At 39.6% G+C, this 144,179-nt stretch overlaps 1 protein-coding gene and 1 long non-coding RNA gene across 16 annotated transcripts; one reads left to right on the forward strand and one right to left on the reverse strand.

Annotated features, from left to right (window-relative positions):
- Positions 1–11,768: 11,768 nt before the first annotated feature.
- On the reverse strand, positions 11,769–18,152 carry LOC147576766 (uncharacterized). Of its 2 annotated transcripts, none has more exons than XR_015241098.1 (2): positions 17,348–18,152; positions 11,769–12,187 (listed from the first exon to the last, which is right to left on the reverse strand). It is a non-coding gene; the product is annotated as an uncharacterized LOC147576766 (long non-coding RNA). The 2 variants fall into 2 exon arrangements; XR_015241099.1 differs by lacking the exon at positions 17,348–18,152 and adding an exon at positions 13,544–15,392.
- EMSY (EMSY transcriptional repressor, BRCA2 interacting) lies at positions 17,994–120,009 on the forward strand. 14 transcript variants are annotated; one of them, XM_086678355.1, is made up of 22 exons: positions 17,995–18,200; positions 19,943–20,051; positions 25,965–26,064; positions 27,653–27,727; positions 29,090–29,131; positions 32,691–32,866; positions 34,465–34,614; positions 37,251–37,510; positions 46,505–46,781; positions 59,205–59,459; positions 71,361–71,510; positions 74,080–74,250; positions 80,682–80,818; positions 83,211–83,384; positions 85,197–85,395; positions 92,023–92,187; positions 94,132–94,287; positions 95,334–95,375; positions 97,782–97,981; positions 99,868–100,431; positions 101,412–101,912; positions 105,831–120,009. In XM_086678355.1, exons 2-22 carry the CDS (start codon positions 19,982–19,984, stop codon positions 106,023–106,025), a joined length of 4,059 nt encoding a protein of 1,352 aa, XP_086534481.1. In that variant the 5' UTR covers positions 17,995–18,200; positions 19,943–19,981; the 3' UTR covers positions 106,026–120,009. The 14 variants fall into 14 exon arrangements, with proteins under 14 accessions (XP_086534485.1, XP_086534488.1, XP_086534481.1 ...); XM_086678354.1 differs by having other exon boundaries at positions 17,997–18,200; positions 34,462–34,614; XM_025928448.2 differs by having other exon boundaries at positions 18,001–18,200; positions 34,462–34,614; positions 97,830–97,981.
- Positions 120,010–144,179: the final 24,170 nt, after the last annotated feature.

The raw sequence follows: 144,179 nt of genomic DNA on the forward strand, positions 1-144,179 counted from the left end.
CTATGTGCTAGATTCCATGTTGCAGCAGACTCTGTTGGTTACACACTCAACAACCATCCCATCTTTCTGTTCACACAATCCTAATTTTGTTCAGATACCCATCCCTCAAGAAAAAGGACTCTATCTCCAGTGTGACTGCCCAAGACGATCATTGTAGTCTATTCTATTTTGTCTGTGATTGGATTAAATCACTTGTGACCCAGCTCCTGCAGGTTTATGGAGTTGGGCTTGCGAATCAGCTCCAGCCAAAGATGTGGGAGGGTCATCAGCGAGCATATGTAAAGTAAGGGGAGAGACAGTGTGTTCTGTGAGAACACCAGGGAAATATTTTCTCATTCTTAAAAAAACACAAGAGAAAGTGTCTGGATGTGATGCCTGGAACTGTGGCAGCCATCTTAGGATCACGAGGAAAGCCAGCCTAGGAGAGCCTACAAGCTAAGGTTAGAAGAGCATAAAGACAGAATGAATTTAGGCACTTAATGAATTAACCAATCTTGAAACTTCCCTACTTCTGGACTTCTTGTTATATGAGATAATACATTTTCCTTATTATTTCAGATAATTCATTTCCTTATTATTAACAAATCAGTTCTTATTTGTTACTTACAGCTGAAGACATTCTAGCTGATACACATGCATTTTATTATTTAATTGTTTAAAAAAAATCAATGAGGATGGTGTTACTGTCCCTATTTTACATACTAGAAAGTGAACTCATCAAGAAGTTGGGTAATTTGTCTAAAGTCACAGAGACAGGAAATGGCAGAAAAGTATTTGAACCTAGTTCTGCGTAACTCCAAAGCCAAAGTTCTTAACCACATCATACTAAGCAAGACAATGAAAATGGAACCTAGTATGGCTGGTTCCAAAGATCATATCTTTCCTCCACAATTGTTTTTTTTTTTTTTTTTTGAGTGAGAGAGAGAGAAAACATGAGAGCAAGTAAGCGAGTGCAAGTGGGGGAGGGGCAGAAGGAGAGAGGGAGAGAATCCTAAGCAGGCTCCACACTCAGTGCAGAGCTGACACACAGGGCTCGATCTGAGATCATGCCCCTGAGATCACGACTTGAGCCAAAATCAAGAGTTGGACACTTAACCAATTGAGCCACTCAGGTGCCCCTCCACATTTCTGGAATGAAATTCTCAGAAACTGGACTCCATGACGTATGGCATTTAAAAAATGATGGCCTCCATTAGGATGAGGAGGGGCAGCCACAGGATGCACAGAAGGATTGTTGCAAGTGAGAGGGGCCCAGGCACATGGGTTGGTTTGACCTGGGTCCCCTATTACTGGAGACTGGGCCTTCTCTAGGGCTTGAGAACATCTGTTGAAATGGACAGCCTGGCTCCCAGTGAGACACAAAGCTGGTGCTTTTATACATGAAATCCCTCTCTTGGCCCAGGTATTTATTCCAGAGGGATGGACCTAATCACTGTCCAACTGCCCCAGTGGAAAATTACTTGGTACTAGCCCCTGGCAGGGATGTCAAGAAGAAATTCCTATCATCAAATTCAGGACTGAGAAAAATGACAGCTAAGATCCATTCCTTTGCTGAAGAGTCTAGGATTCCAGGAGGTACCAGGAGGCTCTTTTCTGAATCTACAAATTCAATTCAATCTACACAATCAATTCAAATAAGTATTTCTGAGTATATCACATGTACCAGGCCCTGTCTAGGACATGGTGATATAGAGGAACATACATAACCCCTGCCATCTAATCTAAGTTTAAGCAAGAAGGCTGAGGCATGGGACCATGTAATTAAAATAAGGAGACTATGCCCAGAGTTTAACAAGAAAAACACAATGTGTGATAGGAACCTCAAGCAAGAAGAAGTGACATATGACTGGAGCCATTAGGAACATTGAAGGTGGCCTTGAGATGAGATCTGTAGAATGGGTAGGCTTTGGGCAGGTGGAAATGATCAGGGAGGAAGGAAGAGAAGAACAAAGGCAAGAAAACTCTGTGTCTGCAGAGAAAGGCAAGTATCATTCTGGCTGGAGTATTTGGTGTTTATAGTGGGAGACAGGCCTAGAAAAAGCATTTAGGGGCTTCCTGGGAAAGGTCCAAAATGCCAGGGCAGGTGACTTGGTTTGAATTTGGTGGGAAATGAGGAGCCAATGAAAGCTTTTCATCAGAAATATAACATACTTAGCATTATGCTTTAATGTACGTGAATTCAGCAGGTAGGTACATGCAGAATCGATGTGGGAAAAGATGGGGAATGGGGACTCCAATGTGAAGACTTCGGGGATCCCTTCTCCCCGATCACCTAGTGAAGGCACTGCTTTCTGACTAGCAGAGCCCAAATGTCTAGCATACTGCAAAAAGGCAGCTTCAATGGCTTGCAAAGAAACTTACACCTCACTCTGAGGGCTCCTGCCTGGCTCGAGACTCCCGCATGTCATGGTGTACATAGCCGAGGTGCTGACAGAGCCAGAGGACAGGGATCAGTTACACGGGGGGGGGGGGGGGGGAGGAGGTAAGACTGCCAGAGCCGAGCTGCAGAGAATCATCAGTGAAAACAAGAGGCCCCAAAGGAGCCCAAGGCATTCTCTTCTCACTCAGCCAGCTGCAAGGAGCTCAGACCTCGAAGCAGGATTTCTAGGCTCTGGGAAGGCTGGAGGCCTTAGCTACGGTGCAGTGCTATCTATCCCATGATGTGAGAACCAAGGGGGTTTCTAAAGTAACTCTCTTACTGAGAAGCTGGGCCAGTTCTGCACCATTACTGGGAGCACCTTGGTCTTTTGGCTCTGGATCTAGAAGGGAGGGTTGCACTGCATTTTCTCCATGTTGTGACTAGCTGTGGAGAACTCCTGCCATTAGCTGCTCTGGGGACACAGACAAGCCCTTTTCTGAGTCCTCTCAATTTCTTTCTACTTGATTCATCACCTATTTGAGGCTCTGAGAGTCAGCATTGGCGTCCCTTCGACAAACCAGACATGTGCATGTCTCCTACACCTTCTTTAAGACTAACGCCCCTGGCACATTCCTTCTTGATGGTCTGTGAACACTGCAAGGCTTTATGAAAAGTAAGGCGGCCCCATGAAGTCATCACTCTTTATGGAGCAAACCTTGCAGGTAACATAAATGAGTGAAGGGGACTAAGTTTAAGTGAAAGGTGCAGTCCTACAACAGATACATTTGTTTCTTCACGTCCACAAGAAACATGCTATTCCCAATTTTTGGAATGCCTGCCTCTTGTGTCTAAATGCCACTTCCCCACTTTTCACAGAGACCCAGGTACCAAGAAATATTTCTCTCCTTAAAGAAAAACAAGAGTGTAAGTATGATGACAAAATAGTGTGGCGGAGACAAGCAAGTTACAAAGCACATATGGTGGGGCCCCTGGTTGGCTCAGTTGGTGGCGCATGCAACTTTTGGTCTCAGAGTTATGAGTTTAAGCCCCACTTTGGACCTAGAGCTCACTTTATAAATAAATAAATAAATAAATAAATAAATAAATAAATAAATAATCGATCCACTCTTTAAACAACAGCAAAAAGCACATATGGCATCTAACAAGGATGAAGAACTCTCAGCTCATATGAGAGGGAGAGCTCAGTGTGGCCAGATCTTCTGAGTTTTCAACAGAAATGGGAGATCCAGAATTTCACGTGAAAGCTCCCAACTTTACAATGTTGGCTCATTTCCCTCCACTTCCCAACTGTGCTCGCATTCTTTTCCACCACCAACCCACCTGCAGCCTCCCGGACCCTGTCTCCCCTGTCTTCACACCTCTGCTTGGCTCTGTCTGCAAAACATGTCCTCCCTTTCTCTGCATGGCAATCTCCTTTATTATTATTATTATTATTATTATTTTAATGTTTATTTATTTTTGAGAGCAAAGAGAGAGGGCGAGCATGAACGGGGGAGGGGCAGAGAGAGAGAAGGAGACACAGAATCCAAAGCAGGCTCCAGGCTCTGAGCTGTCAGCACAGAGCCCAACGCGGGGCTTCAACTCTCGAACCGTGAGACCACGACCTAAGGGGAAGTCGGATGCTTAACTGACTGAGCCACCCAGGTGCCCCCTGCCTGGGAATCTCTTAAACAATTTCTCAAACTCAGATCAATGTAGATTTCCTTGTCTTTGTAAGATTAGGTGCTCTTCCTCTCTACGCTCTCCAGTACCCTGAACATACTTCAAGAGACCTCTTACCACACTGTCCTGGAATTGCTGGTTTCCTTGTCTTTTGTTCACCAGCCTGAGAACTCCCTGAGGGCAGGGACTTTCGTGGTCTCTGACCTAAGAACCTCAGGGAGGAGGGTGGGAAATATGCCAAGAAAGGGAAAATAGTTTAATCAAAGGGAAAATAAAAATTCAAGCAAGATAGAGAGCCAGGGGCTCAAACATTTAAAGTAATAGGTCCAAGAGGTGATAGCAGATGATAAAGAGAAGACAAGCCCAAGACCCAGGAAGAAGGATGATTACAATACGTTGGAAAGTGGAATGGTTTAAGATAGAAGCTATAGATGAGGTAAGGGTGTCTGGAGACTGTTTTTATAGAGGGTACTGAGCGTACCTCTATACAAAGGTGGGTCTCACTCCTGTAATGTCTTAGTATTGGGCTCCACCGTTAGCTTGATAGTCTGGGGAGTTTCTCTTCTCCATCTCAAGGATTCATCATCCTCAGCCAGCATCTATTGAGCATCTCATTCTGTGTCAGGCACTGTTAGGCACCATAACTATAAAGCAGAATCAGATATGATCCCTGTGCTCAAGCTTGTAGTCTGGTGGAGGAAATGGACACATAAATAGATAATGACAAGAAAAGGCGTTAAAGGATACCACCGAGAGAAGCACAGGGGCTACAGTAGCACAGAGGAAGGACTCCTAATCCATTAAGGTCCGGAAATGGTGATTTACCTGAGGTCATACAGCTAGTTTGGAGCAGACCCAGGATTAGAACCTAGGCCTGAAAGACTTAAAAGCCCACTCATTCTCCATTGTAGGAAGTTGGGAGGAGACAGAAATGACTTCATGGCGATGGAGGAAATTTATGTGTGTCAGTTTGTTTAAGTTGCCAATTGCATGGTTGTAGGTTACAGTTGGTTTAAAAAGAAAGTTGCTTGAGATTTGGAAAGCAGAAGTGAATCAGCAGCCATTGATCACTGAAGTCACGGACAGACGTGGAGGGGCCAGCGGGTTCCAGCTTGTCTTTACTCTCCTCCACTCCACACCCAGCTCTTCCTAACGGCTAACTCTGCTGGCCAGTCGAAGCTTTAAGCCCACCACCAGCCATCCGGCTGTGGACTCACAGCCTTCTCCTGTAGGCTTCTCCCATCAGCTCCTCCTTCACAGCTCCGAATCAGCTGGTACGCTTGGCTTTTGGGATCGACTGGTTGGTGACTCCATTGAACGTTCCCCCTTTTCAGAGCTGCACTGCTCCAATCCCTCCCACGATTGTATAAATTCTAATTTCTATAATAAATCTCCTATCCCACAACCCCTAGCACCTCTGCTTCTTTAGTTGAATGCTGACTGATAGAGCGCGCTTTCCCCAAAGGTGAAAATAATTGAGTGGAGCGAAGAGACTGAGTTTAGAAATCTAGCTTCACCAGTATCTCCGTAACTCCAGTGCCCCCTTGCACTTAGTAGTTCAGTAAATATTCATTGAATTGAATTTTTAGGTTGCTTCCAGTTCTTCATTAGTACGTATACCACTGCAAAGATCAGTTTCTGGGGAAGAAGATTTTTTTTTATTTCGTTTTTTTCTTCTTTTTAACTCTTTCCCTAAGATCGGTGTAAGATATGGAGTCACTTATGGCTCAGGCTCTTAAGTTCCTTCCCAGGACAATATCTGTTGTGTTGGCTACATGTGTTCTTCATCTCCTGGGGTACAATAGATTTTCCTCTGGCTTCGATTTCCCTCTCTCTCCTTCACCTTCTGTCCCTTGCAAAAACAGAGAAAAACCTCACTCTTGTGCATTTTCTCCAAAGAAAGTATTTCACACCCTAATCAAATCAGTGAAAAAAGATATATTGGGTTACCCTTATGGGAATACTCTTCTGGCTTGGCTGAGTTGGAAGTGGGGGAAACAAAGACATCTGGAAATGGAGGCTCTGCTCACTTGGGCTGGACAGACAGCAATCAACTTTGAACCACTTAATTGCAGGGGAATTTCCTCCTTGCTACTTAGACCATTCAGCACTTGTTGGGAGAAGACATGTTACATGCTCACTTTGCCTCCTGGAAAGCTGGGTTAAATGTTGTTTCAATTAGACAACCACGTATGGAATGTCCGTCCTAAACTAGTCCCTATGCTAGTTTCTGGAGATACTGCTCTTGAGGTGTTTTCAGCCAGAGTGGGAGAGAAACACAATGAGTTATAGCACAAGTCAGCCCATAATAAGTGCTAGAAAAGAGGCATTAAGCAAAGCACTATGGGACAGAGGAGGTAGCAATTATATCTGAGGATAGAATTGGTGGTGGGGCGAGAGGAAGAAGTGTTAAAGAATGTATAGGCAGAGAGAGGCAACGTCTTTTAAGCACAGAGCTGGGTTTCACGGAGGAAGGTGAATGAATGGAAAGAGCTAACACTCAGTCACCGTCTATCCAATGCTGGTCACTGAGCTAGGCCCTGTACTTATGTTATCACATTAACCTTTCCCCAAACCCATCTAGAGGAAACAGGTAACTTGCTCCAGAACTTGAAAGAGGTAGACTTGGGATTCAAACCCAGATCTTTTTAACGTCCAGGAACATTCCCTGCTCCCATCTGTGTGTGGAAAATTATTTTTAAAAGACATTTAAGATGGACTATAAAGAATGACAGTTTTAATAAGCTTCAAAAAGCTGGGGCGTGGAAGAAGAGATGACATAAAAGCATTCCAGACAGAGGAAGAATGGGAGGAGAACAGCCCCAGGGCAGGACATGAAGGTGCAAGGTTTGTCTGGGGAAGCTTAGGCAATCTGGAGTGACTGTGGGAAGACACTGCCACATGGCCACACCACTGTCTTCTCAGGTTCAACATGTCATTCACTAATTTAGTCAACAGTGCTGGGAATTCAGAAATCAACCTCTGTCCTTGCTCTCAAGAAGTCTCCAATCAGTCTGGTGAGATTAAGTGCTTTCACCACAGACTGCCTTCTACACTTCAGTTCAGGATGTGTGTGTGTGTGTGTGTGTGTGTGTGTGTGTGTGTGTGTGTACGGGCACATACTCACACAAGCATCATTTGGACCATTTCCTTCCAACAATCGTTTCTCAACAAATACATTCCCTAGGCTCTCAGTAAGCATGCGTTCATTTATTACCTCTGCCTTTAGCAAGGCTTGGATTTGAACCGCTGGCCTTGACGTGATAAGTTTAAAGCTCATAGCATTGCAGCAAGTACCCTTTCAACCCAAAAGAGACCTGGTCTTCTCTAGTTCTCTTAGAAAATAATGATTAATCCTAGGGTTACAAGGAAAAAATCTTCATTGGAACTGACAAGAAAGCATACACCTTCTACCATTTCTCTGCAGACTTCACAAGTGCTCAACACTTCTTGGAAGAGAATGTGGCTCCCAAGCCTTTCGTTCAGCTGGCTGGAGCAGAGTTTTAAAAAATGCATCTCATCTCTGGCGAATCACAGCAAAACGTCATAAACAGCTGGAAACTCTCTGAGGTGAAGACAAGTTGAATATTATGTTTGGATTTATAGCCCCCTCCCCCATGATAGTTGATTTCCATTTCCGACAGGGTTATTATTTCCATCTTTATGAAATATCTTGGATCTCACCTTGGATAATTACTGATTATCATCAGCTCCTCACCTGAGATGCCTTAGCATTTGGGTGAACCTGAAAAGACTTTTTTTCCCCAAAAATGAACTAGGGAAAACTCAGTGTGTGAGATTATGTCTTTATTTCTATTTTCATTTGCAATTCCCTTTGGTTTTCTAATGATCAAGTCATCAATCAGTGTCAAATCATACAGAGCACAGACGGTATTTTTGCCACTTGGGTTCCAACGTGGATTAAATGGCAATAACTTGTGTCATTAGGTCTGGTGCTCTCTCATGAGATACTGTGGCAACCACAGACCCCAAAACTTTGAGGGTATATGTAAGATCTCAGCAGACATCTAAGGTTCTTAGCCAAAGGTATACATTATAATCTTCTGAAATTTGATAGAGCTCACTAAGTTAGTCCAACAAGCACTTCTTTTTTTTTTTATTTTTTAAAAAAAAAAAATTTTTTTTTTCAACGTTTATTTATTTTTGGGACAGAGAGAGACAGAGCATGAACGGGGGAGGGGCAGAGAGAGAGAGGGAGACACAGAATCGGAAACAGGCTCCAGGCTCTGAGCCATCAGCCCAGAGCCTGACGCGGGGCTCGAACTCACGGACCGCGAGATCGTGACCTGGCTGAAGTCGGACGCTTAACCGACTGCGCCACCCAGGCGCCCCAAACAACAAGCACTTCTAGTTGAGCACCACTAAGAGTCTAACATCCCTCATTTCACTCCTTGAGGCCATTCTATGTGCCCCTTTATACTTCCAAGCTTTGCTTATTGCCTCTGCTGTGATACCCTTGATACTCCTGCCCCACTTCTCTGCCTGGTAATGGCTGTTCACTCAAGAGGCCAGCCCAAATGCTACCTCTGCTATGAACCCTTCTGTGATGACAACATTTTTCTCCTTGATCCATAGCATCTTCTTAAACACCTTTATGAACATCGTGTGTTATCATGTTCCCCTATGGTATATAGAGCCATCTGCATGTGTCTAACCTCCCCACTCAACTGTGAGCTCCAGGAGGATAATGGTGGAACCTTATGCATCTTCTTATCCCAAAGCCCGGCATGGGGCCCAACACTCATTCAAAGAATAAATGAGGAGGCTGACACCCAAAAGAAGTAGACTGTACACTGGTCCATTTAATTTAGCCAGATCTGGGCGTCCTCAGTATTTATTGACTAAATTGCTCACAAAAAAAATATATGCAAGCATGTGCAAGGCAAGGAACTAAAGGGCCATAATGTTAGTTTTTAATATCCTTTTAAAAATATCACTTTCCCAGCAGGTGACAATAGCTGCTTTAATTTGAATTAGTAATGAAAGGCTGCATATCAACTTGAACTTGAGGATGTGTTTTCAGGAAAGCAGGCAAAAATCCAAATCTTTTTATTTTTCAATTTTTAGAGAGAGAGAGAGACAGAGGGAGAGAACAGGGGAGAGGGGAGGGGGGAAGGGGGGGAGGGGGAGGGAGAGAGAGAGAGAGAGAGAGAGAGAGAGAGAGAGAGAGAGAGAGAGAGAATTTTAAGAATGTTCCATGCTCAGCGCAGAGCCCAATGCAGGGCTTGATCCCACAACCCTGGGATTGTGACCTGAGCCAAACAGTCAGACGCTCAACCAACCGAGCCACCCAGGTACCCCAAAAATCCAAATCTTAATTGATTGGTTCAATCAGTATAGGAAATGTTAGCCTGAAAATCGTGAGACCTGCCCTTGGTTCCTGTGCGACTTTGTGTAAGTTACTTTGACTCTCTGGGTCTCAGATATCTCTGCTGTAAAATGGGAGATTAAACTGAATACCTCTGAGATTTCTTCTAACTCTAATGTTTTATGACCTTTACCAGAATCATTAGTCAACTGATGTAAAAGTTTATTTGGTTTTACCCCATAGTACTTAGGAGAAGGGACTATTCTTAACATACTAAGTTTTACAAAGTGCATTAATAAATCATAACAATAATATAAATACCAAAAAGGAAACTTGAAAAATAAAGGAAAAAAAATCATCCATAGTTCTACCACTCTAGGGGTAGAACTTACTCTAGTAAGTTACTGTTTTGGCATGTTTTCTTCCAATTTTTTTCATATTTATATATGTCCTTTTACATAAAGGTATGTATATACACATACGTATGTGATTTTTCCACTTATCATAAACATATTCCTTAATGTTAACTACTCGGAATTTTCATTTTTTAAAAAGTTTTATTTATTAAGTGATCGCTACACCCAACATGGGACTCGAACTCACAACCCTGAGATTTAGAGTCACACGCTTTACCAACTGATCCAGTCAGGTGCCCCTGTAATTTTCATTTTAAATTACATTTAGTCTGTATAGATATGTGGGGTACGTAAATACTTTTCTATTGTAAGATGATTAGGTTGTCAATTTTTTGATAGCATTGAAATTAAAATTTCTGTAAATATAACTTTTCTCATATTTTAGATTATTCCCACAAATGGGAATCCTGTATCAAAGGGTATGAACATTTTTATGACTCACACAGTGCCCTGGCTTATTTTAGTAAGCATCTGATTTTGCTGTGTAACATTCTTTCACTGACCTCTGACAACAGTACCCTAATTTTCCTAAGGGAAGCCAAAGCTCACCCCCACCCTCACTCCATGTACTTTGGAATAATTGACTTTACCACTCAGCTTCCTCCTTTCCAGAGAGTAACATGTGGATAAGGCAAATCAGGGCATTACATTCTCCTGGCCACAGTTTAGGGATGGGCACATGCCCCAGATGGAGACAACAGCAACAGGGTGAGACTTTTAATAAGATCGTCGGAAGAGATAGCATGTGCCTCTTTTCTGCTGGGGCTATAAGCAGGAAGGATGATATAAGCCTGGAACTGCTGGGAGCCAACACACAGAACATGAGAACGAAGCCAACACAGTAGAAAACAGCTGAGGGATGGAGAGATACTCTAGATTCAGTAATGCCTGTAGCCAGAACTACTCTAGGACTTAAAGTGAACCCCAAACTTTCATTATTCCTTAAACCATTTCATCCATCCATCCATCCATCCATCCATCCATCCATCCCCACACACCCACACATTCCTAACTGGTACAAATAGGATTTTTAAAAATCCTTTTTACTGGCATTTTTTAAGTAATAAATTTTATTTTTTAGAGCACTTTTAGGTTCAAACTGTATAAAAAGTTCCCACATACCTCCAGTCCTACCCAGCCCCATGCCTCTCATATATGATCAACATCCCACACCAGAGTAGTACATTTGTTACAAGTGATGAACCTACACTGATGTGTCATTATCACCTAATGCCTAAAGGTTACGTAAGTGTTCACCCCTGGTGGTGTACATTCTATGGGTTTTGACAAATGTGTAATGATGTGTATCCACCATTACAGCACCTTTTTACTTTTTATTGAGGTATAAACTACATAAAGGATACAATCTTACACGTATAGCTTGATAAGCTTTTACTTAGGCCTATCTATTCATGTAACCCCTACCCAGATCAAGATCTAGAACATTCATAGTTCCACGGTTCCTACCTGCTCCAAGTAGTTGCTCCTCTAAAGTTATTTACTATCCAGACTTCTAGCACTATAGATTACTTTTGCTGCTTTTGAACTTTATATAAATGGAATCTCACAGTTTGACTGCAGCCTCTTAGCCTCTTAGCAGCCTGATTCTGCTATCACAATGGGAAGAGACTGGGGGTTTGGGGAGGAAGTAATGAATATGTTTTGCCATGTGAGAGAGAGATGAATTGTGACCAGGAGTGACTATGGCAGATGATGTTTTTCAAAAATGACCACAGGGGCGCCTGGGTGGCGCAGTCGGTTAAGCGTCCGACTTCAGCCAGGTCACGATCTCGCGGTCTGTGAGTTCGAGCCCCGCGTCGGGCTCTGGGCTGATGGCTCAGAGCCTGGAGCCTGTTTCCGATTCTGTGTCTCCCTCTCTCTCTGCCCCTCGCCCGTTCATGCTCTGTCTCTCTCTGTCCCAAAAATAAATAAACGTTGAAAAAAAAATTTAAAAAAAAAAAAAAAAAAAAAAAAAAAAAAAAAAAATGACCACAGTAGTATTTCTGGTTCCATGTGTTCTTTCAGAACTCTACCACTCTTCTGGTAGGTTCCCCTTGAACCTGGGTGGGCTTGACTGTTCCAATCAAGAGTACTGCAGAAATAATGGCATGGCTTCCATAGTTTGATGACAAAAACTTCCAGTTTTCTTTTGTCTCTTTTCTCTCTAGTCACTTGCCTTGGAATCTGGCCACATGTTGTAAGGAAGCATAGGCCACATGGAGATGCCACACACTGATGTTTCTGCTGACAATCCCAGCAAAGATTCCAGGCAACATCAATTGCTGGTCATATGAATGAATGAGACCTCAGATGATTCCAGATTTTAGCCATTAAACTGTCCCAGTGGACTCCAGAGGAGTGGAGATGAACTGTGTTCTTAAGCCCTACCAATCTGAAGATCTGTGAGCAAAAATAAATTGTATAAGCTATAGCAATGCTTTGTTATGCAACCACAAATAACCAGAACTCTGTAATATCTGTGTGTTCCTGGGAAGAGTCTTGTGATATTTGACATTGCACAAATTATTTTTCTCTCTAGGCCCTGGTTTCCTCAGCTATGAAATGGACAATTAGTATACCATGGGAATGTTGTGAAGTTTAAACGAGACAACGCACACAGGTGCTTTTTATAATGGAATTTCAATAAATGCTACTTAATATTATTTCAACTTACTTCCATCAAGTTGTCCTAGATTTGCTGCTTTGTATAAATTCCTAAAACCTGATTTTGTACACACACACACACACACACACACACCCACACACACGAACAGATAGGCACATTGCAACTTTACAGCTTCCACACTGCTCTCTCCCATCACTTATGTTGTGAGGATGCTCAAGCAGCCTTATAGGGAGGTCCACAGAGTAAGAAACAGACCTCTTCCCTCACTAACTTACCAACCATGTGAACAAGCTACAGTAAAACCTCACTGGATTGTGAGTTGTTCTGCAAGTGTTCTGCAAGATGAGCAAACATTTCTAATAAATTTTAAGTTGATAAACAAGTGATGTCTTGCAATACGAGTAGTACATGACGCTGAATGTCACATGCATCACATGAGCACAACTGAGCCAATGATTCTTCTCTCTCTCTCTCTGCAGGATTGTGGGTTATCATCTCCCATGCTTGGATGCTCAGTCTCAGGCCATGGTGTTTGGCAGAAACCAGTGATTTTTCAGAACGTTGGAAGGTGCCCACAACTGGTACTGGTGTATTTTTTGTCACTTCAAAGCACCTATGGACAGTCCTTTGCCTTTCTGTACACGAGTAAGCTTAAGAATGCTTCGCTTCGTTGTAGGTCAGGCTGCCTGCAGATATAGACCCTTTCCTCTGCTGCCTTATTGCCAATTACATTATATGACAAGAGTTTATTAATATTTTACTGTAATCAACATCCAGGTGAGCATATACAATGGCCCCCAGGCAGAAAAAGATTCCATTGAGCCAAGACATAGCAGTGATTCTGCTAGTGATACTGAAAGTCGTCCTACACAATAATCCTCCTCTCTCATCTCCCTGACACCAGCCACAAAGGTTTTCAAAGGTAAGTGCAGGTTTTTATTTTTCTTTATTATTTCGTTTTATATAACAGTATTGTAATCATTTTTATATGGATATTTTTTGGTTATAGAACGAATCATCCGAGTTTCCATTATTTCTTATGGGGGAAATTTGCTTAGATATACAAGTGCTTTGGATTAGAAGCACATTTCTGGAATGAATTATGCTTGCAAACCACGTTTTTACTGTACCTAGGAAGCTGATCCTTTAGCCCCAGTCTTCAGATGATAGCTGTCCTAGCTGACATCATGAATGCAACCTCTTAGAGATTCCAAGCCAGAATCAGCTAACTTGATTCCCACAGAAACTGCAAAACCTGTATGAAAGTAAAACAACAACAACAACCACAACCACCAAAACCTTATTTTGTTTTAAAGCCACGGTTTGGGATAATTTCTTATGTACCAATAGTTAACAGCTACATCAACAGCTGTATCAGCTACAATAGTTAATAGCTACATCAACATGGGGAGGATTATAGGGGAGAAACTGATCCAAGGTAGAGGGCTGTTTTAGGGTCTATGTGGAAGGACAGAGACAGCTGAATGAAGTTGGAAGTGCCAATGAGACAGAGTTTGAATGGTCACAGGGCCCTGCATAGAAAGAGAAGAAAATAGAGCTAGAGGAGGGAACAAACCTGGAACTGGTAGACTGTAAACTGTAGATTTCACTGAAGTTGAAGAACAGGTTTGGTGAGGGTAAAGGAGTAAAAAAACTCTGGAATAAAAGAAGGTCTTGTTTAGAAGGTGGAATACCTTAGTTACTGATTTCAGAGGTGGAATAGTTCTGGAGAACAAAGCACAGGATCAAAGAAATGGGTGGTTGAATGGCAGTGCTGGGGGAAGGTTTTTAAAATCTTTCTGGTGAGGACAAGGGCAGAAGGGACAACAGGGCAACACAAGCTGATGATAGCAGACTTAAAAAGCTTCTCCCTAAAAAAATCCCATCATCCCTAGAGAGATGGAATGACAGTTGAATGGAGTTTGCAGGGTTTGAAAGCCTCACTGCAAGGGTAGCCAGTCTGGAAGTTGGTAGTTACAAGGTGAGGAGAATACCATCCTTTCCTTCTGGTTCAAGATATTGAAGATGGGGATAGAAGGAAGAACTCCATTTGCAAGGGCTTCAAGAGAACAGTTAACTTTAGGACAATATCAGATTTTTGGCAAGATAAAGAAGTGATGGCAGTGCTCTAGGAAAATATTAGGTATGCAAGGAAATTTCTTTGCATTGGCATGGTTTGCTTGTAAAAAAGCTGGAACTTTACTACCCTATTGGCAACTGGGAACCACTGGAAAGTCTTATGCCGGCGACTGACATGGTGAGCTTTGAATTTTTGTAAGCTCACCCTGACAGCAGTGGCAGTATGATAGACGTACTAGGCAAGGAGTGAAGAGAGGTGCTTTCGGAAAAATAGGGCTGGGAAAAAGTCCACTCCACACAGGTGATGAGGCCTCACCATCATCCCACTAAAACAATGGGGCCAGCTATTTAGGAAGTAGAGACTACAGCGTTTAATGGACAATGAGGGAGAGTTGTCAGTTGACGAGGCAGTGTCCCGATCTTTCACCTCCTTTCTGAGCTGTTCAAAGCACTTCTGATCTTCTGATAGATTATTTTGATGATAATGGTGAAATCCCACCTTCTCCAGTATAGCACTACAAAACTTGAATGGTGGATGGTAGGCCCCTTGAAGAAGTTTGTTTCAAGAAACCTGCTTGGTCAATAGTGGAATAAAGTTGGAGACAGATAGTGTACTCCAATACATCTCCCCAGACTAGAGGTAGTTATGTCTAGTAGGACAGTAAGTCTTGGTTTTTCTTTTGTGGAATTGGAGGATGGCTCTCATTTTATTTATCACACATTTCGTGGACTCAAAGTGCAAAGTGCCTTAACTTGAAATCATGGCTCTGCTGCTAACTAGTGTGTTGTCTTGGGGAAACTACTTAATGTCTCTGTGCCTCAGTTTCTTCATCCGTAAAATGGTAATAGTATTCTCCAAAGGGTTTTGTGGAGACTAAACAAGTTAATGTATAAAACAGTATCTGGGGGGTGCCTGGGTGGCACAGTCGGTTAAGTGTCCGACTTCAGCCAGGTCACGATCTCGCGGTCCGTGAGTTCGAGCCCTGCGTCGGGCTCTGGGCTGATGGCTCAGAGCCTGGAGCCTGTTTCAGATTCTGTGTCTCCCTCTCTCTCTGCCCCTCCCCCGTTCATGCTCTGTCTCTCTCTGTCCCAAAAATAAATAAACGTTGAAAAAAAAATTTTAAAAAAATAAAAAATAAAAAATAAAACAGTATCTGGAACAGAGAAAGCCCTGGAGAAGTATTAGCTATTATTTTTATGTGCTAGGTACTAGAGTGCAAAGATCTCTCCTTGAAGAGCCCATTGTCTAGTCAGATTTTCAAACAAATGACCATAAATCAAATGTTCTGAATTTTGTAATACAATGTGTAGAAGCAGAGGCAGGAATGCCTGTCTTAGAAGGAAAAGTCAGGGGCAGGATAAGCTTCTTGAGGGTGAAGTATGACTCTGACCCTTAAGGAAGAGAATTTAATATTGGGAATATTCGGGAATATGGAGCAATCAGAGGCAGTACGGGGAAGGCAGATTCTGGTCACAAAATACAAATATAGTTAGGAAGAAAGGGAGGATGTGTGGAAGATTGAGAGTTTGTTAGAAATATAGAATCTTAGAACCTATCCAGAAACACTCAAGATGCATTTTAACAAGATCCTCAGGGGTTCCTACTGAACACGAAAGTTTGAGAACCACTAGTCTAGAGCATACACTGGAGTCAAGCTGCTTATGTTTAAGTCCTGGCTTTACCATTTATTTATAATGTGTGACTCTAGGCAAGCTATTTAACCTCCTTTCTCTGCCTCAGTTTTCTCATTTGTAATTAGACATAATAGTTTCTACCTCATAAAATTTTAAGGACTAAATGAATTAGTATGTGAGACGCTTACAGCAATACTTAACATTAAGTAAGCATAGGAGTAAGCTATAATTCTTGACTTATATGCTACTGATTGTGGTCAGTGCCAGTTTTATAAGCAGCCTGGCTTTCCACTTCCACTCCATTACCCGTCACCTTGACATTTATTGTATAGAAGACACTTGGAAGTCAGAAGACCTGGGGTTAAAAAGCCCAGCTCCCTTCAATTCCTAGCTTTGTGAAATTGGGTGAGTTCATCAATTTCTGTGTTTTCCTCATTCATAGTGTGTGTGTGTATGGGGGGGGGGGGGTAGGGAAGATCTAAACTATATCTACCTCAGATACTATAAGGCTCAAATCAAAGAAAGTATGTTAAACAACAAAATATTTAAAAGTTTCTTTTACCATCTTTCCAAAAGTTGAGTCATTGACCTGAAAACAGGTGGCACCTAAATTTACTGGGAAATAGATGGAAGAGAACGCATTACAAGATGAGGGAGAAGAGGGCCTGGAGGTCATCTGTCCCACTTCATGACTTTCTGGAGGGGCAGGCTTGGGTTTCAACAAAAACAATTTTCTGGGACCTTACAGAGTATTTTTAGCTAATGAGTAAACAGTAGTAAGAAACTTAAATGCTGTTATTTATTTTCTCTTCCTAATCTACTGCTCCATTCAAGGATATGACCAGTCTCACACGTTTGCACAAAGGTTCGCAATCCACAAATAACTCTTCCCTACTTTGTGTATCACAATATCCCCATAGGGTGGTATCAACCCCATTTTACAAGAAAACTTTGTCAATACCAGAAAGCATATTAAAAACCCCCTTTGACTTGGGCATTTTTACCAGACCCGAGATTTCCCAAAGTACACAATTTAGGAGGAAGGGCAATCACAACACTTGATTGACTCTTCAACAATACCAAGCACTGGTTTCGGTTTTATGGCCGCGAGTAACTACACACTGGGCCCCCTTTCTCATACGTGTAATAGGGGCAACAATACCTTCGTCCCACAATTGTTCTGTGATTAAATAAGAACAAAGGCTGAAGGATGAACCTACCACGTCGTAGGGCCTCTAACAAATACCTTCTCCTTCTTGCCTTTGACAGCTAAAGCACGAGATATCACTATCATTCCCACTTCACACGTGGAGAGAGACCCGAAGTGAAGAACGCTCGGGTTCCACTTCTCCACGGGCAACTCGGCAACCGCCAGCCTGGGCTCTGGCAATCGCAACGTCCGCTATGTCGGTTCTCGTAGCGTGGATTCTCTCTCCTTGACTTGCGTCTGGTGGGGGCTGTGGAGGCCGCTGACAATTGCTCCCATGACTCTGAGGAATCCGATCCTAATCCTCAACAGCGCTTCAGGGACAAAGCTGCTTTCCTACCGTCCCTAACCTCGCCTAGAGTAAAGGTCGCGGCAAAGCCCCAACTCCAGCTACCGACGCCATCTTGGCCTCTACGTGTGACGCCACACGTAGCAGAGAGCGCAGCCGATTGGTTGGGAGACGGCAGCTGGAGGAGAGGCGCGCGAAGCCGGAGAAGGAGGGTATGGAGGAGAAGCCAGGGAAACTACAATCCCGGCCTTCCTTGCGCCTGCGACAGCATACCGACAGCGAAAGAGGAGGGAGTTGGGTCGGGACCACAACTCCCAGCACCTCCCGCGATGTCTCTTCTTTCCTTTCAAAACGCGGAGGAAAAGAGGGACTGGGAGAATGGAAGCCTTCTGGAGCCTGTTCTCCGAAAGGCGGGAAAGGCGAACTACACCTCCCGACTGGCAGCGCGCGGCTGCGCCTGCGCCCTGATGCCTGTCGCCATCTTGCCCCTTCTGAGGCACCGCAAACAAACCCAATTCCTGGTGTTCCCTAGTCTTGGCGGAGGAGCCTTTTAGATGAGCCCCGAAAGGCCGGGCAGGTGGGTGACTCTCGGACAGGGTGCCGGGAAGAGCTGGCAGGTTAGCCGGGCTGGAGGAGCGCCGGGCCAAGCATTTGGTCCCCGGCTTGGGGCGCCCAGCCCCATCCTCCGTTGTCTCCTAACGGGATCGTGGGGCTCCCTGAGGTGGGCTGAGGGGGACTTTGGCAGGCCTGGTGCTGGGATCCTGGGGGTCCAGCTCTGGGCGCCTCCCGGTGAGTCTCGGTCGTCTGCCTGGCTGTCCGCGCGCCTAGTTTCTCTCCGTTGTCCTCTCCGCTGAGGAGGGAGCGAGGCGCTGATGCCGACCGTGGCCCCTGACACCGGCTACTGGTCCTGAAGGGCTTGGGTAGTGGGCTTGACATTGGGGCTGGCGCTGAGCGGCACCAGTGAGGAGGGTGGGCGGGCTGCTCTTGTTGTGGTGCTGTGAGAGCGTGCGTGTTTGGGGAGGGGGCGGGGCGGGCTTGCCTCCTTGACACTTGAGTGGGGGAAGGATTACACGAGATCCCGGCTGCCGGAGCGGGCTCCCGCTACTGCTGCTTAGATTTCCAGTGCGCTGCGTCCCCGCGGTGGGGTGCGCTGGCGGGGACGCGTCGGGATGCCGTGACGTGGTGCTTGTTCGGGCGGTCGCCGGCCGCCTCCAAGATCCTGTCGGGAGGCGGGGACTGGCTTGTGGAGGGAGCGGATTCCTTTGGCTCTGCCCCTTCTTCCTCCTCCCCACCCCTTTTCTTTATGTCATCCTGCCGGCTGGGGCGCGCAGTCCAGTTCTCCTAGCTCTGGGTTGGTTCGTAGCTGAGAGGACTATGGGAAGTCGGAGCGGGGGGGGGGGGGGGGACGGTCAACTCCGGGCGCAGAGTTGGAGTTAGCAGCTCCAGTGCCTGGAACGGGATATAGCAGTTATTACGGTTCGGTGCCTGACTCCTCAGCTGGGGAGTGAGCTCGCTCATTCATTCATTCATTCACTCACTCACTCACTCACTCACTCATTCATTCATTCTACTCTTCTCTGTCTTCATTCACTTACTTAACCAATATTTACAGTGGATCTGCTGTGTGCTAAGCAGGTATTGTTCAAGCCCTCAGCGCTAAGTTGTCTTTTTATCCTCTGAACCAGGCAATTCCCAGTACAAAGTAAATTCCTGACATCTGAAATTTTGGTAAATGATTGTCTAAGGACTTCTGGGTGTAAACTCATCGTTCATTGTTCAGACTTGAGAAGACAGTTTTTGAAGTTCCATTAGCCCTTGTAACGAGCTGGCAGCTTTATGTATTTTCTCTCTTGTAAGTCTTGAATGAGAAAGCCAACAGAAATCAAGTGACTTGCCCAAATCAAGTAGTAGCACCTATTTATTAAACAACATGCCAGCCACTGTGGTTAAGAACTTCACATACTGTTCTTTAATCCTCATGACGAATTGGATGATAATACCTTTGTTTTCCAGATGGGGAAAACTTTTGCTCAGATAGGCCCCTTCACCCAGGATCGCACAGCCAGTGAGTTGAAGGCTAGAACTAGAACCTAGAGGTGTCTGACCCTAAAGCCTGTGCTCTTTCCAGTGTCTTATGCCGGAATAATAAGCTCCGGAATGGCTGTTCAGTTCTTCATTTGTCAAAAGTTGAAAACTGTGGTGGTGAAATAGGATTGTTCTTACTGGTTTTACTTCTTAGGGTGTGGATCTCCAGGCAAGTGGCCTTTTGAATGTACTTTGTTAATTTGATTTTTGTTTTGTTTTGTTTTGTTTTGTTAGGGAAGACAAGCTCTTTGGGGCTACCAAAAAGAAGCAGCAATGCCTGTTGTGTGGCCAACCCTTTTGGATCTCAGCAGGGATGAATGCAAAAGGATTCTTCGAAAATTGGGTACGGTTTTCATTTTTGATGTTTTATGACTTTCTATAATACTTTTCTCTCTCTTTTTTTTTTTTTTGTCATGGCTGTTTGCCTGGATGTCCTATCTCATGCTGTGTTAGAAATTTTTTGGAGGTGTATTCCCCATCTTACTCGTTATTTCCCCAGTGCCTAGCATAGTGCTCTGTACTTGGTAGATGCATGAACCATAATAATAAAAATAGTAGCTAAGAGTTCTCGAGGGGTACTGGGCTGTTTTGAGGTTTTTACTCTTTCAGCATCTCATTTAATCACTCAAATGGAAAAGGTAGGGTTTGTTTTGTTTTGTTTTTTTGTCTGTTTCCATTTTACAGATGACAGAACTGAAGCTTAGAGCCCAAGGTGATGCTGGAGTCAGGATTGTAACCCAGGGAATATGACTCCAATATCACTTTAGCATACTTTTAACCTTCCTGAATGTATGTGTGAATTACATACTGTTTCTAAATTCTAAGTAAATGTTAGCTATGCTGACTTCTCTAAATTATATTTTACTGTCAGTAATAAGACATTCTTTGTATTTATAATTAATTATTTTGAGCTTTTTTTCCTTTAGAGCAGCCTTTCTCAACTAGCATTTTAGGGAGAGAATTAAGTACTAATGCTGAGCCTAATCCATTGTATGTAATGAACTAACTTATGCATTTAGAATTGTAATCGTTATGTACTGTTCTTGGGAAAATTGAGAAAAAGAGTTACTCGAATTATTTTCTGTATTCTGTGGTTCAGATGAGGATCCTTGGCTGAGAACTGCCGCCTTAGCCTGTAAGGTCCAAGAAGGACCTTGTTGTCTTCTTACATCGTTGCAGGCTAGCACATAGTAGATGTTCATCAAATGAAAAAATTATTTGAAAAAAGAACATTAAATGTTTTGGAAGTGGATATGAGTTATTTGGATATCTGTAATTTTGAAGGGTAAAGTGTGGGCTTTGATTTCAGAGAGACCTGGGGTCTTTGCTTATCACTGATGACCCGCAAGATCAATTTATTTAATCTCCATAAATCTGTTGACATTTTTGTAAAAGAAGCATAATAATATCTGCCTCAGATTTGTTATGTGGATTAGTTGTATATAAAAGGGGCCTATCACAGTGCTTGACATCTGAGGGTATAGTGTTTTAGAGCAGTTGCTTTCAGACGTTAATGTAGTTGCAGGTGAATCTTCAAAGGAGATTTTTGTTGGGAATTCCTGTATGTAAATCTGAATCATAGCTGCCCTGGCGCTGCCTGCTAGTAACATTTACCCTTTTTATTTTCCCTCAGAGCACTATGAGGATTTCTCTTATTTTAAACTACCTTTTTGCATTGTATTTTAGCATGTTTAGAGAGTTTTTTGAGGCAATCATTCTTTTATCATATTTTTCCTTTAACCTTACATCCAACTTTTAGTACTAATTTGAGGATGATTTTCTACATACTTACATGCAATTGCTATAATTTGCTAGCTACCATTTATAAAGTTGGACTTGTATTAGTTTCATAGCTAAAATAATTGCGGAGGAACAGATCCCAAGTATAGTAGATTGGTTTAGAGTTTTTGGGCTTTTGGGGCCTTGAGTCAAGAGATTATGTTTAAATATAAAAATGGTAACCTTTAAGTCTAAATTTATCTTTAACTTTAGCCAGAGCTGTGTGGGTACTGTTGCTAGAGAGCTGTTTCTGTACAAAAGAAAACAGCCTTCCTGCAGGGTAATGTCGTCTTCAATGACCCTTCACTTTGGGAGGTGAGCCTTGGTAGTGATTTGCAGAAAGACTTCCTCCCCACCCGTTGGCCTATTATCATAACAATGAAACCTTTGAATTGCCTTCAAATAGTAGCTCTAGGTCCAAAGTTTAGAGAAAGTACTGTATTTAGGAATTAACTTAAAATATTTTAAGAATTAGGTTTGTCCTTCCAAAAATAGTTATAAATCATATAACATAAAATGTTAAACATTGAGATTTTACTTAAATAAAAAGAAACTGGGATAGAGAATTTTTTTATGATACGTTGAACAGACCAGTAATAGATAAATGCTTCCTTCCCTCCTTCTAGCCTGCTTTTCCTCTGCCTTATTTTTTTTAAAACCATTCCTGAGCTACAACTCCAACTTGGGGCTTTACGGACTATGTTGTTTATGACTGATTTGTTTAAATGGAATGGGTTGAGGACTTTATAAAAGTGGTTTGGCGAATCTTTTTGTTTTCTGTGGTGTTTGCATATATTTATGTATCATTAGAGTTAGCACTACAGTAGAATGGCACCAAAAATAATGCCAGAAATTCAACTAAGTTTGATATTTGTCAGGATCTGAGGATACCCATCAAAATGGAAATCAAATGTGAAGGAGGTTGGGAAGCCAGTGAAGGTTCTTTACAATGAGTGAATTTCTGGAGGAGGGAGGAAGTGCCTCAAATCGCGTACCTATGATAACTGTTGTCTGAGTCCCAGTTTTGTGTGAGGTTGCCACCTCATACTTTTGTCTGTGATTTTTTAGTTAGACTTGGAATGACACTTGAAATGTCAAAAATCTTTGCCACATTTCTTTAGTTAATTTCACTCTTTTTGAAGTAGTATCTTGATCACCATAAACTGCATAGGCCAAAAGTGAACTTTTTCTTTGTCCTCATGCCACTTCCTCTCTCTGACCTCTCCATTTCTTTGTATGGTATTGCCCTTCTCCTAAATATCTTGCAGACTGTAAAACTTGGTTCTTTTCCTTCTGCTGTTATTTCCACATTCAGTCAATTACAGAGTCCTATCAAATAAAAGCATTTTAGCCTGGAATTAGAGGCTTAGTCTGGCCCCAAACTACTTTTCCATTTTTATCTTTCTTTATTCCTGTGTATGTATCTCTTGTTGGATTTTAATTACCTTGAAGATAGGCACTTTGTTTTATTTATGTAATCATTTTCCATGGTACCTTGTAATAGTAGTCATGTGCAATTAATAGTTTGGTTTGAATTAATGACTGTCCGAGTACAGACATGTTTTTACTTTCCCTAGAGTAAAACTCTGAAAATGGTCACTGACTGTTATTGGAAGTTTGATGTCTATATGAGATATTATTTGCTTTTACTCTTCCTATTCCTTTTGCACATTTGCATTTTTTCTCCTCTGCTTGCTTAGAGCACACTTCTGATTAAAGCTTATGCTTCTAGATCAGATGATGTGTTTCCCCTCTGTGCTTTTACCACTGTATTATAAACTGTATCATGATTGTCTGATGACTTGTTTCACTGTAGCTTTATTCTAAGGTTAATTCCTTGAAGGTAGAATTTAGCATACTATCTGATATCTATAATAGGACTCAGTACTGATTTGTTGAATAAAATATTCCATAAATGAGGCATAAGCTTTTAGTATAGTGATTTCTTAGTTGGTTATCCCCAGTGCCTTTCTGAACTCTACTTTGGGTCATGATAAAAGCTGAAATACACGTTTCCTGTGACTAAGTATTTTCTTCACTTCTCCAGAATGGGAAAGCTTTTTCCTTCCAGAGAGACCCCATGAAACATCTACATAGTATTCAGCATAGATTGAATATACAGGGTGTTTACACATGGGATAATTCAGTTGGACCAGACATTTCTGTTTAATATAGTCAACTCACTTACTCTACTATATAAAGGTCTTTTTTTGATTGTCAGAACTATGAATAACATGAACTGAATGAGGCTATTAGTTTATTATTGGTGTAGTACTTAGGATGCAGATATGCATGCCTTTATTATTTGGGTGTCCGGCATTAGGAAGTAGTAAATACTAACTAGTAGCAACTTGAATTGAGTAAGAAGATAAATGTAGTTTGGACACTTATTTCCCATCATTCAGTTTTGCTCAGGTATACTCGTCTCATAGTTTAAGACAACTATTTTATTATTATTTTTGATGCTATGGATGCTGCGGGTTTTTCTTTCATTTTGTGTGTGTGTGTTTACTTATTTTTGAGAGACAGAGAACAAGCGTGAGCAGGGGAGGGGTGAGGGTGGGGGACAAAGGATCTGAAGCAGGCTGTGCACTGACAGTAGAGAGAGCTCAATACAGGGCTTGAACTCACAAACTGCAAGATCATGACCTGAGCCAAAGTCGACACTTAACACACTTAACCGATTGAGCGAATTCTGAATTCTGTCACGTGGTTGTATTCAACGGGTAGCTTAGATGGTTGACTGGGCTCAGCTGAGATGGCTGGGCCTGTCTCTCCATGTGGCTTTTCATCCTGGGCTTCTTTGCATCTTGGTTATCTCAAGGTAGCAAGGCCCTGTGGGCAAATGCGTATTGAGCTTCTGTTTGCATCAGGTATGCTGATGTTCCACTGGCCAAGGCAAGGCACATGCCAAGCCCAGAGTCAGTGTGGGAGAGGACTATACAAAGTAGTACAACTTCCATGGAGTGTGCTGGGAGGCAGGCATGGCTTATTGGGAGCCAATGAGGAGTTTTTGGTTGGATATCTTATTTTGTCTTTCTAAAAAAAATTTTTTTTAACATTTATTCATTTTTTGAGAGAGTTAGAGAGACAGAGACAGAGCATGAGCAGGGAAGGGACAGAGAGAGAGGGAGACACAGAATCTGAAGCAGGCTCCAGGCTCTGAGCTGTCAGTACAGAGCCCGATGTGGGGCTCGAACTCACAAACCGTGAGATCATGACCCAAGCCGAAGTCGGTTGCTCAACCAACTGAGCCATCGAGGTGCCCCATATATATTTTTTTCATGTTTGTTTATTTTTGAGAGAGGGAGAGAGAGATAGAGCAGGGGAGGGGCAGAGAGAGAAGGGAGACATAGAATCTGAAGCAGGCTCCAGGCTCTGACCTGTGAGCACAGAGCCTGATGCGGGGCTCGAACCCATGAATTGTGAGATCATGACCTGAGCTGAAGTCAGATGCTTAACTGATTGAGCCACCCAGGCGCCCTTGTCTTTTTTTTTTTTTTTTTTTTAAATTTGTATATTTTGAGACAGAGACCGAGGAAGAGTAGGGGAAGGGGCAGAGAGAGAAAATCCCAAGCAGGCACCATTCCCAGTTTAAGGCTTGATCTCACAACCTTGAGATCACAGCTTGAGGACCAGGAGATCATGACCTGAGATGATATCAAGAGTCTAACCAGTGTCAGAGATTGACAGTTTCATTTCATAATGATGTTGTTGTGGAAAAATAGTGAAACGAAACTGTCTGGCATTAGGGTTCAGTGTATTATATCCTTGTTGCTATAAGAGCAACTCATGTTTCCTAACTTGCCTTAGTCATTTTGATAGTAGATGCAGAGGATCTTAGATCTGGAAGATAACTTCAGAGTCTCTTCTAGATAAAGAAATTGAGGTTCAGAGATGAGAAGAGACTTGTCCAAGGTCACACAACTAGTGAGTGAGTGGTAGTGCTGGAGCCAGAATCTGGTCATTTGACTCTTGTTCTAGGAGTTTTTCTACTGGACAGTGCTCATGGTCTTCTCAACCCCAGGAGGGAGGTAGAATGTAGTTTGAATTTCAGGCAGGCCTAAGGAATTGTTTTAAGGATTGGTCAGTGTAGGTACCTGTCAGTAAAGCTAAAAATTTATCTTATCAGCCTTACATCACTTGGAGCCTATTCCTAATTGTTGGTAGTATCTGAGTTAAGTGTTCTTCAGTGATAATGTGCAAGATAGTATTTACCATTGGATTTTTCTACCTAAGCATCTTATATATGTGACTTCTGTGAGATAATAACAACAGCAAAAAAAAATACAAACGTTATAAAAGCCACATTTTAATCTACGTTCTTAGATAGGATTTTTGAGAGGAATTTTAAAAATTTTGCATATTGATTTTTTTTTATTGATTTCTAGGTTTTTTGCCCTGAAGTTTCACTATATGTAGCCATAGTTTTAAAATATTGAAGGCCTATCTTGATAAAATAATTTTCTTCTTCTAGAATTGGAGGCATATGCTGGAGTTATCAGTGCACTTCGGGCACAGGGGGATCTCACCAAGGAAAAGAAAGATCTTCTTGGAGAACTCTCAAAAGTTCTTAGGTAAATTATCATAAAAATTTGTGAGACATGACTCTAGAAATTTCATTTTGAGGGGTTTTAGTACTTTTTACTCTCAAGTTGAAGACAGAGTTATTCAAGTTGTTGGTGCTTAGGTATCCCATCCAGTTGTGGAGGCTTTGTTACAGAGAGTTATGTAATTTATCATTTATTCTATAAACAGAAAGGGTTTAAGGCAGACAGTTTTAGGTTTGGGTCACCTGGGAAGGGGAGGTAGTTTTGACCTGGGTGAAGGAAAGAAGGGTTGGTAGCAACAAGATCTGAAGACCTAGAGTGGCCCAGTGGCATTTGTTGGGAGGGAAGAAGGAGACTTCTTAGTTGTTGTCTTAATTTAGAGAAATGGGTGGTTTTATATAGTCATAGCCCTAATGATAGTTTACCCCCTAGCTTCCTGCTAGAATGGCACTTTAAACTTGTTAAAAAAATTCTAGTGAATGGAATTCTTAGATACTTGTCTTGATCCATTCTGACATCTTGAGTTTTTTCAGAAAATACTCTGTTTTAATGGAAGTTACCTTTCTACATATAAAACCATTTTGTCCTATTCTTTTTTTAAATGAAAATAGGGAAGAGGCTTTTCCTATATTTAGCTGCCATTAATTTAGGGATTTAAATTTAATTTAAGTGAAATCCTTAATCTTACTGTCTTCATGTTTAACAATTTATATATTTTCTGTTTGTTGTTTATATTTCCTCGTAAATCTGCTTTCTAGCCCTTTAAATATTTTAACCCATGTTATGGATTTAGTTTAAGCAGCAAAGATTACAATTGAAGAGTGATACTCATTTTATCGAGTATTTATGAATGGAATGGGGATAACTTTTTTTTCACTTGTTTAGTGTTAACCTTACATGTATTTAATCAGAGTCAATATAAGCGCATTTTTACCGTAATGGTAACGTGAGGTAGAAGACATACAGGTGAAGTGTTGAGTAATAAGGGAGTAATGTCCTGGTGTCAAATTTCATAGCATATAGCCACCGGAAAAAGATAGCTTATCCTGCCACTTTTGTTTCTTTATTATATTCACTGAACATAAAATTCACTGAATATATTCACTGAACATAGCATATAGCCACCGGAAAAAGATAGCTTATCCTGCCACTTTTGTTTCTTTATTATATTTACTAAACATAAAATTATAGACTCTTAAGCTTTAGAACAAACTTAAGAAGACTTCTTCCAAGTGCCAGAATCCTCTTAGTAACCACGATTAGGGGTCATTCAGTGGCTGTTTGCGTATTTAGATAACAGGAACCTCTGCTAATCTTGAACATGGTCTGACATTTCTGAGTTTTGGAAGTAATGACTTGATATCAAGCTGATTTGTCTTCCTTTGATTCCTAATTTGCAACTAATCCTGCAGTTACACCGAATCATTATGAACCCTTGCTTGTGATTTTAATTGAAGCATCTGAAGGTGTATATTAGGCCCCTGTCTATATCTTTTCACAAATCAATCTTGTCCCCCCTCTTCCCCAAGCAGAATGTTGACTTAGAACATTAATAAAAGTATAGAAAAGAGCTGCCTGCTTGGCAGAGTTCTATAATGGCTATTTTTTTTCATAGCATCTCAACAGAGCGCCACCGTGCTGAAGTTCGGAGAGCAGTAAACGATGAACGGTTAACAACAATTGCACATAAGTAAGCCATTAGTCATACAACCCCTGATTTTTTATTACGTAGTATAACATAGTTTTGAAACAGTCTTCCGATTGTATAGCAGATTCCTGAGTCTTTTATCTTAATAGTAATTATTTCTGTACTCAGGGATCCTGACCCTAGAGGTGTTACCTGTTTATTCACTTGGTTATGTTTTTGCATTTGGTCAGGCAAGCTTTAAGTACTGAGGTCAAATCCCACTACGGTGTAATCTCTGCATAACTAAAGGCCACCACAGTTCAGCAGATGATTCACTTAACTTGAAGCAAAGTTCAATAATAAAGTAGTATGCTCCCCTAATTCAGCAGCCCCTTAGAGGTTCTTTGTAATGGTATTTGGTATGTATATTGCTTTGTAAATAGGCATTATAAATTTTTTTATAACTGACTAATATTTCATGTATTTTGAGATTCAGAAAAAAGATTGTAAAAATTTATGTTCTGCATTTTTTAAGAATTATGAATGTATCTTACTTAGTTTACGTTAAAAAGCCAACAAAATAAAGTTATAAACAATTCTTAACAAAATTGTTTTCAGATCATTATAACTATTTGATAGATGGGGTGGAGGGTGGTAGAGGACGAAGGGCAGGGATCAAACATTAGGAGAGTGCCTATGGAGACAGTGCCTCCTACAGAATAGAGAGGAGCAGAAATTATCCTTTAAATGTTTATGCAGGATGACAGGAACATTTCATAAAATAAGATACATTAGAGTATAACTCATTTGTTTTTTATTTTTATGTCTTAATGTGAAATAAAACTAAAGGAAAAAAATTCAGTGCATTTCCATAATGTGATAAATGGTATGTTTAAACCAATTGGCAGTATTTGAATTGGCCCTGTAGATCCATTAGCTTCATGTTGTGCTTTACTGTTCCTCATTTTATTTAACTTATAAAATGGGGTGCTACCTTTTTAACTGTGTAGTTTGAAGGATTAGGTATTTGAATTTTGAGATTTTTCAGTGGTAGGTATGTATGCACTGTAGAAGTTTGGAATTTTTCCACTATAGACGTTAAGTATTTGGTTGTCAGGCCAACATGGTTGAAACATTCAAATATTAATGTGTTCCTTCTTTAATTTGCTCTAAACTTTTGAATTGGGATGCTCTCAAAATAATAACTGAGCCTAGATTCTAGTTTGAGAAGGTAATAGGATGCTTATGTGCTAGATAATAAAGTAGTAAACAATCGCTTACATTCAGAGGCACTTAGAGGCAAAGCTAGTACTTTAAAAGCATTGGAACAGTATTGTGGGACAATTAGTTGTAAGTTGATGCATCAGTTTCATACTTAAAGGATAACATTTATTTAGTCTCCTTTTCCTTTTTTCCCCTTTAAAGAATGAATTTATCCTTATATTTGGGTGAAAGACCAAGTTACAGGTATGCAAATAGGTTATTATTATTTCAGGCTTTTTCTTGTATTTATTTCAAAATTGAAGCTCTCAATTATTCACGGGCACATGTTCCCATTTACGAATTAACCGTGCCCTCTGCTTTCCCTTCTCTTCCCTTCCTCCCCCTCCTAATACTGCCCACCTTTTAGCCATTTTGCTGCTTGGGAGTACCTCTAGCCAGAGGGTGGGAAGGGAGAGGAGGTGAAAATTGTAATTAGTCATTTTACTACTTGTTAGTTATCCTGAAAATGGTTTGGTGGAGGAATTTACAAGTATGCCAAAGTATTTTTGGATAATATGTGGATTTCTTTAATCTGTTTGACCTCTCCCTTTCCCTCCTCTCTCTATTAGCATGGATAATTGAGAGTTGGCTTTTATCTGCCTGTTTCCTTTTTTTCTCTCCTTTCTGATTTCTTTAATACATGAATTTAATTTTCTGAAGAGTTTCCTTCAGCGTATAATTTTAAGCTTCTTAGGTCTTTCCATACTCCTGTTTTAATGTTTTATGCCATGGTTTTAGTTTGACTAGGTGTCGTATTTTACTTGTTGAACCCAAGGGTCAGGGAGTGTGGATTGGTGAGGAAGGCATAGATTCCTTATTCTCGACATCTCCTCTGCCCTCTTTCCCTCAGAAGTAGCACCAGAACCTAGATCCAAAGATTATTTATAGGAAGTCTTCATACCCTGAGCCTGAAAAAAGCAACTGGAGCCCAAGAGGGATGCATCTGAACTGACTGCATTCCCTTTCTCCTCTCCCGTCCCTCCCCCACTCCAAACAGCAGCTTAGGCCAGAAGGAATGTGGTTGAAAGGTGAAGAGAAAGCCGAGAAGACTGAGCACAAAGGAAGTGGAAACAAAAGGAGCAGGGTGTCTGGGATCAAAGAAAAGCCTTGCTTATGGCTCCAAGTATAACACGCGTTTATTATTTGGCACCGTATCATTTATTAACTTTGGTACTCTAATCCAGTTTTGAAACATGTCAGAATGTTATAATAGCAAAGCCTGGAGTGTCAAGGGGCTCCAAAATTTTTAATTGCACCATTCTTGCCAGCATTGTCTCTAGTGTTGGAAAAAAGTGGCTGTCTGGAATTACTGTTCTCTTAAACTCCTTCCCCATAAGCCAAAAACATTCATAGGATACTTTGTGAATTTCTATATGAGAGTAAGGAGTTTTTGTTGGTGCCCTACACACCACAGGATGTGAAGGCCAAGATAGTTTCATTAGTATCATGTTAGATTTCTCAGGAAAGGAGCTAGAGCAAGGTTTCTACCCTCCCTTGCCATACTTAATATAAATAGAGAAGTGATCCTTACGTTGAAACTTAGGAATTCCAGGGAAGTCCTGGAGTGAGAGTTTTACAAAAATCTGTAAAATTCAGTTTAAATGATTTGTGCAACTAATGCATATTCACACCCTCATTACTAAGCAAATAGGAATTTTTAATCTAATTCTAACATAATTTTTCACTCACTTAAAAAAAAGTTTGAGCGTGATGGCATGAGTAGAAATTTGGAAGATTTCTAGGTTTTTAAAAAAATTGCAGTTGTATCTTTTGCACTGCAAATCTGTCTTTTCAATAGCAAATATTCATGTGTTTCAAATTACTAATCTTCCAAATTTCTGCCACCATTTAAACAATGCACCAGGTAAGTGTAGACATTATTTGTGTGTAAACTCACCAAGCAAATTTACTGGTGATATTCTAATAAAACGATACCAAAAGAGGAGTAAGCCAAGAAAATGCTAAATAGTTCTTAGAATTTTTCCTTTGACAGTCAGTGTCGCCCATTTCGGTTTCTCTTATTTATACCATTCTCTGTTTCAGAACTACTGTCAAATTGGAGATTATGCAAACAGTAAATTGCATTATATAACAAATTTGTGGAGTTAATTGGGATCTTAGGAATTCCTCTTTCCCTTGTTTTATTAGGTAGGATTATGTTAAACAACTTGCAGATTTCTTGTAGTAGTAACCCAACTAGATTCATCAACTACTAGAGATTCCTTTCTGAACTGAATGTAAATCTTTCTCAAGTTGTAATTTATTTGTTCCATTTGGTGAAGGTTGGTAGTAATTAGACAACAGTGCTCGATTAGTATAAGTCAAAGCAAATGTTAGGCATAAAACCCTTTTGAAAAATTGTGTACCTTCTACTTGTTGTATGGCAAGTAATATCAGTAGTGTGATGTATGCTTGTTGAAGGAAACGTTTAGTGGCTGTGACCTTAGGGAAGTTATTTAACCTCTCAGTGACTCAATTTCCCCATCCACAAAATGGAGATAATAATTGCCAATTTATTGAGAGAATTATATGAGTTAATGCATAGAAAATGTTTAAAGCAATGCCTGACATAGAGTAAGTGCTTAGTTGATGTTAACTACCACCACTACCACCACCACCATCATCATCATCATCATCATCATCATCATCATCATCATCCCATTATGGGCTTTTGTGTATGCTGTCTAAATGTGAAGAATCAGTGGACATTCAGACTCTTAAGCCCTAGATTGGGTTATAGAATCCTTGGTTTGGAAGAGGTGCAGAAATATTTCTGACTTAGTAAAGAGATTGATTAATTGATTCTGGGTGAATTTTAAACCTTGACACTCATCACTAGGAGAGGTGACACAACTACTTTTTGTGGAGTCAAATCAAGAGAAGTGACACAACTGTCCTTTCGTATTTCAACCATATTTAAATTGGGTTCCTGGGATAAAATTTGCTCAAGAAGTTTAGAGTGGAGAAACAGAATAGTGTCTGCTTAGGGGTATAGTTCAATGGCCTCAAATACTTCTTAGAGTGAAGAGTGGTATAAGTAAAATTAAAATAGTGACAGGTTTCTTCCAGTAACCTCAGATCTAGTCTGTTTTTTAACAGGAAGCATACTAATATAACACATTGTCAGTGATACATGCAGTGATATATATATATATATAGATATAGATATATAGATATGTATCTATATATCTATGTATATATGTATATATGCACATAGTCCTTTTCTATCCCTCCATACTTGGTCTCCCTCGTTTACTGCCTCAGTTTCCCTTGTTTGAAAGCCTTAGAACCTCTGGCCATGCAGGCAGTTAGATAATTTTGCAAAGGTTCAGTGAATTCTATCCTTAATTGTTAAGGAAAATCTGATTTTAAAAATAAATTAGTACGTTTTACCTTTTTAGTTGAATTACAAAATTAAGTTCTAAAAGTTAGTAGATACACTAGTTTTCGTTAGCAATACCAGATTTAAACTAATGAAAATGATGTCAGTATTTAGAAGGCATAGGAAAAATTTTCATAGTTTCATTTGTGTTCATTCTAAGATTCAGATAATAGAATAAAATGTGTAAAAACTTAAGTGTATGTGAAATCCCTTGAATTCTGATAATTATCCATAATTTTGATTTTGCTTGCTTAAAGTTAAGCCTCTCCTATTCACTCAGGATACTTTTGATAATTTCAAAACTTATATTTGCTTGAGAAAATAGTTGATTCATTTTTAGTGATTGAGAACCCTTGTAGCAGCGTTTTCTTTTTTGTTTAGTATGTCTGGACCTAATAGCTCTTCAGAATGGTCCATTGAAGGTCGTCGATTGGTCCCACTGATGCCCCGGTTGGTTCCCCAAACCGCCTTCACTGTAACAGCTAATGCTGTTGCCAATGCAGCTATCCAGCACAATGCATCTCTTCCAGTGCCTGCAGAAACAGGAAGCAAGGAAGGTGAGTAGAAAACTATTTCTGTGTGTAAAGAAGACTTTTCTCAGATTCTTCAAGAACAGTTGTCTTGATTTTCATCTGTTTTTAATCCCACTGTATGAAGCTTGAAAAACATAGTGAGCAACTCTTATTCTGAAACTAGAAACTGCCAAGTTTTTAGTCTCAGCCAAAAAAAATCTCTTGTTTGTTCAAAATGTGAATTATATTAATAACAAAATTGCAAAAAGCCTTCTTGGAATGAATTCTTGATATCAGTGTGTCTTGTTAGAAGTGGATAAAAGAGCTTGATGGGTGACATGGAAAATAAATGATAGAAGTCATTTACCTGCTGGAGAAAGATGCCTAACTGATTACTTCGAAAATAAAACTCTGTTTTTTATCTTCGGGAATCAATGCTATATGGTGCTTCTCAGTTCTAGTCAAGGGTTCTAAATCCTTTAGGGATTGCCTGGCAGATGGAGAAGGCTTTCTCATTGTTACTTAATCTAGTAATTGGCACATGCTGTAAAAATTCTTGAATTCTCTTGAAGTCACCAAGAGTAATATTAAATTCAAGAGTGCATATTGATTCTAGTAGCTTAGTTGTGTGTTGCTTGAAAATAACCCTGAATATGCAGTTGTCAGATTACTTTGGGGAATTGTCTTTTCTTGACTGGCAGTGGGTTTTGGAGTGGATAAGACACTCTTCATGCATGCCAGGCTCTGTTTTAGGCTGAAGGAAGCTGTATTTAGAGAGAGACAGGTATTAATATGCAACCTGGGCCTGTGTTGAGTTTGTTTCCTTTGTTGTAGGAGAGGTATCTTTCTTTTCTTCCCACTTTTACTTTTTCTATCCACCTACTTTGTGGTAGAGTGAAAAGAATATAGGATTTCCAGTAGTCACATCTGTGTTGGAGTCCTAGTTAGCCATTTCCTAGTTGTGTGATGTCCAGCAACTCTGTGAACCTTAAGGTTTCTCATCTTTAAAATGAGCATGTGTTGTGAGAATTAGTGATAATATATGGAAAGGATTTAGCATAGTGCATGGAACTCAGTAAATGGTGCCTATGAACTATTCTTGCTTGTTGTTGTTTTTCAAGAAATTGACATATGATGTCATTATTGAGTTAGTGTTGCACTGCTTCAATGGCAAGGGACTAGTAAGTTGTTTTACAATAAAGTAATCTTGCCGTGGTTCCCCCCAGTAGCCAAGTTGGAAATTGCTATGGTTAGGGAAAAATTATCCATCACTCCATCATTGGTGCTGCTATCACTATTAAAAGGGAATACAAGTATTTGCCTTTTGTCTAACTCCTTCCATGAATAAAAAATTATTTTTATTTTTCTCAGTATAGTTTTAAACTTGATTTCTTTGTAACTGTGCTCTTCTCCATTGGCAATGTCACCTGTAGACAGCTATTAAATACTTGAGGAAAACCCAGTGAAATGATGATTTTCAGGAAAGGTTATTATACCTTTTAATTTAATGGACCTAATGGCCTCTAACTTCTGATCACATGAAAATGTTAAAATTGGCCTGCAGTAAAAAAATAATTTTTCTGTATATGCGTGGACAGTTTTGGTGAAAGTTAACAGCAAACTTTTTTATCGTTCTTCAGTAGTGGTTTGCTATTCCTACACAAGTACCACGTCAACCCCAACCTCTACCCCTGTTCCAAGTGGCAGCATAGCAACGGTTAAGTCTCCAAGACCTGCCAGTCCTGCCTCCAATGTAGTTGTCTTGCCAAGTGGAAGTACTGTTTATGTCAAAAGTAAGTGATATTCTCAGTGTTATCAGGGCCATCTTGGCTAAATGCTGCAACATAGGCTCTGATTAGATCTTCCTTCCTGGATTAAATCATCGGTCCACTGGCTATTAGCAGTGGTTAGTTTTTGAAGGTTCTAAAGAATTCCTTTCTTTACACGTGACTAGTATTTATTGCTTTTTAATCAGTTCTGGGGGTTGAGAAATTACTTCTTTTTTGTTCTCTGTGGGAAATCTGCCTTGAACTGTCTTTCAAGAATTCACTTGTTTTTGATTGTCATGGAATAGAAATGGGAATGGAAACTGACAAAATGTACTTAGGTGATTTATTCAGTGTTTACTCCTATAATTGTAATCTTTGTAATGTTGTTTTAAAAATTGTTTATATAACATATCATCCAACTGTTAGATTCAGTGATACATTCTAGAGAGCCCATCTTTTATATTTCTAGTTAACTATAAGTTTTTGAAGTTTATTTGCAGTTTTTAACCTTTCGGTTCTATTCTGTGGAGCAGTTTAATGACCAGGTCATTTTTTGGTTTTAATGCCTGTTATTTATTTTTGTATTTGTTTTATCAACTGGAGATTATTAATATTTGATTTTCATTTTTCTCAACATAGTTATAAACTTGATTTCTTTGTAACTTTTAGATGTAGAGTTTGCTGTTTTAGGAATGATTTTAGGTCATTGTCAACCTTGTTTAAATTAAAGTCTAAAAATTGAAGGTGTGAGTTCTGTTTTATTACCAATTCCATGAGTCATGCTGTACACTTTTTTTTTTTATGTCTGCTCTCTAGAGATTTCCTATGTATGTTGCAAGGTTTTACATTTCTCACTTAATTTTTTTTTAAAAGTCTACAAAAACAGTTGAGTCTTTAGTTCATTAAAGAAAAAGCCAAAATCTGAAACTATTAAGGTTATCTCACTTAATTTTTTTAAAAAGTCTACAAAAACAGTTGAGACTTTAGTTCGTAAAGAAAAAGCTAAAAATCTGAAACTATTAAGGTTATATCTGATTTCTGCAGATTTAGCCAAGGTGACTGTAAGAGATCTATTTTTTTTAATTATTCTTTTTTTTAAGTTTATTTATTTTTGATATTCTCTACACCCAACGTGGGGCTCGAACTCATGACCCTGAGATCAAGAGTCACATGCTCTTCTGACTGAGCCAGCCAGGTGACCCAAGAGCTGTTTTTTGATCATTTTTTAAAACATGGAAAGTGGGGGGCTCCTGGCTGGCTCAGTTGGGTAAGCCTCCGACTTCAGCTCAGGTCATGATCTTATAGATCTCTGCCCCTCTGCCCGTCCACCACTCATGTGTTCACGTGCTCTCTCTTTCTCTCTCTTAAAAATAAATAATTAAACATTAAAAAAAACCTGAAAGTGAATCTCAAACACGAAGAAACCTTTTCACATAATATACAGTTTCAAATAATAGGAAGTTTATTGCTTTATTTTGAGAAGTCACACAAACAACATTAGTTTGAGATAGAATTATTCATTAATCTATCTTCATATGTGCAAGGCAGTGTACTAGGGAAACAAACCAATAAGTCTTAGTCATTGCCCTCTGGAAGCCCCTTAATAAGGGGAGATGTGCAGGCTGATTGGCCACATTGCCATGGGGTAAGTGAAACAGAAGGATGTGGATTAGCTTTACTTAGAGGAGTAAGGGAAAGAAAGCTTCACTGAGGAGATGGTTTGCAGGATGATAATTGTAGGATGATGAAGAGGTCATTGATGGTAGGTGGTATAATAGTAGACCAATAATATATAGAGACTCTAAATGGATAGAATGTGGTAAGGTGGCTTTGGGGAATGATGAGCAGTTTGGTGTATGAGGATTATAGGAGGATTATAGGAGGGCACAGGGTTGGGTGGAACAGGGTGTAGTTGACCCTTAGACAGTGTGGGGCTTAGGGGCACTGACTCCCTGTGCAGTTGAGAGTCTGCATGTAACTTGACTTCCCAAAAACTTAACTACTAATAGTTTATCGTGGGCCAGAAGTCTTACTGATAACATAAACAGTCAACTAGCATGTATTTTGTATATGTATTATAGTTTTCTTACAATATAGTAAGTTGGACAAAGAAAATGTTACTGAGAAAATGTTATGGAGGAAAAGAGAAAAATTTACAGTACTATTATTGTATTTACTGAAAAAAAGTCCACATATTAGTGGATCTGCACAGTTCAAACCTGTGTTTGAAGGTCAACTGTATTGTGTTCTTAGAAAGATACAGAACCTTGAATGATGTAGTGATGATTTAAGTGCCTCATCTTGTAGGGAGATAAAAACTACTTAAGGATTTAAGGTAAGGCATTGGCACAATTAGATGTGAGATTCTATAACTGGCAGTAGGATGGAGGGTAGAAGTGGAGTGATTGGAAGCAAGGACACTGTTTAGGAGCTTGCTAAAATATAGGCAGGAGATAAGAAGGCCTGATAGAGCCACAGGGTTAAAGAAAGGAGGAAAGGCATTCAGAGAAAACTTCTGAGGGAAGATTGATAGGACTTACTGTTTGGGCATGAGGCAGAGGGAGAAGTCAAGGATGACTGATGACACAGAGATTTAAAATGAAGTATAAAATGCGAGGTTAGATTGTGATCTAAAAATCAAAATTTTCATTGCCTTTCAGGTGTTAGCTGTTCAGATGAAGATGAAAAACCCAGAAAACGAAGGCGAACAAATTCTTCTAGCTCGTCCCCCGTTGTCCTAAAGGAAGTTCCAAAGGCTGTTGTTCCGGTCTCAAAGACGATCACTGTGCCTGTGAGTGGCAGTCCCAAGATGAGCAACATCATGCAGAGCATTGCCAACTCCTTACCGCCCCACATGTCTCCTGTGAAAATAACCTTCACCAAACCATCAACACAGACGACCAACACAACAACACAGAAGGTATGTGGGGGAGGGAGTGTCTGTCTGCCAATTGCTGTTTCCATCTCTTTCAGGCAGTATGATTCAGATTTAACAAACATGTTCTGAGTGCTTACTATGTGCTTGGCATTATGCTGGGAATGTTCAGGTCTCTTACTTTAATTCTGCACAGAAAACTTTGGGATAGGCATTATTATTTCACTTTTTGTAGATGAGGCTCAGCGATGTCAAATGACTTGTCTAATATGACACAGCAGCTCTCATACTTCTAAGTCTTTTGTTTTATTTTATTATTATAATGCCATATGGAGAAAATTAAAATATAAGATTTTTTAACCTGTGTTTGGATAATTTTACCATTAGGAACTCAGTTTTTTCTTTGCCAGAGTAACAAAGTTGTCAGAATTGGGTGTTTCATAGAAGAAGGGAAGGATATGATTACGTGATTATTGTTGCTTTGTTTTTTTATTCTTTGTATGCTAAGATTAGTTCTTTCCTAAACTCTTCTCAGTATGTTCAGATCATCAGAATTCTCAGTTTTAATGTTACTAGAACCCTCTCACTTTCCACACTGACCTGGATGCTGACGGCACCTTAGGCTTGTTGCACACCTGGGATTCCCCTTCACCATCATTCTGATCTTCCTCCTTCGTTTATTTATGCATTTGCTGGAACATCCTCTGGTAGCTTCTTGGTATATGGGTGGATGGAAGGTAAATTTTTTGAGACCTTGCATTGGTGGACTGAAAAGTTCTTTATTTTACTCTCCCACTTTCTTGATCGCTTAAAGCATTTTTTAGGCTGGAGGTAATTTTTCCTGAGAATTTTGAAGATATTGCTCCATTGGCTGTTGGCTTCAGTACTGTTTTTGAGAAGCCCCAATGCCATTCTAATATCCTCTTTTTCTCTTTGAAAACTCTTGGTAACTTTCAGAGTTCTGAAATTTCAAGGTAATTTTCCTCAGTGTGAGTCTTTATTTTATCCATTGGGTTGCACATTCAGTGGTCGCTTTCACTCTAGATACTCATGTCCTTCAGTTCTGGGAAATTTCTTGAATTATTTCCTAGGTTTTTCTATGTTCTCTCTTTGTGGATCAACTATTCAGGATGTTGAAACTGCCTGGATTGATCCTTTAGCTTTCCTATCTTTTCTCATTCCCATTTTCCATTTTTTTTTTTTTTTTTTTCCCTGCTATAATATACTATTTAAAAAGTCCTGGATTTGGGGGCACTTGGGTGGCTCAGTTGGTTGAGCGTCCAACTTCAGCTTAGGTCATGATCTCACAGTTCATGAATTCAAGCCCTGTGTTGGGCTCACTGCTGTCAATGCAGAGCCTGCTTCGGATCCTCTGTCCCCCTCTGTCTCTGCCCCTTCCCCACTTGTGCTGTCTCTCAAAAATGAATAAACATTTTAAAAAAATAAATAAAAGCCTGGATTTTGGAACTAGACTTTCTGAGTTTGAATCCCAGTTTTTGCCACTTACTAGTTTTGTGACTGTGGAAAACTAAATTCTGGAATTAAGTTTTCTCATTTGAAAAATAGGGAAAACAATATAGGGTTTTGGGGTGTAAACAAGATAATAAATGTAAAACTGTTAGAATAGAGCCTAGCACATAGTAAATGCTCTGTAAGTATTATTTTCTTTATCCTTTAATGTCATCCTTCACTACTTCTCTGGATTTGTCAATTTTGTGGTCATACTTTAAATTTCTAGTAGCTCTTGGGGCGCCTGGGTGGCACAGTCGGTTAAGCGTCCGACTTCAGCCAGGTCACGATCTCGCAGTCCGTGAGTTCGAGCCCTGCGTCAGGCTCTGGGCTGATGGCTCAGAGCCTGGAGCCTGTTTCCGATTCTGTGTCTCCCTCTCTCTCTGCCCCTCCCCCGTTCATGCTCTGTCTCTCTCTGTCCCAAAAATAAATAAACGTTGAAAAAAAAAAAAATTTCTAGTAGCTCTTATTCTCTGGAAGTTCCTTTTTTTTTTTTTTTTTTTTAAATAGCATCCTATTCTTTCATAAAATCACTATATTCTGATGATATTCATGACTTTTTTTTTTTTTGATGTTTTATTTCATGTTTTCTCTCTTACCTGTAAGTTTATTTATTTGTTTTGATCTCTGTTTCATTTCAGAAATAAATGCTGGCTGTCTTCTTGTATATGATCGTGGGTGCTAAAAATTGACAGAAAGCTGTATGTGTAGGGTGGGGCATGTTGGCTGGTGATTTTCATTGTAGGTTGAGCTAGCTCGGCTGTTGTGTTGAGAAAAACCCACTACTGTTTTACCTCTATCAGTTATCACTCTCAGTAGGGCATTTTCATGGACTAGTCAGATTTCCTCAGAGAAGAATTTTCCAGTCTCCTTTCTAGAGTAGTAGTAAGCCAGTCTGCCAGGATTTGGGGAGTAAATGGAGGGACTGGGCTGGATAGTCTCACCATTCAGTATATATAGACTTTACGAACCCCTCTGTTTGTAGCACAGCACTCACCCCCCACCCTCTACCCCCCAGCCCAGTATTCTAAGATTCCTTTGGATTGAATCTCTCCCTCAAGAGAGTAAATTCCTAGTCCTCCTTTAGGATGGGGGAGGATAGCTGTGGATCTAAATGCTGCGTAAATAGATTTTCAACTAATTTTCCTCTCTCTAGTGCCACTTTTATTCCCACGTAAAACGTATCTCGTGCTCTGGGGCGCTTGGGTGGCTCAATCAGTTAAGTCTCCAACTCTCGATCTCAGCTAGGGCATTGATCATCTCAGGGTCTTGAGTTCAAGCCCCGCGTTGGGTTGGGCTCCACACTGGGCGTGAAGTATACTTTAAAAAAAAAAAAAAAAAAAGGACTTATCTGCTCTCTATTCCTTAATCTTTCTGGGATTCTCTAGTTTCCACCTTTGAGAGTATATTTGATTGATTACTACTTGTCTGTTTTCTAGTTTACAAAACTTCACAGCTGTTATTTTCTTTCTATTTTGACCTTATGGGTTTATGTGCCTCTTCCCCTTTTAAAAAATCTCTCCATAATGTCTTAGAGGCATTTTGGGGAAGGAATGGAGGTACATTCTTGTCTTCAGCAGGTGATCTTTACCACTTTTGAACCTTTAGATTCATGGTAACTTCCATTTAAAGAACCTCCTTGAATTTTCCTGGAAAGATATCATTACCTAATATATGAAAAATTATTTTCTTAGTGAACTAGAAGTGATAGTGAGCTGATCTGTGGAATATAATTCTATTTTCAGTTTTAGGATGAAGCATTATGGTATAGTGTTAAAATCAAGCAAGGATTTTTATAGTCAAAGAGGCCTGGATTGGAACCCCAGCTCTTCCAGTATGACCTGAGATAAATTAGTCTTTCTAAATCTGTTTTCCCATCTGTAAGATGAGAATAATGCCAATCTTAAAAAGTTATTGTAAGGATTAAATGAGACTGGGTATTTTATTTTATTTTATTTTATTTTATTTTATTTTATTTTATTTTTTAAAGTTTATTTATTTCGAGAGAGCATGAGTCAGGGAGGGCGGAGAGAGAGAGGAAAAGAGAGAAAATCCCAAGCAGGCTCTGTACTGCCAGTGCAGAACCTGATGCAGAGCTTGAATCTACAAACCGTGAAATCATAACCTGAGTTGAAACCAAGAATCGGATGCTTAACTGACTGAGCCACCCAGGTGCCCTGAGACTGTATATTTTAAAGTGCAGTAATAGGTATATACTCAAAAAAATTAGGTTCCTTCCCTTGCCAGTATTTTATGTAAAGCAGTGTTTTATTTATTTGCACTGTTGAGAATGAGCTCTTCCAAAAAGTGAATTCATCAGTTAACTGAAGCTTATTCCTTAATATATAGAAATTGACTATTTTTGATAACTTTGTGAATGTTAACACTGAACATACTTTTTGCATTTGTATATGAGGACTCCAAGGTAATCCTTCTGAGTATCACTTTTCATACAATATTATAATATAGTTACTGCTTTCTGGGTTAGCCCTGTATTAAGTGTTACCAGCCTGCTATACTCTATGAGATTATAAGTCTACTTATTATAATTTTTTACTGCCTTTTTTTTCTGGGACTTATTTTATCAGTAATTCTTCTATCTTCTCCCTTATCTATTCTTTTGATTTGGTATTTGGGAAATAGTGTAGCAGAGTTATAGCTAAAATGGCACCCATTTCCCATCCATGTCTTTCTGTTCCCTTACTCTATTTTATTTTTGTTATACTTATAACTAGTTAACATCATATTACATATTTGTTCATTTTCTATTTCTCGTTAATATCATATTACATATTTGTTCATTTTCTGTTTCTTCCATAGAGTAGATGTTGTTGAGGGTAGGGACTTTATCTTGTTCATCACTGTATTCCCTAGTATTTAGAATAGTTTATGAAATATAGAAGGTCTTAATTTATGTTTGTTGAATGAATGAATGAAAAAATGAATAAATAGATCTGGCTCTGCTACCTGTCTTGAGCCTCAGGTTCTTAAAAAACAAAGAATAGAACTTACTTCCTAGAGTTATCAAGATAATTACATGAGATGATTCATGGAAAGTACTTAACATAGTGTATATGATGAATGCTTAGTAAATGTCACCTAACATTACTAACTTTCCAATCTTCTTTGGTAGACATATATAAAAATACTTGTAAAAGATGGAAGGCTCACCAGTAAGTAAAGTTGGCAATTTTTTTTTGTTTAATGACTTTCTCATTATTTTTGTTTTTGCTTCTGAATTGCCAAGTGAGAGTGGATAGTTGAGGTCATCAGACATAGGATGCTTGTTAGAGGGCATATTTATCTCCAAAGTCCTGTATAAACCATACCATGAGATTCCAAGCTCAGAACCTTAGATTCGTCCTACTGTACCTAAAAAATAAGCATTTAAAACAAATTAAATTAAAAATAAGACTCATTCATTCCACAAATGTTTACTGAGTATCTACTATGTTCTGGAGGCAAAACTCTACTCTTTTACTTCATGTATACTCAATGCTGTTTAGTTTTGTTGCTTTTTGGACAAGCTGCGTGTGGTAGCACTAAGAGATATTCTTTGTGATTTTGGGTTTTTTTTTTTTTTTTTTTCTTTTCCTTCTGCTGGGTAATTGGATTTCTTTGAAATCTCTGTAAGGCTGTTTTCATTATTGCATTCACCTTGGATTTCTCATAAATCCTGTGTAAGTCAACTTAGGAATTATTTTAGGTAAAGTGACTTTTATATTAAATATAATTACTTATGAATTTGTGGACTTGATTCAAATTCAAATAGGTCATATATTTTCAGGATAGACAAATTTCCACCTATGTTAATGTGGTGCCTTCATTTTAAGTATAACATTGGTACAGCACTTATATAAACAAAGCAACAAAATATAGCTTTATGCTTTCACGTGCTTGATTGATATTTTTCATTTTATCCTTAGGGTGCAAGTCCCAGCACTCTTAAGGAGTTTTTGTGAGTGCTAGAAGGTCAGTAATTTGAATTATGGCCTGAATAAACACTGTTTGGTTCACTTGGTTTCAAAATCCCTTTATTTCCCCTGTTGTAATAAGTAACTTTAAAAGTACAAGTAAATTTTCATTAAGGTGGATCTTTAATTTTGGATAACCCCTTTTCAGATCAGAAATTAACATTCAGACTGAAATCTCAAAATATGTTTTATCATTTGTATCTATAACCTAAAACATGCTCTTAAAGACTTCTAGATTTATTTTGCTGAAATTTTGTCTTAATGTTGGAAGCCTACATGCATACTCTAATTTTAAAATGGGAAATATTTGACACAAGGGTGAATACTTCCCCTTCCCTTATCCATGACAGACATTGCTAATTGACTGTGGCATACTTTCCTGCCAAGACTTGGTGAATCCTTATCTGTGCCACAGAGTCCTTATAAACGCTGTTCCAGAAAGCTACTACTATTAGTTCAGAATTGGCAAATGTGAATCCTGATTGCCATCACCACTACAATTGGTTTGACTGTGGTAGTAGCTGTGAGTTCTTTGGATTCTTCGGGGTATCAGAATTTGAGGGAAAGCTATGTAACATTTTTTTAATGAAACAAAAATAGAGTACATTACAGTATACTTCCAGATTGAATTGATCTATAATACCTTTACTAATATCTTTTTAACATTTATTAAGTAGTAATAGTAAGCTAATAACTACTGCTTGCTGACCGCCAAATATTGACCACCTGCTATGTGCCTAGCACTATGTTAGATGCTTCACATCATTATCTCGTTCAATCCTTGTAATGATTTGCAAGGTAGGTATTATTATCCCTATTTTATAGATGAAAATTGGAGCCTAGAGATTTTAACATGTCCAGGGGCCTGCCATTTGTCAGTGGCCGCAGCAGGATTAAGCTCAGGCTCATCTGATTCTTAAACTTCTGGACTTTTTACCATATTGGTCTACTTCTCAGTGTATATGGTGGTTTATGATTGTTTTCATAATAATGCTATATAGGTATTTGCTGATCAAGTCTTTGTAGAAGTATCCTAGTCAACTGTGTATAGGTGTTTGCTTGTCAAGACTTAGATATCTCTCTAGACTCGTCAAATAATTAACAAACTGCTAATGTAGTTACATCTTATAATTCTCTGTGATACTACAAATACATAATGATGATATAGTCAAAGCTTCTTTGATATGTAGGTACTGAGTACGGACATACTCAGTAAATTTTGACTGATTTAACATTGGGCCTTCTTTAGGATTAATAGGAAAATAAAAGAGAATTTCTCCCTTAATTTCTTTGGATTTTTTAAAACAATTTTCTGCCCTAGGTAGGTAGAGGTAATTTTGGTGAAAGAAGAAAAAGACACTCTGCTCTGTTTTGGGTATCACCATACCACCATTATAGTCCCCCAGAATAAAACTGTGATACTATAGATTTGTAAATTATTTTTGTGTCCTCAACTGTAAAATGGGGATAATAATAGCATCCGTGTCATAGGATTTGGGGGAGATTTAAATTAGCTAGTGCACATTAGCTCTAGGAGTTCATCTTGATTTCGTTAGTTTCCCTAGGCCTACCATTTCCCTACGTCAACAAGTCCTATTGACTACCTCTGAAAATAATCTGAATGCGATCACTTCTCTTTATTTCTGCTACTAACACCCCAGTCCAAGCAGCCTCTATTATTCCTGGTCTACCGCAGTAGTTTCTTTACTAGTCTCACTGCTTCCATTCTTGCTGGAATAGCATAGCAGCTAGAATGATCTTTTAAAATATAAATCAAATTTTGTTGTTTCCCCACTTAAAATTCTCCTATGGCTTCCTATTGTACTTAATATAAAATTTAAATCCTTTACTATGGCTTATAAATTTGATCTGGCCCCTACTTCCTTTGCCAGCCCCTCCTTGCTCTATATGCTTTTTGTTACATTGGCTTTCTTTCTGTTTTTGAATACATCAAGCTGCTTCTCCTTTGCTCCATCCTGTTCTTTCTCATCTGAAGTGCTTTGCCTCCCTGTGTCTTAAACTTTTCCAGCCATACAGGCTAACCTTGAAGTCTCTTTCCTGCCTCTTTTTTCCCCTCCATTTCCTGTATCAAGCTATATGAGCAAATCCTGTTGGTTTTACCTTTAAATATATTTAGAATCTGTTTCCTTTTCACCACCTCTGCAGCCAGTGATCCTCTCTTCTTGGTTTAAACCAGGAATGTCCTTATTTGTCTTCCTGTTTCTACTCCCTCTTCCCTACCGTACTTTTCATCTAGCAGATAGAGTAATAATTCTTTTTGAAAAATATTTTTGAGAACTGTTTTAGATTTACAGAAAAATTGAGAGGATAGTACAGAGAGTTCTCATATACACTGCACTCAGTTTCTACTACTCTTAACATTTTATATTAGCATGGTACATTAGTTATCATTAATGAACTAGTATTGATGCATTAAGATTAACTAAAGTCCATGGTTCACTCAGATTTCTTTACCTATTGTCTTTTTTTTCTTCCAGGATACCACGGTACATTTACTTGTCATGTCTTCTTAGGTTCCTCTTGGCTGTGAAAGTTTCTCAGACTTCTCTTGTTTGGCAGTCTTGAAGAATATTGGTCAAATATTTTGTAGGATGCCCCACGACTGGAATTTGTCTGATGTTTTTCTCATGATTAGACTAGGGTTTTGGGTTTTCGGAAGGGAGACTATAGAGATAAAGTGTCATTTTCATCATAATCTACCAAGGGTATATAGTATCAACAGGAGCTTACATCCTCTAGTCCCCCATGACTTCCTTGATTCTATGTCCTGCTACTTTCTCTGTCATAAATTCTAATCCTGTTCATTAGGTCCTTGGAGTTTATTGACTATACCAAGCTTGCTTATGCCTCAGGGCCATTTTATTTGCTGCTTTCTGTGCCATTGGATGCACTTCCTCAAGGTGGCAACATTGTTCACACTCCTTCTAGTTTCTGCTCAAATATTACCTTATCAGAGAGATTTTATTGAACACTTTATAAAAAGTAACACAGTGCTCCCAGTATTCTTTCTTTCCCACCCTGCTTTATTGTCTCTTCCATTTTCTACGTGACATATATTTACTTTTCTAATTTGTTTATTGTTTCCCTCCCTACTTGTTAGAATTTAGCTTCATGAAAGTATGAGCTTTGTCTGTTTTGTTCATTCCACTATCCCCAGCATCTAGAACCCCATGCCTGGCACATAGTAGATGCTCAACAAATATTTATAAAGGAATGATTGTCCAAATTACTTTCTAGAAAGATTGTGCCCATTATACTCCCTAAGTAGTATATTGAAATGCTTATTTCAACATATCTTTACAGCATTGAATGTTGTTTTTAAAAATATTTCATTGGTAAAATTGTTTTTTCTTTTAAATACATTTTGATGATTACTAGTAAAGAAAAGCTTTCATGTATTTTTAGCTGTAGATTTCTCTTTGATGAATTGTTTCTTCGTATTTCATAAGCTATTTTTGAATTATGTGTAACTATGGGCCTAGATACATTAGCAGTATAGTAGGTTCATGAAAATAACTTATTTTTCCTTCCTTAGGTTATTATAGTGACCACATCACCAAGTTCAACCTTCGTGCCCAACATTCTCTCCAAATCCCATAACTATGCAGCAGTCACTAAGCTTGTACCGACATCAGTCATTGCTTCCACAACCCAGAAGCCACCAGTGGTTATAACTGCTTCACAGTCCTCCCTGGTCAGTAGTAGCAGCAGTGGCAGCAGCAGTTCTACACCATCACCTATTCCTAGTACAGTTGCAGTAACAGCTGTGGTTTCTTCCACGCCATCAGTGGTCATGTCAACAGTAGCACAAGGTGAGTGGTGATCCACCATGTAATTCTGTCCCTGTGGTATATATGGGAATTTTGAAGAAAACCGTGTGAGTGTATTTTTCTGCTTTGGGTATGAAGGTCCCTGCTTTTATATCAGAAATTTACCACTCCTCTTCCCTTAGTTTGAGAATGTCAAGATAGTTGCTTACTATTTTCTTTTAGTAACATGCTTACTCCAAGATATTTTTATTCACATGCATAGTACCTAGTCACCTAGGCAATTAACATTCACAAAATGTAGGTTAACTCTGTCACAACAGATTTCAAAGGCATAAAAAGCAAATATCTTGAATAGAATGAAGGTTTTATTTGTTATTTATTTTAAAAGAGTTTTGTTATTTTTTGAGTAATGTCTACAACCAACGTGGGGCTTAGACTTAGAGCCCTGAGATCAAGAGTCATATGCTGTACTGTACATTAGGTGCCTCTAATGAAATTTTTAAAAGAAGAACTTGAAATTGCAATATTGACCTTTGAGTACCGTAGGGGTTAGAGGCACAGTTATGTACTGTATTACAGCGGAGTAAGCTAGAGAACAGAAAATGTTATTCAGAAAATCGTAAGGAAAAGAAAATACATTTGTCATATTATATTGTATTTATCGAAAAAAATCTATGTGTATATGGACCCAATGCGGTTCAAACCTCTGTTGTTTAAGTCAACCATATTTTACTCAAGGTTTTTCAGAGGAACATTACGAGTAAGTTACCCAGTGATAAGAAGCAGGAGGAAGAGGATGATTTCAGGGACATGGCATTCACCTTTTCTCCAGTCTCCTAAATTTTTCTCTATTGGTGGATGATGGGAGATATTAAGGGGAACAAAGACTGAACTGAAGGACCATTGCTGCTTAATAATAGCAGAGGAAAGGAAATGTAGAAATCTCAATTCCATGTTAGCCTAAATAAGTTTGGCTCTCTTTCATATCCTTGTATTTCTCCCTATGAAAGGCAAATAGCACACTGTCAGAAATTTTCTTCTTAGTGTTAAAGAATCTTAAAGTGGGGATGGGAGAGAAGCATGTACTGTACAGAATTCATACCCATCATCGTAATCTCTCAAGGGGAGCACAGAAGCAATACAGAATGGGACTTAGTATTCGTTTTCATTAAGTTTTACTTGAACATTACGTACCTAAGATAGAGTGGGACTTGGAAATATCCTAGTTTATGAACTAGTAGTGAATATAAGCACTAGAATAGGAAAAACACAAGTATTTTTCATAATTATTTTAGTAATGTTTAGTGTGTTCTGTATAACTGTGTAGGCAAGGAAGAGGCTATACTGTAGATGCGATGCAGTCAGTATTCTTTACAGCCCTAATGCTAGGATATGAAATTATCTGTCATTGTTTCCTGGCTCTAACACCTATTTAATGTCTCCATCAACAATAGGAAAATAGCAGGCTTGAAGTTTTCTTTTGTTACTTTAAGTAATTAAAAAAATTCCAACCTCTCTATTTGCACAGCAGTAAACTATAATACAGCATTATTAAAAATAGAAAGAATTTTTATACAGAAAATTTATTGAAAATGTTGGTTGCACACATGATCCAAATTCATTATTTTAAAATTTGAAGATGAGAGAAGGAAAGGCCACCTGTCTCTGCACCTGGGTGACACCTGTGTCAAAACTGTCATCCAGTGATAAACATTTTTCTCTTCCAGTACTCATCACACAGTTTGCTGAAGTTTTATTGTACTGTTAGAAATATTACTGTTCTTCAAAGGAACATGTTATTTTTTTAAATAAAAGGGGTATTTCTCTTGGCTACTAATAAAATGTCTTTAGGCAAAATGAATATTCCATGCTTCTGTTTTTCACTCTGTTTTTTCAGGTATCCTCTGAAACTCTTGGGAATTTTGGACTTCCTGTTTTCTCTTTTGCTTCTTAGCATCCTATATCTTTTTGAGCTTCAAGTAGTCATAGGGGAGCTGGACAGGGCTTCTCAGAGATTTCTTGGAAATTCACTGAAATTCAGTAGATAATGAGAGCTATAAAAGTAAACTATGTGAATGTAGATACTCAAGGATGTAGATAATCATATAGTTACATGATTCTTTTGAGCCTTTGAGATATTTAACTTACTTATTAGTGCTAAAAAGTTGTCATTTTCTTTTAAAAAAGATAAATGTTAGTGGAAGTGGTAATATACAGACTGGAGTTGTCATTCAAACTATAGGGCTTCTGTAGGGCTTCTGTAGCAGCTTCTCTGTGTGTACCTGGGAAACAAGGGCATTCAGTGTCTGCTTCTGTTGGAGACTGGAGACAGGAGACAGGCTGTTTTAGAGTTGATGTATCTGTCTCTGGTTATTCTTGTAGAGGCAGCTGGTGGTGGAGTGGGTAAGAGTTTTAGTAGCAGTAACTTGGCGGGTGATTCCATGTTTATAAGTATAGAGGTGGTTCCAAAGGTAGGGAGTAGGGGGGTTGTGTATGATTAGATTATGCTCTGGGAAGGAAAAGGAACTCTTTAATATTTATAATATGGGAATTCTGAAAATTCTTCTGATTAGAATGGTTATTTTGATTTTGTTATCTAGAAGAAAGGAAGATTTAAAACATTTTTTATTATGGAAAATTCCAATCATATTGAAGTAGAGAGACTAGTAAAATGAACCTGCATGTGCCCATTGCCCAGCTTCAGAGATGGGCAGAATATGGTCAGTCTTGTTTCACCTGAATCCACTGTTTTTCTTCATACACCCTTGACCCGGAATGTTTGGAAGCAGATCCCAGATATTACATAAATTCAGCTATAAATTCTACTGATGTATCCCTAAAAAAAGATCACAACTCACAGTGCTACTGTCACCTAGAATTTTTAACAGTTATTTCTTGATATAATAAAATATTCAATTCCTCTCCTAATTTTCTTGATTATGTCATAAAAAATTTTTTAAGTTCATTTATTCATTTTGAGAGAGACAGAGAAAGAAAGACAGAAGACAGACAGCATGAGCAGGGGAGGGGCAGAGAGAAAGGGAGACAGAGAATCCCAAGCAGGCTCTGTACTGTCAGCACAGAGCCCGATACAGGACTCGAACTCATGAACTGTGAGATCGTGACCTCAGCCGAAATCAAGAGTTGGATGCTTAACCAACTGAGCCACCCAAGCGCACCCCCCTCCCCAAATTTTAATTGGGATCCAAACAGGGTCCACATATTGATTGATATGGTTATGTCTTTTTTAACTTAATAAGTCTCTCTTTTTTTTTTTCCTTTGCAATTCATTTGTTGAAGAAATCGGTCATTTTTCCTGAGAGTTTCCCATAGTCTGGATTTTGCTGATGTTTATCCCCATGATATGGTTCAAAAAGTTTTCCTGTTCCATGTATTTCTATAAAACTAGTAGTTAATCCAGAAGCTTGATCAGATTTAAGTCTGATTGTTTTTGGAGATGGGGGATTAAACATTTTATAAGCGGTATCGTGTACTTCCTGTTGTATCCCTTTAGGAGGCACGTAATGTCTGATTTCTTTCTTTAACGATATTAACATTGATCAGTAGGTATAAATATTACCAACTGTTTATTAAAACAGCTATTGATAGTCTTTGCCTCAGTCATTATTTTATTGGTATTTGCAAAATGTATTTTATCTTTATTTTCTTCATTTATTAGGTGGAATTCTTAAAGAAGAACTTTGCCTTATTACCATTGGTTACTCTGAGTATAGTTCATATAGGAAAAGCAGGATAAATGCCTGAGTATTTCCTTCTGTTTTTTGTTTTCAGATGAGTAGGTTCAGTGATCAGTGAAATTTTTTTTCTCCATGTTAAGATTTTTCATGTCTATTAATCTATTACAGATATTCTTTTTTTTTTTTTTTTTTTAAATTTTTTTTTCAACGTTTATTTATTTTTGGGACAGAGAGAGACAGAGCATGAACGGGGGAGGGTCAGAGAGAGGGAAACACAGAATCGGAAACAGGCTCCAGGTTCCGAGCCATCAGCCCAGAGCCTGACGCGGGGCTCGAACTCACGGACCGCGAGATCGTGACCTGGCTGAAGTCGGACGCTTAACCGACTGCGCCACCCAGGCGCCCCCAGATATTCTTTTTTTTTAATACTTATTTATTTTTGAGAGAGAGTGAGCATAAGCAAGGGAGGGGCAGAGAGAGAGGGAGACAGAGAATCCAAAGCAAGCTTCTTACTGTCAGCACAAAGCCCAACATGGGGCTCAAACCCACGAACCACAAGATCATGACCTTACCGAAGTCAGATGCTCCACCGACTGAGCCACTCAGGCACCTCAGTTGCAGATATTAAATTTTGGTGCTCAAATTGTCCCATCATTACAGTGGGAATTTCTTCACGTTGGTTCCTAAATTCTTTTGACACAACCACAGTAGTCCTTAATAGCCCTTATTTTGTGATATGACAAGATTTTCTGGGTTCATCTTCTACATTTTCTGCCTCAGATTTGGAATTACACATTTTTTGAGGCGCCCTCGTTTCTTAGTGAGAAATGGTGTTTAGATACCATAGTCTGGGCACCATGGGGATGATCATTGCTACTGGATTGGTCATTATTTCTAAATCTTTTCTGTGGACAGAACTAGAGTCCTTTTTTTAAGGAGGAAATACATCATCAGTTTATACTGATATTATCAATTCCAATTTAGAATTAAGGATTTTTAACTTCTTTGTTTTTGTTTGTATAATTGTATCTTTTTTCTCCTTTTACTGAAAATCCTGGTTTCTGACAGTAAAGTTATATATTTGATTTATCCTGTAATATATAATAGTTTCAGAATAACAAAGTCAATATGACTAACAATACAATCATTGAACAGAATTTAAGATTATTATGGTTCTTTTGGTTCTTAGGATATCCTCACTAAGGATATATAGTCAAATTAGTATATTTTAAAGTCACTTGAAATGACTTTTTTCCTTATACTTAACCTCTAATTTAATATATGGTTAGGTTAATTTGTTTCATTTTGTTTTGTTTTTACTGATTGCAATTTAAAATATTTTTCCGTAATTTATAATTGCATAGAAGTTTATGTTCCAGAGTCAAATCCACAAAACAAGGTGTGTTTTTAGAAATCTGTCTGTTATTTATGGTTCTTACACCCTATTTTGTCCTTCCCTGATGGGTAACCTTTTTTTCCTTTAGTTAGTTTTTTATTTATCCTTCCATTTTTTAAATATGTAAGCAAATTTGTATATATCATATTCCCTCTTTGTTTGATAAAAGGTAACATATATATAGACACCTGGACACTTTAGTGTTGGGAGAGAGAATTTTTATTTGGTAGTTATAAGTCTGGTGCTGGTAATACCAAAAAAGGTGGTAGTTAAAATATGCCTTATGTGTATAGAATGAAGTAGTTTATTTTAGATGACTGCTTCATATTTGATTCCTCCCCTTTTTTCTCCTGTAGATTGCATAGCTTTTTTTTTTTTTTTTTGTTATCTCTTAAATCTATATGATTTGTATCTCTTAAATCTTGTTCCTCTTAAGGCAAAGTAGGCTATTGTTTATTACACAGGTTGATTACTGTGACCTTTCTACCTTTTATTCTACCTATTTTTCAGTTAAATCCTATTGCCATTGTCTTTTCTCATATTTTGGTGAGAGAAATTTTCTTTCGTCTCATTCTTCTCCTCATATTCTTTTGTGGACTTCATGAATTATTTACCCAATACTGTGTCTGTCTTCCACTGACCTTTTATTTTCTGTCCTTGACCCCACTTTAACCTAAATAACATATTGTTTTCAATTGTATCCACTAAATACTGCTCTTCTCTTCACTGTATTTATTTTCTTTAGACTCATCCTGAATGCAGATCCTGTTTTCCATTTCTGTTTCATGAAACCCTTTCCTTAGGAAATCCCTCAACCCCGTCAATTCAAATGTGGTCCTCGTGTATCATTTAAATTTTTTTTTTTTTTAATTTTTTTTTTTTTCCAACGTTTATTTATTTTTGGGACAGAGAGAGACAGAGCATGAACGGGGGAGGGGCAGAGAGAGAGGGAGACACAGAATCGGAAACATGCTCCAGGCTCTGAGCCATCAGCCCAGAGCCTGATGCGGGGCTCGAACTCACGGACCGCGAGATCGTGACCTGGCTGAAGTCGGACGCTTAACCGACTGCGCCACCCAGGCGCCCCTAAATTTTTTAAAACCTAAAAGTATTAATGGATTAAATGATTTTAGTGAACAAAAGTCCATCAGTAATCCTACCACTCTATCACAATAGCACTTTCCATTTTATGTATTTATTAATGCCTTTTTACCTATTTGAATAATATTTTTTATTTATTTGGAATAAAAAACCTGTATTCCATTTGGAATTATACATTTTTCCATATAACATGCTTCTATTTTTCTAAACTATCCTAATTTTTTTCAATACTATTTAATATTTCTATTACTATTACAGTTTATTAAATTATTCTCTTAATGTTGGATAGAGTATTTCCAGATTTTGATGTTAGAGATCTACCTATAGCCTTTTTTACCTATACACCTTTGTGAATTTAATTGAACCCTCTCTTTTATTAGAACCAGCTTTCAGGAGCAGGATTACCAAATCAGAAGGTTGCAGTTGTTTGTTTTTTTTATAGAGGTTGCTAAGTGTTATATTTTAGCTCCCTGAACTATATCCTCTTGGAATAGTTCACTAGTATGTGTCCACTATTAAGTTTTTGTTCCTCCTGTTTATAAAAAATGGGGGCGAGGGAGTATAACTTCTAAGATTAAACAAATTTTTGAATGGCATACTATTTAACTAGCCAGTTGTTTAATACCTTTTTTCCCCCTTAATCTCTATAAGACAAAACACAGGTAATATTCCTACAGTTATGTATCTTCTTTCCCCTTCACTTATATGACTTTGGTATTTTGATGTGTTTTGGGCTTCACTTTCTTTGGGGCTCATGTTAAGACTCTTAAGTATTTCATGTTTATTCAGAATTACCAGTGTGGCCTGAACTATATTTAATTCCTGCAAATGTGGACTGTTACGTCAGTGGTATTCACAGCAGTCTATATTCTTTCGCATTCAGATGTTTAATAAATTTTACAGAGCCCTGGATTATTAATATATAAGTTGAATTACAAAATTCGATAAGTAATTAAATTACTTTACATAAATCTGACTGAGTGGTTTTTAAAAGAAGAAAAATTATTATCTCATAAAAGTAAAAGTCCAGAAGCAGAGAAATTCCAGTTAGGTTATATCAAGAAATTTCTTTTCACCTTTCTTCTCTTCTTTCCTTGGTGTATCAGCTTTTTTCTCAGGTAGCTCATAACGTGGTTGCAGCATGAGTGCAGCAATTCCATGTACCACATGCATATACAAAAACCAGCAAAGGAATAAGAGACAGTCCCCTTTTGTGAGTCTCTCTTAGGAAAGAGAAAACCTTTCCCAGAAGATTCCCTTCATGTCTTTTTGGCCACAACTGTCATACACCTAGCCTAAAGTAATCCCTGGTGAGAGGAATGGGGCCATCATGACTGACTTATTAGATCAATTAGAAATTGCCTTTTAGAGCTGGCGTGGGGCCAGCCTTCCATAAAAATACATTCCAGTGCCCAGGAAGGTAGATCGTTTTGAGAGGAGAAATAGGTTTTTGTTAGAAAAGAGGAAGGAGGAGGAAAAAAAATTAATCAGACAACCAAGCATGTATATTGCATTAGATTATTTAATAAAAGATTTTAGAACAATTAGTTTTTCACTTGGTCTTATGTTACACACATCAATAAGATTAAATTGGTTCATAGAATTGTTCAAATAATTTTTTATCTTTTTTTTTTTTTTTTTTTTGGTCTGCTTATAATATCACTTACTGAGAGAGGAGTGTAAATATCTCCAGCTATAATTGTGGCCTTGTGCATTTCTCTTTTTAACACTGTCATTTTTTATTTTTTGTATTTTGAGCTGCTATTAGGTAGATGCATGCACATTTAGGATTGTTGTTCCTTTTTTTTTTTTTTAATGTTTATTTAAAGAAACATTTGAGAGAGAGTGAGCAGGGTAGGGGCAGAGAGAGAAGGGGACAGAGGATCTGAAGCAGGCTCTGCACTGACAGCAGTGAGCCCAAAGTGGAGCCTGAACTCACAAACTGTGAGATCATGACCTGAGCCAAAGCCAGCTGCTCAACTGACAGAGCCACCCAGGCGCCCCAGGATTGTTCTCTTTCTTAAAAAAAAATTTTATTATTGAAGTGTAGTTGACTTTGGTATCTTGATGAAATGACCTTCTTTTTATTATAAAGCATTGCTCTTTTTCTCTGGTAATACCTCTTGTTTTGATGTCTACCTTTTCTGTAGCCACTCCAGGTTTCTTATAATTAGTGTTTGCACAATATATCTTTTTTCATCCTTTTACTTTTAACCCATCCGCCCTTTGCATTTAAAATGCATCTCTTGGAGTGCCTGGGTTGGCTCAGCTGGTTAAGTGTCCTACTCTTGATTTCAGTTCAGGTTGTGATCTCACACTTGGTGGGATCCAGCCCTGCATCGGGCTCTGCTGACAGTGTGGAGCTTGCTTGGAATTCTCTCCCTCTCTCTCTCTGCTCCTGTCCTGCTCACACACACTCTCTTGTGCGTGCGCGCGCGCACTCTCTCTCTCTCTCTCAAAATTAAACATATAAAAAATAAATAAAATGCATCTCATGAACATTGTATAGTTGTCTTTTTTTTAAATCCAATTTGGCCATCTCTGCCTTTTAATTGAATTATTTAGTCCATTTACATTTAATGTAATTATCAATATGATTGAGTTCAAGTCTACTATCTTGGTAATTGTTTTTTATTCATCCTCTGTTCTTTGTTTCCTTTTCCCTTTTTTCTCATCTTTTAGATTTATTGATTTTTTTTTTTTAAAAAGGATTCCATTTTATGTCCTCTGTTGGCTTCTTAAATATACATGTGTGTATATTTACTTTTTTTAATATATACTTTTTAAATGGTTTCTCTAGAGTTGGGTCTCAACCTCCACCTATGGACATTTTGGACCAGATAATTCTTTGCTATGAAAGGCTGACCTGTACATTAGAGGATGTTTAACAGCATTTCTGACCTCTGCTTACTAGATACTAAGCACACCCCCTGTCATGACCGTGAAAAGTGTCTTTAGTAATTGCCAGCTTTGGGGGTAGGAGGGGGCAGGCTGCCCTTAGTTGAGAACTGAGCTCTAGAGCTTACAATATGGATTTTTAATTTATAACAGCCTGTCTTCAGGTAATATACCACTTCCCATATTGTATTAGAATCTTAGAATAGTATACTTTTTTTTCTCTCTCATACTGTGCTATGGTTGTCCTATATTTAAATTCTATATGTTATAAGCCCCAGATTGCATTGTTGACTATTTTTGCTTTAAACAATTTTCTTTTAAAGAAATTACATACAAGGAGTAAAAAGTCTTTTATATTTAGCAAGCGCATCTTGTACTTTTCCTACTCTAGCCCTAGGTGAGCCATTTTTCCAAGGAACCGTGATTCCTCTTCATGGAAAGTGATAATTAGAAGCTAAAATCTCGGTGCTAGATATGCTACTACTATGTTGTGTGTGTGTGCAAGTATGGGCATGCGTGTATGTGTACACGTGCAAAAGCACCTGTGTGTACATTTATATTCACACTCACATGTTTACATCTATATTTATTTCTATATATGGAAAACTATGGGTTCATATTGCTATGTCTAATTTTAATTAAACAACTGTAGTTTTCTCCATTCCCTTCTTTGATAGTAAAAAACCTAATTTCTATTATCTTTCATATATGTACTTATTTTGTCAGTTTCCCAGTATGCAGCCAGTCTGTCATTGCTGTTACTGCCCCCACCTCTATGCTTTTGCATATGCCTTCCTATCTGCACTCAGGCTCTGACATTCTGCAAAGTCCTGCATCACCACACCTGTTTTTGACACCCTGCCCATGTCACCCTTTTGCATGGATGCCACTCTCACCCTACTTAACTGACACCTAAGGCAGGCTGACACCTATGGCAGGCTGCCCTCCCATCCAGAAGACCTTTTCACTTAGTTTGGGTTCTGACCTTACCTTAGCCACCCCTTCCTGTGGACATTCTGCTCAAGCTTTGAGACTATTAGGTGGCTCACACTCATGGAACCCCTCTGTATCTTACTTGGGCTCTAAAGCTATATGCATGGTATCCCCTGAGTTTCCCCAGCATTGACACCCTCCTCATCCTATTGACTTCCATGCTAGTCCAGTTTCTGCAATGGGCTCTGACATTTCATGCTAAGCCACTCTTCTGCTTAGCTGCGTTGTACCAGCTGATGGCTTTAGCACTGAATTGTTTGGAAAGCAAGGACAAAATGAAGAGAATTTTCTACTTGTTAAAACAAAAATAGCATTTATTACAGTTTGTAATGGTAAATCTGTATAATCATTTGATTATCTTCTCTGTAACCTTTCTGAAGGTAGGGACTGTTTCATGGATACAATTTAGTTTCCCGAAGATCTACCATAAGGTATATGCTCAGTAAGTTTTTACTGAATGAACACATACTCAGAGAGTTTAAGTACTTTAATCAGATCATACAGCTGTTAATGTGTTTGTGAGTTGAAGGTACAATGTGAACATAATTCTCTGATTCTAAAGTTATCCTGACTACTTTTATACCAGATACTTTTACCATAAAAAACTATATGGAGAACATAGGGAGTTTCTCATGTGCACAATTTACCACAGTTAATACAAGAGTTCATTATAAATTCAATATAAAGGTTAGAGCTTTTAAAAATAGTATCTATCACTCATGTAAAACATTATGCTCCTTGAATCATAAAATGTTGGTGCTGAATGGGGCTCCAGAGATAATCTAGTTCAGCACAACTAAGCAGTATAACACACATATGTCACCAAAATATTAGTATTTGGGGATGGATAGGGTTGAGTGAGGTGGGAGAATGTGTAAGTAATGTGGTTAAGCCCTCCAGGGAATTCTAATTACACCTTTTGCCTGTCAGTCCTTAATCTGTGATTTTACCTGATATGCACAGCAACAGTCTCCTGCTTGGAGACTTGTAGGGCAATTCAACAAATGGGGGAAGCTGAGGTCCTAGGAGTCAGAATCACTTTTCAAGGTATCTTTTCTGTCTTTATCATTCTCCACAAGCATTTTACATAAGAATGTGGTATTTAAAATTTTTTCTGTAATACAAAGTAATTGTCATGTTGGGGGTGTGAAAGAAGGTGTGAAATAGCCTAAGAATTTGATAATTCGGCTATTTGTGAGTTTCATTTCATTCCAGCAGTGCTCAAAAAGTTGATATGACGAGTTATATTCCAGGTCATTAGGAAAATTAATTCATTTACAGATAAAAGTCCTGTTGAGTTGTTGAAGAATTATAAGAAAATTACTGATTACTGGTACTCCTTACCTATGCATACTGCTAATATTAGCATTATACTAAGAAGCAATGTCTTACTACCTTATATCAATCAGAATTTTGTTGCTGTGTTAAGAAATCTACCCCTGAAATCGTTGTTGCGCTATACGCTAACTTGGATGTAAATTAAAAAAAAAAAAAAAAAAAAAAAAAAAAATTAAATAATAAATAAATGTGAAAAAAAAGATTTTTTTTTCTGTGGATATATTGAGTACGCCCACTTGTAATTTTCACAGATTATTTAATGACAGTTCTCAAGAAATGACTTTAATTTATAGATTATCAGAAATGAGACCTAGAAAAACTACTTTGTCATGCTGAAAAGTTCAAAAGATGAATGTTTCAGTGTGAGATATTTTCTCATGTCTTGTTTAAATTGACTTACCAGAACTTGAAAAGTAATATTTAAAAAAAATGTATTACAAATAAAATTCAAAACTTAGTTTGACTTATTCTTTTATTATTCACATTAAGAACCTGTATTTTCTAACAGAAAATTTCCTGAGAGACATGTGTGAATATCCTTCCTTATTCTGTGTTTCTTTCATTCTAACTGTCCACCAAGGGAAATCAGTTTTTTTGAGTGTGAGAGCAATCATGCCTCCCTTGCAAGGTTTGAGGACTGTACAGTGAATATATAAAATACCATATGTTATATATGACATTTAATAGGTGCTTAATAAGTCATTGTTTTTATCAATTTACCTAGTATAAGAAGTATCTTAGTGGCGCCTGGGTGGCTCAGTCGGTTGAGGGTCCAACTTCAGCTCAGGTCATGATCTCACAGTTCGTGAGTTCGAGCCCCGCGTCGGGCTCTGTGCTGACAGCTCAGAGCCTGGAGCCTGCTTCAGATTCTGTGTCTCCTCTTCTCTGTCCCTCCCCCTTGCCCATGCTCTGTCTCTCTCTCAAAAATAAATAAACATTAAAAAAAATTTTTTTTAAATGTATTAAAAAATTTTTTAAAAAGAAGTATCTTTAAGTATGCTTTACTGTTAAATAAGTTCTTTTCCCCTTACTCTTCTACAGGCGTATCTACATCAGCGATCAAAATGGCATCGACCAGACTTCCTTCCCCCAAAAGTTTAGTGGGTGCCCCAACTCAGATTCTTGCACAGTTTCCTAAACAGCATCAACAGTCTCCTAAGCAGCAGTTACATCAAGTGCAGCAACAGACCCAGCAGCAGGTGGCCCAGCCTGCTCCAGTATCTCATCAGCAACAGCCTCAGCAGTCTCCTTTGCCACCTGGTATCAAGCCTACCATTCAAATCAAACAGGAGTCAGGTAACTGGAAAATGTTTACAATATGTAATTCTTCCCCAATCGCTACTTCTCTGAAGACTGCTCGTTTACATGGATATAGTTTCCTCAAGCCCCAGAATTTTAATTCTAAAATATATTTTGAGAGCCTCCTGTTGGAAATACATATGTAGAAAGAATTGGAGCTTGGGAATAGAAATGAGAAAAAAAAGCAGTTTGCTCAGCCGTAGCAGTTATTTCCCCTGGACTCTCCAGGGAGATAAAGAAGCTGAGGAAACAACCCAGTTTTTAGAATTATACTCTGGATGCATTGGGATTATAGAAAGTAGGCAGTTGAAAAATTAGTCTGGAGAGTTCTGTGTTAGAATGCCATTTTATGAATTTGGCATAAAATTGTACAAGCAGAGGTGCTGAGATTGTAGGACATTGTGTACAGAGAAGAAGTTTGTGGTTTGTGGAATAACAGTTTAGCAGTTTACTGAAAGCATCTCCAGGGCAGTGGGAACTCAGAAGTAAGAATCAATTATTTGAAGTTATTGAATCATAAAAGTATTGAATAAAAAGGCAGGTAGGGTGGAGGCTCAAACACAGGGAAATTAAAAAGACTGTTAATAGGTACATCTTTAAGAAATGAAAGTGGATGGTTTTTTTTCCCTCTAATGAATCTGGACTTTATTTGGTGGTAGAAGAAGCATTTGGAAGATGCCAACATTTTCAGCTTTGTTTTGGTTTTTGATGGGAATATTTTATTAGTTTTTGAGATATAATTGACATACAACATTGTATTACTTATAGATATACAACATAATGATTTATTTATATATTTCAAAGTGATTACAATGAATTTAGTTAACATCCATTATCAAACATAGTTACGCATTTTTTTCTTGTGATGAGAACTTTTAAGATTTATTCTCTAAGCAACTTTCAAATACAGTACAGTTACTACGGTATAGTTACTGCAGTAACTATAGTATTGTTAACTACAGTCACCATACGGTATGTTACATCCTCAGGATTTATTTACCTTATAACTGGAAGCTTAGACCTTTTGACTACATTTTGGCCAACTTTCCACCCCCTGCCTCTGGCAATCACCAATATTCTTTATATGTATGAATCCATTTTTTTTTAAAGATTCTACATATAAGTAAGATCATGCAGTGTGTGTCTTTCTGTGTCTTATTTCACTTAGCATAATGCCCTCAAAGTCCATCCATGTTGTTGCAAGTGGCGGGATTTCTTTTTTTTTAAGTTTTTATTATTATTATTATTTTTTTTTTTTTTTTTTAAATTTTTTTTTTTTCAACATTTATTTATTTTTGGGACAGAGAGAGACAGAGCATGAACGGGGGAGGGGCAGAGAGAGAGGGAGACACAGAATCGGAAACAGGCTCCAGGCTCTGAGCCATCAGCCCAGAGCCTGACGCGGGGCTCGAACTCACGGACCGCAAGATCGTGACCTGGCTGAAGTCGGACGCTTAACCGACTGCGCCACCCAGGCGCCCCTTATTATTATTTTTAAAGAGGTTTTATGTTTTTTTTTATTTTAAAGTGTATTTATTTATTCTGAGAGAGAGAGAAAAAGAGATAGCAGGGACAGGCACAGAGAGAGGGAGAGAGAGAATCCCAAGCAGGTTCCTCACTGTCAGCATAGAGCCCGACAAGGGGCTCAATCTCATGAACAACGATGTCATGACCTGAGCTGAAATCAAGAGTCAGATGCTTAACTGAGCCACCCAGGTGCCCTCTTTAAGTTTTTATTTTAACTCCAGTTAGTTAGCATACAGTGCAATATTAGTTTCAGGTCTACAATATGGTGATTCTACAGTTCCATACATCACCCAGTGCTTATCACAGCAAGTGTACTCTTTAATCTCCAACATCTATTTAACCCATCCACCTACCCTCCCTCCGCTGTGGTAACCATCAGTTTGTTCTCTATAATGAACAGTCTGTTTCTTAGTTTGTCTTTTTCCCTTTATTGATTTGTTTCTTAAATTCCACATTTCAGTGAAATCATACAGCATTTATCTTTCTCCACTAACTTATTTTGTTAAGCATTATATTTTCTAGCTCCATCCATGTTGTAAATGCAAGAGTTCATTCTTCTTTATGGCTGGATAATATTCCTGTGTGTGTGTGTGTGTGTGTGTGTGTGTGTGTGTGTGTGTGTGTATGTTTGTACACTTCCTTCATCCATTCATGTATCCACATTTCAGTGAAATCATACAGCATTTATCTTTCTCCAACTAACTTATTTTGTTTAGCATTATATTTCCTAGCTCCATCCATGTTGTAAATGCAAGAGTTCATTCTTCTTTATGGCTGGATAATATTAGTGTGTGTGTGTGTGTGTGTGTGTGTGTGTGTGTGTGTGTGTGTGTTTGTACACTTCCTTCATCCATTCATGTATCAGTGGACACTTGGGCTGCTTCCACAGTTACGGAAAATAATACTGCAGTAAACATGGGAGGGAGTGCATGTATCCTTTTACAGTTAGGATTTTGTATTCTTTGGTTAAAAACCCCCAGTAGTGTGATTACTAGACCCTAGGGTTCTTTTTTTTATTTTCTTCTTTTAATTTTTTAGTTCTTTTTTTAATTTTTTGAGGAACTCGCATACTGTTTTCCACAGTGGCTGCACCAGTTTGCATTCCTACCAGTAGTGCACAAAAGTTCTTTTTTCCACATCCTCACCAACAGTTGGTGTTTCTTGCGTTTTTAGTTTAGCCATTCTGACAAGCATGAGGTGATACCTCATTGTAGTGAGGAGATATTTCATTTCCCTGATGATAAGTGACGATGAGCATCTTTTCATGTGTCTGTTGGCTGTCTGGATATCTTTGGAGAAGTGTTCATGTCTTCTGCCCATTTTTTAATTGGATTATTTGATTTTTGGGTACTGAGTTTTAGAACTTCTTTATATATTTTGGATATTAACCCTTTATCAGATATGTCATTTGCAAATATCTTCTCTCATTCTGTAGGCCGCCTTTTAGTTTTGTTGTTTCCTTCACTGTGCAGAAGCTTTTTAATTTGATGTAGTCCCCAAGTTTATTTTTACTTTTGTTTCCGTTGCCTCAGGGGACCTATCTAGAAAAAAGTTGCTACAGCTGATGTCAAAGAAGTTGCTGCCTATGTTCCCTTCTAGGATTTTTATGGTTTCAGTTGTCACATTTAGGTCCTCAATTTGTTTCAATTTATTTTTGTGTATGATTTAAGAATGTGGTCCAGTTTTATTCTTTTGCATGTTCCTGTCCAGTTTTCCCAATACCATTTGTGGAAGAGACTTTTTTCTCATTGGATATTCTTTCCTTCTTTGCCAAAGATTGATTGGCCATATAATTGTGGGTTTATTTTGGAGTTTTCTATTCTGTTCCATTGATCTATGTGTCTCTATTGTGCCAGTACTATACTGTTTTGATAACTACAGTTTTGTAATATAACTTGAGTTATGAATTCATTGTGAAGCCTCTGGCTTTGCTTTTTTTTCCTTTTCAAGACTACTTTGGCTATTAGGAATCTTTTGTGGTTCTATACAGATTTTAGGATTGTTCTAGTTCTGTGAAAAATGCTGTTGGTATTTTGATAGGGATTGCATTAAATGTGCAGATTGCTATGAGTAGTAAAGACATTTTAGCAATATTTGTTCTTTCTTTTTTTTTTTTTTTAATTTTTTTTTTTTTTTTTTTTCCCAACGTTTATTTTTGGGACAGAGAGAGACAGAGCATGAACAGGGGAGGGGCAGAGAGAGAGGGAGACACAGAATCGGAAACAGGCTCCAGGCTCTGAGCCATCAGCCCAGAGCCCGACGCGGGGCTCGAACTCACGGACCGCGAGATCGTGACCTGGCTGAAGTCGGATGCTTAACCGACTGCGCCACCCAGGCGCCCCAATATTTGTTCTTTCAATCCATGAGCATGGAATGTCTTTCCATTTCTTTGTGTCTTCAGTTTCTTTCATCAGTGTTTTATGTTTTCAGAGTATAGGTCTTTCACCTCTTTGGGTAGGTTTGTTGCTAGTTATCTTACTGTTTTTGGTGAAATTATAAATGAGATTGTTCTGTTAATTTCTTTTTCTGCAGCTTCATTATTGGTATTTAGAAATGCAACAGATTTTTATAAACTGATTTTGTATCCTGTGACTGTACTGAATTTGTTTATCAGTTCTAGCTGTTGTTTTGGTGCAGTTTTTCAGAGGGTCATGTCATCTGCGCATAATGAAAGTTTGACTTCTTTCTTACCGATTTAGATACCTTTTATTTCTTTTTGTTGTCTAATTGCTGTGGCTACGACTTCCAGTATTATGTTGAATAAAAGTGGGGAGAGTGGACATCCTTGTCTTGTTCCTGACCTTACAGGGAAAGCTTTCAGTTTTTCCCCACTGAGGATGATGTTCGCTGTGGGTTTTTCACATAATGGCCTTTATTATGCCGAGGGCTTTTATCATGAATGGATGGTGTGCTTTTTCTGCATCTTTGAGATGATTATATGGTTCTTATCCTTTCTCTTATTGATGTGATGTATCACATTGGTTTGCGAATGTTGAATTACTCTGGCATCCCAGGGAATAAATCTCACTTAATGGTGGTGAATGACTTTTTTAATGTATTGTTGGATTCAGTTTGCTAGTATTTTATTGAGGATTTTTGCATCCATGTTCATCAGAATTTTTTTTCTGGTGTCTTTGTCTGGTTTTGGTATCAGGGTAATGCTTATCTTATTCCAAAAATGAATTTGTAATCATCTCTTTGAATAGGAGTGGTGGGAGATACTAAAAAATTTCTGGGGAGCAAGGTATGGTTAATTATACAAAATCTAGTATAGCTAATAAAAGCTGTAAGATATTATATATTATGTTGTTTGGATTCTCTTACTTCATGTAAAAATGCTTTTAATATAAAAGCTTTTCTAGAGTGACTCAAACCTTGGTCTTTTAACCCTATTTTCCCCGTGAGTCTTCAGTTCCTCAGTTGTGGAGTCTTATGCCATGACTGCTTTAAGAAATCTAACCAACATAGTTATAGGAGGAATGTGTTATTAACAAAATCCCAATAATAGCTCTGGGTTGTTCACTCATAATAGATTTTGATTCAGTCCAGTTTGTTAATTTTTCCTTTTATGGATTATGTTTTTGGTATCAACTCAAAGAACTTTGCCTAGTTCTAGGTTTTAACATTTTTCTATTTTTTTCTCTAAGAGTCACATAGTTTTATTTTTTATATTTAAATCATGATCTATTTTGAGTTAATTTTTGTATAAAGTGTGGGGTTTAGATAAGGTTATTTTTTTGCCTGTGGGTATAATTGCTTTAGCACCCTTTGTTGAAAAGGCTCTCAAAACTCTTGTTTTGCAAAGCGTCTTTGTTAGAAATCAGTTTGGCATATGTGTAGGTTTATTTCTAGGTACTCCATTTGTTCCATTGATCTTTGTGTTTATCTCTCTTACTATAGCTATATAGTAAGCTGTAACGTATATAGAGTGATTTCTTCCACTTTATCTTTCTATTTCAAAATTATTCTAGCTATGCTAGTTTTATTGCCTTTCTATATAAATTTAAGATTAAATGTTCCCGTGTGTACTAAAACCTTACTGGGATTTTCCTAGAAATTCCATTAAACCTGTAGATCAGTTTGGGAAGAATTGAAATCGTGTTGAGTTGTCCAGTTCATGAACAGTGTGTCTCTCCATTTCTTTAGGTCTTCTTTCACTTCTTTCATCAGTGTTTTACAGTACAGTACAAATTTTGTACGTGTTTTGTTTTATACTTAAGTATTTCATCTTCTCAGTGTTGTTTTATTTTCATTTCTCATATCGAGCATGAAACAACTGTATGTTTCAACTATTTATATGTTTTTGTGTACAGTCTGTATTCATTCATTCATACCACTACTGTGGTATTTTTCTCATCAATTTCTGGGAATTTTATTAGGGTAATTAGCAAGACTTTTGTGTGTTTCATGACTTGCAGAGATTTTCTTCCAAGTTTGTCTGTCTGTTGACTTTATTTGTGGGGACATCTGTGTAGATCTTTTTTGTTTCTATATAGTTGAATTTATCTGTGTAATCTTTACCGCTTCTAGATTTTTAGTCACAGGTCACATTTTTCATATTTAAATATTTTGGAATTTATCCTAGTATGAGGTATTAATAATACAATGTATTGGTAGTCTTGGGAAGTTGGTCTGTAGTTTTATTTTTGCGTTCAGTCTTTATTAGGCTTTAGTTTAATGTTATGTGTGTTTTCAAGAAAGAATGATGTTTTCCTTTTTAAAAATACTCTGGAATTTTTAAAAGCAGCTTTATTGAGATATAATTCACATACCATTGAAATAACCCATTCAGAGTAAGGTATTTTAGTATAGTCAAAGATATGTGTGACCATCACTACAGTTGATTTTAGAACAGTTTCATCACTTCGAAAAGAAACTCTGTAACCTTTAGCTATCATTCATTACTCCCTAAGGCAACCTCTCCAGCTCTAAACAACCACTAATCTACTATCTCTAGATTTCTGTATTCTAGATTTTCATATAAATGGTCTCCTATAATATGTGGCCTCGTGTGACTGGTTTCTTTCACTTAACAATGTTTTCAAGATTCACACATGTTTATTAGTACTTCATTCCTTTTTATGGCCAAATAATATTTCCCGTTTTGTTTATCCATTTGTCCATCGATATACATTTGGATTTTTTCCGCCTGTTGGCTGTTAAGAATAATTCTGTGGAAAACATTCGTGTATAAGTTTTTAGGTATTCAATTCTCTTGTGTATATACCTTGGAGAGGGATTGCCCGGTTGTATGGTAACTCTATGTATAATTGTTTGAGAAGCTACAGACTGTTTCCCAAAATGACTACCCCATTTTACATTTCCACCATTAGTGTATGAGGGTTTCAATTTCTCTGCATCTTTTCCAATACTTGTTATTCTCTGACTTTAAGATTCTAGCCCTCTTAATTTGTGTGAAGTGGTATTTCATTGTGGTTTTGATTCGCATTTCTTTGATGACTAATAATGTCAAGCATCTTTTCCTGTGCATATTGGCCCTTTATCCTCCTTGAAGGAAGGAAGGAAAGAAAGAAAGAAAAAAGAAAGAAAATGGAAGGGAGGGAGGAAAGAAAGAAAGAAAGATTTACATCCTTTGCCCACTTTTTTTTTTTTAATGTTTATGTATTTTGACAGAGAGAGAAAACACGTGTGTGCGCATGTCAGGGATGGGTAAGAGAGAGCGAGAGAGAAAATCCCAACCAGGCTCCACATTGTCAGCACAGAGCCTGACAGAGGGCTTCATTCCACAAACCTTGAGATCATGACCTGAGCTGAAATCAAGAGTCAGACACTCAACCAGCAGAGCCATCCAGGCGCCCCTCTTTACCCACTTTTAAATTGAGTTATTTGTCTTTTTATCATTGAGTTGTAAAGAGTTTTTTTTCAGTTTACATATATTAGATATTAAACCCTTGTTATTTATATGATTTGCAAATATTTCCTGCCATTGTTTTTTGTTGTCTTTTCACTTTCTTGATGATTGCCCTATGAAGTACAAGTTCTTTAAGTATTTAAAATTTTTCTTTTTATGTTTTTATTTTTGAGAGAGAGACACACAGTGAGAGCGGGGGAGGGGCAGAGAGAGCCGGACACAGAATCTGAAGCAGGCTCCAGGCTCTAAGCTGTCAGCTGTCAGCACAGAGCCTGATGCGGGGCTCAAACTCAGACTGCGAGATCATAACCTGAGCCAAAGTTGGACGCCCAACCGACTGAGCCACCCAGGCACCCCTTTTTTTAAGTATTTACAAAAAAATTTTTTAAATGTTTATTTTTGAGAGAGACAGAGCATGAGCTGGAGAGGGTCAGAGAGAGAGGAAGACACAGAATCTGAAGCAGGCTCCAGGCTCTGAGCTGTCAGCACAGAGCGCGACACAGGGTTCCAACTCAGGAGCTGTGAGATCATGACCTGAGCTGAAGTTGGACGCTTAACCAACTGAGCCACTCAGGGGTCCCTGAAGCACGAGTTTTTAGTTTTGGTGAGGTCCACTTTATTTTTAATGTTGTTTGTGCTTTTGGTGTCGTATTTAAGAATCTTTTACCAAACCTTTGATCATAAAGATTTATCTCTGTATCTTTTTCTAAGTGTTTGATAGTTTAACCTCTTAACTTTAGGTCTTTGATCCATTTTGAGTCAATTTTGTTATGATGTAAGCCTCCCATTTTCATTCTTTAGCATATGGCTATCCATTTGTTCCAGTACCATTTGTTGAAAAGACCATTTCGCCCCCATTGAATGGTTCTGGCACCCATTTGAAAATCAGTTGACCACTGTGTCGGTTTTTTCTGTACTTTCAATTCTGTTCCATTAATTTGTATGTCTTTGCATATGCCAGTCACAGTTTTGGTTACTATTGATTTGTAATAAGTTTTGAAACCAGGAAGTGTCATTACTATTATTTTGTTCTATTTTTTAAAGATTGTTTTGACTATTTGGGTCCCTTATAATTCCACGTGAATTTTGGAATTCAGCTTATCAGTTTCTATAAAGAAGTCCAATGAGATTCTGATAGGGATTGCATTGAATGTATAGGTCAGTTTAAGAGTATTACCATCTTAATGATGTGTTAAATCTTTTGATCCACGGACACGAGATGTTTTCCCATTTATTTAGACTGTCTTTATTTCAACAATGTTGTGTGGTTTTTAGAGTATAAACTTGGCACTTCTTTTGTTAAAATTATTCCTAAGCATTTTTTTTAAGCTATTGTAAATGGAATTGTTAATTTCATTTTTTGGATTGTTCATTGGTAATTTATATAAATGCAACTGATTTTTCTGTTGATTTGATATCCTGCACCTTTGCTGAACTCATTATTTAGTTCTAATAGTTGTAGGTAAATTTCTTAGGATTTGCTATATAAACGATCATGTCATCTACATAGAGATGATTGCTGCTGTTACAGTCTGGATGCCTTGTATTTCTTTTTCTTCTTAATTTCCCTCATTAGAGCCTCTAGTAAAATAGCTTTCAAGAGTGGACATCATTGTTTTGTTTCTTTTTCCTCCTTTTTATTTTTATTTTTATTTTTTTTAATTTTTTTTTTCAACGTTTATTTATTTTTGGGACAGAGAGAGACAGAGCATGAACGGGCGAGGGGCAGAGAGAGAGGGAGACACAGAATCGGAAACAGGCTCCAGGCTCTGAGCCATCAGCCCAGAGCCTGACGCGGGGCTCGAACTCACAGACCGCGAGATCGTGACCTGGCTGAAGTCGGACGCTCAACCAACTGCGCCACCCAGGCGCCCCTTTTTCCTCCTTTTTATAAGGAACTTCCTTTAGAATCTGTTGTAAGGCAACACACTGTTGCTGGCAACAAATTCTCTCCATTTTTGTTTATCTGGTAAAGACTTTATTTTGACTGCATTTCTGAAAGATAGCTTTGCTGATTATTGGATTCTTGTTTGTTTTTTTTGTTGTTTAATGTTTATTTTGAGGGAGAGAGAGAAAGTGCACAAGGCGGGGGGGGGGGATTGAGAGAGAGGGAGAGAGGGAGAGAATCCCAAACAGAATCCATGCTCAGCACAGAGACCAGTGAGGGGCTTGATCTCATGAATCGTGAGATCATGACCTGAGCTGAAATCAAGAGTTAGCCGCTCAACCAACTGAGCCACCCAGGCACTCCTGATTGTGGCTTCTTTGAAGGAATAGTTCCGAGGGTCTACTTTTAGTATTTGTTCTGACCATAGGAGGGTTCCTCTCAGCTTATTTATGTCTCAGTTCTCTCCTGTAAGCTGTCTGGCCTATTATCTAGGTTGTATTTTTATTAAATCCAGAAATCTTCCAGTTGCCTTTCATCACATCCTCCACAGTTCTCAAGAGCTTGAACTTCTCCATGCTCTATTGCAAATGAAATCAGTTCCTTTGGGAAGAGATTACAAACTGTTAATTACCTGTTTCTACCCTCAGATAGCTCTGGAGCTCTGGGGGTAATAAGGTCAATGGCAAGCCTCTCTCTGAATGACACCCCTGCTCTAGAAGCTGAGCACTCAATGAAGGCAAGAGTGGGAGGCTGGGCAGGAGCCTGTTATCCTCTTGGCTTGCTTCTCTTGCTGGTGGAACCACCACCTCACAAGGCAGGGCAATTGTGATCAGGACTCCAGTTTTCTCAGTGGCATTGTGTCCAAGGTATAGCCTTTGTTCCACAAATTGGGGGATTGTCAGAAGAAGGGAACGCCCATCTCTTGACATCACTTGCCTGGGACTTAGCAATATGTACCTGGGGCCAGGATGAGGTAAGCTGAAGTCCTGCTGCTCCTCAGAAGAAAGCCCTCCAAAAGGGAGCTTCAGTGAAAGGAAACTTTGTGTTCTGCAGTCAAGGCAAGTCAAGTTCTCTCCTCTGGAGAGGAGTCTTTGCCTCACTCATAGTGGGTAACAAGGAATAGATCTTGGTTTAAAAACCACAGATCTCTCCTTTCTTACTGAATTTTTCTACATGTTGAATAGATGTTTCTTCTTTTGTCCTTGGGACTGTTTCCAGAGCTTTTCATTGGTTATCATTTTACTGGTTCCATTAGGTGAGCAGATTAGCAGAGCTAATCTAGTTTTAGGTGTACAATGTAATGATTTGATATATGTATATATTATAAAATATTATCCCAACAAATTGAGTTAACATCTAATTTTTTTTTTTTTTCCTGAGGATGAGAACTTTGAAGAGGAATGGTTTTAAATACATTGTAATTACCTTCTTTTTACAGGACTGTAGAATTGTCTTGTGAAATTGTCTGGGCCTCCTGCTATTTAGTGGTGAAGGGGAAGGAGTTCCTAAAAATTTATTTTAAGGAAATTTGTCTGTTTAGACACTTGTCTTTTCTGAGGTCCATTTTGATAAACAATATTTTTCTAGAAAATTATCTGTTTGATCTAAATTTTCAACTTATTTACATAGGACTAAGCCATGTAATCTCTAATGATTCCATTGTGTTTTTTCTGTTATTTTGGGGGGCTTCTTTTTATGTGTCCTAAGCATTATTGTAATTCACTTATAGGGTAATACTATAAAAAATTTTTTCCATGCAACTTCACTGGTTATAATTTATTATAATAAATAATAGTTTCTTTATCTCTACAATAATAATAGTTTATTGAATTCTTGCTATGTATTAGGCACTTTATAATTTTGATTTATATACTGATATTGTCTTTATAGATGAAAAAATTGAGTTACAGAGACTAAATAATTTGCCCCCAGTTATTCCTAGGTGTCATAATTTTAACTTCTTAATTGACTACAAGAAATTTAAAATTATTTAAGGTTGTTAAATGAACAGATTTGTTTGCTTTCTCATGTCTCAATCACCATCCATAAAGTAATATAATTTTTATTTGCCAATACACTGTTGCAATACACTGTTATGTAGATTATTTCAATGAAGTTTAGCAGGGGAAAAGTGTTACCAGAATTTCCTCAGTTATTTGTACTTAAATTTGTACTTTGCATGAGAGATTCATTTTATTTTTTATTTTATTGTTTTTGAAAGATTTCTTTTCAATGGGTATTTTACATTTGGAAAGTGAATGTAACAATTATAACATTTAAATAACAATTTTGAAAAATGTAAAAAAATCCACATCACTACACTAATTGGGTTTGAAAGCTCTTTATATGACATAATCATAGACAAAAGGAAAAACCTTTTTTTTTAAAAGAAGTTGTTAATAGCTTCTATAATACCTTAATTATATTCCTGAATGAGAAATTAGGAAAGATGGGAATTTGAGGAATACAAATTGAGAGTTTCATCATTATGGAAAAAGCTTCTCTTTCGGCAAGACTGAGTGACTGTGTGTAACTGCTGCCCTCTTGGGTTGGTATAAGGAATATCTTTTCGAAAATAATTGTACTGAGATTTCCCTTTCTTCTTTCAAAGGTGTTAAAATCATCACACAACAAGTTCAGCCAAGTAAAATCTTACCTAAGCCAGTGACAGCAACTCTGCCCACCAGTAGCAATTCCCCTATTATGGTGGTTAGCAGTAATGGTGCAATTATGACAACTAAGCTGGTAACCACTCCTACTGGTAAGTTTGCTTGAGCATTAGTCCATTCATTCATCATATGTTCATTGAGTAATTTCTTTGTAGCAACAATGTGCTACACTGGGGATATAGAGATAATGAGACCATTCTTTAAGAGCTTTTCTTGACTCCCCTTTTCCCCCCAATGAAAATTAGCTCTCTCTTATTATTGTCATGGTCCTCTGTTCTTTTCCTTTATAGCACATACTACAGTTTCTAAGTACTTCACTACTTGTTTGTTGATTTGTTTACTCAATTAGACCATAAGATCCATGATAAGGGACCATCTCTGTTTTATTCACCGTATATAGAGAGAGCTGGTCTTGGAGTATGTGTTTAGTTCAGGATTTGTTGAGGGAATGGAAACACGGTCTCCTAGCCCACAAGGATCTCACTTACTCTTAAGAAGTTGAGAGTCTATTACATTGCCATGTAGTAAACATTGCTCAGACTGAGAGAAGCACAAGATGCCATGTTGCTCAGATATGGGAGCAACCAGGCTATGCCCAAGGAAGTGACAGTGTAGGACATTTTAGATAGTACCATCCTTTGTGTTCTTGAGCAGGTTACTAATCCCTGTAATCTTTTCCGTGGTCTATTTAAATGGGACAACAATACCTGTACCATAGGTTATTATAAGAATGAGAGGAAATCAGGTATGTAAAGTCCCCAGCAGAGTGCTCAATAGTAATTACTATTAATTTACATTAGAATTAGTCATTACTGTTATTTTAAATTTGTGTAACTCTTACCAGATTTTTTTGAGAAGAGCCAATATTTAGATGATAGAATCTAAAGAGTGTAAAATGGTATCTGTCTCAAGTTTATAAAGATGCCATTTATGGGCCAGGATGTAAAGGTTTGTATAGGCATTACACTTCATTTCCCTTAGACTTTAATATCTCTACTTTTAGCAGCAAAACAGACTTATGTTAAGAAACTTGCCCAAAGTCACACAACCAATAAAAGGCAGATCTGGGGTTTGAACTCAGTCAGATCTGTTTGACTCTCAGATGTGCTTTTTTTTTTTTTTTTTTAATTGTGGTATATAGAGAACATGCATGAGATTTACCATTTTAAATGAATGGTTCATTGGCATTCATTGCATTCATATTATTTTGTAACCATCCTCCCCATCTGGCTCCAGAACCTTTTCATTTTCCCAAACTGAAACTACCCATTAAACAGTAACTCTCCATCTCCCCTCCACCCACTCCCCCCTCATCCCAACAACGATTCTACTTGCTGTCTCTACAAAGCCTTGGCTTAAAAAACACTATTCTTGCATTACATTTATCATACTTCCCCCAAACCTTTTTCCCATTTGGTATAAAGATAGTAGTGTTATATATGTATGATTCTTTCCATTAGCGAAAGGTAGTGAAAAATAATAATGTGTCTGTCTGTGCCTTTGTATCTACATTAGAAAAAGTATTCCTATTTTTAGAGCAAAAGCTTAAATGGAAAATTTTTTGTTATTATAATTCAACTGATTCACCTTACATTTGTAGCATGTTTACTTTGCACTAGATTTTTTTTTGGATGCAGATGTATGTTTATAAGGAATTTAAACTAATTCTACCTAACATTCTTCCCCTCCGCCTTTTTTGGGTAGTGATTGTATTTAAAAATTTTTAAATGTCTTGCTAAAAAGCATTTTTGTGGGGTGGGGTTTGTTGAGAATGGTTATCACAATGACCATTATTATGAAACTTTTTTTTCTGTTGAAGATGTTAATCTCAGTCATCTTCATTCTCCCCCAGACTAGTCGTTCTTTGCTTAGGAATAGTAGTTCTGAGTTACTGTATTTGTAGGAAACTACAATGGGCTCATCTGGTTAGTTTTTAATTCCTGTTTGGGAAAAGAAAAAAGTCCTTGGAATAGTGGGAAAGAGTATAAAATCCTTTGAGAGACATGAAGAAAAATACTCCAATGGGTCAGTTAGAGTTGAGGAAATATGTAAATAGTGAACTTTTTAGACTAAAAGAAATATTCCTGGCAACTCTTGGCAGCTTGAACTTTAATCTCTAGTAAAATGATGGAATAACTCTTTAAAAGATGGAAATATATTTAGAGAGTAGCAGAGTACAAAATAGTAAAAGTTTATAAAATTTTAAGCAAACAATACTGCCTTATTTGCTGAGTGCTGACATTGGGTTTGGCACTGAGACAGTATGAAACAGATGCAGAGACCTTAAAATCTATAACAGAAATATCTAAAACGCTCTGGCAGGAAAGATGATTAAATTTAAGTTTCTTTTGGCATAAAACTAGTGGAAGAAGGTAGTGGAAGAAAGGAATAGAGTTAGTTATATTTTTTCTTGGGGTTAGTAATTTGATGCGACACATCACAAAATTTTATGTGTAAAGTTAATTCAAATTGACTTGGCTGTAGTTCCTGCTATGTGCATTGAAAATTGGCTATAAATTGTTACTTAATGTCTTGACACCTTGAAATTCCATTTTCAAGTTAAAGCAATATAGATTACATTGAATTATAGTTAAACTGTGTAAATTGTCATTCTTCTATAAGTAATGACAAGTTTTTCTTTTGGCTTTTCCCTTTTTATAGGCACACAGGCAACCTATACCCGGCCAACAGTGAGCCCATCCATAGGTCGGATGGCTGCAACCCCAGGAGCTGCAACCTATGTGAAAACTACCAGTGGTAGCATCATTACAGTAGTACCCAAATCATTAGCTACCTTGGGGGGCAAGATAATTAGCAGTAATATAGTTTCTGGTAGGTATATCTGAAATATGTTGAAGGTATAGGTAACAGTAAGAGGAAAAACCATATTTCACTGTTCAAGGATTCTGTCTGATCTCAGTTTTCTGCTTAGAAATCTGGAGCTGTGTTTTTAGTCGTGATGTTTAGTATTTAAGTATAGTTTTTATTTCTAATATTAAATCTTCATACATTAAGCTTTTGATAGTTTTAAAACAGAAAGAACATTTAATTTTTTTCAATCAGAATAGAAATACTATGATTTGCATTTGCATAGTGATTTTTCATTTACAAAGTGTTCTCCCATTTGTCACTCCTTTCCAAACTGATAAATCCAAAAAGTTGGTTTCACCTGCACTTTACAGATACAGACAGATTTTAAGTTTAGAGAGAGGAAATTGACCTCTTCAAGACCACACAAGCTACATAGTGGACGAAAGAACTAGGGTTTATTCATCTAAATATGTTTGAGGGAACCATATCTCATCATTTCAATTACTAATGTCACTTTAGCTTATTAAAAATAAAAATATTTCAATGCTTTTCTTTTCACCATTATATTGATAGTTTACTTTTAAAAAACAATTTACCCAGATAGTGAAAGCTAATATTTATTAGTATTCAGAAACCTTACCTGGTTTTTATCAGCTCATTAATTCCTGGAGTATTTGGGTTGTAGACTCTGAAGTAGAATGTTAACATAGCATCTGTTTTCATTATTATTTTTTAATTAAAATGATGTAAATAATCTCTCATCAAGTAAGCCCTGTGGACTTTGTCTGCCATTTTTGTAGACTAGCCATATTTTGTATGCCCCAGGTGAGTTGTTCTAACAGTTTAAAGTGAAGGGATTGACGTTCCTGGCAGTATATGATATTGCTGATAATTGAGGGAGTGAAAAAAAGAAAAGAAAAAAAGCCACAAAAACAAAGCAGGGCATGGTATTGGCATAACGCACTATATTTAAAGCTGCTAATTTTGGCTCTATTTTTTAGTGTAAGTGAGAAAATCCAACGTTTGCCAAACTGAGGAGGGTGAAACCAGTAGGGAAAGAATCATACTCTAGCTTTAAGAGGATTTTTTAAATAATACAGTGAAAATTCAAATTATGATTTATTATGACAGTATCTTAAATGGTATAGAGCACATTCTCTAAAACATTTTTCAAAAAGTGATCATTTTTCATTGATGTGTAACTTTTTATGACTGTAATGGTTTTTCTTTACTCATATATGAATTCATAATAACCTTACAGCTTGAAGGAATGTCTAGATATCATGAGGCTGCTGTTTTCAGACCTTCTTTAGGATTTAGCGGCTTTTGTACCAGGTTAGAGCAGCACAAGAAAGCACATTTTCCTAGAGAGGTGGTGAGATGTACATGTATACATTTTATCCACATTTGCATGTAAATATTAAGCACCTCCTGGTTAGTTGGTATTTCAAGTACATTGGGTATACATGAGAAGAGTTCTTAAACTTTTCTGCACCATAAGATATACTTGGCACACAGTTTAAACAGTGCTGTTCATTGCATCGAGCTTGTTTTGTGTCTGTCTCTGCTTCACTGTTTGACCCTTTTATTTTAAGGAATTTCTCATTTCTGACTGCTCTAAACTGATCCTTATGTTACATAGCAATATTCTTTATAAAGATAGTTCTCTTATTTTATAATATTTTGTTATTCCATGATTGTGGGATTACAGGTTAGTTCATAGTAGTTTTCAGTCCCTGCTTGTCTATTCTTAGTAAGCCGGTAAACCTAGTTGGATGAGTTTAGATAATTCATAATTAAAGGCTGGATTCTAGAATCTATGCCTACCCCACTCCCCTACCCCCTGAACAAAAATGAAATGGTTTTCTTAAAATATACCCAGACATCTACCTGTAAGAATAGAAGGCTTTAAAAAGAAAAAATGATACTTTCCTCTCATTGTGGGTAATTGGAAAATACAGAAAGATACAAAGAAAATTAAAAACCCACAATTTTTACCATCCAGAGAAATATGTTAAAATATAAGTGTATATATTTCTGTTCGTTCCTTTTTCTATTCATTTATTTTGGTTATAAATGTGTGTATATATGTCATATATATGTTTTTAAAATTATATTGAGATCTAATATAATCAGCTTTTGCCTTTTTTTCATGGGATAGGATTATTTTCCTATTCTTTTAAATGGATCTTGACACCTCCTCTGCCCCCACTTAATGGCTGCACAGGGTTTCCTTATCTGATGCACCATATTTAGCCATTTTCTCATTGTTGAATGTTTTAGATTGCTTCTAATTTTTTTGTCATTATAAATAATCCTGCGATGAGCATCATTATACATAAATTATCATGTGAAGTCCTTACTTCCTTTCCTCTGGAAAGCAAGGTCATGCTTCCAGAGTGCTTTCTAGAAAGGTCAAGTTTTTCTTTTCATCAGAATAAGCAATTAAATGGAAGATATGAACTATTTTTTTCAGTTATTTAACTCCTTCATGTCAGATACTTATGTGTAAATATAGATAGGCTTTTCAGATACGTAAGTTTTTTTGTGAGTTTTGTTGAGGGTTGGTTGGTAAAGGAACCATGCCTATTTTATGTAGAAGATTGGATCCTTTGGAGATGAACTCATTAGGACATTGAGTCCTTGACTCTAAGGACATTATGAGAACCTTTGGCAATGGCAAGACTTGATTTTTATTCTTCTTTTGATCTTTAGTACAATGTTCAGGCAAGGAGCTAGTGTTTATATATCTTTTGCATTCGTTCGTTCATTTGCTCATTCTTTGAGCAAAGCAACATAAACCATTACCCAGGAGACCAAATTGTCAGGGTGATGTAAAAAAATCTCTGAATAGTAAAATCTGGGCCATTAAATTAGTTTCTTTAAGCGATCCTACCATACTGCTCACATTTTTACAGGAATTGTATTTTTAAGTAGAAATCCCTGGAACGCATCCAGTATCATAGTCCATGATCCAAATGTGACTTAAGAGTAATTTGCACCCATTGTATCTTAAGTCTTTATAAGTGGAGACTGTATAGACAGTGGGTTCTCTGATAGTCTATGAGCCAAATTCTGGGCCGGGTGCTGTGATACATAGGGGATGCACATGAGATGGAATGCTAAACAAATGAATTTTTATACATTCTGTTGTGATGTGAGAACTGTAGTTGGACTACTGTGAAAGTGTAGAGGAAGACCTTTTTAAAAAAATGAATAACTATAACATAGTTATCAATTGAAATATAGAAATATGCTCACTGGAACTTTAGATTTTAAATTTTTTTTTTTTCAACGTTTATTTATTTTTGGGACAGAGAGAGACAGAGCATGAATGGGGGAGGGGCAGAGAGAGAGGGAGACACAGAATCGGAAACAGGCTCCAGGCTCTGAGCCATCAGCCCAGAGCCTGATGCGGGGCTCGAACTCGGGGACCGCGAGATCGTGACCTGGCTGAAGTCGGACGCTTAACCGACTGCGCCACCCAGGCGCCCCAGGAACTTTAGATTTTTATAACTTGATAATTCTAGTTATAAACTTTTCCATTTTAAAATGACACTGTATTTGCTTTTCCTTATGTTATGCCTTTTTCTTCTGTTTTCTAACATCCTCCCCCCTCATTTTGTTAAAGCTGATAAACTTGGTTTGCAACTGTCTCATAAATTGATAGATCCCTGCAATGGAAAGGATTAGGTGGTGACTTAGATACAAATGTAATTCACTTGTTAAGCAAGTTTTGCCAAAAAAGTGGTCCTTGTACTTTGGTTAAAGCTTGGCTAACATTTCCTTGAGATAGCTTTTTTTTTTTCCCAAGTTTATTTATTTTTGAGAGAGACAGAGACAGAGCATGAGTGGAGGCGGGGTGGAGAGAGAGAGGGAGACATAGAATCTGAAGCAGGCTCCAGGCTCTGAGCTGTCAGCACAGATCTTGATGCAAGGCTCAAACCTGGGAACTGAGAGATCATGACCTAGGCTGAAGTTGGATGCTTAACCAACTGAGCCACCCAGGGGCACTTCTTGAGATAGTTTTTAATGCTTACTTTCTAAAAACCCTTTCTTTTATTAACCAAATATATATATATATATATATATATATATATATATATATATATATATATATATATATTTTTTTTTTTTTTTTTTTTAAATCTTTATTTAGTTTTGAGAGAGAAAGAAAGACAGAGTGCAAGCAGGGGAGGGACAGAGAGAGAGGGAGACATGGAATCCGAAGCAGGCTCCAGGCTCTGAGCTGTCAGCACAGAGGGGCTCGAAACCACAAAATGTGAAATCATGGCCCGAGCCGAAGTCAGATGCTTAACTGACTGAGCCACCCAGGCACCCCTTATTAACCAAGTATTTAATGAGACTGTATTATTGAAGGAGTCATCACAATCAATCATGTATGAGGGATTGGAGTTAATTAAGAGTTGAAGTTGATAGATGTGAATAATGGACAGTGTGGTTTTTGTGGCTCTTAACAGCTTACTGTTCAGAATCTACAGATACAGGGAAAAACATTTGTGAAGCTCGTGTGTGAATAAAAGTGTGTTTTTATGTAACCTGACTGTGTTGCCTTGGACTGACAAGACATCAGATGATGGCAAATATATTAAAATGATATATGAAGTAATAAAATTGCCAAAAATTGACTAGAATATTCTTATTCTTGGTGCAGTCTCATTACTAAAACTCTAGTAAGGAATGCTAAATTTTTCCAGTAGAAAAGAATAAAATTTTGTTTAACTTTTCTTCTTGGGAACATATTAATCAGTCATGTTTTTAATGAGTACCTGTTATGTGCTTAGTCATTTGATAAATGATGTGCAAGCCTATAGAAGAACAATGTGACTTGCCTGTTTTCATGGGCAGAGGAAATCACAGGCACAGAGGTAGCATTGCGACTCATACGCTCAAGGACCAATGTGGAAACCAACATACTGAAGGAGAGGTATATATTGGATAATCCTGCAAATTAAAGTCCGACAGAACCTGGAAACCTAAGAGGAATTTGGGCTCTGTGTGACAGATAATAGGAAGCCATAGTGAAGAAGTTACTTGTTAGAATAGTGTGTGGCATGTATTGTAGGGTAAGAGTTGGAACAAATAAGATCAAATTTTTAGATTAAGGGTCAGTTCATACAGGATTTTGAAACCTAAGAGGGAAAGTTAGAACTAGATAAAATAGGGATTAGGAAGGCTTTTTGCTTTTCGCTTTTTTGAGTAATCTCTATACCCAGCGTGGAGCTTAAATTTACACCCCCTGAGATCAAGAGTCACCTGCTCTGCCGGCTGAGCCAGCCAGTTGCCCTAGGAAGGTTTTTGACCAATTTGACCAATGTATTGGGTTCTTGACATGACAAAAAAATTTTTTTCAGGATGTTTGATATAACAGGAGCTTCAGATCTATTTGTATGAAACTTGCAATAGGGAGAAAATATGGCAAACTAAAAGAGATGAGGGTCTATTGAGTCAACATCAATAACATTTTGAAAGAAGACATGTGTTGGTGACAGATTGAGTTCATTCACATACTCGACTGAACAACTATTACTGAGTAATTGCCATACAGTATGTGCTAAGCACTGAGGAATTAGTGATACAAAAAGATAGAGTGTGGAGCGCAAGGGGCTTTTGTTTTCTTGGGTGATACAGGGAAGACAGGGCAAGATTTGTACCAGGATTTCCAGCCATGCCAGTCAGAAGAATATAGGGTACAAATTTGATAGGTATAAGAGAAGCAGATTGTGGAAGGATGTGGGGAAGAGGGCATGATAATATGTTTGGCTCAGTAGATATAGGTCTATGAAATAGATCTTAATTGTTGAAAATATAAATTTTTTTGTATAAATATACACATTGGGATATCATCCTCAGACTCTTCAGAGTGCTGCAGATAACAAGAGGACATGTTTAATCTGTGACTTGGTCTTTGAGTGTTTATTTTTTTTTGATCACACAAATATAAATGGCTTATTCTCATAAATTTTCTCAAGAGTCTAATGTTATGTGAATTTTGATAAGTATTTTGATAAGTATTTACCTCTCTCTTGATATTCTTTTAGAAGAGTTTTCCCATCACACCAGTCAAAAATAGATATAATACTGGGTTTGGGGAAGTATTTGTCAAAGAATACAGATTTAGATTTCAGTTAACTAGTTAAGGGAGGAATATTGATGGGGAAAATGATAGTGATATTTTTAGATTCTGATTTTGGTGTGTAGGTTTTCAAATTCCAAAAAGATGACCACTGTAAAAGTCAATTCTTAACACTCTCTCATTTTAGGACAACTTGTGCTTATTGTTCCGAGCCTTCATTTTCATCCTCATGACAGCCTTCATGTCATCTCGGGATGACACGGACTACGTGTGTTAATTGTGTACAACATAAACAGAAATAACCAAATATCACTAGTCCTTAACTCAGGCCTCCTTTTCTCCCCCCTTCTCTAAGGAACGACTACCAAAATCACTACAATCCCAATGACTTCCAAGCCCAATGTGATTGTTGTGCAAAAGACTACAGGAAAAGGAACGACCATTCAAGGCCTCCCGGGCAAAAACGTTGTCACAACATTGCTAAATGCTGGAGTAAGTAAGAGCTTGTACTGCAGACTCAGCAGTCCACTGAGGATTTTAAAAACCAGCTATACAAATATTTGCCTAAGGACTTCAGAACCCCACAATGGCCTGTATGCTTGATTTACCACTACTGTGATGTAATAACTGTTAAAGCACCACTAACTGATGCCATTTTTCACAGTAATTCCTAAAACACGTTGCTCATAACTGGGTTGCTTATGACCATGATTTAGATGCTTAGCTTGGTCCAAATGGAAGATTCCACTGCCTTAACTACAGGGAGACCTCTGTTAGAGGACAATTTTACTGCTGCCTCTGGCCAGTAGACATAAGCCTAGTATGGGCCTCGGCTGGGCCAAGTGAGATATTTAGGATTAAGAAAATTAATTGAGAGGGTTTTACTTTCATTTTACCTCTTTGAGCTAGTTAAAAAAAATAGCAAATAACAGATTAATTTATAGTTCTGAAGGCAATTGTGCAGAGGTTTGGAGTTAGACAAACCTGGGCTTTGTCTCTTGTATTGTAGTTTGACTTTTGGCAGATTTATTCAACTTCTCTCATCCTTAATTTCCTCATTGGTAAATTGGTGATTATGATCTTTACCAGTGAGTTTGTTCAGTAACTGGGAGCTGTTTTGAAAGTGCTTCGGACAGTGCCTGGCACATAGGATGTCACCAATAAATAGTTTTTCTCTTCTTGTTATTACTTGTGGTGCTTAACTATTTAGGCTTGGTAATGTCCCTACTTTGCTAGAAAAAAAGACTGTTGTACTTCATTGCAGATCTCTGGTAGTTTCCTAGGCATCACAGTCTTTAAACTGTTGGCATTAGATAGTTCCATCATGTTGGAAAACAGATTGTTCCTAGTGTGAGTTCACATGGTAAGCCAATAGTAAAGCCTGGATTAGAATTCAGATTTTCAGAACCCTTTTATAGTTTGTTTGGCAACTTCATAGAATTTGATATATAAGATGGGATGCCATGTACTCTAAGTCCTGTGGTCACAAACATTGAAGAGTTGTGTATGAATCCTAGCTGCCACATAATATCTAAGAGCAACAGTTTGACACAGGAAATGATAGTAAAACAAGCAGATCAGAGCATAAGACTACACATATGTATATTCTCCTCTACTCAGCAGCTTGCTCACCTGGGCATGTCCACACACATACATCAGAAGAGATTTTTTTAAAAATAGCCTGCTAGTTGGTTTTGATAGGCTTTGAATGGGTCATTATAGTTGGACCAAGCCCGTGAAGCTGTTTAATAGATAGGCACAGCCACTTGAAAACTAGTGGCTGTTGGCAAATGAATTAGAGCTCCTCCCAAAGAAGCTGCTGTGAAGGATGTGTGCGTATTAAAATAAGTAATAATATGATTGACAGGCACTTTATATTTTCCTTAGGTTATTATAGCAGATAGTTAAACTTGTGATTTTTATAATCATATTTAGTTCTAAATTGAGTGATTACCTTTGGCCAGCTCACCTGGGTGCTTTGTTTTTATGGCTACTAAGTTGGATGGCCACACATTTAGATGATGATGACTGAAAGTTACAAACTAAAAAGGTGAACATTTTTCCTTTCAGTTTTATGGATTTTAACTTGTAAAATTTTAATAATTTAGTAAAATCACTGTCTTTGAATTTAAGAAAGCTCAAGTATTGATTCTATAAATGACCAGAAGATGGTACTTAAGAATAAAGCAGACAAAAGTACAAAAAATGGTGAAAAGTTAATGGGCTTAAGCTACCTAGTTAATAGACTAAAGTGATATTAGTAACATGCTAGTAGTAAAATGTGGGAAATGCACTGTTGTTTTTTCTAATTTTCCCATATAACCTCAGAAAGATTGTTAATATGTGCTAATTTCCTCTCTTGCCCATGCTTTTACACATAGACATTCTGCTATTTAGCCTTATAATTTTGTATTTGGGGAGCTTAGTTTATTTATATGTGTACATTTAGCTACTGGTATAATGCACAGTAATTTTTTGTTACATGAGTGTTTATTTCGGGTAAATTAGAAAATGAAGATAATGTTGGGGTGAGGGAGACCTATAATCTCTATAATTATTCTTTTATAATTTCCTAACTACTCTAATGTATGTATTCTATGAATGGAATGGTGTAGTAAGTATTCCCGTGTGAGATAATTTTTAAAATTCACTCATCAGGAAACAATTAATGCCTTCTTTGGACAGAAAATTGGGCAGAGGACTTCTAGGACCATCTCAACTAAGTCTAGGATTTGTGATCACCTGGAAACATTGTACTTTGCTGTTTAATTTACATTCCTGTTCCTAACATCCTGGTAAAACCTCTCTGCGATTTTTCAGTAAAAGGACAGTTTTTATCATTGAAATACATAGAAATCTCATATATTCACTGACTTTAATTTAGGGAGAAAAGACTATTCAGACGGTACCAACAGGAGCAAAGCCAGCTATTATCACTGCTACAAGACCCATCACCAAAATGATTGTAACTCAGCCAAAAGGAATAGGTTCCACAGTTCAACCAGCAGCTAAAATCATCCCAACAAAAATTGTTTATGGGCAGCAAGGGAAAACACAGGTATGCTGTAAGATATGATGAATTTTCTTGGCTCTGGTATATTTCAAACTTATAAAATTCCGTGTTAGAAATTTGAATGAAAAGATCAGTAATCTTTAAAAAAATAAGATTGTTAAAAGTTATGACCAAATGTGTGTAATTGTCTGTTTTCAAAATGTGTGTTTTTCTCTTCAGTACTTTTTGGGGGGTGGTGGGTATCTAAATATTTGTGCCATGTCATAAGCAAAGATTGGAGAAAAAAAACTCCCTTAGAATAAAATTTGCTGAAGGTATTGTTATTTGAGAAGTAGGTGTTTGAGAGAGAGTGGTAGTTGTTTGGAATCTCTCAAAGAAAAGTATTTTTTATAAGCTAATATGGCCTTTGAAAGCACTTTATTATAAAATTTATTTTACTTGAAACCTAAATAATGAAGAAGCTAGAGAACTGCTCAATTGTCAAGCAATAGAAGATAAGGGAATTTTTCTGGAAATTTGCCTAGAAAATTGAGGCTCAGGATTTAATCTTACATTGCCAGGGTACTATTTATTTTGTGAGAATATCAAAGGAAGTAATGTCAGCTTTGGTTGAGAAATGGTATCCTAGAATTTTTGTAAAAGGTATTAATATGCTTTTAGAATGCATTCCCTCAGAATCATAGTCAAATAGTTTGCATATCTAAACAAATAAGTTTTGTGATTAGAAATAAGTCCAAATTGCCTTTAAGTTTCAACTGTAACAATTTTCATTTGCTCCATCATCTAAGTCATAGTATAATCCATGTTTTCATTCTTGAATTCTTGAATGAGTGACTTAATAAGAGTCCGGAAGGGTTTAGAATCTTACATATGGAGAATAAAAATAATTGTGGTGAGTTAACATTTTCATTCCAGGCACCCAATTGAAGTCAACTCCTAGAGTTCAAATTTTGAAGTAGAATAGTTCAGTTTGAAATTTTTCTCCCATTTTATTTGTTTTAGTGTCTATGGTTTTGACCTTTGCCAGGAGTTGATCTGTTGTACCGTATTGCTTCTAATGATAGTTGTGTAAGTCAGTTTTTCTCCTGGGATTTCTTCAAAGATGACTTATGTCCCAACCATATTTACTTTGCACAGGTGTCTCAATTAGGAATTTCATTTGGTTGCTAATGAAAAGAAACCTGAAGAATGGTGGTTTAAACAAACTAGGGTTTTGTTTTTATTATGTTAATAAATATTCAGGGGGTGCCTGGGTGGCTCACTTGGTTAAGTTCCTGACTTCTGCTCAGGTCACGATTTTATGGTTCATGGGTTCGAGCCCCACATCGGGCTCTCTGCTGTCAGTACAGAGCCCAAATGATTGGGCTTCGGATCCTCTGTCCCCCTCTCTCTCTGCCCCTGCCCTGCTCATGCGTTGTCTGTCTGCCTCTCACTCTTTCTCTCAAAAAAGTAAAATAAATGTTCAGAAGGAAGAAATTCTGGACTGTTATTGTGCCATTGGGAATCTAGGCATTCTGAAATCCATGGTGGGTGGCTGGCTGTCATTCTAGTGTATAGCCAACAGACTGTAAATGACTTCTGAAGTCATTATAGACAAGAAAAAACAGGGACAGAGCCTCTTGTCAGAATTATGGCTGTTGCATTCTGGCATGTACCATTTAAAATGTTGTATGTGGCTTGACTGTAATTTGTTCATAGATGGAATTAGTCTCTGATAAACAGTGCTGTGCCCAAAGCATAATTAATGTACAGAATGCTGTTTCCCATGTCAGGAAAATAATAGTTCATGACTAGAAGTTTAGCATTTTAAATAGTGCTCTAAAATTTAAACTGGGTATATTTCTGCTTTTCTTCTAGGTTCTTATTAAACCCAAACCAGTGACATTTCAAGCCACAGTTGTTAGTGAACAAACAAGGCAGCTGGTCACAGAAACATTACAGCAAGCATCTAGGGTAGCAGAAGCTGGTAATTCATCTATTCAAGAGGGAAAAGAAGACCCACAGAGTTATACAGATAGTAGTTCCTCTTCTACAGAGTCCTCCCAAAGTTCCCAAGGTAAGATCCATTTTACTCCTGACTTATCGTAATTATTACCGACATAGTACCCTAGTTCCGAAATAGTTGTGTATAGGGATTTCAAACAGACGTGTGCTTTGACTTGTGGAGTCTTTTGATTTACTTTCTTTTGTTTGATACGTAATCAGTGAGCTCAAGTTTTGTTTTTGGTAAGGCTTACTGTTATGTTCATGATGGCATGGCATGATGTTCATCAAATAATTGGTAAACTTTAGATGATGATGTTGACAGGTAGGTATTATCAAACTGGCTAGTGCTGTGATTCTTTTTGTTTCCTTCTGGGTAAAAAGAAGTATGCAGGAAAGTAAATGTATCTTTTGAATGGTTATTATTGAACCTTGAGAAAGAATCAGAGTGGCCAGAGGTGGGCCATGAGTGGGCTATAAATAGAGTGACCATACATTGCAGTTTGCATAGCACAAGTCCTAGTTTATATCTGTTCTAGCCTAATTATTAATAGCATGCCTTTCCGCTCTCACAGGTTTCCTAATTTAGATGATACTGTATGGTTGTCCTAATTATAAGAAAGGAGCTATGAAACCAGACTCCAGAGTAGGGAAGCTCTTTATCCTCAGTGCTATCTTAATTATGTTGTTCATCTAGGAAGTCTCTTGAAATAAATTTTTAATCATAAGCTTTGAGACCTGCAAATCTCATACTCATGTCTATCAGTTACCTTAACTGCCCTTATTGTCAGGTGGTGGGTGTATTTATGCCTATGCTTGCTTGTATGCTCGGATGCATCTAAAGGGCAAAGCTGTTTATCTTCCCCTGGTCATCACTCTCTCACTCCATTCCCTCTCCTCACCTCCCCATTATTCTCTCAGGAGTGCTTTCTAGGTATCTTCATTTTTCTACTGCAGATTCTTCATATTATGCACTTTTATTATTTTAATTCTTTAAAGGAGTCTTCCCAGATTAGTGGGAAATTCAGATTGCTCACATGGTTCATATTGCTGATTATTCCATTAATCCATTAATTCAATTTGACAGTTACTTATTAGTTTATACTACATACTAAGCATTGTGCTAGGCCCTGTAAACATTGAGTAAAATATAGTTCTTGTTAAAATCTAGAGTAGGGGATTAAAAAATACACGTGTATAACTTCAGTAGTAGTTTAATAAGTTTATTAGTAACAAACAAAAATGCCGAAGGCTGAAAATTCACATTCCAGTGAGAAAAGGATAAGAAAGCTTCACAAAAGAGATAGCATTTGAAATGGTCTTTGAAAACTCATCAATTAAAAATAAATAAAAGCGTTGATTTTAACAAACTATATGGTACTCATTTTACAAAGTAGATAGTTTTCTTCAGCATATTATCAATGATAGTAATATTTTCTGAATCAATTTACTGAGATTTAGTTTATCATTCTATACTGATTATAAATTAGTCTCTGTACTAGTCCCCAAGGAGTGATGCATATTATCTATTTCATTCTATATTTCTTAATGATTTGATATTTACAGATTCCATTCTTATTTCAACATATCAGCTGCATTTCCCTCTTTTATTTTTAAGCCTCTGGTTCCTTGAATAATACTAGCCATTTTTTCCCTTGAGAAATATTTTTATAGAGAGCAGGTAAAATATTTAGCTCATGAGTTGGTGCTAAGAGGGGAACATGAACAGTAGATGTTTTTATATCCGTAATCTAGGGTTCTCCTTTGAGTTTGCTAGTCTTTATCTGAGGGAGCTATGAGCCAATCATTACTTCCCAAACATGCCATTTCATTAGGCAGTCTTCAGTTTTCATTCTAAGAATGGGACAAAAGTTTGGCTATTTTTGGAAGTAATTCCGTCTAAGGTTTTCTGCTGTTCAGTCTGTTATTATACATGGTTTCATGTATTTTTATTTGTTGTGTATCATCACATATTTTTTCTTTTAAAAATATTCTGTAATATGGAAAAATTTCAGTTCAGAATAGGTATATCTAATATAGTTGACTATAAAGCCAGTTATTATAATCTACATTCCTCCCCCTCCCCACCCCCCTGCTACTGTCTTTAGTGCATTCTCACAAAGACCAGGAGCTGGGAATATATATGCTATGATTTTTTTTTTTTTTTTTTTTTTTAACGTTTATTTATTTATTTTTGGGACAGAGAGAGACAGAGCATGAACGGGGGAGGGGCAGAGAGAGGGAGACACAGAATCGGAAACAGGCTCCAGGCTCCGAGCCATCAGCCCAGAGCCTGACGCGGGGCTCGAACTCACAGACCGCGAGATCGTGACCTGGCTGAAGTCGGGCGCTTAACCGACTGCGCCACCCAGGCGCCCCTATATGCTATGATTTAAAGTGAAAGAAAGGGATAAAGATTTTGGTCAGTCTAAGATCATGCTGGTTTTCAAACTATACGAGGATGAAACCTAATGGAAATGTAAGCACTACATAGCAGTTCATTTTTCCTTTCTATTGCTTTTGTAGTTTTTGCCCCTCCCCTGCTTTGGTAACTTTTTCTTTTAATGTAATTGCAGACTTACAAAAATGTTGTAAGAAGAGTTAAAAAGAACTCCTGTGATGTTTTTTTTTTTTAAGATTTTTTTTTTAATGTTTATTTTTGAGAGAGAGATCACGCAAGCAGGGGAGGGTCAGAAAGAGGACAGAGGATGCAAAATGGGCTCTGCACTGACACTAGGGAGCCTCCTGTGGGGCTTGAACTCACGAACCGTGAGATCATGACCTGAGCTGAAGTCGGAGGCTCAACCGACTGAGCCACCCAGGCGCCCCAAGGTGCCCCAAGATTTTGTTTTAAAGTAATCTCTACACCTGACGTGGGGCTTGAACTCATGACCCCAAGATCGTGCCCCCCAGATTTTAAAAAAAGAAAGAAAAATTTAAAGATTATTTATATTTTGTTTATTTCCAGAAGGTTTTAAGGTGGATTGGGTAGAATACAAGATTATATGAAGTAAAATGAAAGAGAACAAGGAGAGAAAACCAAGAGTAGGGATTTAAGATGGATTTAAGGTATGAGGTAAATACAGAAATGCATCCTGTATCCTATGTAAAAGACATCACTTTAAAAAATACATAAGACATCACTTTAAGGAGGTCACAAATTTGTTTCTAGGGTGATTTTTCCAGAAGCTTTATGATCTCAGTAGATTACGGTGAGGGGGGGGAATAAATCCAGGTTAGGCAAAACATACTTACTACAGAACTTTTCAGAGCCGTGTGCTAATATATATTGTGAAAAATGAAGAGTGGTGTATATAATGTAAAACACTCCCCAACTTTTTTGACCATAGAACCTTTTGCAGAACATCTTGAGGAACTAATGTTCTCTGAAACATTTTGAGTGATGCTGTCTAGGCAGTTACGTACTGTGAAGGCCTTGGGTTTTAGGACAGTACTTCAGAGGGAAGGTATATATTATATCATAGAAGGGACATAGACATCTTAGGTTTAGTTTAGAAGGGATGATTTAGATGCGTAAGGCATCTGGGAATCATTTTATATGAGGAATGGTCAGTGGAAACAGGACATTTCTCATGGAGAAGAGAAGATGAGGATTGGGTTGGGGACATGGGGGTTGTCAGTTTTCCTGAGAACTGTGACGTGGAAGAGGGAAAAGAATTGATCTTTGTGGATACGTGGATGGAAACTAGAACCACTGGGTAGACAGGAAGACCTGTTTTCCATTTCACATAAGAAAATTTTCTCATTGTCATAACTGCAGAAATGGAAGGAAACTATATTAGAAAGTAGTGAGTTCTCTGGTGTGGGTTTCTTTTTTTTTAATGTTTTTATTTATTTTTGAGACAGAGAGAGAGAGACAGAGCATGAGCAGGGAAGGGGCAGAAAGAGAGGGAGACACAGAATCTGAAGCAGGCTCCAGGCTCTGAGCTGTCAGCACAGAGCCCAATGCGGGGCTCGAACTCACAGAGTGCGAGATCATGACCTGAGCTGAAGTTGGACGCTCAACAGACTGAGCCACCCAGGTGCCCCTGGTGTGGTAATTTCTTGATTGGTGGGGGATATGTGAAGATTTTAGTATAGGATTGGTGATAGCATTAAGTGAACTGTTAGATCCCTGCTAGCTGAGAGGTCTTACTAGTCTATGAAAGTGTGTTATAGGCCTTTTATGGTAAAGTCACAGGAGGCTTTCTTCCACAGAGATGCCTGATCTGCCTCTGCATATAACAGTACAGTGTGTATTTCTGGTACCTAACAGGTAGTAGATGTCCAGGAAATATTTGTTAAATGACCCATGGGGAAAGACATGTGAGGGTTAGCGGGCCACCATCCTCATAATCAAATGGTACTGTGAGATCAGGCTCTTGGTGTCTCGGTTTTTGCACCCTGACCTCAGCATCAGACTCAATAGGCAGTAGATTTATCTAGTCTAAGAAGAAGCCAAGAGTAGAGAGGAAAATCACTCAAGGAATGGTTTTCACATCTAGGTTCACACACTCATTCTTTGTCTCAGCTGTTGAAGTTGCCGCAGTTATACTGTGTGATGGTTGGCTATTCTCTGGGTGTGGGCAGAAAGAGTGAACCATCTCCCCAGTCCCTCCCCACAGGATAATGTTATGTGCGCTGATGTCTCTGACAGGTGCTCCCATGTGGAAATTTGTTTTCCTTTCTCAGTCTATTTCTACCTTATCTCTCTACAGATGCAATCCTTGCTTTCTTTTGGATTTTCAGTGAATGTTACAGTATTGGGTTGCAGTCATTCCGTGCCTGTAGGTTCTCTCACCTAGCCAAGGAATACTTACATTGCCATGAGAATTTCTTTTTTTTTAATTTTTTTTTTCAACGTTTATTTATTTTTGGGACAGAGAGACAGAGCATGAACGGGGGAGGGGCAGAGAGAGAGGGAGACACAGAATCGGAAACAGGCTCCAGGCTCTGAGCCATCAGCCCAGAGCCTGACGCGGGGCTCGAACTCACGGACCGCGAGATCGTGACCTGGCTGAAGTCGGACGCTTAACCGACTGCGCCACCCAGGTGCCCCGCCATGAGAATTTCTTAAATTTGAGAACGTAGGTTTTATAAAAAGAATGATTCCCTAATAAAATTAGTTCTTTTAGGTGTAAGTTCTATTGTCTACTTAGAATGAGTAAAGAAAAATTGTTATGTGCATCACATGACATTTGGCATTGTAGGATAGTGTCCTTCAGTCTTCTAGAATTTGGGGGGAGGGTATACCTCCCTGATGTGGCATATATTCTACTCAGTGTTTGAGGGGCAGAGAATACAGTTTGTTAATGGTAATTAAAAATTCCAGTGCTATTGTATATTGATTTATTTTCTTTGGAAAGGCTTTTTTCTTTTTAAGAGTCATTTTGCCTTCCCCAATCTGTTTGGACAACTTTGTGGTTTTCAAAAATATAAGGTTCAAAGAAGGTTGAACTTCTGTTGAATTTATTCTCGTTTATATGAATTTTTTTCATTCTTCTGTGATGCTTTCACTGACTAATCCAATTCAAAGCAGTCTTTTTCTTTCTATATATTTGTGTTGTTTGCCCTAGTCATTTGATTTTTCCCAAGAATACAAAGCTATATGTATGTTTGTTTTAGGTCTCCTCCATTGTAATCTAAACTTGGCGGTGGGGATTGTGCCTCTATATCCTCCATAATTTTTGTCCTGTATGGTATCCTGGACAAAGGAGTTTAGGAGCTTAATAATAGTCTAGTCCAACCTGATTATTCTGCAGATGGAAAACTCAATAATTTGTTGCTTCGTTTGATGCACATTTAGTATTTACTTGCCTACCTTTAGCATAAATATAATAAGCCTTGAATTAGGGCCTTAATTTATTTTGAAACTAACACAACATCTCAGAATCGAGAACTTTTAGGACACAACAACAATAACATTTCTGTTGTCCTTCATAGTTTATGAAGCTCTTTTACATATATTATTTCATTATATCCTCAGAAGTCCTGTGAGGTAGATAGGTAATTTTATCATTGCCAACTTAGGAATAATGACACTAAAACCCAAGGACTCAACTTGCAAATAATTGATATAGCTGGGGCTGTAACCTAAGACTTTGAACTCTGATGTTATACGTGTGCTATTATATCATCCTGCTTCTAGATCATCTATCCATTCTTGTTATTGGCGGACAGGATTTCTTTTCAGTAGTTCAGCCATCCAAAAATAAGTAATGTTGACTGGATGCTCAGGTTGTAATACAAAACACATTTTCAGATGCATTGGGGAAAATAAAGACTCCTACAGCATTTTGTTCTTACTATACACAAACATACATCTACTTAGACAAATGCACACCTATTTATTATAGCAATTATCACATTGAATTGTAATTTGTCTTTTTACATGTCTGTCTCCCCAACCAGATTGTGTGCTTCTTGAGCATCCTCTGATTACTCTGTAAGCTCCTTTATATCCTCAATGCCAAATATAGACTCCTGCATATAGGTGCCCAGTTTGTTGAATCAGTGAATGAATGAATGAGTAAGTGAATACAGACATGAAAGATATGCCCTGTGGGGGCTTACAGTCTTCTTGGGGAGATAAAGCATGAAGTTTACAATAAATACAAAGATTAAAAAAAAAAAAACAAATTGTTTTTTTTAAGAGAAACTTTGTTTATAGGGTTTTTTTTTTTTAACTAATATAAAACAGATTCCCAGCCTGTAGTTCATGTAATTGCTTCCCGGCGTCAGGATTGGTCAGAACATGAGATTGCAATGGAGACTAGCCCCACCATAATTTATCAGGATGTATCCAGTGAATCACAATCAGCTACTTCAACAATCAAAGCTCTATTAGAACTCCAACAGACAACAGGTATGAATTCACATGCTCAATTGAATGAAGCATGTTTTCTCTAGAGATGGGTTGTGCTAAAATACTACCACTGTTATATTTTCTTTGTTATTATTTGAGCACATTTCCCCCCTCTGGACTGGTCTATAATCATTGCTGCAGTCTGTTTACTTGTCAGTTCAATAAGATGTGCACAGGAGTACTAAAGGATAGACTAGTTAGGGAGGAAAAAAAAATGGCAGAGCCCTTTCTTTTCTGTCTCCTGCTTGAAATGGGCAATCCTGTTGCCTCTTTGACCAGAAGGGAGTAGTTTCTATCATTTCTAAGCACAAGGATCGATGTAGCATGGATGTCAGTTCCATTTGAGAAGAGTAGGAGGCAGATTGAAGGGCCCCTGCCATCCTCCTTGATATTGGTGGGGCAATTTTGTGGTCATAAAACACCATTAATGGCCCTTGCGAGCATTCTAATTGGTCTTATCTTTATATTTTCATTGTATTATTTAACCACTTGAGCTTCCATGCAAAGCTGCCCTCATTTAACAAGATCCCACTAGTATTTCTAGTTACTAAATATCTTCAATAAACTAGGCAAAACCCATGTTAGTTATTACTGACTTTTCTATTACAATAAGTCAAAGATTGTTAGAGTATTTAAGGGACCTTAGCCACGATCTCATCCAAGCCTTTCATTTTATGCATAAGTAAACTGAGATCCAGAGAAGTTACCCAGTTGGTTAGTGGCAGAGTGAGACTCCATGTCTTTTGATTCCTAATTCAGTGTCCTCTCTACTTGTGGGGTGACTGTGGTATTATTTTGGTTTGGTTTTGCTTTCTTTGTTTAAATGATTATCTTGATTTTGTCACTTTATATGCTTCGTGGGAATAATCTGAATGATCACTCAGTGGACTTAATTACTGGTAACTAACTATTTGTTGTAACATCCACCTTACACTAGCCAAAGAATATGAGCACTTAGTATCTTTGGTTAATCTTTCGATTGGTGTTAACTTTTGGCCTTAGGCATTTCCTTAGTTTCTTGTTTTTGACATACTCAGCCATTTCCATTAATGTCTCACAGAGGGTGAAAACCGAGTAAGTAGATTTTATAGAAAAAATGACAAGATAGAAAGTAAATTTATCCACGGAACCCATTCTTGATCCCAGACCACTCCATAAAACATTTTTGTAGGAACAGAGAGGTCATTTTTTCCTAACACTGAAGATTTTTGTTCTTTAAGAGCCATTGAATACTTGGTAACATTTCTTTGGGGATTATCTTAAATTTTTTTTTTTTTAATTTTTTTTTCAACGTTTATTTATTTTGGGGACAGCGAGAGACAGAGCATGAATGGGGAGGGGCAGAGAGAGAGGGAGACACAGAATCAGAAACAGGCTTCAGGCTCTGAGCCATCAGCCCAGAGCCTGACGCGGGGCTCGAACTCAAGGACCGCGAGATCGTGACCTGGCTGAAGTCGGACGCTTAACCGACTGCGCCACCCAGGCGCCCCTATCTTAAATTTTTAATAGATCAAATTAAACTAGTCATTGTATTGTCTGTTCTGGGTAGGTATGATCTAGAGCAAATCATGCTGTATACTGCCTATTCACCCTTTGTTTTCAGGTTGGTAAACTCCAGAATACCGGGAACTACCTTGAAGAGAAGGGTAAAGGAAATGTTCTAAAAGGAGTGTGTACAAGGGAAACCGATTTTTTAGCCTAGTCATAATGGGGAATTTTAGTCTGATTGCATATGTCCTTCTTGCTAGGCTGCTGGTTATGGTTGCATAAGTTGTGCCCATACAACCATATAGAGCAGTCTGCTTTTTTCATTTCAATTCACTGTCTCCTTATCACTGCCAGTCGTGGCACCCCAGAGGTCTGGCTCGTTATTCCCATGGACAGCTCTGGTTTTGATACTTGTTTGTAACAAAAGTTAACTTTTCCCCTGCCTTTTCTATGCAGTAAAGGAAAAATTGGAATCTAAACCAAGACAACCCACTATTGACTTGAGTCAGATGGCAGTGCCTATTCAGATGACCCAGGAAAAGAGACATTCTCCTGAGAGTCCATCCATTGCTGTGGTAGAGTCAGAACTAGTTGCTGAATACATCACTACTGGTAGGTGTCCTCTTAAAAAGTAGTATTAAGGTAGGAGAGCTACCTTTCTGGATTTGATGGGATGGTTGTTTGGGGGAGAATATAGCTTTTATATTTCTAGATCTTTTTCCAGTTTGCTCTGAAAGCAAATTTTCATTGTCCTTGGGACTTAACCCTGTCTTTAATGACTAGGGAAGAAAACCAATCAGTTGTTACAAACTGGCAGCTAATAAAAAATTGCAAGTTGGCCATAAATAACGTCTGTGAATATAGGGTGACAGTTGTAGAGAGAGGATAAAATACCTTTTACAGAAGAATAAATATTTTGATGCATCTAAATTTTTTAGTTTTGGTGGAGGGGAGAGGGGAGGGGAGATGGGTCAAGGGAGAAAGGAGGTATAAAATCCAATACCTTTTTTGATGTAAAGAAAAAAAATGTGGGAAACTTTAAGTCCCTGTAAATACTTAGGAGTTCTGGTGGAAGGCAAATTAGGCATTTGTTTCAAATGTGGTCTGGCAGCAAAACACTAATGAGAGTTTTGGATGGCATATAGAAAAGTGGAACAGGAAGGATTATAGATTCTTTCTCTCGTGTTCTGGCGAGACCACACCTGGAATACTGCCTTCTGTTTTGGACACTTCGTTACCTTGAGATTTGAAATAGTTCAGAGAATAGTAATGCGAATAATTAGGGGTTAGGACAAATGACTTACAAGGCAATATATAAAGAATGCCTGTCTTGAGTTTTCTTAAGCAGTAATTAAAAGAGAACATAAAGTTACAGATACTTAAAGGATGTAAATACCAAAGCAGAAGAGTGACTGTATGGTATCATTTTTGGAGATATTTTTAAGACTAACGGGTTAAAATTGCCAAAAGGGAAAATCCAGTTAAAGACTATGGAAAGCCATCTAGCATCTTTCTTCAGAGATATTTAGCAAAAAGCTAAATAAAGCAGAGGGCAGTATGTTGGGGAAATCAGTATTAACTTCTGGGGATAGACTAGATTATCAGATGGTAAATAGAAGAAAAGACCTATGATTTCTTCCCTTACTTATCCTTTTCAGAACGCACTGATGAGGGGACAGAGGTTGCTTTTCCCCTTCTAGGTAAGTGGTGTGCATCCATTTGTAGCATAACTGAAGGTAAAATATTGTTGTTTTGGGGGGAACCAGTTAAATGGATGCGCTCTACTCTGATCTGGTAGAGGAAAGGTAAGCTCCGCTCAGTGAAAAGGAGACTTTCCTTTTTCAGGAGAGTGGGATCCTTTCTCAGAAGTGAGCAGTTGGACATTGGAAAAAATAAAAGTTGTTTACAGAAATAAATGACTGTTTTATCCTGTTTTTATGGCCCAGTTAAGGTCAATTCAGCTGTTTTCTGAATGTTCACTCTGTGACCTCCTTCCATGATCTTCTCCCCGTCATATCCTCAGCCACATTAAGCATTTTCTTTGACTTCGAACCCAGCTCCCTAGCCCTGACCTCTTGTATTATCCGGGAGTGGGTATTAGTCTTCTCTGACGTTTCTGCATGCTGGGGAATTACTGTGAAGAGATTTGTAGTATCTTGAGTGAGGATTATTTTTAAATGATTTTAGTTGATCGTCTGTTAAATCCATTTCATTTCTTAGTAAGATTCTAATGTCATAATTATGAAGATGAGTATGGACAGCAGAAATGTTCCATATAATCTGATAATTTCATGAGAAATTATCTTTATTTATTATTCTTTCAAGTGTCATTCATTTCTGATGATGCTTCCATCAGTAAAAAACTTTATGAATTTGCTTGTTCAATTTTAATATTATGTGATTTGTTTTTCTCCTACTCAGTCACATTATAAATGATTTCAGCAGTGGTTGTTTTAATGTCAACACTGACGCCCTTTTTTTCCGTTTGGTTGAGCACATACGGAAGATTTGGTTAACTCATATAATTTAAAATGTACATATAAAGCATACTGTGAAACGCAGTAAGATACTGCATTACATTTTTACCAGTGATGCTGCCTGGAATCTCTTATATCACATGTAGGCGTGTGTATAAGCAACAGTAGAAAAACTGTGTTTGAGAATATAGATAGAATGAGTTAAAAAATAAATAAAGCTTATTTATATTTCACTGGGTAGTTTTAGTTCTGTACTCATAATACCTAAGTAGCACTTTGACATTGATTTCTGTAGTGATCATCTTACCCTTGGACATTCCACTACGATTTTTCTAAACCTGGAACCACTTGAATATGGAGCTACTTGAAATTGCAGATCAAGATATATGAGCACTGGAATCATGGGTCATTGAGAGGATTTTTATATTCTCAAAAACCTTAGCTAATTTTACAGATTTATTGTACTCTGTTCTTGTTTCAGAAAGTTTGTTTCCCCTTAACCATAAGCATTTCTAAAGCTCTGTAGACTAAGAGGTGGTGAATGTTTTACTGTTTAAAAAGTTGAAGTTGAGGCTGGTAAAAGATGATAGATTGGCACCAATGTCGATGTATCATTTTACATCTGTCTATCAATATAAACATAAGTGTATAGTTTGCCCCTCTTGCCCTATGTACCAGAGAAGGACCTTTGTACCTTTGTAAGAGAATAAGAAATGGGGTTGTTCTCCTTACTGAATTCTCACCCGTTTATGTCAGATGAGCTAAATTGGAGAAGATGAAAGAAGAGCGATTTTTCTGTTCTTTTGTTAACTTTATATTGTGATAGTTAACAATTTAATACTTAATAATTTAATTAAATTTATATTTTGATACTTAACATTTTCAGCTTGTTACTTCATTTGATCCTCCTCTAGGTAGAAAAAATTTATTGTCCCATTAAACAAACAAAAGCAAAACCTCTGAGTTTTAGAGGTTAATGGAATTTTGTTTTGTTTTTTTAGAGGTTCATAGAATTTGAGTGACCTCTTCAAGTTCGCATAGCTGGTTGGTGGCAGAGTGGGACAGAATCCAGGTGTGACTCTTGGTCCGGTTCTTTCTGCAGTATCATTTTGACCTCTCATATCTTTAGGAACTGTAAGGCTGCAAGACAGTGTCTACTTCATGTAAAAGAACGAATGTTTCTGGGTTTTGTATTGCATTTGGAACTGGGACCAAGAAATTAAAATACCATCTTAGTAACTTAAGTATTATCTTAGTATCCTTAAAGATACTAGTCTGGGATTTGATTCCAGAAATTCATTATTGTTTTTGTTACCTTAATGGGGTGAAGGTTCTTGGAGGAAGTAAGTGCGGCTCACAGGAGGATGTAACTTTAAGGGGTTTGTTCCTCCTTTGTGATGACAGTTTTCAAAGTGCTTCCACATTTCTCATCTCATCCTTATAATAGCTCTGTTATTCCCATTTTACAGATGAGAACACAGAGTCTCAGAGAAGATAAGTGACTTTCTCAGAGTCACACAGCTCATAGATGGGCAGACTCTGGTCTTCTGCCTCCTAGTTCACAGTACCACACTTTCTCTCTGTGACGCAATCTCACAGACATTTGTTTAAAATGACTACTGGTTACAGATGCTGTGGTGATTTCTGGAGAAATATCATCACCTCCTCTATTTTCAGTCAGCCATCGCTCCCAGCCCCAACAGCCCTCCCAGCCCCAGCGGACCCTGCTCCAGCATGTGGCTCAGTCACAGACCGCAACACAGACTTCAGTGGTGGTGAAGTCCATCCCGGCATCTTCCCCTGGAGCGATCACCCACATTATGCAGCAGGTTGTATCTCTTCTTTCTCTCCCTACCTTCTATAACTGCTCCTTTTTGAAATAAGGTTTAGTTTCATCTATTGTAAGAAAGGAAATAACTGAATTGAAGAAGAGTATTTGTGTCGTTCTTTCATCTGTGAGGACTGAGGAGAGGGAAAAAATTGAGAGTCTCAACACTGGAAAGTAATTAAGAATCAGTATTCTTGGATCTTCTGCAAACTTGGAACATTTCAAAAGGGTGGCACTTTCTAGATGAATCTGTGACTTCAAAAGTGGCCACTGTTTCTGTATATTTATTGTTACAGAAGAATTTATCACGTAGGTGAGATTTTTGTAAATGAAATAGAAGTTGGCTTCTTTAGCTGTGTGTTGCTTGGGTTTTTGCTTTTATGATGAATTCTCATGGAGAAACATTACAAATAAGTAGGTATAAATATCTGACTTTTATTATATGTGACCAATTAAATAGGAGGAAGAGACCCAATGGGAAGGAGAAAGAGTTAATATAAAACAGAAAGTCTGGTACCAAGGGTAATGGGGATAAGCTAATTTTATGTCAGCTACTGTGCTTTGAGCTTTAAACACATTTATTTGTTTAAATCTCACTGTGATCCTGTAAGGTGGATATATTATCCCTCTTACAAATGAGGAAACTCTGTTCATAGAAGTTAAGTAAAAATAAGTAACTTATTCTGGGTGGCAGAGCTAGGATTTAAACCCAAAGCATCCTGCCTCTATACAAAGTGATTATCATAGATACCAGATTTAAGCGTGACGTATCATTAGTTGTCACATAAATCACCATCAGTTTGACTGGTAGCAGTTGATCCTAATTGTAAGCAAATTAACCTGAAAGGCAATAAAGAAATTGTTGAATTAAAAACCTGTATGTGCAAGGTCGTTCTGAGATCAGGGAGGGTTTCAGTGGAACCTCAAAAAGTTTTAAAGTTTAGAATGAAGGAATAACGTGACAAGGAAGTGGGAAGGATGAGGTTGGGGTGGATTTTGTGTCACTGAGGGAAGCCAGGTGGCCAGAGGTTTAAGTGGGTACCAGATCTCAGCCTGGAGTCTAGCCCTCACCTGGCCAGTCCTGACATTGACCTTTTTCAAGGCACCCAGAGAGGTCAAACAGACTGGCCCTCACCACGTCGCTCAAGATCAATACCTCCTCCCCTCGCTGTTAAAACTGACATGGGAGAGTCTCCTTTGCCGCTGACAGGAGTGCTCTTGTCCCTCCCCAGTCTCCTTCCCTCCTGGCAGCTGAGCCTCTGGGAAACTGTTGCCTGCTGGGCCCGGAATATGACCAAAGGGGCGAGGAGGACTAGTACAGAGGGTGGTTCACACGGGTTTGGTGAAGCCTGATGAACCGTTTTCACCCTGACCGGAGAAGCCCTCTGTGGGGACCTGGACGGGCATGTCCCTCAGACAGCGACTCTGACTTACTGGACAGCATGGCCAAAGTGGGCTTCTCTGAACTTTGACTTTTCTCTGGACACCTCATACCTGGGTGGCTGTGTTCTTTCTTTGGGTGGCTCAGTATCGCTGATGACCAGGCTAGACAGCTGTGTCCTGAGTCAGGGAGCCTGTTCTTTTTCTGTGTTGGGCTGTGCTTGCAGGATAACCTTATTCCTCTTGCCTATAAATTCTGGGTCCACTTTTCTTCTAGAAAAGAGTAGACCAGTTGTTGCAGTACTTAATTTCTAAGAGTTGAAATTACAAGAGTCTCAATTTAAAGCCCCCTTTAGATTTAGAAAACTTGAGGTTTCATGGTCTTTTTAAGCTCTTTCTTCTGAAAATTTTTGAATGAATCTCATAACCAAGTCTTTTCCAGTTTGAGGAAAATGTAGCAATGTAGGTGCCTTTACTTTATTCTTACTTTGTGCCTTTTTTACTCAGGCATTAAGCAGTCACACTGCTTTTACCAAACACAGCGAGGAACTTGGAACTGAGGAGGGCGAGGTTGAAGAGATGGACACTTTAGACCCTCAGACAGGTCTGTTTTACCGATCTGCCCTGACTCAGTCACAGTCAGCTAAGCAGCAGAAACTTAGCCAGCCCCAGCTGGAACAGACTCAGCTGCAAGTGAAAACTCTGCAGTGCTTCCAGACTAAACAGAAGCAGACCATCCACCTGCAGGCAGACCAGCTCCAGCACAAACTCCCGCAAATGCCCCAGCTTTCCATCAGGCATCAGAAACTCACCCCTCTCCAGCAAGAACAAGCACAGCCCAAGCCAGATGTACAGCACACACAGCATCCCATGGTGGCCAAAGACAGGCAGCTTCCTACCTTAATGGCACAGCCCCCGCAAACTGTAGTACAGGTGCTTGCAGTGAAAACCACGCAGCAGCTCCCTAAACTGCAGCAGGCTCCGAACCAACCAAAAATCTACGTGCAACCCCAAACCCCCCAGAGCCAAATGCCGCTCCCAGCCTCATCAGAGAAACAGCCGGCAAGCCAGGTAACGGAATATTGGTAGCATGCAAAGTTAAGCTTCTCTGTTGATGGAAAAAATGAGAACATTATTACGATCCTATCGTGATTAGCAGTGCTTTCTCCTGGCAAGAGGAAACTCAAAAGCCTCATTTATGCTGGTATTACTTTACCCCATCAGAAGGTTGACATTAGGGAAGAAATGCACGCATTAATATAGGAAGGACAAATAAAGTGTAGCACTCAGAACTTGATTTTCTAGGCAGTTTTTAAATGAAATCACTTCAGCATTGATCAGCAGCACGTAGAAGCGAGATCCCTAAATTATTTGTTATTTTTTAGGTACAAAATTTTTTTTCCTATGCTTGTAAACTCTTATCTGTGGTAGTAATGCTAAGTAAACAACGCAGTCTTTTAAGGAGCTTCATTGAACATCTTCCTTTGCAGTTTACATCATCACTCTCTAGTTAATAAATTTATCTTCTAGATTTATCTTCTAGATTGCAGAGGAATTATCTGGATATTCGAAAGAAAAATTATATTAGGGAAAACCAGTGGCTTTAGAGTAATGTATATATGTGTGTATATATTATAAATACATATATAGAGAATATATTTGTAAGATGTATTTGAAGCAAAAAAAATTGAAAAACCCTGCTTTTTATTTTTAAAAGCTGAAGATGATACAAATAATTTGAGAATGGGTTGAAGGTATACTGTATGGGGATATAAATCCCAAAGGGAAGCAAGGCTGCTGCGACTTTTTTTTCCTTTATGTTATGAACCTTGGCTGGCTTGACAGAGGTTCTTTCAACCCCTTCTCTTTCCCTAGGTTTCTTAAAAGTAACCAGATACTTTCCCATCCAGCCCTTGTATTAAAACACCAAGCTTCAAAACGTCCTCCTAGTATACCGCACGAATGTTTCTTTTGCCATATTATCTGGGGTGTTTGATAGGTTTTCTCAAAGAGATGTAGCTGTAACACACACAACCCCAATTTGTTTTCAGGTGGAGCAGCCAATTATAACCCAAGGATCCTCTGTTACAAAGATAACTTTTGAGGGGCGCCAGCCTCCCACAGTTACAAAGATAACTGGTGGCAGTTCTGTGCCTAAGCTGACATCACCAGTTACAAGCGTATCTCCCATTCAGGCTTCTGAGAAGACAGCTGTGTCAGACATTTTGAAAATGTCTTTGATGGAAGCTCAGATTGATACAAATGTAGAGCATGTGGTAGTGGATCCCCCAAAGAAGGCTCTTGCCACTAGTATGCTCACTGGTGAAGCAGGATCATTGCCCTCCACCCACGTGGTGGTGGCAGGGATGGCGAATTCCACTCCCCAGCAACAGAAATGTAGAGAGTCCTGTTCAAGTCCATCTGCTGTTGGCCCTCCCTTAACGACAAGGAAAATCGATGCACCGGGAGTGCCGACAACAGGCCAGTTCATGCGTATTCAGAATGTAGGCCAAAAGAAAGCTGAAGAGAGCCCAGCAGAAATTATCATCCAGGTAAGAATTGGAAGGAACATGAGAAACATTGGGCATCTTGGGGGTTGTGGGTTTGGCATGTTTGGGAATGTCACAGGAAGAGTCGAGCCAAGATGGCAAAAGACAAAGTGATTATTTTTGAGATGGCATTTGACAAATTTGGTTTAATACCTATTACAAATATAAAAATTTATATTTTCTGGTAGAGAATCCTAGAAAATTGGTGGATATTATCACGGCACACCTTAGAGACAATCAAGAGCCCTAAGCCCATATGTCAGCTTGGTTATTATAGATTCAAAACATACATGCCAGTGTTAACTCAGTAAAGTCAGCCCAGAAAATCAGCAACTTGATGGGGTCAAACTTTGGGCTCCCCGGTCTTTGCTCAAAAACTCCTGAGATATAACTGGATTGTATTTTATCTCAAGTTAATTTTAGGGATCCTTTTCTTTGAAAAACACACTTCTTTATCTTGATTCAGATTTATGGTTTTCAGGACAATAAAACTTTAATTAACTGCAGTATCTGGAGAAACATGTTGTAAGAAAATGTTTCTATATGATTTAATTTTATATTTAAGTTGGGATTAGCCATAAAGTTTTGCTTTTTTATTTCAATCATTGTTATTGAGAAATCTTGTTATGGTTACTGTCCTGCCTTGGTAAGTGAATGTAATGAATTATGCATTGGCAGTAGGTCTTCCTATGCCTCACATTCCCTTCATTCTAAAACTCATCTGTCATCATGCATAATAGATCAAGACTGAAGAATTATTGAGTCCAGACTAGCCCTTAGAAGTTGTGTTTTACTTCCTTTTCTCTTTGTTAGGGTATCAGGTTGTTTTCTTGCCATAAATTCACTGTTGTGTGACTTGGAAGTTTCTGTGGCAAACTTTCCCTTTGCCGTGACGCCAGGCTATAAGAGAATGCAAACCGACCAATATTCATCCAAATATGATATAAATATAGGGGGGAAATGCTTAAAGGCAAAAAGAACTGGCCGTTGAATTATTAAATGATTTGTTCCTCCTGTAAAAATAGTTGTTAGTGAATTAAGTAATTCTTTTTATTTATTTATTTATTTGTTTATTTTGAGGGGGCGGGGAGGGGCAGAAAGAAAGGGAGAGACAGAATCCCAAGCAGGCTCTATGCTGTCAGCGTGGAGCCTGACTCGGGGCTGCATCTCAAGAACCATGAGATCATGACCTGGGCTGAAATCAAGAGTCAGACACTTCACTCGCTGAGCCACCCAGGCACACCTTAAGGAATTCTTGACAAAGGATTTGTTGGTTTTTTTTCCCCTGAAGAAGTTAAAGTGTGGAGGAAAAGGAGGGAGTTCCTAGCTTCCCCACTCACTGTTTAACTTTGGGCAGGGCTGCTTAACCCTGCTGTGCCTCAGTTTCCTCATCAGTAAAACGGAAATAAGGAATGCCTATTCTACATCACTGATGGAAGGATTACACCAAAGTGAGATGAAGCGCCTAGCACAGTATCTGGCTCTTAGTGATTGCCCCATACATGGTAGTTATTTATTACTATTTCTGCTAAAATTTTCTGCGGCTCCTGAGGGTTTAAATTGGAATACTCACTAAATCGGAAATTATTTGGGATTGCTTATTTGGAAATGATTTTCTGCACTTTATGAACACGGCTAAAAATATACTTCATGTATCAAGGATGGTACCTACTGAGTAGGCTCTCTACAGAATATGCCAACTAACTTTTAGCATATACCATGTGCTAGGTAGCTATGTCAGAGAGAAGGGGACAGTGGTATAGTGGTTAAGAATCAAGCTTTTGGAGTCAAAAATACCTGGATTTGAATCTCACCTATGCTCCCCCTTACCAGCATTGTGGTTTGGAGTTAACCTCTGTATTTCAATTTCATTGCCTATGAAATGGAAACAATATCAATTACCTCACAAGGTTGTTTTGAGGATCAAGTGGGAAAATGTATATAATGCAGCTTGTTAAGTGTCTGCTATAGAGGAATACTCCGTAAAGATAGCTCCTGTTACTATAATCATCATTAATATATTGTTAGAATATTTTCAGATCTTACTAATTATACTTAGCTTTGACCTGAAGTATTGATTTTACTGTTTCGGTAAAATAGTATGGGGATGAATGAAAGAAGTCTGCAGAAGTGCTTTGGTCCCTTGAAAAATGTTTTATAAAAACTCACCATGTTTAATAATAAGTGCTTTGAGTGAAAAGCATTGTTCTTTGTAGACATGTAATCTGTATTTCATTCATTTGTTCATTCATTCATGCCACATGTATTATTTAACCTCTGCGTTCTAGGCACTGTGCTAGGTGCAGAGACTAGAGGAATAAATAAGATGAATGTATCTTCTGTCCTGAAGGAGTCTGAATGTGTGGAATTAATAGAATTTTAGAATCTTGAGGATCTTTAGAGTGTATCTTCTCTATCTCCTTTTACACGAGGTTAAACTAAAACTCAGTGAGGTGAAGTGACTTATTCAGAGGTCCACAGCAAGTCTGAACCAAAGCTGAACTAAAATCCAGGTTTCCTGACCCCCCTGGGACTTGAACACAAGGATCAGCTATATGGGACAGAGTGAGGAAAAACAAATAACACAAAACTCCACTATCCTAGATTCAGTGCCTTGACATCTTGCAATATTTTCTTGACAATGTTAAAATTAAATTTACATCCCCCCTCAAAAGAAGATTGTTTTGGTCAGGTATATTTTTAAAATGATGATATTCAATTTTGCTCTGGGACTTTTAATGTTAAAGATAGGTTATTCATTTGGCAAATGTTTATTGAGCATCTAATGCATGACAGCCCTGTTCAGAGCTCTGGGCATCTAACAATGAAAAAAGATAGTCAAGATATGTGCTCTGATACATATTCTCATGGAGTTTACGTTCTAAAAGCGAGAAGAAAGATTAACAAACACAGTAAATGCAATGAAGAAAAATTAACAATGTAATAGAGGTGGGGTGGGACCTACCCAGTGATCTGGTTGCATGGTCATAGAAGGAAGGCTTCTCAAAGCCTTTTACCCTAAGCATTGGAGCTAAGATGCAGATGAGAACATGGAACCAGCCATGGAGAGACTTGGAAGAAAAGTACTCCAGGAAGAGGGGAAGAGCTAGTGGGAAGGCCCAGGGTCCAAGTGAGTTTGGCATATGCCTGGAGCCACGATCAGAAGTTTGATATTATATGGCAAGTACGACAGGAAACGATTGTAGAACTTTAAGCAGGGGTATGATATAAACAGGTAGACCTTTTAAAAAGGTAATAAAGTTGAGAAAGAAGAACCTAACAAGGCAATATGGTCATAATACGTGTTTGTCTACTGGTGTTTTTATTGTTTAAAAGACAGTATTGTCCTCTCTCATTTTCAAGAAAGTATTACTATGTGACCCAGATAAATAACTTCCTTTTGAACTAGTAGAGGGTTACCGAAGGTTTTAAAATTTTTTGTGGTGTCAGCAAATTAATTCTTCATCTTGCAGATAATAATGAGTGAAATCTGACTACATTTACATTTAAAATTTGCTTAATGGTCGAGTGAAAATGTCCTTTAATGTCTGTCTCTTGAATTAGGCACAGACTTCAGCCTCCTTTACTAGAAGTGGTGCCATCAAGAAGTGGAAAGATCACTTTAAATTGTACAAAACTTGGATTTGAATCCTGGCACTTTAACCTTGACCAACTGTGTGACCTCAATTAAGTCACTTACCCTCTTAGTTTCCTCATTTGTAAATGGGAATACTATTTTCCTTACAGTGTTCTTGAAGGGATTTAGTAGAATATTATATGTGAGAGCACCCAGCACAGCGCCTGATGTGAAGTAGTTGTCCAGTAAATGTCAGTGTCCTCTTATCCTTCCTTAGTGATGTTGGGGACATCCTTCTGGTTCTTTTTCTTACCGTAAAGCCTCTCTCCTGTCTTCTCTTCCAGGCCATTCCCCAGTATGCTATTCCTTGTCACTCTAGTTCCAACGTGGTTGTAGAGCCCAGTGGGCTTCTTGAGCTCAACAACTTCACTAGCCAGCAGTTGGATGACGATGAGACGGCAATGGAGCAAGACATAGACAGTAGCACAGAAGATGGAACCGAGCCCAGCCCCTCTCAGAGTTCTGCTGAACGGTCCTAAGTGTTTTGGACACAGGAGTGCACTTTAAAACCTACTTGGTTACCAAGTGTCCAGGGAAGCCCTTGATTTTTGATGTCTAAAGAGAGCACTTTGCCCATGCTTAGGCTGTGGACCCCAAAATAGCAGTGTTTCAACAAAACTGCTGCAGGAGCAGCGTTTTAAAACAAGATAAAACTCACAGGGGAATGTACTTTTAAAAAAAAAAGGAAAGAAAAAAAAAAAAGGAAAGATGCACATCTACAGTGACGTGTAAGACCTGATATTTCTCTGTTGGACCACAGCTGATGGAAAAGTTTGTCGTGCAGTGGAAAGAGACTTTTCCTGTGAATGTTCCTCAACTGGTTTTTACTGAGCAAAACACCATCAGAAAAGGAGAATGTGAATAGTTCATATTTTGAAATGGTGTGTCAGGAACAGGTTTTTTAAAAAATCTTGTATGTTTTTGCAAATCCCTGGAAGTGTTGAATTGATTAACATTTTACATTTGCTCAGTTTATAGTTTATAAAATAACTAGAAAAATACTGGCATTAAAGAATCCTTGTTTAGATGGTGGAAATCAGATCCCTAACCAGTGGGAAAGTGCGTTTTGGATGGCTTGTACATTCTCACCAATTGTATGCTAATTTATTGTGTCGTTGTTCCTTTGTGCTCAAGGCAGCACACTTGCCTTCTATTTATTTAAATGTAAACATTTCAAAGCAGGCCGTATTCTTTCTGACAAATTTCCTGTAAACCAGGATTGCCTGCCCTTTCCACCTCCCACTCTGCCCAGCACCTTTAAGAAAAAGAGAAGTTAAGAGAAAATGTTTCATTGTGAAGGAGAGGAAAAGAAACATTTTCTGGCCCAAAGGAAGCTTTTGTTCAGTTATGTTCAGGAGAAATTATTCATATGATGCTATCTTAACATTGAAATTGCACATTCATGTTGGACTGAGACTTTGAAAATAACTTTTACATAGTTTCGTTTAACCCCCTTTGAAATGTATAAAAATTCATTTACAGTTCTAAATGTAATGTTTTTAAGCATTCTGCCTTTTAGGACACAGTTTGTTTAAGCAATATGTTTGGGTCTTGTGATCACTGTCTGTCACAAGTAGAGCAAGGGGTAAGAGGGTGGGGAGGGTAACAGTTTTGACAAGTTGTGGCAAAGGAAGCAATTCTTTTTGTTTTTAAAAAAATGTAAATAGAGAAGTTTTTAACGGTTTTATATAGATTTCACTATAAATAAGCATTTTAAGACTGACAAATGTTGAACTGTACATACATATATCAGCATAACTGCCCAATTTTTTGGTGCTGAAGTACTGTAAGTAGAATTCATCAACAGTCTCCTAATTTTTGCATCTATATCTAGGAAAAAAAACTGTGATACTGTAGTTAATAAATTCCCACTAGAGTGACACTGAAGATTTAAACACAAGCATTCATAAGATGCACTGATCTCTGGTAGTTGTCATTATTTCTCCTAAGCGGTAACGACTTACCCATAGATGGAGCTGTTGGATTTTATTTTCTTGTACAAATTCATGTTTAAAAGACTTGTGATTGTTTCTAGTTAAGTAATTTTTTTAACCTCTCCAGTCATAGGCTTCTTTGAAAATATGATTACACTATGAACTCTCACCAAAAAGATACACATGCCAACATACATGTTAGATTTTGCATATAATTTTAGGGGTTCATGGGCCCCTAAGCCTATCCATGTATTCAAGGTTAAGCCCTCTGTTATGGTCAGTCCATTACTTACAGATGTAAGTTTTTATAAAATAAAATATCTTTTAAAATATTCATGGATCAGGTAACAGGAGCAAACTTGAATAAAGTTATTATGTTCTACTTCTACATATTCTGGCAGCATAGCATACCTGTGTCCCTTTGAGAATTTAGCCTTAATATGTTTCAGCAACTGGCATAGCAGACAAAACGTCCACAGTCTATACTTAAAAAAAAAAAAAAAAAAAAAACCCACAAATTACCAAGTGAGGGATTTATTTAACTTTTTTTTCTTTAAAAGGGATTAGTTTAAAGGAGAGCATGAATTCTTCTGTTTATTTAGCAAATATTAATTAAGCATCTGCTGTGTGTCAGGTGCTGTTCTAAGCACCAGGGATCCCATAGTAAATAAACAGAAAATCCTACCCTTACGGAGTTTACAAACAGAGCTTCCTGCTGATGGAATGGGTGCAAGGGCCAAAGGCAGGAGGAAACACGAGCCACTCTTGGGTTTCTTGATTAAGTGGATGCGTGGTGATGCCATATTTGGATCTCCAGGTATCCTTTTCCTGAAAGTCTCAGCATTCTGTCTATTGGTATTACCTATGTTTAAGTCTACAAATTAAATGTAATTTTAAGTCAATCCTTGTGAAGGATATCAGAGATTATGCTGCAAATGCTACAAAATTATTAGGATCCTAACAATTCTTACAGGCAGTGATAAGAAAAACCCATCTGATTTAAAGCAAACTTTGATAGATGCTTTGTATTGCAGATGCAGTTTGTGGTGAACTTAGAGAACTTAAAAACCCACTTTATTGAAGTCAATTCACATGCCATACAATTCACCCATTTAAAGTGTGCAGTTCGGTGGTTTTCACTGTAGTTGGGCAGCCATCACTACAGCCAAGTTTAGAACATTTGCATAACCCTGAAGAACCCTGTGCTCTTAGCTATTACCCCCGGAAATCCACCCCACCACCTTAGCCCTAGGCAACCACTAAACTACATTCTTTATGGATTCATTCTGTCTTTATGGATTCATTCACCTCTTCTGGACATTTCATATAAATAGAATCCTATAATATGTGGTCTTCTGTTACTGGCTTCTTTCACTTAGCATAGTATTTTCAAGGTTGTAACATGTTTCAGTCCTTCGTTCCTTTTTATGGCTCACTAATATTTCATTGCATGGAGAGGCTACATTTTATTTATCCATTCATTAGTTGATGGGCGTTTGGGTTGTTCCTACTTTTTGACTATTATGAACAGTACCCCTGTGAGCGTTTGTGTATGGTTTTTACATCTGTTTTCAGTTCTCTTTGATATGTATCTAGGAGTGTAATTGCTGGGGCATACAGTCACTCTGTTTAAGGATTTGAGAAACTACCAAACTCTTTTCTACAGGGATTGCAATTTTACAGCAATATAGGAGAGTCCCAATTTCTCTACATCCTCCTCAATGCTTGCTATTATTTGTTTTTTGTTTTTTTAATTATAAACTACCTAGTGGTACCTCCTTGTGGTTCTGATTTACATTTCACTGATGGCTGATGATAATCTTTTCATGTGCTCATTGGCCATTCATAGATCTTTGGAGAAATGTCCTTTGCCCATTTTTAAATGGAATTCTTTTCTATTTTATTATTTAAATTGAGAACTTTTCAAATATAGGAAAGAATACCACTCTTGAGAGAAAAGTAACCTGTTCTCTGGTAATTAATTCATCACCCTTAAAATCTTAATCAGGTTTTACTTCTTCATCTCTAATGTAACGAAGTGCTTAACTCTTAAAACTGCATAGAATTTTATCATGTTCTTTTAAATGCATTTCTTTCTGAGGCTCTCTCAATGGCCTGCTAGAATAGGAGACATAGTACAAGGAAGTAGTGGCTAAGTGGTCTGGATTTGGGACCCAGGCTCCTCTGTTAATAGATCGTAAGAACTTTACCATTCCCCATGATACAAAGTGAGTGTTTCTGACCCCCATGGGATCATTGTGAAGACTGGATGAAATAGTGCCTGTAAAAATGCCAGGCACAGAGTTAGGGGCTCTATTTTTTTAAGTCTAGTATTTATATCATTCCCTCTACATACATAGGCAACTGAAGGCTCAGAGACAAATGAAGCATCCAAACTCACAGATTAAATGCTAATAGGCATCATGCTGATCCCCAAGTTGCTATTTTCCATACAGGAGTATGTTTTTGCCACCAAACACAGGATTGGCCTTTGGAAAGATGGGGGAGCTTGGCATTGGCCTATAACCTGATCTCTTTGCCAATCTTAGGTGCCTTCACACAGGTGCCCACACACAGGATTATTTTTTGAGTTCAATTATGTGTCACAAATCCCAGATAACAGGAAGTAGAGTGACAAAGCACCATATAAGCAAGGCCTTTCCAAGAAAAGAGTGCGAAAACAGTCTGCTGACTCTGCTTACAGGTTTATAAGCCTTTAAGTGAAGCTTGATGACCTACCTATATATTGAAAAAAGGATTGAAATGCCATAGGATCAGATTTGTGCTTGTGTGAAGTCTTGCTCTGCTTTCTTCCCTCTCCTTTGCTCACATGTACACACTGTAATGGAACATGGTGCGTACTTTTAAAAAACAAGAAAAATAAGCCTAGGTTTGAATCCTGACAAGCCATGTGAATTGGGCAAGCTCTAAGAGGCTTTGGATAGCACGAGACAGATGATTTATAATGCTATGTTATCTAATGCCTACCTTTTTAAAAAGAGTTTTTTTAAGGTTATTTATTTTAAGAGGTAGAGAGCGAGTGCCAGCAGGAGAGGGTCAGAGAGAGAGAATCCCAAGCAGGCTCCACATTGTCAGCACAGAGCCCAATGTGGGGCTCAAACTCATGAACCAAGAGATCATGCCCTGAGTTGAAACCAAGAGTCCAATGCTTAACCAACTGAACCACCCAGGTGCCCCTATCTAATTCCCACTTTTAAAAAGACTAATAGATAAGCAAATTCCTCCCCCCACCCCCACCCTGGGTTTTTCTGGTGTCCTTTTTCTTTTCCTTCCAACAAATAGTTACTGGGTACTTTCTACGTGCAGACACTGGGGATATAACTGTCAGCCAGGGAAAGAAGCCCCTATGCTCATGGAGCTTCAGCCTAGTAAGAGATATATTAATTAAAGATTACAACTAAATATATTCATTGCTAAGTGCTATGGTGGAGAAATAAGTAGTGCCATGATCATACATACATAGGGAGGTTTTGCTCGGATAGGAAGAGAATGTAACTAGGCAAAAAGGAAGGGGGACAGCTGTCCAGGCAGAAGGGCAGCAGGTATGAAAGCCCTGTGATAGGGAGGGACTTGGTAAGAGGGATTTGAGTAGGCCAGTGTGGCAGCAACACAGCCAGAGGAGGCAGCAAGCACGGTGGGAGCAGAAAGTAGAGACTGAACTAGATGTGGATCTTCCACCTTGTGATCAGTGTTTGAGGTTTTATTCTTAAATATATATTTTTTAGTTTTTTTTCAAACGTTTTAATTCATTTTTGAGAGACAGATCATGAGCAGGGGAAGGGCAGAGAGAGAGAGGGAGACACAGAATCCGAAGCAGGCTCCAGGCTCTGAGCTGTCAGCACAGAGCCCGACATGGGGCTCCAACTTCGAACTGTGAGATCATGACCTGGGCCGAAGTCGGATGCTTAACCTACTGACCACCCAGACGCGCCTGAGGTTTTATTCTTAGAACAATGAGAAGTCATTGAAAAGTTTTAAGCCACTGGACCTGAATGTACATGAATTAATACATCTCCAAAATATTGGAGGTATGTTGGCCCATTAGAACAGAAAAATGTGTTTAACATTTCCTTTTTTGATGCCAATCTCCTCTCCTTATGTCCTTTTCTCAAACATCTTCACTGGTTCTCTAATACTGTGGTATGAATCGCATTCAAGGGTCTTAGCCAAAGCTTCAACCTACATTTCTAGATTTATAACCCATTTCACTGCCCTGACCTACTGCATGTCTCCCCCACCACGCACACAGTTTATGCTCTGCATTTAGAAAGCTTATTCATTCCTCAAAGCCCAGTTTGAAAACCACCTCCTTCATCAGGACTGCTCAGATCTGTTCAAGAGAAACTCATCCCACCTCACTGCTGCATTCCTCTAGCATTTGGGTACAAACACATGTTTACTTAACATTAATTATCTACTGTGAATTCTTTGTAGTTTCTCACAATGCGCCTCTCAAGAGAGAGTATCCTTGAAATGCAGTATTCTGAGGAGTCCTAAATTCTTTCAGCCTAAAGTAAGACGTGCTGAGATTTCGGTTTTTTTCTCTTATGCCCTTGAACATCAAGGCTTAGTATTCAAATTTGCCACAGTTTAGTGACATTGTTGATAATCTTGGTAAGATTCACTCTCGTATTCAAGACAGTAGCATCCTATTTGGTTCTCCACAGAATCAACTGCTATCTCCTTGCATGGTAGAGTTCACCAGGGTCTATAATTTATGCTCTTGCTTTGACCTCCACTATATATGGATTAATTAATTAAGTCATCGGATAAATATTAAGCAGCTATTTTGACGCAGGCACTGTTCTAGCTACGAGGGATATAGCAGTGAGCAAAATAATGGAAAAATAAAACAACCTGTGATATGAAGCATACATTCTAAGTGGACAATGAATACAAATTAAAAATAAGTGGTATCTTAGTGATAATTAAGACTAAAAACCAGTGGGGAAGGAGAATATGAAGTTCTAGTTCTCACTGAGAAGGTGAATTGGAAAAAAAACTGCAGGAAGTGAGGGAGTCAGCCAGACTGACGTCTACAGAAAGTGTCCAAAGTGGAAGGGACAGCAAGTACAAAGGCCCTGAGATCTGTGCCTGGCATATTCAAAGAACAGTGAAGAGAATAGTGAGATAGGGTCAGAGTGAAGGGGGAGGCAGGTAGGGAGGAGTAGTAGGATATAAGGTCAGATAAGAGAACTGGAAGCTATTCCTACTTTTCTGAATGTTTTTATTATGAAAGTGTTGGATTTTGTGAAATGCTTTTTATGCACCAATTGAGATGATTATGTAGGTTTCCCCCCTTTGTTCTATAAATGTGTAAATTGATTGACTTTCTTATGTTGAACCACTCTTACATTCCTGTTATAATTCCCACTTGGTTATGGTATATAATCCTTTTAATGTGCTATTGGATTCAATTTGCTAGTATTTTTTAAGGATTCTTGTGTCTATATTCATGAATGATATTGGTCTGTAATTTTCTTAGGATGTCTTTAGCTGGCTTTGGCATTAGGGTAATGCATTACAAAATGAGTTAAAAAGTGTTCCCTCTTATTTTTTGGAAGAGTTTGAGAAGGATTGCTCTTCATTCTTTAAATGTTGTAGAATTCACCAGTGAAGCCATTTAGTCCTTGACTTTTCTTTGTTGAGAAGTTTTTGATTATTGATTCAGTCTCTTTTCTTTTTACAGATCTGTTGAGATTTTCTATTTCTTCTTAAGTCAGTTTAGGTAATTTGTATATTTCTAGGAATTTGTCCATTTCATTTAGGTAATCTTATTTGTTGGTCTACAATTGTTCATAATATTCTTATAATCCTCTTATTTCTGCAAGGACAGCAGTAATGTCCCCCATTTTCATTTCTAATTTTAGTTATTTGTGTCTTTCTCTTTTCTTTGTTGGTACCTAAAGGATTATCAGTTTGGTGATCTTTTCCAAGAACTGACTTGTGGTTTCATTGATTCTCTCTATTGTTTTTCTATTCTCTATTTCATTTATCTCCATTCTATTCTTTTTCTTTTTTAATGTTTTTATTTATTTTTGAGACAGAGAGAGACAGAGCATGAGCAGGGGAGGGGCAGAGAGAGGGGGAGACACAGAATCCAAAGGAGGATCCAGGCTCTGAGCTGTCAGCACAGAGCCTGACGCGGGCTGGAACTCATGGACTGTGAGATCATGACCTGAGCTGAAGTCGGATGCTGAACTAACTGAGCTACCCAGGCGCCCCTCCATTCTATTCTTTATTATTTTCTTCCTTTTGCTAGCTCTGGGGTTCGGGTTTTTGTTTTTTGTGGTTTTCCTTTTTTTAGTTCCTCAAGGTGTAAAGTTAGGTTACTCATTTGAGATCTTTCTCCTTTTTTAAAAATGTAGGCATTTACATCTATAAATTTCCCTCTGAGCACTGCTTTTGCTGCATCCCGTAAATTTTGGTATCTTGTGTTATTTTTGACTCATCTCACAGCATTTTCTAGTTTTTCTTATGATTGATTCTTCAATCACTGGTTGTTTAAGAGTTTGTTGTTTAATTTCCACACATTTGTGAGATGTCCAGTTTTCCTTCTGTTACAGATTTCTATTTTCATTCCATTGTGGATGTTCTATCTATGATTGCATTGCAAGTGGCGTACTGAAGTCTCCAAAAGTCCCTATTATTGTGAGCCATTTCTCCCTTCAATCCTATTAATATCTGGCTCATATATTTTGGAGCTTTGTTTGGTACATGCATGTTTATAATTGTTATTATTTGATGAATCAACCCCTTTATCAGTATATAGTCCCTTGTGTCTTGTAACAGTTTTTGACTGAAACTATTTTGTCTGATATTAGTACAGTCACCCCAGCTCTCTTTTGGTTACCATTTGCATGGAATATATTTTCCCATCCTCTAACCTACAACCTATGTCTTTGGATCTAAAATGAACTCTTATGGAGAACATACTGGATTTTTTTTTAATCCAATCTGGCAGTTTCTGCTTTTTTTTAGATTTTTTTTTTTTTAATGTTTATTATTTTTTAGAGAGAGAGCGCAAGCAGGGGAGGGGCGGAGAGAGGGAGATACAGAATCAGAAGCAGGCTTCAGGCTCCGAGCTGTCAGCACAGAGCCCAACATGGGGCTCAAACTCACACATCATGAGATTATGACCTGAGACAAAATTGGATGCTTAATCAACTGAGCCACCCAGATGCCCTGACAGTCTCTGCTTTTTGATTGGAGAGTTTCATTCTTGTAACTAGTAATAAGGAAGATTTACTTATGTCATTTGGTATTTGTTTTACATGTCTAATACTTTTTAATCCTCATTTCCCCTATTACAGCCTTCTTTTGTGTTTAATTGATTTTTTTTATTTAAATATTTGATTTCCTTCTCATTTCCTTTGTGCACATTTTTTAGGTACAGTAAAATTTTGGATTGCGAGTAACTTGGTCTGTGAGTGTTCCGCAAGACAAACAAACATTTCTAATAAATTTTAATTTGATAAACAAGTGGTGTCTTGCCATATGAGTAGTACATGATCACAACTGAGCCAATGATTCTTGAAATATGCTTTGATATTACAAGTGCAGTGCTTTGGGTTACAAGCAAATTATGCTCCCAAACCAACGTTTTTCTGTATTTAGATATTTGTGGTACCATGGAGATTACATTTATCATCCTAAATTTATAGCAGTCTAGTTTGAATTGATACCAATCAACTTCAGTAGCATACAAAACTTTGCCCCAATGTAGCTTTATCCCTCTTTTTGTTGTTGTCATCACAAATTGCATCTTTAGACATTGTGTGTCCAATAATAGATTTATAGTTATTTTTATGCATTTGTCTTTTCAGTTATGTAGGAAATAAAAAAACTGGAATTACAAATAACATTGGCTCTTATATTTTCCCATGTAGGTAACTTTACTGGAGATCTTTATTTCTTCATATGGCTTCAACTTACTGTTGAGTGGCCTTTTGTTTCAATCTGAAGGACTCCTTTTAGTATTTCTTTATGGGAAGATCTAGTAGTAATGAACTTCCTGAGCTTTTGTTTATCTGAGAATGTCTTAATTTTTCCCTCAGTTTTGAAGGACAGTTTTGCTGGATATTGAATTCTTGATTGACAGATTTTTTTTTTCTTTCAACACTTTAAATATGTCATCTCACTGCCTTCTAAGTTTCATGGTTTCTGATGAGAAAATATCTGTTTACCTTATTGAGGAGCACTGGTACCTGGCAGCTTGCTTCCCTATTCTGTCAAGATTCTCTTTTTATCTTTTGACAGTTTGACTATAATGTGTCTCAGTATATAAGTTTATTCTACCTGGAGTTCATTGAATGTGGAGATTTATGTCTTTCATCAAACTTGGAAAGTTTTCAGTTATTGTTTCTTCAAGTATTCTTTCTGCCCCTTTCTCTCTTTTCCTTCTGGTATTCTCATAATGCATATATTGATCTTTTTATAGTATCTGACAGGTTCCGTAGGTTCTGTTAATTTTTCTTCCTTTATTTTTTCCTATTCCTTCGACTGCATAATTTCAGTTGTCTTATCTTTAGGTTCATGAATTCTGTCTTCTGCGTGCTCAAGTTTTTTGTTGAACCCCTTTAGTAGTAGTAAAGTTTTTTTCTTAATTTATTTACCAACATCTCCTCATTTCTCCAGCCCTTGGCAACCACTATTCTACTCTCTTCTGTGAGTTTCACTTTTTAAGATTTCACATACAAGGGAGATAATGCAGTATTTGTCTTCTGTGTCTAGCTTATTTCATTTAGCATGGTGTCCTCCACGTTCATCTATGTTGTTGGAAATGACACGATTTTCTTGTTTTTTAAGGCTGAGTAATATCGCATTTTATATATACATACCATATTTTCTTTATCCATTAATCCATTGACAGACAGGTTGCTTCTGTATTTTGGCTATTATGAATAATGCTGCAGTGAGCATGGGAGTGCAGATAGTTCTTTGAGATGCTGATTTAATTTCCTATAAATATATACCCAGAAGTGGGATTGCTGGATGATATGCTAGTTCTTTTCTTCATTTACCTGAGGAGGTTCTATACTCTTTTCTGTGAAGTTTTCATTTCAATAATTATACATTTCATGTCCAGATTTTTCATTTGGTTCCTTTTTATATAATTTTAATTTTTTTAATGTTTATTTTTGAGAGAAAGAGAGCGTGAGTGGGGGAGGGGCAGAAAGAGAGAGGCGGAGACAGAATCCGAAGCAGGCTCCAGGCTCTGAGCTGTCAGCACAGAGCCCGATGCAGGGCTCAAACTCACAAACCATGAGATCATGACCTGAGCCTAAGTTGGACACGTAACTGACTGAGCCACCCAAGCGCCCCTTTTTGGTTCCTTTTTATAATTTATCTTTATTGATATCCTCATTTTGTTCATATATCACTTTCCGTATTTCCTTTATTCTTTTTTCCGTATTTCCATGTTATCCTTTGGCTCATTGAGTGCATATAAAGCAGTTATTTTAAAGTCATTGTGTAGTAAGTCCAATGTCTGGCTTTTCTTGGGGACTGTGTGAGTCAATTGATTTAGTTCCTTTTAATGACTCATATTTTTCTCCTGTGTATACTTTGTGATTTGTTGAAAAGTGAACCTTTGAATATTATGGTATGGTACCTGGAAATCCGATTTTCCCTTTCCTGCAGGGTTTGCTGCAGTTTTTTTCTTTTTTCTTTTTTCTTTTCTTCTTTTCTGATCGTTAAAGGCTGTTGTGGTTCATTTGTCTACTGATGCCTCCTCACTGTTCCCTGCCCCCCGCCCAAGACTGTATTCCTTTTCGTATGTGGTCACTGACGTCTCTATTCCTCAGCATGTGTTCAACTAGTGTTTTGACAGAGATCTCCTCTAACCCCAGGAGCTAAGCAAACATACACATACATACACTCACACCTCTTGGTCTTGTTCTGTGGTCTTTCAGCATCACCCAGACTTCCACTGAGCCTAGGGACTGACCTGAGGTGAAAGCTTGAAGTCCTCTCAGTTCTTTTCTAAGCATGTATATGGCTTTCCAAATTCCTTTTTCACATACAAGTGCTTTTGAATGCCCTAATTTCCCAAAGAAACTCCTCAGCTTTTTCTCCCAGGCCTTAAGTGGTCTATTTTGTCCCAACCATAATCTTTTGCCTTAGCTGTCTGCAGGTTGTTTGTCAGCCTTACCGTGTTTTCAAGCAATGTATTCTGGCATTTCCAGCCTGACTGAGTTCTGAGTTAGGTGAAACAAGATGACTGCCTTGCTTCAGTCCTTCAAATAGCCCTGAGGTAAGTTAGAATAAATGTACACAATGATTTGCAAATAACTGCTGTGTTCCTTTCAAAGGCAGGAACCAGGGCCCTACCCTGGCAACACAGGCATCTTTAAGATCATTGCTTAGCCGGGGAGAGGGTAGGGTGAAGGCTAGTAGAAATGCCACAAAGCTTTTCTATAGTTTTTTTTCTGTCTCATTTTTTTAATGTGGTAAAATATATGTAAGATAAAACTTACCATTTTAACTATTTTTAAGCACACACTTCAGTGGCGTTATGTGCATTCATCTTGTTGTGCAAACATCACCACTGTCCATTTCCGGAACCTTTTCATCATCCCAAACTGAGACTGTGTAGCCATAATACAATAATTCTCCCTTCCCACCTTCCCCCAGTCCCTACTAACCACCCTACACTTTCGAAGTTGTCTTTTTCTTGATTCAGCATTTGGTTGTTGCTATAAATCTTTGACTGTTTTCCAGAGTTCTGACAAAGTTGGTTCTGACAGTTTCTGCTTGTATTTCAGTTTCTGTGGGTAGGGTAGGAGCTTGGAGCTCTCTCCTCTGCCATTTTGCTGACATGATTCTCAACACTAAGGTTTTGTCCTGAGCAATTTGGAAGAGTACACTAGCCATTAACTGACATAGGAAAGACTGTGGGAGGGTCTAATTTTGAAGGAGAATATCAAGGGCTCAGTTTGGGATAAATTAAATTTAAGACTCCTATTAGACATCAAGTGGAGAAGTCAAGTTAGGTAGGTAGAAGAGGGGTTCAAGATTCTAATCCCTGTGCAGTCAAGCACATAAGGGTCAGGGGGACTTTACTCATGTAAAGTCATTGGTGATGTTGGAAAGAGCAATTTTGATGGAGCTGGGGACAAAAGCTAGAGGAGGATGTGAGGAGAGAATTAGAGCTGAAAACACAGATAATTCAATAGATTGCTGTAAAGAGCAGCTGATATGATGCAGTTGCTGGAAAGGCAAATGGGGTCAAGAGTCTAGCGGTTTTCTAATTGAAGGAAATGAGATTCCTGATGTGATTGATCCAATGCAGAGGAGAAAGTTTATAGTGCAGAACAGAGGGGAATTGCTGGTGCACTGCTCTTGAATAGTGAGAGGAGATGGGGTTTGTGGAGGTGCTGGCTTCATCTGTTATAACAGAAGAGAAAAGATATGCAGGGACTGAAGTGGGCAGGTGGCTAGATACATCTGCCTCAATTTTCTATCTACAATTGACATCTCTTCCCTGAGCCAAAGTCCACTGCCTTGAGACATCCCTGATGGAATTTCCTAGAAGTCCCTTAGCTTCAGGTTGTCCCAAACAAAGATCAGCTCCCTTCTGATCCATACTTCCTGCTGTGTTACTACCTGTCTGTGGCATCCCGATCCATGTTGAGAAGAGGAAAGGTCAGGTTTTGGGGTGGGGTGGAGGCCTCAACAAAAAGGCAACCTCAGAGCTGAGGCTGGAATAAGGGAGTAGAATGAACTAGGCAGAACACCCTAAGATGGGGTGTGGGGTGACTAGATGGCAGGAAACTCAGAGCAGTCACCTGGAGGCTGTTACACACCCGAGTTACCCACAGTTTGTTACATCATTTAAAGGCTATCTATTTTGAGTTTTTCTACGTTAGCGTTAGATTGTTGTCCTGCTGGAGTAAGAACCCTGACAAGTCCTTTCACTGTGCCTTGCACAGGCTATTTGCTCCCTCCTCACGCAATGCACTCACCTCTGATGATTGACGAGGCCCCTTCTCACTCCATCTCCAAGGTCACCTGGGATGCTTCCCTGACTTTCTTCCCCTTCACCCCCTCATCTGTATCTCCTTTATGGCTCCTAATTTTTGCTCCTCAAAAGTTTTGCTCTGAGAGTTGGATTCATCTTCATGGCCTTAGAAAAGTACTTGGTGTGGAAGAGGCACCAACACGTTTGTTCATCGGCCGTATAGAAAACTCCCAGGCTGGCCCTAGGGCTCTGCCCACAGGTGCACAAGTGCTCATTAACTAAAATGCACGAGCAAATCCAGAAATAACATCCCTATTGCAGGTTGTTTTTGGATGAGGATGTTATTGTTGTGAAATGTTTGTATATCGGCCACTCTGGGCCCAGAGGACAGTGCCCATCTCTGTTGTCATTTGTTCTGTCACTTCAAAGCGCAGGAAAACCATGGGTGGTGATTTTAGAATCTTATTCAGAACCCTCAGGGAATGAGTCATTTTGTACTGACGACTTTTCCGGATTGCCACAGTTCAAATAAATTAAGCAACAGGACATTGTTGTTGTTGTTGTTGTTGTTGTTAATTTTAACCATTTTAGATGGTGAACTTCAGAAATGCATTATTGTACTTTTGTGAACGTGATCCTACCCACTCTTATTTCTTCAGAATCATTATCGTGAGCATGGTTATAATTTTCTGTCTCAGCTACGAGAATAGAGAGCTTTGCTAAAGGAGTAAGAGGAGGGGTAGTTTGGGCTCAGTCTCTCCCTGCAGCAAACCTAGACTGGAGTCCAGAATCTAAGGTGGAGGCAGCTGACTGAGCTGCCCCAGAAATCAGAGGGCTAAGTGAGGGGAAAGAAGCAGGGCTTGACCCCAATGATAAGATCTGAGAATCTCCTTCTTTAGTTTGCATTTGAACTACCTGAGGATCTTGTTAAAAGGCAGATTCTGGTTCAGTAGATTGGGATTCAGTTGTAGCCTGGAATCTGAATTCTGCATTTTAAAAATGATTTCAGGTAATGCCAGTGCTGTTGGACCACAGACCACACTTTCCATATCAAGTCTTTATTTGACCTTCCAGAGATTTTCTTGTGACCTTTAGTTTTATTAGGTTTTATTAGGAAGCTTATCTTTAGTGACTCCTGGCCTGGGGCATCATACAAGTAGCAGGTGGCCTCTGGTAGTAATAATACCTCTGTGTGCACAGTGCTTTAAGGTTTATAGGCTGGTCTCACGTTCCCTGTTCCTCTTCACATTATTACAGTAGTCCTGAGACGTAAGTTAGCACCATTTTACCAATCAGGGGAACAATTTCTGACATCACACTGCTCAGTAATGGCAGAACCAGGCTCACGGTTTAGTGCTCTGTTCACTACTTGCTGCCTCCACCACATCTATGGTGCCTGCCGTACACGGCCTTGTGGACTCCACACTGTGGGAACGCGATGGGGAAAACGTGCACACAAGACTGATCAACAGCTGTAGAACATGGGACTCATGGCAGTCTCGCTTGGGACACGCTGCCTGAGAATGACATTTCCTCTGCCCTCGAATCTCCACCTCCAGACGATGACCTTGCCTCATATTGTGTGGGCTAAATACTGGAACCACTGTGACCATCGTTAGCATGTGCTGAGATGCTTGCTGTCAGTGCTCCACTCACTGCCCCTCTAGGCCTTTCCATCTCAGGACAGGCTGGCCAACTCCATCTGCCAGCATTGTACCTCTCTGCCCAAGGGCTTTCTCTGCCTACAGGGGCCTGCTCTGCCCCATGTAGGCACTGAAGTGCTGGGAAATTTATGCCCCTCGGTCAACCAAGGATTGATAGGAACAGATGTAAAAATAAGCCAGTTCTCTCCTCTCTTAATTTGGGATAAGTCTGAGGCATTTTCTCCACATCAAGCCCCCATTACCTATAGTGGTAACTTGCTTGATAATGTTGCCTTTAGTTGCTGTCTTCTTCTCCCTGCCTCCCTTCTCCACTCCTGTAAAATGTTTCCTGGGATTCCCCTCCTAAATGAATGATACTCTTGTCTCAGGGCTCTGCTAGGGAGACCCCAGTGAAGACACTTCTCAGTCTCTCTCTCTCTCCTAGATCATTCCAACCTGCAAACATGCCTCAATATGACCCCCGAGGCCATGTTCTTCTGATTTCTGGCCAGTATGGAGTCACAGACTAGATTTTCTCTTCTGCCTGCAACAACAACAATCAAACAAAATATATGAAACAATGGTTTTCAAGACATTGGACATCAAGTATCAAAGCACAGTGATTCTTGAGAGATGGGAAACACAGGAGAGAATTTCCAAGCCCCAGCACAAGGAGGGGAACCCAGGCAGAGCCTGATGGACTCCCTGAGTCGAGAAGACCAAACCAAGAGCCCAGAGAGATTGAGGTGAATCGAATGTGCAGGACAAAGTACTGGAAAGGGGAGAGCTTCACAGAGAGAGCACTCCTGAGATCTGCAGAGGGACTCCGCAAGTATTCACTGGGGTACTGACAAGTAGGTGTGTATGAAGAAATAATCCAAGAGTAGGGAAAGAACCACCTGGAAGGATTAGAGGAAACAGTAGCTGGCACTCACACAGAGCCAAGAATTATGTTGGTACCCCCCCAGGCAACTGGAACACTTTGTATTTCACGGCGTTTTAGGTAGAGCACTCGGAAAAGCCTGGTGAGAAACAGCAAACCCTGCACTAAACGCTGCTCTCATCCTGCCCCCACACATTTTAAAAGAAATACCCCCAAAGGATCAAACTGTTTCCAACTAATATAACTACATCCCAGGACAAAGTTCAAGGAATAGAACTGCAAATGAAGGAATAGAAATGCAAAAATATCCAGCACTCTACAAGGTAACACTCGTTGCTACCAGCATCAAGTAAAAATGATCAAAAATTCAAAGAAGCAGAAAAATACAACCTACAGTGACAAAAATCAAGCAATCAAAACAGACCAGGATCAGCACAGATGTAAAAATTAGCAGGCAAGGACATTAAGAAAGTTATTGTGACTGCATATATGTGTTCAGATGTTAAATGGAGACATAGAAGATACAAAGAAATCGAAATCAAACTTCTAGAGATGAATATTACAATATCTGATCTATATCATCATATATATCACTATTTATATAGTGAATGGGATTAACAGCAGACTAGGCATTTCAGAAGAAATACAGTATACTTAATGGCAATAATAGAAATAATCTAAAATAAAACAGAGTAAGAAGAAACACTTTAAAAATGAACAGAGCATCAGTTAACCATGAGACAACTTCAAATGGTCTAACATATGAATAATTTGGTATCCTGGGGAAATAAAAGGGAGGGAAAGAAAAAAAAATACCTGAAAATAACAGGCAGCATTTTCCCGAATTTGGTAGAAACTATGAACCCACAGGGGCGCCTGGGTGGCGCAGTCGGTTAAGCGTCCGACTTCAGCCAGGTCACGATCTCGCGGTCCGTGAGTTCGAGCCCCGCGTCGGGCTCTGGGCTGATGGCTCAGAGCCTGGAGCCTGTTTCCGATTCTGTGTCTCCCTCTCTCTCTGCCCCTCGCCCGTTCATGCTCTGTCTCTCTCTGTCCCAAAAATAAATAAACGTTGGAAAAAAACAAAAAAAACAAAAAAAAACAAAAAAAAAACTATGAACCCACATATGCAAGAAGTTCGAGGAATTCCAAGTACAAGAACCATGAAAGAGTATACCAAGACACCTCAATCATTTACTCAAAATCAGTGATAAAAAGAAAAACCTTAAAAGCACCAGAGGGGAAAAGACGCATTACAATACAAAGGGAAAAGAGACCTATCCCCCCCCCCCCCCAGGAAACAACTCAAGCAAGTAGAGAGAGGAACAACACCTTTAAAGTGCTGAAAATAACTATCAACCTACAATTCTGTACCCACTGAAAATAAGTTTTAAAAATGAAGGTGATGGTTTTGACAATACACTGTGTTTATGTAGGATGTTGTCATTAAGGGAAACTGGGTGAGTGTACATGGGAACAAAGAAGAGAGAGATCAAATAGTAAGATGATAGATTTAAACCTAACCACATTAAATGTAAATGATATACCCCCAATTAAAAGGCATAGATCACTAGATTAAATATAAAACCAAGACCCAGCTCTATGCTGTCGCCAAGAAACACACTTTAAAGGTAAAGTCTAAGATAGGTTAAAAGCAAACAGATTGAAAAATAGATCCCGAGAGACAGAATGCAAAAAAGTTGGATTGACTATCTTAATATCAGATAAAGTAGATCTCCAAGCAAAGAATCTTATCAGAGATAGAGAACATTGGTTCCTAATGAGAAAGGGGTCAATTCATCAAAAGGACATAATTATAAAAAACATATGCATGTAATAACAGAATTTCCAACTATATTAGAGAAAACTGGTAGAATTGCAAGGAGAAATAGAAACATTTACAATAATGCCTAGAAGCTTCAACATCCCTTTCTTATTAATAGAACAAACAGAAAAATGCGTGAAGGGAAAACAAAACCTTTCACACTAAGAAAGCCAAAAAACCCCAACCCCAAACAAAAAGAAAATATTATGCTAAATGAAGGAAGCAGTCACAAAGGGTGTATAATTTCACTGATATAAAATGTCCAGAATACACAAATTCATACAGAAAGTAGATTAGTGGTTGCCTGGGACTTGGGGGTAGAGGTGGGAAGGAGTGACCACTAACAGGTAAAGGTATAACCCTTTCCCTCCTCCTTTCTCCCTCCTTTCTCTCTCTCTCTCTCTCTCTCTCTCTCACTCTCTCTCTCTCGATATAATAAAATTGATTGTGGAGGTGATTGCCTAACTGTGAATATATATTAAATTGTGAAAATAATTTAATTCTATACTTTAAACAGGTGAATTTTGTGGTTTTGAATTATACCTCAATTCAGCTGCCACTAAAAAGTAGTTCTCAATTTTGTAAATACCTCTTGGGTTAAGTATCAAATGAACACCTGCTGGCTTTTCATTGCACTTGGTATAACACCCCAACCCCATCCCTGGTGTGATTGACCTTTGAACACCTCTCCAACCTCATCTTCTTCCCTTCTCCTCATTCACCATGTTCCAGCCACAGTGGCTTTCTCTCTGTTCCTGGATGTGGCAAGCTGATTCCTACCTCAGGACCTTTGTACTTGCTGTTACTTTTACCTAGAAGGCTGTTCTACCAACTTGTGAAACGAAACTGCTTCCTGTTATCAATCAGTTTTGTTTCATCTCAAGTATCATCTTCTCAGAGAGGTCTTCCCAGACTATCCTGGCAAAAGCCCACTTCCTATTCCACATTACCCTATGTTACCTATGTCATTGAATTTAGTGCCTGAAACCACCTTTTATCTATTGACACATGTTTCCTGTACTAGAATGTAATGTAACTCACTGAGGAAAAACTTACTTGTCTTCCTCCCTGCTGTATCCACTGATCACAGAACAATGCCTGGCACATAGTTGTTGACTGAATAAGTGCTATCCAGACCAGGAAGAATTGCCAGGAGTATGCATTGATGGCAGAAATAGTGGCACTAGAGAGCAAGGCGTGAAGGGTTGCAAGAGTGGGTCAAGGTTATGCCTAAGTGACACCAGCATTGCCTCTAGTAGTGGTGTGGCTGCAGGGGGATGAGGTTGACTGCTTTCCGGAGGTTAGCAGGCTAAAGAGCCTGGAAAGAGAGAGGCTAGTGCTGTAGGAATAGATGTTTCTATATTCTTCTTTAATAATTTTTCAATTTAGAAACACATATGCAGAAGAGTATATAAAACATATATGTACAGTTTAAAGAATAACTGTAAATAAATATATATATGTGGAAATTATGGATAAAGTTGCTATAAACATTCATGTACAGGATTTTGTGTTAAGTTTTCAATTTACTTGAGTAAATACCCCAGGAGTGCGATTGCTGAGTTGTGTGGTAAGTCTATGTTTAAGAAGCTATCATGGGGCACCTGGGTGGCTCAGCCGGTTAAGTGTCAGGTCATGATCTCACAGTTGGTGAGTTCGAGCCCCACGTCGGGCTCTGTGCTGACAGCTCAGAGCCTGGAGCCTGCTTTGCATTCTGTGTCTCCCTCTCTCTCTGCCCCTCCCCCACTTGTGCTCTGTCTCACTCTCTCTCAAAATAAATAAACTTTAAAAAAAAGAAAAATCAGATTGTCTTCCAAAGGAGCTATACCATTTTGTATTCCCACCAGCAATGAATGAGAGTTCATGTTGTTTCACATCCCCATCAGCATTTGGTATTGTCAGGTTTTTGGACTTTAGCCATCCCAGAGTGTGTAATAGAATCTCACTGCCATTTTAATTTGTATTTCCCTAATGACAAATGACTTTGAGTATAATCACATTTTTGATTTTGATTTTTCTGATTATTAAGGTTGAATTTATTCTCACATACTTATTGGCTATTTGATTTTTCTCTTTATGAAGTGCCTATTCAAGTTTTTCACCCATTTTTCTATTTGATTCTTGTCTCTTTCTTAATATTTCTTTGAACTTTATATATTCCGGGCATTTGTTCTTTTCTGGTGGAGTGTAATGCACATGTTTTCCTTACTTTATGGCTTGCTTTTCACTCTTTATAATGCCTTTTGATAAACAGAAAACCTCTGTAATTGAGCTACAGTATTTGCTCTATTTATATTTAAAGCAGATATGGTAGATTTATATCTATCATTTATTTGTGCTATTTATTCCCTTCATTCTATTTCCTTTTCTCCCCTCTCTCCCCTTCATTTGGATTATTTAGTGCAATTCCATTTTTCCCTCTACAAGTCTGAAAGATATACATTCTGTTTTTATCTTCCTAGTGGTTTCTTTAGAAGTTAAAAGATCATCATGAATTTACCAAAATCCAAGGTAGTTCATGTCTTTATCCTCCTCTTGAACAAGGACATCTCATTTTCACTCTACTTTCTGGAGTTCAGTTACACTTACTTTAGACTGTTTGATATCGTCTCCGAGCTCTTGATTTTCTGTTTTTGTTTGCTCCTTGTCATTCTTCTTTCCTCTGTGTTTTAGTCTGGGTAATTTCTTTTTTTTTTTTTTTTTTTTTTTTAATTTTTTTTTTCAACGTTTTTTATTTATTTTTGGGACAGAGAGAGACAGAGCATGAACGGGGGAGGGGCAGAGAGAGAGGGAGACACAGAATCAGAAACAGGCTCCAGGCTCTGAGCCATCAGCCCAGAGCCCGACACGGGGCTCGAACTCATGGACTGCGAGATCGTGACCTGGCTGAAGTCGGACGCTTAACCGACTGCGCCACCCAGGCGCCCCAAGTCTGGGTAATTTCTATTGGCCTATCTTCACTGATTCATTCCTCGGTCACTTTTAGCCGACTGATGAGCCATTGAAGGAGTTCTTCATCTCAAGTACTGTGATTTTTATTTCTAGAATTTTCTTTAGATTCAATCGTATAGTTTCCATCTCTTTGCCGAAACTTCTCCATCTGTTCTTGTGTAGTGTCCACTTTTCCCACTAGATTCTATAACATATTATTTCTATTTATTTTACAGTCCTCCTCAGATAGTTCCACCATCTGGATTATCTCTGAATCTGGTTTTATTGATTGCTTTGTCTCTGGACAATGGGTTGTTTGTTTCTTGCTCTTTTGATGTATCTGGTATTTTTTATCAAAATGCCAGACATTGTAGAATAGATAAGATAAAGTAGAGACTAAGATAAAAGTCTTTACACCTGGGAATAGGCATGCCTCCAGTTCTGTCAGACCATTAGTGAGTGGGATTGAGTCGATCTGGTAGGGAGTTGAGCAGTGTTTGTGTTTGTTGCTGCTGTTGTTGTTACCTTATATCTTCAGTGCATCGCAGATTTCAGATTCCCCTAGAATTGCCTCATGTTTAGGATTAGAAGATTTTTCTCAGTGATGCCCTCCTCAGACTTCAACTGTCCCTGCACTTCTTCACCACAGAAGGACTCACTCTCCACATTTTTCTCCTTCCCCAGTAGTAAACTGATTTGCTTGTTACTCAGTCTTACAAGAGACTTGTTGTGGGCCCCGGGAGGTGTTTTCCTTGCTGTGCTCCTGCCTCAGTCTCAGGCTGGCTCTGTGTGCATGGGTCTCAGGGGTGGGGCTTTCTTGGCATCTGTGTCCCTCCTCCCCATGGAAGCCTTGTCCCTCTGCCTTGAATCTCTGGTGAGTCTTGCCCTGGATAGGATTTCCTGCCTTCTTCCAGCAGCAATAGACTCGTGATATCAGTTCAAGATTCTGGATGTGGGACAGTTTTCTGCATTCTACTAGTGCAGGGTATTTTTCTTGTATTCTTCTCTCATTAGCAATGGGATTTTGCTCATGCCCTTTGGAGCAAGACTTGCTGCCCCTGCCCAAGTAGCTTAAGGGCTCTGTTCCATATGAGAGAGGGGTCTTGGCAGGGGGACAGTACTTTCCTCTAGTACTCCTCCTGCACATCTGCACCCCCAGAGGTGGCTCTCTACAACATTTCTTATAAGTACCTGGCAGAGGTCCATGGGAAAGAGCCTCGAAATATGTCAAAACCCTCCTTGAGTCTGGGGCTCTATACTGTCATGCTAGCTAACAGCCATTAGCGGTTATGAAACTTGTAGCTGTTTTCTGCTTCTCTGCCTGTATGGTGGCCATACAACATCTAGCTCTGTCACAGGTGAGCCAGTCTCTGGTTTCATCTTTCCTTGGAAAGCCTGTCCCTCCAAGGGAGTCAGAGTACTGGTTGTCCTCTGACCTCAGATCTCTGATGGATTCAAGAAAAGTTGTACTTTGTGGTTTATCTGGTGTGTGTGTGTGTGAGTGTGTTTGTGTGTGTGTGTGTCTGTGTGTGTGTGTGTGTGTGTGTGAGAGAGAGAGAGAGAGAGAGAGAGAGAGAGAGATTGAGATTGAGAGAGAGAGAGAAAAGGCAGGAGCAACAGTATTTCTAGTTTCCTACATCTTGGACAGTAGTGAAACCTCCCTCTGTATTTATTCTTAGGAAAATAAACAGGTTTCATTTCCTTTGCCGAGTCTTTCCCCCTCCCTGTTGCCCTCTGACCTGGCCCTTCAAAGGCTACCCTCCAGCTCCGTTTCCATTCCCAAAGAGACTCTACTGGCTTTGGGAGACCCTGCTTAGAGGGTAAGGATGGGAAGGAACTGGAGGGAAAAGGGAGGGGCTTGTCAGTGGGCAGGGCTTAGGAGCAGACCCTGAATATTCATGTGTTGTTCATGTTTGTCTTGCCACAGCTTTAAATAATAGCAGGAATTGGGCTGGGTCTCAGGCCCCCTGCAGGACCCTCACCCCCATCCTGCCAAAGGGAACCCTGCAGAGGGGTCCTGCAGTTCTCCCGCTTATTTTGTCCTATTGCTGGGTAAGAGGCCAAGCTGATCTACATAATAAAGTACTGGGGGCAAAGGGAAGGAGGAGGAAAGGTGGGGAGAGCTGGATAGTTTGGAGGTGAAGTTTTCAGAGCATTTGGGGGGAGAGGAGACAAACCGGGCAGAGGATGGAAGCAAACAGGAGAGGGGCGCCTGGGTGGCTCAGTCAGTTAAGCAGCTGTCTGTCCAACTTCAGCTCAGGTCATGACCTCATGGATTTTGAGTTTGAGCACCCCCACCCCCCGCCCCGCATGAGTTTGAGCCCCCTCCCCCTGTATGAGTTTGTGAGTTCAAGCTCCCCCCACATGAGTTCGGGCCCCCGCATGAGTTTGAGCACCTCATTGGGCTGTCTGCTGTCAGCACAGAGCCCGCTTCAGATCAGATCCTCTCTCCTACCACGCTGCCCCTCCCCCGCTGGTGCTGGCTCTCAAAATAAACAAACATTTTTTTTTTTTTAAAGCAAAAAAACAAGCAGGAGAAGAGTGGATTCTGAGAGCATTTCATGAACTGTATGTAGAGTCATTTTCTCTTTAAGAGAATCAAGAAAAAATGAATTATTTTAGATTCTTTATTATTACTTAATAATATAGTTATTAAGATTTCTAACGGCTTTATCTGTTTACGAGTGCTTTTTAAATGCAATGCCACCCTGAGGCCGAGCCATGGGTGTCTCTGGCCTCGTAAGGGTTACACTGCAGGCTTAGCATGTAGGTGCCAGGCTGTGTTGAGACTTCACAGGGTCAGAGATGGTGGGTGCCTCGCTGCCAGTCACACAGCGAAAAGATGTCAAAGCTTGGGCAAAAGTCCAGCCGGGTCTGGCCCTTCTAGCCTGAGGTCTTTCAGTCTTGCTGCTCAGACAGTGCTCCCTGATCAGCCACGGACCCCAGCTCGTAGCTGCCCTGCTCCTACTCACTGCTCTGCAGTTGGCAGTGCTGGGCCGGGCCCAGCCTGCACCCTATCCAGCTCCTAGAGAAGGAGAGAACGTTCTTTGCTTCCTGACACTCCCCAGACAGCCAGGCCCCAGGGCTTGCAGCCAAGTGGAACCCCTCCGGGTGCCCCTTGCCTGGGCTCTGGGTGTGCTCCCCGTCACAGCCCAGGAATGTGGGCATCCAAGCAGCAGCAACAGACACGCTGGCTGTCAGCCGAGCCAGGGCCCCTGGTAACTGACAGGAGCTGAAAGAACCATTACAGGGGAAGGCACGGTCGCAGGGGCACATTTCGGAGTCGCCTGGGCTGTGTAGAACAGAAGGCAGCCAGGGCTGGCAGCCTCAGGTTAGCCACTGCCTAGTAAGCCTCAGTTTCCCCATGTGTAGAACAGGGATGAAACTTCTTGGCCTGCTGTGAGACAACAAATGCACTACCTGACTGTATTGCCTACTGCGGCCCATCTCAGAGAACCACAGAGAGACTGAGGCCCCAAGAGCACAGATCATACTTTGAGTTGGTAACTAAGCCAGAACTGGACTTCAGGCACCACCACCCCCCTTCCTTAACCAGGACTCTTCTGTTCCAGTGTCAGTCTTTTCTCTTTCGCACGTGCCCGGGGAGGGAAGTCGGCTTCCTGCATGGGGGCCCGGGATGAGGTGGAATTAGTCCTAGGATGCCAGATGGGCTCCAGGCTTAGCATTGTCACCTACTTGCTCTGGAAAACTGAGCAGAGGGTTCCTCCTGTCAGGGCCTCGTCTTTATTGTAAGAGAAGAACACCATGAACAATGCTCCTCAGACTTGCACGTGCTTGTGAATCACTGGGACCTTGTTAATAGATTCCGATTCAGCAGTTCCGGGGCATTTCTAACAAGCTTCCATAAGCTGCTGCTGGCCCCTGACCACACTTTAAGAGCAAGAGGGTGGAGGAGACCTAAGAGCTTCCAGGTCTGGCCTTCTGTAAGCTTCTGGGGCTCCAAAATGCACCTTACCCTCATCCCAGCACCCCCAAGTCCCGGGCTGTTCGGGGGTTCCCAAAACTTCTCCTTGGGAGTGCTTCCTCCCTTTCCTGGGACCCTCCCCTCCATCTGCTCCTGCTTCACCTTCAGGATCAAGAAGTCTCAATGGGGCGCCTGGGTGGCTCAGTCGGTTGAGCATCCTACTTGGGCTCAGGTCATGATCTTGCGGGTCTGTGAGTTCGAGCCCCACATCGGGCTCTGTGCTGACAGCTCAGAGCCTGGAGCCTGCTTCGTATTCTCTCTCTCTCTCTCTCTCTGACCCTCCCCTGTTCATGCTCTGTCTCTCTCTGTCTCAAGAATAAATAAACATTTTTTAAAAATTGAAAAAAAAAAAGAAGTCTCAAGTTCCTTCTTCCTCCTGCTGGGATTGCCTCAGGAAGACCCTCCTCCAGCCTTTTGAGGAAACAGAGCCCCATCTGCACTGGGGACGTGAGGAGCTCGTTCTGTAGCTCCTGAAGGCTGGGGAGCATCAGAGAGCAGGGTTTCTAGGAGCTTCCCATCCCAGAGGCCTGGCTCCTGCCACTGGACTTTCCTGCCCCCATCCCATACCCACCCGCCCGCCAGCAGCAGCTGCTGGGGTGAGATTTATGTGGATGCCGTGGGGGGTTTTGTAAAGAAAAGAGGGTGTGTGTCCATAAGGAAGGAAGAAAACCAACATTTATTAAGGTCCTATTGTGTGGCAGGCACATTCACAAACACCACTTCCGCCCACCCCTTGGCCCTGGAAGGTACATTTGCCTTGAAGGTCATTGTGAGGATGAAATAAGACGAAGCCTGTGAAACTCCTGGGTGACTTGTCAGCAGTTTGAAGAGCGGACAGAGGCCAGTCTGGCTTCAGAGCACGAAGGAGGAGGAGCTGGAGCGGGCGGAGGAGGGCGTCTGGCTCAGAGGGGGCGGCAACCCTCAGATGGAGTTGGACTCCCGTCCAGGAGCAGTGGAAGGCTGGTAGAGGATCAGGCAAGTTTGGAGCCAAATCACATTGGCTCTCCAGACGTACAGCGTGGCCACCGAGTGGAGATGGACAGGAGGGGGCACGGCCTGATGTGTGGAGGCTGGTGGGGTTCCGATGAGCCCCCGGCGAGATCCCTTCCCTTCCCGGGATCTTGAATGGGACCGGCTATGTGGCAATCCTGTGGTTCGCTTCCACATCTCAACAGCACATTCACAGACATGATCTGAGTTTCCCTGTCAAGCCCCCCAGGAGGGGGCAGCACCGGCCTCCGTCTCCCCTTTCGGGGACCAGGTCCGGGAGCACCAAAGGTTTCCCTGGGACCACCGAGGGATGAGTCACTAGGCTGAGGTTGGAATCCAGGCTCCCATAGGCTGTGTGGCTGCCAGGACTCTGGCGGGCCTGGGAGGGAGAGAGGCCGGAAGCCTGGGGCCCAGCCCGGGTCAGCCGGCGTCCATCACCAGCAGCATCACCCGGCTGGCCAGGCTCAAAATAGCTCTCCAGACGCAAGGAAATATTTTACCCTACTCTGTTTTCCCACCAAAAAATAAATTAATTAATTAATTAAATAAACATTCCTAAATCTCAATGGGGCCAGGCTCCAAAGAGGGGGAAAGGGAACAAGAACGTGCCCGGCCGCCTACTGAGAAGTCCAGTGTGTGTCTGTCCTTTTAGTTCCTTGCTTGAGGGTCAAGGCTTTGCTTCATGGCATGAGTGCGGAGACTCCCACGGCTTTCCCAGTGGTGACTGGCTTTCTCCTGATGTCAGGCTGCCCTTTCCCCAGGGGTCACTCATCTCAGACTTGGTGACGCACAAGGGATCTAAGACATATATGACACAACTCTGTCCTCGAAGGTCTTACAAGTGCAGGGTGGTGGGGCTGGGCTTCCTCTCTCCCTGAGGCGCAATTGGAAAGTGGGGGAGAGGCCACTAACATTTAGGGACAGCCAATCCTGTGGTATAACCAGGCACTTCCACCAAATAGCATCCCTTTTGACCCTCACACTAAGCCTTTGAGGTTTGTATTATCACTTCCCATTTTACAAATGAAGAAACTGAGGCTCAGAACGGGCATGACCTGTTCAAGGTTTCGCAGCCAGTGAATGATAGACCTAGGACTGGATTTTACATTACCTGGGCTCGAACGCTGTGTGGTGCATCATGTTGACTGTCGTAGGGCCCTCATGAAGGCTGGTGGGTGGACTGAATGAGCTCCGGACTCACTTGTGCACAGAGTTCTCCTTTCCTTTGCACTGTGGTCGCCCTGGGCTCAGGGACACCAAGACCCAATCAAGGGGGCAGCAGTGAGGCTGGCGTTGTGGGTTGAGTTGTGTCCCCTCCCAAAAGACATGTTGAAGTCCTTACCCCATACCTGTGAATGTGACCTTACTTGGAAATAAGGTCTTGGGCAGGTGTAATCAAGTTAAGATGAAGCCATTAGGGTGGGCCCTAATCCAACATGACTGATGTCCTCATGAGATGAGGGAAGGCAGCCGAGTGAAGAGAAAGGCAGACACTAGGGCCATGCTGCCATTAACCAAGGAACGGCTGGGGCACCAGAGGCTGGAAGAGGCAAGGAAGGATCCCCCCCTGGAGGCTTCAGAGAGAACATGACTGCCAACACCTAGATTTTGTACTTCTAGCCTCCAGAACTGGGAGAGAATACGTCTCCGTTGCTTCAAGCCATTCAGATGTAGTCCTCTGTTATGGCAGCCAGGGAAACTTCTACAGCTGGGGTTGCCTCCCCGCCCCACCCCGGGTCTCCTCAGGAAGCAGGCAGATTGGGACTGGGGACAGAGCAGAATTTGATTCTCCGCTCCACGAGGGGAAGAACTTTCTCCCAGTCAGAGTGAGTCCTCGGAAGAGATGTCTGCTTCTGGGGAGTGAGAGCTGCATCAGGGGGCACAGAGATGAGGGAGCCAGTTGCCATACGGCGGAGACATAGGTGCGTCTTTCTTAGTGAGTTTTGGGAATTCATAAATTCCCGAAAAATAGATAGATTGGCCTACCGGGTAATAAAGTCGTTACGTATTTGGGGACTATGTTCCCTAGTTTGGGACTTGTATTTTCATATTCTTTGTGCTGTAACAAGGTCTTCATTTTCATGTGGTCAGAGTTACTCATCTTTACTCGGTTGGTGCGTTCGAGCCCCGCATCGGGCTCCAGCCTGGCAGCATGGGATTCTGTCTCTCTCTGTCTGTAACCCTCCCCCACTCATTCTCTTCCTCCCTCTCTCTCAAAATAAACAAACTTAAAAGAAATGTGTAGGACAGAGGAAGAGGTTGATAGTTTAGTATATATTTTTATAAAATGTTTTCAGTATAGATATCAATATACAAACACAATGTATTATGCATACATTATGATAAAATTATTCCTCACATGCTGTTCTGCCATTTGGCTTTTTCACTAAGAAATATGTCAAATGTATTTTCACGTCAGAAAAATAGAACCGACCACGTAAAAAAAATACCGACAGAGTCTCCAATTTTAGAGAACAGAGGGACTCTGATATCGTCAACCAACTCCTTACTGAAGAATGTTGGTATTTCCAACAGGTCGTTTTTCAAAATCATTCCTCTTCAATAAACACATTGCTCTCCGAGAAGATGCTAGTCATCTATACTCCCACCAACCCTGCATCACACTGCCTGCGGGTCGCACAGTCACCAACACTGGTTTTAAGGAAATAATGGAACAGATACAGTAAAAGTAGAGCAAAGACCATGATAGGCACTGTGTACCCACCGCTCACATTAGCCACGTGTTTATTACTTTAGCTTTTTATTGCATTTTCTTTGGAAGTGAAAAAGAATTTAAGGAAATTCCACACACACACAAAAGTAGAGTGAGTGGTAGGATGAACCTCCTCAGCCAGCTTCCACAATGATCAATTCGTTGCTAACCTTGCTCCATCTAGACTTGCACCCCCAAATGATTTCGAAGCGGATACCAGATATCATAGAGTTTCACCTGTTAACACTTCAGCACGTCTGTCCAAGAGATAAAGACTTTCACACCGTAAAAGTCAATGATTTTCGAACGTATTCAAACATTCGATGTATCAACATTTCCTGGTTGTCTTTTTACATATGTGCCTCTGTGTGTATATATATATATTATATATATAATATATAATTTATTATATATTATATATAATAAATATATTATATATTATATATATTATATATAATAAATATATTATATTTATATAATAATATATATAACATATAATATATAATATATAATTTATATATTATATATAATATATAATATATAATTTATATATTATATATAATATATAATATATAATATATAATATATAACATATAATATATTATGTATAATATATAAATATTATATATAATATATATTATATAATATATATAATATATAATGTATATAATATACATATATATAATATACATATAATATATAATATATAATATATAATATATAATATACAATATATAATATATAATATATTATAATATTATATTTAATACACACATATATAATATATGTGTGTATATGTGTTGGGTTCAATGAGGGTCTAAATTAAGATCTAGACATCGCGCATTGCTTCTGATTATCTCAAAAAAAAATTTTTTTTAATTTGAGTCAATCACAAACAGAAAAGTTGCAAGTATGTTACAAAGAACTTTCCTTCCTCCCCGGCTTTTGAGAGGGAGTTGTGGACCTGGTTTCCCATCTCCCAACCCCAATCTGCATGCAAGGTTTTCTATAATCAAGGATTTTCTTCTGTCTATAATTATAGTACTATCCTCAAAGCCAGGGGGTTACCATGGAATCACTGCTCTGATTTATTCCTCAGACCCCATGCAAGTGGCCAGTTGTCCCCGTAATGTCTTTTGTAGCCAAAGGATCCAGTTCAGACACATGTCATGTCTCTTTAGTCTCCTTTGGTCTGGAGAAGTTCTTCAATTTTTACTTGACTGTTAAGACCTTGACGTTTTGGAAGTTATTTTGCAGATCTCCCTCAGTGTGAGCTTGTCTGACGTTTTCGCACGATTATGCATCTTTAACATGAACATTCAGGAAGTGACCCTGTGTTTTCCTCATTGCATCTTCAGGTGGCGTGTGATTTTGATCAGTCCCATCACTGACGGTGACTAAGGTGATGTCTGCCAGTCTTGTCCACAGTGAAGTTACTCTTTTCTCCTTTGTGATTTTGTAGAGAGATACTGTGAAACTGTGCAAATATCTCATTCCTCATCAAGCTTTTATTTTATTTATTTGTTTTAAAGTCTGTTTATTCATTTTGAGAGAGAGGGCACGAGCATGGGAGGGACAGAGAGAGAGAGGAAGAGAGAGAATCCCAACAGGATCAGAGCTGTCAGCACAGAGTCCGACGCAGGGTTTGAACTCACGAACCGAGAGATCACGACCCGAGCTGAAATCAAGAGTCCGATGCTTAACCGTTGAGCCACCCAGGCACCCCTCATCAAACTTTTAATTTATTCCTTTGTTTATATCAGGGAGGATTTACGGTTTTCTGTTTTATTCAATAGGTTACAATCTGTTACTATCATTATTTATTTTGATACTCATGTTGTCCCCAGTTTGGCCAGTGGGAGTCCCTTCAAGCTGGCTTCTGTATCCTTTTGAAAAATCCCCATCATTCTTTGAACACTTCCTTACTTTCTGCCATAAAAGATGTTCTAGGTGTATCTTGTTCTTTCCTGTCCTTATCCTGTAATCAGGAGTTCTCTAAGGAAATGCAAAATGGTGATATTCTACTTCTAATGTTTATTAGCTAGATTCTTTTAAATTACAAAATCAATAACTTCCTTTTCATCAATTATGCTGGGCCATTTCCTTGAGATACAGTTTAAACAGCAAGTCAGGATAAATGTTTGAATCTTTTTCTTTACACTCCAGTGTTCATAACTGTGAATTCGTTTTCTAGAGTCTTCCAAAGGTGGTCAATAAGGGTTTTTTTTTTTTTTTTTAAGTATTATGATGAACTTACTAATTTTTATGAATTTCAATCTACTTGTCATTCTCGGTGTTGATTCCATCTTTGCTCAGTGGTAGCCTGTCTTGGACTTTTTCTCTTCCAGATGATCCTAATCATGAGGAAATAGGAGACAAACCCAAACCAAATCTCCTTCCATTGGAATTTTGGGAATTTTGTTTGGGATTGCATTGCCTCTATAGGTCAGTATGGAGAGAATTGACAGCTTCAGGATAGTGCGCCTTCCTGTTCATGAATGTGGGGTACATCTCGGGTTAGGCTCCCTCTAATGTCTTTCAATAAAGTTTTATTAACAATCTTGCACATCTTTTGTTAGATTTATTCCAAGATATTGTATATTTTTATTGCTAGTACAAATTGCATTTTTTGAAGTGCGTTGCTCACTGAAAAAAATGGAAAAAATGGTAACTGACTTTTGTATATTGATTTTACTTATTAAGTCTTAACAATTTGATTATAGATTATTTTGCTTTCCTGTGTAGAGACTGCTACCAATTCATAACACAAATCACAGCCTAGTTCTGTTTCTTCGTTTTCGGTCCTTATGATTTTATTTCTTTTTTATCTTATTGTGTTTTCTGAAGCTTCTAGTTCAGCATAGAATAGAAACAATAGCAGGCATCCTATTTTTAAAGGGAATGCTTTTAAGTTTCAGGATTTAGTAAGATGTTTTCTGTGGGCTCTTTGATTTTGGTAGATATCAGGTTTAGAACGTTTATATTACTGATTTGCCAAGAGGTTTATTATTATTTTTTACCTTGAGTGGATATTGAATGGATGATCTATATAATTATTGAAAGAATTCTAATTCTTATCCTTTAATCTGTTAAGAAAAAGCAATGTAGAGATTTTTCTACTGTTGAACCCTGTGGTCAGAGAACATGGATTGTATGAAACTGATTCTTTGGAATTTGTTGATGTTTGCTTTATAGCCAGCTGACTGTATTATCAGGATGCACAGGTGGTCTGTCTTTGCCTTAAACTCAGATTCATTCTCCAGGGGCATCTGGGTGGTTCAGTCGGTTAAGCCTCCAACTCTTGATTTTGGCTCAGGTCGTGATCTCACAGTTTGTGACATCGAGCCCCAAGTAGGGCTGACAGCACAGAGCCTGCTTGGGATAGTCTCTCTCTCTCCTTCTTTCTCTGCCCCTCCCCCTTTGAGACTCTCTCTCTCTCTCTTTCTCTCTCTCTCTCTCTCTCAAAATAAGTAAACTTTTAAAAAAGAATTAATTAAATCAGATTTATTCTTTAGTCATTGGATGCAGGGTACTGTATGCATGTATTAAGTTGCTTAGTCTTACTAGTAATTTCTTTTTTTTAAATGTCTACTTATTTATTTTGAGAGAGACAGAGTACACAAGCACAAGCTCAAGCAGGGGAGGGGCAGAGAGTAGAGGGAGAGAATCCCAAGCAGGCTCCGCAGTGTCAGCACAGAGCCCAACTCGGGATTCGAACCTATGAACCGTGAGATCATGACGTGAGCTGAAATCAAGAGTTGGGCGATTAACTGACTGAGCCACCCAGTTGCCCCCGATTTCTTTTTAAAAATGATCTATCAAATCCTGATCTCCCCTTATTTGTCATACACACACACACACACACACACACACACACATACACACACATATATATATACACACACACATATACATTACTTGAAAGTGATATATATATATATATTTTTTTTTTTGAAGCTACATTATTATGTGTCTGTAGATTCAACAGTTTTATGTCTTCCTGGATAGTTGAATCTTTAATCATTTTGAATGACCCACTCTATCACTAGTAATGTTTCTGTCAAGTCTGTTTTATCTGATATTAATATGGCTACATCAGATTTCTTTCGGTAATATTTGTTCAACATCCTTTGACTTTCAGCTTTTCTGCGTTCTTAGAGCTAATTTTTTTAAAACTTATTTTGACAATCTTCATCTTGTTGTTGTGATTACTGATGTATTCAATTTGTTTTGACCATATAGCACATAGTAGGTGCTCAAGAAAGCAGTCATCGTCAACCCAGGGTCTCTGGGGGTAGGGGGCTGGGAAGGGAAGTGGGGCCTTTTCTCTCTTTACGCCTTAGTCTGGGGAGCCTACAGGACATGGTTTTCCTGAGAAAAGCATGGCGTTTCCAGAAAGACTTGGCTGAGAAAACCCCAACCCAGTCTGAGGCCACATGACTGTTTCCTAGAAACAAGATGTGAGTGAAACTCGGCCGGTGCCCGAGTTACAGCATACATTTCCTGTTTTTCATCCACGAGCTAATAAAGTTATTTCCTTCACAGGCTGCTCTGTTGAGCAGGAAGGCCCCACTGCCTCAAGGCCTGAGGCCTGCCCTTATCCACCACCCGGCTCCAAGCTGAGGGAGGAAGTGGCCTGGGCTCCCTTGGGGGAGGGGCTTCCTCAAGTCTTCTCCCCACACGTGCTCCATCCGCTCAGCTCCTCGGGTGGCATCAGAGCCATCTCTACCCTGGCGTTCCCCAAGGCTCGGTCTCCGGCCTGGAGTCCTCTGTGGATCATCTGACTCATCTCTCTGCTTCTTTGAGAAGTCTCCCTGGGTGTCTGACCAGCACCTCAGACCCTACTTGTCCCACGCAAGTCTTCTCTTGCATCACCTGTGTTCCTCCGGGTGTTCCTCATGTTCCCCATCTCCAGGGCTACCCCCATCCACTCAGCTGCTGATCAGAATTAAGGGCATCACTGTGCCCCCTGCCCAAGCCCTGTAGCCCGTCACCAGACATCTCGGTCTGGGAGTCCCGGCTGTGGTCCAGAATCTGTTCACAGCAGTGTGGAAAGGGCTCTTGTCTGGCCCAGCTGCCCCCACTCACTGTGAGTCCTCCAGGGACAGGTTGGATTCATCTCTGCGCCCCCGTGTCCAGCAGAGTGGGACATGGGAAGACTGCTCAGGAAAGTGTGTTGAACAAACAAATGAACATATGCATGAATGAGCAGGCCCTTCTGGAGCTTCTCCAGGATAACACCCTGCCGCCCCTTCCCCAATCATCTTTCCTGGTTATGGTTTCCAGAACCCTCTGCCTCCTGCCACTTTCTAAACCTCCTCCAAGCCTCTACTTTCTTCCCCACGTGTGGAGTGCAGGTGCAAACATTGTCCTGGGCACTCCTTTGGAACAGGGACTACTGTTCCAGAGCCAGCAGGGCTCTGGCTCTGGGGGTGGCATGGTCCTGCACCGACAGTGTTGGCTCTAGGTGCCAAAGATATATCCCTGGGTCACTTATTCTTTATTTACTCAAGCCTTTACATGTGCCATACCTGGGGGATATAGTATGGCAAAGAGTTCAAGTGCCTCCCCTCCTGAGGCTTACTCACCAGAGCAGGGAGCAGAGGACCCAGAAGCACCCAGTCGCCAATGGTGTCCCGCTGAGCTGGGGCATCTGGAGACGTGTGTGGGTACAGGCCCGCCATGATGGGACAGGAGGGCCATGGGAAGCCTGTGCAGACAACAGCCCAGACAGCAGGCTGAGCTGCAGGCCTGAGTCCGGCTCCCAGAATGAAGTGTGCGTGGAAGGAGGGAGGGCGGGCCTCAGGGGCCAGGATCTACCACAGATGACCCAGACAGACGGTGAAGTGGGAAGGTCCCTATTTGGAAGTCAGTTTCCTTTTCTGTAGAATGGATATTAGTAATCCCTACCTCAGTAGAGGGTGACATAAATGCGTACCAGGGAAGGCCCCCTGGCCCATATGAGGGGCTCAAGGTGGGGACTGGGGGAGGCAGGGAGCCCTGAGGCATGGGGCCAGGGCCAGAGCTGCTCAGATCCCCCCCGTCCTCTTCTTCTCAGGGAGGCCTCGAAGCTAAGACAGGACCGGGGTGGAAGGGCGGGAGTCCAAGAGAATTAGGGGCAGAGGCGGGGGCGGGGGGATGAGGGGAGATTCAGTTTTGACTTGGGCAATTCGTGTGCTTGAAGAGAAGCCTCACAAGCCTACGGTGAAGCATGTCTCACCCCGAGGAAACTGGAGCTCCGAGAGGAAGGGGCCTCCTGTCCCAGGTGAGTGCAAAACGGGGCTCAAATTCAGATTCGCAGGAGCCCCGCGCTCATGCTCACGCCCCTTATCTTGCACTGATGGGGGCCCCCCCCACCGTCCTTTCTCACAGCATGCCTTGGGGTCTTGAACTCGTCCCTGCCGTGGTTGTGTGCTGCCGTGTTGGACTTCTTCATCCTCGGTCAGCGCATTGACTGCTTTCAGGCCAGCCTGGAGGCCTACAGGTGCGTGACGGCCCCCATCCTGGCCGTGGCTGGGCCGCTCCGTGTCCTGCAGTGGCCTCTGTGCTGAGCTCCCGGAGGGCCAGGCCTACGCTGCCTCGTCCTCGCGTTCCAGCACCCAGCCAGGGGCCGGCAGGGAGCGGGAGCCAGGAATATGTTTGCTCTTTAGAAAGGAGGGTGGCCCTGAGTGGATGAAACCTCCCCACGGTGCAGAAGAAGGGACAGACTATCAAGTGTGGTGACTCACGGTCCCAGGTGCGAAGGCCACCCCTGGCCATCTTTTTTTCAAACCGTGGTCAAAGACCTAATACAAAATTTACCGTTTTAATCCTTTTCGAGTGTACAGTTCAGTGTTACGCCACCATCACCACCATCCAGCTCCAGAACTTTCCCGTCTCCCAAACTCTTGGCCATTTTTCTGGCCCGTGTACCCTCAGGCGAGGAAGCGCGGGCCCCCGAGCCTCAGTGTGCTCGTCCACGCCCGGGAGCGCACGGCGGCTTGTCGTGGGGCTAAAGGAGGTGGATGAGGGCCCTGTTTCCAGGGCCAACTGGGGTGGACCCACGAGCGGCTGGTATTTTCCTGTGTTGGCACAAGTCAGCCCCTCAAGGACACTCCCTAAAGGCAAGGCTGCATGTAATAATAATGGTAATTATGGCAAAACCGTGACAAATGAGGCCCTGAGGAGAAGACTCCAGTCGGTGGGGAGCTGGGAGACCTGCTCTAACCGTGTGGCTTTGGTCAAGGCCAAGGCTGCCTTCCCTGGGCCTCCAGCTTCCTCCTTGTACAGAGAGTGCATAAAGGGGACACTCTCTCGCGGTGCAGAACCTTCTTCAGGCTTGCCCAGCAGGACACAAGACCCTCAAGGACAGGAGTCCTGGCTTTCTCTCATTCATTCACTCATTCATTCACTCATTCCTTCACTCACATACTCGATGAACCCTTGTCTGCTCGGGGCCCTGTGCCGGATTGGCTGGAAGGGCCCCGGTGCCTGCCCTCCGGGGGGCTCTCGGTCTGGTGGGAGGTCAGAGCCAGGCACAGACAGCTCCCGGCCTGCAGGGAGGAGGTGCTGTTCCCGGTGCCCTCTGCCCTGAGCAGGGGTGAGGCGAGGCGGGGCTCGTGGCGCGGACGTGCCTCCGCAAGCGCTCCTTCCAGCTCTGCCTCCTCATCTGCAAAGCAGGCGTGCAGAGCGCAGCCATGCATCGGGCCTGTGTGAAGAGCAGCCGAGGGGGTGCTCGTGAAGAAAGGCGCGCAGAAAACATTCGTGCTCGTGCGAACTCCCCACGGGTGGGGTGGACCCTGCAGGAAAATGCTGCACGTGTGCGCGTCCATCCCTCGGCCAAAGCCTTCCCCGGCACCTGTCGGAACAAAGCGTTTTTCAGGGGCCACACTGCGTACATCGCGTAAACGTGCTGCTCAGTTCCGTGTGGTACTTCTTGAGAACCCGTAGAGATGCTTATCTGCACCAAGCTGCGGTTCTTAGAAGGGATCTACTGTTGGTTGAGCACAAACCTTGGGTCTAGGTACACAGAAGAGCAAGACCCAGTCCCCTCCCTCCAGATCCTTGGTCTTGTCGGGGAGAAGACAGATGGGAAACTTCAAGTGGCCTGCCCTCTGAGGGCTGGAAGTGTGACCCCGGCCCCGTGACCCCGGTGGGGGCGGCGGTGGGATGGTGGGCCGAGGGACTGACTCAACTCACGGATGGAAGACAGGATCAAAACTGAGGTGAAGGACTGTTTTGGCCAGCTCTGACGTTTCTTCTCATAATACCACCACCGCCACCCCACACATGCATATAATGTGGGTACTATTTCTAGGGTTCCCATTTGACAGATGTGGACGCTGAGGCCTAGAAAACTCGTCCACTTGCTGAAGATCACACCGCTGGCAGGTGCTAGGCTCGGGATTTGAATGCTCATACGTGTGACATCAGAGGCCACTACACCTCACTCTGCTGCCTCGCAGAACCTTTCCCTCTCCCTTTGTGGGTACTTGTCCTCCTGTCGTTCCTTTGCCACCATCCTCTTCCCTGCCGCCCTCCAGGTCTCACCCTAAAACTGGGGCTGGAAGGGGGCACTTGGCTGGCTCAGCTGGTTGGGCGTCCAACTTCAGCCCAGGTCATGATCTCGAGGTCAGCGGGTTCGAGCCCCGCCTGGGGCTCTGGGCTGACAGCTCACGGCCTGGAGCTTGCTTCGGATTCTTTGTCTCCCTCTCTCTGCACTGCCCCCCACCCCCGCCCCCAACTCCCGCTCTGTCTCTCAAAAACGAATAAACGTTAAAAAAAAAAAAATTAAAAACCAAACAAAACTGGGGCTGGAAGGCTCCACCCCTTCCCTGTCACAGGCCATCAGGCAGGAACTTCCTGGCTGTGTTCCTCAGGAAAGCAGTAGCTTCCCATCCCCACTTGCTCCAGAGCGGTGGATGGCGACATCCTCCTGCTCAGGTACAGCCCAGGGACACAGGCTCCACCCTGGGGTGTGGGGCTGAGCACAAAGCCTCTTTGTGCTCTCATCTGCCCCCACCCGGCCCTGCCCTGAGCCTCTCGGACTCGGGGAGGGCTCCGGGCAGCCGTGCCAACCAAGCATGGGTTTGCCGATGAGGCAGCTGAGTCCACGCATCCACAGACTTAGTACGTGGGCTCTCATCCCTGCCTGCACGTCAGAATCACCTGGGAGCTTACAACAAGCGCCCAGGCCAGGGCTCCTCGCCAGACCAACGAAACCAGAATCTCTGGGGTCGTTGGGGGGGGGGTGCGGAGCTGGGCAATGGCACTTTATGAGATTCCACCTGCAGCCAGGCCCCTCTTGGTTGGTCCTAATGGTCATGGCAGGGGGCCCAGCTTAGACAGGAATCTGCACTGATCTTCAAGCCTCCCCTGCAACAGGTTTTCTATGATCTCCTGTTACGGGTTGAATTTTGTTCCCCCAGATTCATGTGAAGTCCTAACTCCCAGCCCCTCAGAACGCGACCTTATTTGGAGATAGGGTCTTTGCAGAGGTAAGTCAAGGTAAAACGGGTCCCTGGGGTGGGCATCTCTATATAAAGGGGAACTTTGGAAATGGATCTGTACAGGGCAATGCATCTACGGGCCAGCGAACATCGAAGATGCCAGCCAACCACCATAAGCCGGGGGAGAAGCCGGGCCCTGATTCTCCCCCACAGCCCTCAGGAGGAAGTAACCTTGCTGACGCCCTGATCTTGGACTTCCAGACCTCACAGCTGGGAGACAATACATTTCTTCGTTGAAGCCACTCAGTTGGTGCTGCTTTG

This window comes from Puma concolor, chromosome D1 (assembly GCF_028749965.1).
Source record: "Puma concolor isolate L17-30 chromosome D1, mPumCon1.1.hap2, whole genome shotgun sequence".
NCBI classification, from domain to species: domain Eukaryota; kingdom Metazoa; phylum Chordata; class Mammalia; order Carnivora; family Felidae; genus Puma; species Puma concolor.

Coding starts and splice junctions, on each gene's coding strand:
- EMSY (XM_086678354.1), top strand. CDS start 19,982: ATGCCTGTTGTGTGGCCAACCCTTTTGGATCTCAGCAGGGATGAATGC. Junction 20,052..25,964: donor AAGGATTCTTCGAAAATTGG/GTACGGTTTTCA, acceptor TTCTTCTTCTAG/AATTGGAGGCATATGCTGGA. Junction 29,132..32,690: donor GGTGAAAGACCAAGTTACAG/GTATGCAAATAG, acceptor TTTTTTGTTTAG/TATGTCTGGACCTAATAGCT.